The sequence below is a fragment of the Talpa occidentalis genome, unplaced genomic scaffold, assembly GCF_014898055.3.
Source record: "Talpa occidentalis isolate TD23 unplaced genomic scaffold, MPIMG_talOcc4v2.1 talOcc4.4, whole genome shotgun sequence".
NCBI lineage: Eukaryota > Metazoa > Chordata > Mammalia > Eulipotyphla > Talpidae > Talpa > Talpa occidentalis.
In genome coordinates this window covers 106,758,546-106,902,724 of record NW_023604295.1, presented here as the reverse complement: position 1 = coordinate 106,902,724, position 144,179 = coordinate 106,758,546, and the positions used below count along the sequence as shown (strand labels likewise).

Below are 144,179 nucleotides of genomic sequence, written 5' to 3'. Positions count from 1 at the left end.
ACCTTCTCACATGAATCACAAATGTTCTTACTGACATCTAGAATGTCAAATCTTTTCAAGGTTTTCAATTTACTTTGTCCACGTCTATCAGAGGAATCACTGCTGATGGTAGCTATTGCCTTACCAAATGTATTTCTTAAGTGATAAGACTTCACAGTTGAAATTGCTCTTTGATTCATGGACTGCAGAATGGATGTTGTGTTAGCAGACATGAAGGCATTAATCTTGTACATCTTCATTAGAGCTCTTGAGTGACTAGGTGCATTGTCAAGGAGTGGTAGTATTTATTTTGAAAGGAATCTTTTTTTTATTTCTGACAGCAGTTCTCAATAGGGAGCTTAAAATACCCAGAAAACTATGTTGTAAACAGATGTGTCAGAGTTTGTTGTTCCATTTGTTGAGCACAAGCAGAGTAACTTTAGGATGAGTCTTAAGGGCCCTAGTCAGTTTAGCATGAGTCTGAAGGGCCCTAGAATGGTAAATGGGCATTGGCTTCAATGCTTATTGCTTATTTCAATGCTTCAGTGCTTATTTTTTTTAAGATTTATTTATTTATGCATACAAGAACTGGGGTACAAGCCAGAGGTGTGGGAACGTGAGAGGATTCACCAGAAAAAATGGGGAACAGAACAGGCAGACTGACTGAAATACACTGCTGAGGGGAGTGGCGGGCTAGTGTACCATGTTAGTAGCTCCCTGGCAGGCTGGGGGAGTGAACTCTTGCTTCAGAGGCTGTGGACAGCTTCACAGTGCTGTGTTTAATAACCCCTTATGCCACCAGGAAGGCCCTAGCTTCAACTTAAAGCCACCAGCTGTCTCCTAACAAGAGAATCAGCTTGTCCTTTAAAGCTAAATCCAGGCATTGATTTCTCTTTTCTACTCATAAAAGTCCTAGATGTTATCTACTTCAAATATAAGGTGGTGGGTATCTTTATTGAAATTATGTTGTAGTCACCTTCACCAATTAGCTGTATCTTCTGAAAAATTTTGCTGCAGCCTCTACATCAAGTTGCTGCTTCACTTTCCACTTTGATGTTATGGAGACAGCTTCCCTTTAAACCCATCAGTCAACTTCTGCTACCTTCAAACTTTTCTTCTGCAGCTTCTTCATATCTCTCAGCCTTCATTGAATTGAAGAGAGTTTGGGCCTTGCTCTGGATTATGCTTTGGTGTAAGGGAATGTTGTGGCTAGTCTGATCTTCTGTCCAGACCACTAAAACTATCTCTGTCAGCAGTGAGATTTCACTTTCTTGTCTTTTATGTGTTTACTGAAGTGGCACTTTTCATTTCCTTCAAGAACTTTTCCTTTGCATTCACACTGAGGCAAGAGGCTTAGCTTTAAGCCTATCTTGGCTTTCGACATGCTTTCTTCTCTAAGTTTAATCATTTCTAGCTTTTGATTTAAAGTGAGAGCTGTGCAACTCTTCATTTTACTTGAATACTGTGAGGTGCTTTTAGGGTTATTAGTTGACCTAATTTCAGTATTATTTTGTCTCAGGGAACAGAGAAGCACAAGGAGAGGGAGAAAGACTGGGAAACAGTCAGTCAGTGGAGGGCAGACTCTTAGTTTGTGAAATATACAGTATCTGCAAGGAGCAATAAAGTGAAGCATAATCAAACAATAAGCAAGCACTGGGTACAGTCAGAAGCACAGGAGGGTGAGAGAATTCACCAGAGCCAGAGCGGGGAGCAGAACAGGCAGACTGACAAAGTACACTGCTGAGGGGAGCAGCGGGCGGCAGGAGAGGTCTGCGTGCCATGTGGGACCCTCGCCTGGCAGCTGGGGATCGAGCCCGCACTGCAGAGGCTGCGGGCAGCTTCCCAAGCCAGTGCTCAACTGCTGTGCCACCGGGGAGGCCCTATCTATACCTTCTTAAAACTCTGGTGTCGTAAACCTCTAGCTGAAAAACGCATCCCTTAACCAACAGGTGGGTGACAATATGGGTGCCAGCACTGACTTCTAAGGGGACACACCATGTACTCTAACCCTTCTCTCACTGCATCTCCCTGGGCTTGAAACCCCCATGTGTCCTGGCCAGAGGCAAGGGCATTTACATTCACTATCATTGGATCTCAAAATAATGTGATAATAAGTCATTTGAGGGATTGCTTTCACTTCCACCAAGTTGGCCTAACATGATAGCCTGAGGCTGCTCCCGTTTCTTGCTCTACTTCAAGAAGCAAGATGGTGGAGAAACCATCTGCTCCCGAAGACTGGCAGTAATGCTGTGGCAGCCTACTCAGTCATGCCAACGCCAGTGAAGGGTGGCTTGTAGGTCTTGTGCTCTGTGCTAGCAATGGTGATGTCCTCACTGAATGGCTTGTAGTTCTGCTAGCTGTCTAGTTGCCTTTGACAATCTCTAAGCCTGCTCTTCCAGCTTTGCCACATGAGTGGGAGTTCCCAAATAGCCTTCTGATATTGTTCTTTCTTTCTAAGTTATTGGAGTTGTTTTCTGTTACTTGCAAATAAGATCCTTGCAAGATGCTATATGGAGGGATTAAAGGCACTGATCTAGCTCTCAGTGCATTCCCTCTCCTTCCTTTCGATTTACCTAATTACTTCAGGCTGCTCAGGAGGCTGTGACTTGGATGGGCATACAGGCTTGTACCAGAGGCTGCTCGTCCCACTGTTAGGGTGCAGTCACTTAGGCCTGCCTGTTGCTTAGGTAAAATTAATCTTTCACATCATTTAGATCATTTCATAATTCTAGGAGCTTAAAATAAAAGTCTCTCCACTCTGCTTCCTACCCTTCCACCCCAACCCCCCTAGGAAAGGACTGAAGTGATTAGAAGCTTGAGTCTCCCAGCCTGCTCTTTCAGTCCCAATACCACAGATCATTTTATCCCCTTATACCAACCCAGGAGACAATGCATTATATATGAAGGTCTTAGTCCATTTTGTAGAGCCCTTAGGACCAGAAAAGTGCTGGTGATGCAAGTCTGGAATTAGTATTTATAGAGCATAAATGAACAGAAATTATAGATATGGGATATTCTGAGAGAAAAGAAAGGGAGAAAGTGCAGCCTGGGCTTTTATTGGGAGGGCAGGGGTGGGGGGCGGGGATTAACCAGATAGAGCTCCAAGCCTGGGACTGCCAAAAGATTGGGAAAAGGTTCCATTATAAACTTTGAAAATTTATTAAATTGTCCCTCTCATCTATGTTCAAATGAACAATGCTTTAAGAATATGAAAAGATTTTTAAATACTTTTTCATGGAGGTGAATATGTCATTATGAATCTCCATCCAATATTTTTATACCACTAAGTAATAATAAGATGATGATGATGAAATAGCAGTTATTTATTGAGCATTTTCTATCAAGCACAGTGTTAAGTGACTTCTACATATCTCTTTTAAACCTCACACCTGTATAAGGCAGCTGCTGAATCTGGCCTCCTGTCACAGACGACATTGAGTTGTAGAGAGGGAAATTAACCACCAAAGGTCATATTGCTAGTTAATATTTCAGGATGAATACAACATTGTGTCCCAAACCTCTTTTGTAGAAGCATCCATGTGTATTTAATTACCTTGTAAGAATACTGAACAGCAAAGGGGACAAATGTTCATGCTGCTTTTGTGCACATTTGCCAAGTTCATGTTCACCATCCTGACTGCAAACTAAAATTACCATATGAACTTGTAAAAATGATACCAGGATCCTACCCTCAGTCAATTAAGTCAGAATGTCCCAAGTTAAACTAACTGCAGGAACTGAGATGGAAAAAGAAAAGGGGGCATTGGATGGTCTCACTCACAGCAGGATTCTAGAAAACTTAAATAAGGGACCAGGAAAAAGAATAACTATAAGAAAGTAAAAATCAAAATCAACAAACAACTATGAACCAGAGACACTCTATGGGGGGTGGGGAGTGGGGAGGGGAGGGATTGGGGTCAAAATAAGGGGGTTGCAATTGTATGGGGAATATAAAAATAAAATTTATAATAAAAAATTTAAAAAATAAACTTAAAAAACAAAAGAAAATGTTATAGTGATTTCAACGCTAGGAGAAAGTGACTGAGAGGCAGACGGGACCAGGACTATACAGTCAGCTTTTAGGAACTGTGAGTGGAGGATTAAGTGAAACAGGTAATGGATGATGAAACAAATGTAGGCACTAGTTTTCTACTTCAAAACAAGATGTGTTGTAAGTATCCTGAGCCCCAGTTCAGATGGAGAAAGTGTTGAAATGTATAGGCAATTCTCAAAAATAATCTCAGAGACAGCGAATAGACACAAATAAAGACATAAAACTAATAGAATTAGCTAAGATTTACTAAAAGAAAAAAATGAAAACCATAGGCATGAGCACAGGCATTAATATTTCTCAAAGACTCTACAAAATCCTGATGGGCATAGAGGGTTTAGAATTACTGCCTCATCTCCTTCCTCTTAATCCAGTCTTCCGTCCCTGCTCATTTTCACTCCACTATTTGGTATATTGTATGTAGACTGTGATTTTTGTGATTTCTAGACAAGAAAATGGCACTTAGCCCTGGGAGAAGGGGTGCTGTGCTTTAGCTAACTTGTTTTCTACAACAGGCAGCTGGTTGGAGATGGAGAAACTGAGACTACTGCATCTCATTTCCCTATTTCATTTAGCTCATAGCTTGTCATGTGCTTACTGCTGCATTATTCCCTATAACTGAGCTTCCAACATATCACTTAGCGTTGGGGTGAGCTATACTTTAAAAATACTTAAGGGGCCTCCCCGGTGGCTCAGAGGTTGAGCGCTGGGTTGCGAAGCTGCCCGCAGCCTCTGCAGCGCCGGTTCGATCCCCGGCTGCTCCCCGGCCACCGGAGGAGGGTCCCACATGGCGCGCAGACCTCTCCTGCCGCCCACTGCTCCCCTCAGCAGTGTACTTCGGTCCCTCTGCCTGCTCTGCTCCCCGCTCTGGCTCTGGTGAATTCTCTCACCCTCCCGTGCTTCTGACTGTACCCAGTGCTTGTGTAAATAAAAATGAATAAATCCTTCAAAAAAAATACATAACAGAGCTTTTGGAGACCTAGCTCTTTTTGTTTGTGTGTGAACTAGTCATTTCCATCCTCTCAGCACCAATGAAAGAGATTCCTTTCATTGTTACCAGCTTATCAACCTTGATTGTAAGACTGTCTAGTTTTTTAGCAACTTTCCTTCCATTCTTTGGAAGGAAAATCTCAACTCAATGAATAAGTTACATTAGCATTATGTTTCTGTTGGAGTCAAAGTTCTGTCTTTTAGAACAGTGGATTTAAAGGTAAGGTGTTTGGAATAACTCCTAGGAGATATTTTGGAAATCTCTGTGGGAGGGAGGGTTAGTTGTCACAATATTTGAGTAGCATTGTTGGCATGGGACAGTTCTGTCAAACTTTTGAGTAGCCCATCAGATATTTGTGTAAGGAAATAAAATAAACTGGACATCTTATTTATTACCTGAGTCTAGAACCCATCTTCTTTATACATATATGAACACAAAATAGCTTCTTATGGTTTTAATAGACACTGAATTCCATGAAAGCAACCACAGTGTAAAAAGAAGAATGATCATACTTTGTTTTACTTGCTTTGCTTTACTAAGAGTTGTCTGCCATTTTAGGAAATCCTGTCAAATATTTAGGTTATTTTACTTAATAGGAGACCCCTGTATCAGCATTCGTCAGTAGTTGGCACTTTCATATGTGATTCTATAAGTAAGGGCAAGCAGATGTCTGCTTCATTATGTCTATATTAAGTTATTTTTAATTACTTTCCTTTCCTTTTTTTTTTTTTTGAAGATTTATTTATTTATGCATACAAGAGCTGGGGTACAGGGCAGAGATGCAGGGGGTGAGAGGATTCACCAGAGACAGAGTGGGGAACAGAACAGGCAGATTGACTGAAATACACTGCTGAGGGGAGCAGCGGACGAGTCAGGAGAGGTCTGCTGGGCCATGTGGGTTGCTCCCTGACAGGCCAGGGATCGAACTTGTGCTGTAGAGTCTGCAGATTGCCTCATAGTACAGTGCTTAACCCCTTGCACCACAAAGGTGGGCCCTGTTTTCTTATTTATATTTAACTAGAGCCTCACATAAATATTTTAAAGTTATGTTATAGATAAATGTCATTAACTATGAAATACATTTTAGCATAGTTAAGGGTTATTACAAAATATCCTCCTGCTCCTACCCTATCCCCCCGTTACAAAATTTTTGTTGTAAAAATGAGTATTGGGTCTAATTAGGCTGACAACTCTTCCTTTAGAAGAAAATGAAGCTTTGCTTTTTAGGCTGGATCTAGAGAAATGTTGCCCCTCAACCTACATTTAATATAAGAAATCAAGATGAACTTCAAAATATATAGTGTGCAAGCGTTTCCAAATAGTATGTGCTCAGACATATAAAGTTTTAAAATAAGTGGAATAACATATAACTACATGATATACAACACATATAGAATTATATATGTAGTATATATTGTATGCATATATTTATGTTATGTATACAGTCCCTTATTTAACCATGGTTCAATTTTTTTATTTTTCTACTTTACAATGATGAGAAAGCGGTGTGCACTCAGTGGAGACCATACTTCGACTTTTGATTTTGATCTTCTCCTGGGCTAGAGATAAGAAAGTTACTCTCTTGATGCTGGGCAGCAGCAAGGAGCCACATAAGTGTGTTCCTGGCAGACCCCCTCACTCAGCATACCATGCTCAGCATGATGCACCTGCGACCACCAGGGCATCCAACCCTTATTCTCCAGGGCTCTTCTGAGCCTCATCAAAAGAGAGAAATTGATGACCCTGTCATCGCAGCATCTGCCTCATTCAGCAATTAATTTTAGTTTATTGATTCAAATATTCTTGGACCCAGTGTGCTTTCAGCTGTGTATATTAGTGGTGAGAACCCAGAGAGCAGTTCTGTCTTCCCCTTTCTGTACAGTATTTAATAAATTACATGAGATATTCAACATTTTAGTATAAAATAGATTTTGCATTAGGTAATTTTATCCAGTTATAGGCTAATATGTTTCAAGCACATTTAAGGTAGGGCAGGCTATGTTGTTTAGTGAGTTAGCTGTAGTAAATACATTTTGACTTACAATATTTTCAACTTACAATGGGTTTATCAGGATGTAAATTGAGGAAGATCTGAATTTATATCAAATAGCAAGGATAATGCAACTGTGGGAATGGTATGAATGGGAGCTACCATGGAACATTCCCTTCCATGTGTTTGAAATAAACATTAACTTTGAATTCTAACTCTATGGGAAGGGCATACATTACATTTTTTTCAGCTGAGTTAGCACAATGCAGAACTTCCTCAAGAAAATATCCTTGTCATACTGGCTTTTCTGCAAGGTCCCCTAACCAGCCCTGAAAAGACCAGTACCAGGACTGAAGTGCCTTGCTTTCTTGGGAGGTTTCCTTTCCTGACCCTGATGGAAGCCTGCTGGTGTTTTGTTGCAGTTGCCATAGGAGCAGCCTGATGTTGCAAGGGTGACTCCATCACTAAAACAAATACATGCAAAGAACTGAAAAGCAGATTTTAGCCTTCACTACTTCAGACACCAAGGAATGAAAACAATCTGTGCGATTTAAATAAAATAAATCCCAGTGCCCTCTAAGGGAAGTGGGTGTTTACTTTTAGGTTGTAAGCACCACCACCCAGGGTTACTGACAGGCTGAAGGTCCAGATCAGGTTGTACGTGCCTCCGGGGCACTGCGGGTTTACCGCCCTGAGCCAGGTCCGGGGGAAGTGAAGAAACAAACCAGGCGGGCGTGTGGCTTCTCCCCAGAGCACTACCTCGGCTCCCTGACTGCCTGCCCCTGCACCCCGTTAGACACAGCCGAGTTGGCGCTCTCGCTCAGAGTCCTCGCCATCCCTGCGAGAGCCTGGCGTTGGCAATAAGCGGGGCTGGATGGTGCGCTGTGCGGGTAAGGCGGTGCGGCCCCGGTGATCACTAACCAGATAGAAGAGGCACGTGGGATGTGCCTATAGCGTTCCGCACCCTGATGGAAACCAGAAGAATCCTAACTTGTGCGTACTAGGTGAGCGCTTGCCAGTCCAGGCAGGTAGTTGAGGTCGCACCAGGTTCGCTCCAGCACCACTGCAGCAACGACCTGGACGCAGCTGGCAGGCTGTGCAAACCAGTTAGCCAAGGAGGGCGTTCCAGTGCCTTACCTTGTACAAATGTATTGGAGCACCACGTTCTGACTTGGTTTTAAAATGTAACATTTTAATCATGTAACGTTATTACTCACCTTTAATAATGATATATAAATATTTTTAAACCTTAAGTTTAAAAAGTTAATAGAATGCTTTTTAAGGGCAGAGAGTACAATGGACACTAGGAAATAGAAACTATCAGGGATTTAACAGTAAAGGGAAGAATGTTGAGTTTCTTCTGATGCATTTGGAATTTTAGTATTTCATCTATCTAAATCATACAGATAAATGTGCATAGATAGTAGTAGTTATGAATAGTCTCTTTTTCCCAATCATTTTGTAACAGGGTGGTGCCCAGAAAAAAAAGGGGAGGTTCCAGGTTCCCTGCCCCACCCAAAGGAGGGTGGAGCTGAGCAGGGAGGAGAAGCAGCAGGAGAGGATACTGAAGGGGGGAAGCAGGATGGAGATCAAGAAGGAGACCTGGAAGAGGCACAAGGAGCAAAGAGACATGTGAAGAGACTGGGCTTGCCTCTTGGTCCTGGACTCATTGAAACAGATGTGGGTGAGAGACCCGTGGGGAGGTTAACAATGGCAGCTTTTATCTTGATTTTGCTCTTTTCCTCCCAGACTTGTCTGACTGTTTCTAATCCTTTTCAATGGGTCCCCACCCTGAAGGTGCCTTAGACTTGTGGCAGGCTTTCGGGCCTTGCTCTGGGCCAATCCTGTTTGGCTGGAAACTCACCCATGAGGGGGATGGGTAATCTTGGGTGCTTGATTTTGAAACTGTGTTCTTTGTCTTTTCTGTATTATCCACTAGTTGTATTAAAGTTCCTTTCCATTAAAGGTCTTATATGTTTTGTCTTGATGCAGCAGAGGGCAGAACCTATTTAGAGCAGGCAGGTTTGGGGATTCTGGGGTATGCCTTGCCCTGTGCTGTAACAATCTAACATTGTACTAGCAAATGGTCATATTTGTTTCATTTCTAAGCAGTAAATGGTAATGTTAGGGAACTAAAGTGGGAGAAAATGCAAAGATAGCTCATCTTTTGTCTATAAATTCCCCAAACCTACAACTGTTATAGGGCAGCCGCGATACAAAACAGGGTGCCTGACTGTGGGTCCTCACCCGCGCGCTTAAAAGGACTTATCAATGCTCTACTGCAGGCACACGCGAAAGGTTAATAAAAGGTGTATTTACAAGGGAAGGGCAAATGAGGAAATGTACAACTCAGGGAGAAAAATGGGAGACAGTTTTAAATGCGTCCTACTGGATCCGCCGATCTGCAATCCCAAATGGTACTCTGAGAGCTGACCACGAGCCAGGCCCAGCCGTGAAGCCAGGAGGCGAGAGAACGAGCCCCCCCAAGGCCCACATGTTTGGTTTTTCATACCAACCCTGGCTGCTTAACTCCACCCTCAGGTCCCAGCCACCTTCCCTTTGGTGGTGACGGGATTTGTCTTTCCCAATGTCCTGATGGCTTTGGTCTGGAGTGGGGGTGGAGTCCACAAAGCCTGTATGGGATTAGCTAGAACATCCTTTCCCCCTAACACAAGTACTACAAAGATTAGGGAATATGGAAGTGATGGGGTGACGGGTAAGCAAAATCAACTTTACTGCCTATCACATGGTCTTCTAAAATTCCTAAAATCAATTACAGGGTGCCATTTTCTGACACCAAACATCATGTATTACTTGGCCAAATGCTGTATCACTGTTTAGAGTATGCCTTGATAAAAAAAAATCAAACAAGGACCTCCCTGGTGGTGCAAGGACTTAAGTCTCAGCATTATGAAGCTATCGGCATCCACTTCAACACGAATGCAGCAGACCTCTCCAGTCTCACCCACTACTCCCCTCAGCAGTGTATTTCATTACTCCCTACTCTGCTCTCCACTCTCTCTCGTGAATCCTGTCACCCCTTGCACCTCTGGCCAACACCTCATCTCTTGTATACATAAATAAAATAAAAATTTAAAAACAATAAAATGAAATAATTAAGCAAACACCTAGGTCACTGAAACATTTATTTTAAAATCCTGCACGTTATTCATTGGTATAGAAAATGTTGGACTTTTCTGAGGATGTCCACTGTAGAGGAGTAACCGTTCTGCCACCTCAAAATGTGTCTTTTTGACAAAAGGCTAATTTTATAGCAGGGGGTCTGAAAGCTGTGTGCAGGTTGCTTTTGATATTTATATGTAAACTTCTATCTGTAAGGGCCTCTCCCAGGGAACTCTAATCTCCTTATCTCTTATCTGCATATCTTTTATTTGTTTTCCTAATAAACTCCCTAACTGTTCCCCTTTCTTGCCCAACCTCCCCTGTTTTTTAGCAAAGCTACATAACAGGGCCTCTAAAGCCATGTGGGTAAGTTACTCAGCCATACTTGGTCTCCCCTATGTATACAAAAGGTGTACATGTTATTATTAAACTCCTTTTTTGTATTTTTCCTCTTATCAATATGTTTGATACTAGTTTATTTACCAGCCTAGAAGAACCCAGAAGAGTACAAGATGATTTCATTTGCACCCTATCACCTCCAACTCAGTACAGCCTATCAGAAGGGGACATACAACAACTAGCTAACTTTTCTGACAAGTTCAGAGTACTACAGCACTGCAGCCTAACAAGCATGAGTAACCTGAGGATTGGCCACTTCTTATTTTGAAATATAATATTTTGAAATATTTTGAAATATCTTCAGTTTCAAATACTCTGGCACTCATGTATTCATACAAGGTCATATAAATAAAATTAAACGCTAAATGCATGTTCAATTTTTGTGAGTCCAATGTAATGGAGCTCAGATGATGGGGTTCAGTGCGTGGGGTTCTTGGGTCCCTCTGAGAAAGAATTCAGCAGATGTTCCATTCATCGGCACACAGCAAATTTACTGAGGAAAGGAGAACAAGAAAGAGAAGCCCCTGCGTAGACACAGGCGGGCAGTCTTAAAAGGCAAGAGCTGCATTTTGCCAGGGCAAGGGGTATTCTTTTATAATGTTCTTTGATGGAATTATTGTGGAAATTATCCCTTTGGGGTCAAATCGGGTTGGTCTTTTAAGACCAATAATCCACTCTGCCCCATCTTTGGCTGATAATCTTTTCTGATCCTGTAACAGGGTGGTCCCAGGAAAGGGGGAGGTTCCCTGCCCCACCCAAGGGAGGGTGGAGCTGAGCAGGAAGAGGAGAAGCTGCAGAAGAGACTGAGGAAGGAAGCAGGATGGAGCCAGGAGACCTGGAGGAGGCGCGTGGAGCCTAGAGACACGTGAAGAAACCGCGCTTGTCTTTTGGTCGTGGACTAGGTGACACAGATGTGGGTGAGACCCGTGGGGAGGTGACCATGGCAGCTTTTATCTTGATGTTGATTTTGCTCTTTTCCTTCCGGGCTTGTCCAGTTGTTTGTGACCCTTTTCTGTGGGTCCCCACTGGAAGATGCTTTAGACTTGTAGCAGGCTTTGGGGCCTTGTTCTGGGCCAATCCCATATGGATGGACTTTTACCCACGAGGGGACGGGTCACTTTGGGTGCTTCATTTAGAAACTAGACTCTTTGCCTTACCTGTATTGTTTCCTAGTTTTATTAAAGTTCCTTCCCATTAAAGTCTTATATGTTTTGTGCTGATGCGGCGGATGGCAGAACCCATTTAGAATAGGCAGGTTTGCGGGGTTTGGGCTGCCCCTCTCCCTGTCCTATTGTTGTAGAGCAACCCCGATACAAAACGGGGTGCCTGACTGTGGGTCCTCACCCGCGCGCTTAAAAGGACTTATCAATGCTCTACTGCAGGCACACGTGAAAGGTTAATAAAAGGTTTATTTACAAGGGAAGGGGAAATGAGGAAATGTACAGCTCAGGGAGAAAAGTGGGAGACAAAGTTTTAAATGAGTCCTACCCGATCCGCCGATCAGGAATCCCAAAATGGCGCTCTGAGAGCTGGCCGCCAGCCAGGAGCGGTGAAGCCAGGAGGCGAGCGATCGCGAGCCAGAGAGAGAGCAAGGCCCACGTGTTTGGTTTTTATATCCAACCTGGCTGCCCAACTCCACCCTCAGGTCCCAGCCACCCTCCCCTTGGTGGTGATGGGATTTGTCTTTCCCAATGTCCTGATGGCTTTAGTCTGGAGTGGGGGTGGAGTCCACAAAGCCTGTATGAGATTATCTCAGGACATCCTTTCCCCCTAACACTATAACAATCCCACCTTAGATTCCTGGAAACTTCCATAGCCAGGTTTAGTCCAAGATTCATTGATTATCCCTACCCCTACCTCTAGTGTCTGTCTTTGTGAGACCTTCTATCCTAAACTTTTCTACTCTCAGATTCCATCAATTGGAAGTGTTGTAGAGCAGCCCCGATACAAAACGGGGTGCCTGACTGTGGGTCCTCACCCGCGCACTTAAAAGGACTTCTCAATGCTCTACTGCAGGCACACACAAAAGGTTAATAAAAGGTTTATTTACAAGGGAAGGGGAAATGAGGAAATGTACAGCTCAGGGAGAAAAGTGGGAGACAAAGTTTTAAGTGCATCCTACCCGATCCGCTGATCTGGAATCCCAAATGGTGCTCTGAGAGCTGGCCGCGAGCCAGGAGCCGTGAAGCCAGGAGGCGAGCGATAGCGAGCCCCCCAAGGCCCACGTGTTTGGTTTTTATATCCAACCTGGCTGCCCAACTCCATGTTCAGGTCCCAGCCACCCTCCCTTTGGTGGTGACGGGATTTGTCTTTCCCAATGTCTTGATGGCTTTAGTCTGGAGTGGGGGTGGGGTCCACAAAGCCTGTATGGGATTAGCCCAGGACATCATTTCCCCCTAACAGAAGCACATGGACTAGTAGGTAAATTCTAATTTTATTTATTTTATTACTTACACTATTTTCCAGGAGAGACAATTAGTTTAAAAAGAGTTTTGTTTTGGTTTTTTTTACGTTTGCTTGTTTATATCTGCCAATTAGATGTTACCTATCTAGTTATGGCACTAAATTATTCATAAAAAGTTATGTTGCATTTTCTATGTGTCTATTTAGTTATTTAAGATTCTATTGAGTATCAGAGATATGACAAAAACTGTGCTGGTGTGATTTATAATGAGAAATACCTAGCAGGTCTTTCTCCTTGTTCGTGGCATAGAACTCCTAAAACTAGGAATTTCCAGTCTGGAGCACCATAAAGGTGACTTTTCCTATGTTAATGAGGTGAACTTTGGAAATCCCCTAGTCACCTGGGGAATTCCAAGGTTGGAACTTTCAGTAGTACTCTCCTGACTTCCAGGAAGGGAAGATAGGGTGGCAGTTGTATCAGTCACTGATCAGCCAGTGATTTATCAATTATGCCCTCACAATGAAGCCTCCATAAAAACCAAAAGGCCAGGGTTTAGAGAGCATCCAGGTTGGTGAAGCATGACTACATCTGCTACCATGCTGGTCCCCAAACTCATGGGGATGTTGTTCCTTTACTAGGGGACTTACTCTGTGTGTCCCTTCATCTGACCATTCCTCCTAACCCTTTAATATCCTTGGTAATAAACCAGTAATGATATGAGTAAACTGGTTTCCTGAGTTCTGTGAACTATTCTAGCAAGTTAATAGAACTCAAGGAGGGCATTTGGGAATCTCTGATTTAGAGCTAGTTGGTTATCAGTACAGATAACAACCTAGACTTATGATTAGCATCTGAAGTGGGGGACAGTCTTGTCAACTGTGCCCTTGACCTGTGGAACCCGATGCTATCTCCAGATAGTGTCAGGATTGAGCTGTATGGTAGGAAACCCAGCTAATATCAGAGAATTGCTTGGAGGTATGTGGAAAATCTACATATTGGAATTGATGTCAAAATTGCACATACTATTAGCCTGTGGCCAAGGGGTTCCCAAGGACCCCCAAATTTTTATGCTCTAGAGGGATCCAGCCACACCATCTATGCACACAAGGCAAGCAGACTCTTAGAGTGTTAGATATTTAATATAATTAGTTTGTATATATAGAGAGGAGACGAAAAGGTATTTGTTAGGCAATTAGAACAGGGATGTCAATGCCTAAAGAAAATTAATGGCCAACATACCTAGGACCCCAGAAAAAAATTTACCAAAGCCAACAAAGCCCCAGAAGAGCAAGAAGCTGCAAAAGGGGGAAGAAAACCCCCTACCCCAACCTGTTGATGGGGATGATGATAAGTTATACCCCTGTTGCACAGTTAAAGGGGAAGTGACTTAGAAACTCCTGCTGGATCAATGAATCAACACCCCTGAGCACCTGCACAGTAAACCCCAGAAAGAGACCGACTGCATGAGCAGTCCCCTGTACCCCATTTAAAATAGGAATTCCCCACCTCTCCTCACAGTTCTTTCCTGACTGCCCTCCTGGGTCTCTTCTTGAGTCTACTTTCATTCTGTTTCTAACCAACTTTCTTTGCCTATATGTAGTTTTGAACTCTTTCATGTGCATGGTCAAGGACTGAGGAACTCCAAAATCCAAAAATATCTAGAAACCCCCAAACCTGAAAATATTTCTATTAAAATTTCCTATGCCCTCATGAGCAAATTCCCAGCCAAACAGGGTCGCTGGGAGTGGGACTATGAGGCCCAAAAGCTTGCCACAAATCTAAGCTACCTTCTGGAGGGGAACCACAGGAAAGAGGTTCTGAAACAGGTCCTGAAGAGCTGGGACAGAAGGAGATACCACATCAAGATAACAGCTGCCAATGATAGCCTCTCCATGTGTCTCTTCCCCAGTGTCTCTTCCAAGTGACTCCACATGTCTCCTCCAAGCCTTTCCCAGCAGTACAAGTCAAAGCCAGAGAAGCAGGAGAGCTCCAATCACCGTGTGTTCAGCTATACCTCAAGTATGGCTGCTTGACTCCACTCTCCAATTCCCATGCTCAGGAAATCTGAATGGTACTCTGGGAACGGTAGTCCAAGGTACCTACATATAAGCGGAGGCAGGACCATAAATGCTTCTCCCCCCGCATTTATGGAGATGGCTCTGTAACCAATTCCCAATTGAATTCAGGTGTCATTTCTGATTATCATATTTCAACAACTTAATTATTTTATTAAGAAATTTTATTGATTACTTTAAAATTCTATACAATAATCTGATAATTTTTCTCTTAGTTTATAGCTAATACAAATTCAGGAAGCAGTTAGGTATTAACAAACAATATCTTAACTAGTTGGTACTTCCAATTGGTACTTCCACATTTCCACTTTCCATGTACAGAGAGGGTAATAAAACCGTAAATAATTACAGCCAAATAGGGGCCTCCCCTGGTGGCTCAGCAGTTGAGCGCTGACCTGCGAATCTGCCCACAGCCTCTGTAGTGCCGGTTGGATCCCCAGCGGCCAGCCAGGGTCCCACATGGCGCGACAGACCTCTCCCGCCGCATCCACTGCTCCCCTCAGCAGTGTATTTCGTCAGTCTGCCTGTTCTGTTCCCCGCTCTAGTTCTGGTGAATTCTCTCACCCTCCCATGCTTCCGACCATACCCAGTGCTTGTATAAATAAATAAATCTTTAAAAAAAATAATTACGGCCAAATAGCACTCTAGATGTGCCATTCTGTGTACATAAGTCACATCCTGTCAATATTCTATCAGTGATATGGGCCAAATATCAACAATATATTTATGAATTCTGTATAACTTAATAGAATAGGAACAAGTAAATCTGAAAGATAGGATTTTCATAAAAGGAAGAAAGATCTTCAACATAGACAGAAAGCTTGTTTCTTGCCTTTTACCGTCCCTGCAGTCAGCAGACAGGAGGTCATTTCAGTTATCTTCTGATTGAGTGAAATGACCCTCAGATGCTGTTAGGCACCATATATTCTTAAGAAGTATAAGAAAGAGGGCCTCCCATGGTGGCACAGCAGTTGAGTGCTGGGCTGCGAAGCTGCCTCTGCCTGCAGCCTCTGCAGCGCGGGTTCTATCCCTGGCCACTGGTGAGGGTCCCACATGGCGCACAGACCTCTCCTGCCGTGCCCGCTGCTCCCCTCACCAGTGTATTTCATCAGTCTGCCTGTTCTGTTCCCCACTCTGGCTCTGGTGAATTCTCTCACCCTCCCGCGCTTCTGACTGTGCCCAGTGCTTGTATAAATAAATAAATAAATAAATAAATAAATAAATAAATAAATAAATAAATAAATAAATAAATAAAAATAAAGAAGTTTAAGGAAGAGAGGTCATTCTTTCATTCTTGTCTTATGTTCAGAAATCAAGGGTCAAGGAAGGCAGAGGGCATAATACCCACTACCAGATGGCAACAGATTTAGGCAAGCTGGGTTTCATTTCCTTAATTATAAATAAATACATATGCCAGATGAAAAAATACATATATAATTTGGTAACCCAAATGTCCACAGGTATAATAAATTTATAGGTGCAAATTAAGTTCATATTGGTTTTAGTGTTTGAATGTGTTGATTTGTTAGTTCCCACCTACATAGCTACAGGATCTAACTTTCTTTTTTTTTTTTTTAAAGATTTATTTATTTATGCATACAAGAATTGGGCTACAGGCCAGAGGTGTGAGGGAGTGAGAGGATTCACCAGAAACAGAGTGGGGAACAGAACAGGCAGATCTACTGAAATACACTGCTGAAGGGAGCAGCAGGTAAGTCAGGAGAGGTCTGCTGCACCATATGGGTAGCTCCCTGCCTGGCTGGGAATTGAACTCATCCTGTAGAGTTTACAGATAGCTTTGTAGTGCTCTACTTAACCCCTTGAGCCACCAGGGAGCCCCAGCAGGACCTAATTTTCTACATTTAAAGTTCTCCTAGTTTGGAACATGAATGGATAAACAAATATGGTATATACATACAATGAAATGTTATTCAGCCTTAAAAAGGAAAGAAATTCTGGTGCACAATACAATAAGAATGAACCTTAAATGAAATAAAGCAGACATAGGACAAATATTATATAATTCCACTTAGTAGTCAATTCATAGAGACAGTGTAGGAGAGAGGTTACTAGGGGCTGGAAGGAAGGCTCTGGGGAGGTAGTGTTTAATGGATTTAACAGGTATAGCGTCTCAACTTGGGATGATAAAAAAGTTCTGGAGATGGAGAGTTGGTCATCAGTACAGGTAACAACCTGTTACAACCAGTACAGGTGATGTTTGCTCCTCAGTATGAATGAACTTAATGTCACTGGTAACCACCATTTTGTCTCATAACCTAAGACTTTGTTTTTATTTTGTGCAAACTTTTTTTTTATCTTTTGGACTAGGAGAGGGAAAAAAAGTCGTAACTAGATAAACCTTTTCTCTCCCTTCCCCAGGGAAAAGAGCTGAAATAATATTAGCCTAGATTATTAACTTGGAAAGAATCCAGATTAATTTTGAACTGAAATAATCTTCTCATTTCAGAGTTCAAACTTCTCATTTCAGACCTAAGGAAATAGAAGCCTAAGGTTACAGAATTAAATACTAGTCGCTGTCCCATCTGTGCCTTTGATTCTTCAAAATGTTTTTGCCAGTTGGGTATCAGATCTAAATACAGAAGTACAATAGGTAACCCGTTGCTCCCCTAGCAGTATATTTCAGTCAATCTGCCTATTCTGTTCCCCTGTGGCCTATGCCCCAATTCTTGTATGCATAAATAAAATAAATCTTTAAAAAAAAAAGAGAGAGTTGTCCTAGCCTCTCCTTCACCTTCCATATCCAGTTACCTAGGCTGCTGATTTTACTTTGTCAATATTTCTCAAACATGTCCCCTCTTGCTTATCCTGCTCTCATGTAGGGGTCTCATTTCCTACCTGAACTCTTATATTAGCCTCCTCACAGGCCTCCCTGCCAGCTTCCACACAGCTCCCCAAAGTGATTTATATGAGATGTGTATCTGATGGCATTATTTCCAAGCATTCATTCAGTTCCGTGAATGTTTATTTACACTTTTAGGTTCCAGGCACAGCTTTAAGTACTGAGTGAACAAGACAGATCAGGTTCCTACAATCAAGGAACTTAAATTCTAATAAGAATAATTCAAATAATTCGAAGACATGGTTGGATGCCCCTTCTCTGTCTCACGTCCCATGCCTTCCACTGTCCTCTCTGCATTTATCCCTCCACACATCAGATACTGGCATTTTCTGTCTCAAGGTTTCTGTTCAAATAGTGTTCAGCTTTTTGTGTTTCACCTTAGACAACCACCTACGTGAAAACCTTTATGTTTTACACTGAAGTAAGTCACTCTTCCCTCTGCTTGTGAGTGTATAACTTACAATAGCACTTCCCACATTCTATTAAAATTATGTGTTTTTATCTGTTTTGTGAAGCTGCAAGTGCTTTGAGGAAGAAGGAATTTTGACCTTAACAATTTTGTACTTCCAATGTTAAATGCAATTGGAGTTGAAAAGTAGAGTTAGTGGGTAGAAGAAACAATTGGCTGTGATGTTGGTTTAACATATCTAAACATTTAACTTGTCCAATACAAGTGGCATAGGAAGGCTTCCTTAGAAGGAAGGTAGAAACAGGGAAAGAAAACTTGGCACAAAAAGAAAAACCTTGCTCCTGGCTAAATTCGGTACTTCCTCAACAATGGCTTGTCTATGAATATGGGATTGACAGAGTGTGACCTTGACTATTAACAAAGGAGACTACTTGTTCTTCCAGACAACACTCTGCAAAGCACAAAATCAAACCACTTTATTTTTCTTTAGACCCTTGTCATTTACCTCCCTATCCTGTCCTCTGTGAAAGTTATGTGAATACTGAATGTGGATCTTTGATCTGGTAATAAAGAAATGTAACCCCCATGAAAGTCAGGGTGAGGTGCTCTTGTCCAAATTTACATTTTATACTGTTGTTTCAACTATGTGGTTGCTAGGTTCTTTAGTAAGTAATTAGTGAGCAATAGGTAATTAACCAGGAGCAGCATAAAGCCAGGGTGATTATCATCAATCCCTAAATGGAGAGAAAATTGTAAAATGAGATATTCTAATGCAGGAAGAAAATAGAGTGCCTATTTTCTTCATAATTCTGCCATAATCACTAAACCATTAACCAAACAAGACTCTCTGTCTCTAAGCGAGGAGATATGGAAAACTAGAAGTGAGCTGAACCAAATAAGCATCAACAGCATAACCAAAAGCCACAATGCACTCATAAGAGGATGGTGCTGGGGTGCAGAAATGGTATCAGGTATCATGTTCCAGGTCATGACAGAAAACTGCAAGTCAAACTTGTTATATGTTATAATCATAAAAAGGATTTATGAGATCATAAAAAGGAAGGTTCAAGGTAAGGAAATGAGCTAATCAGGAAGGGTTATCACTGTAACTGTTAATTTCAAAATTCTGGTGACTTAACACAATATAAATTTGTTTCTTCATGCAACTGTTCAGCCCAATGTTCCTAGTCCATTTCTAGGAAGCTATCGGGAAGGTGATTCCTCAGACTCTGTCCATCATGGTTCTCCATTCAACCAGCAGATAGGGAACTAAAATAGAGGATCATAGTGGTTGGACCAGTTTGCACTCCCACCAGCAATGTAGGAGAGTTCCTTTTTCACCACATCCTCGCCAACATTTGTTGTTGCTTGTTTTTTTCATATGTGCCATTCTCACTGGTGTAAGACAGTATCTCAATGTGGTTTTAATTCTCATTTCTCTGATTATCAGGGATGTTGAACATTTTTTCATATGCCTGTTGGTCATTTGCATTTCCTCTTTGGAGAAATGTCTTTTAAGTTCTGCCCATTTCTTGACTGGATTGTTCATTTTGTTTTTGTTGAGTCATGTGAGTCTCCTACATTGCTGGTGGGAGTGCAAACTGGTCCAACCACTATGGAAAGCTGTGTGGAGATTCTTCAACCTGCTAAAAATGGAGCTACCACATGACCCAGAAATTCTACTACTAGGGATCTACCCAAAGGACACAAAAACATTGATTCAAAAGAACACCTATACACCTATGTTTATTGCAGCACTATTTACAATAGGTAAAACCTGGAAACAACCCAAATGCCCCAAAATAGATGGCTGGATCAAGAAGATGTGACACATATACACAATGGAATACTATTCAGCAATCAAAAAGATAAACTCATGCCATTCGCAGCAATGTGGTTGGAACTAAAAGGAATTATGCTCAGTGAAATAAGCCAGAAGGAAAAAGAAAAATATTGGATGCTTTCACTTATAGCAGGAATATAGGGGACCCAATAGGACATCAGTATAAAAAATAATAACAATAACAGTACAAAACACAATGAAGCAAAAATGGACAATTATAAATCAGAGACAAACTGCAGGCGAGGAGGACGGAGAGGGATCAGAGGGAGGGAGGGGGGAGGAGCACAGGGGACTGAGGTGATGGAGCACAGGTGCATTGGTGGAGGAAACTCTAGGGGGACTATACCTGGGAGGGTGGGAGGAAGCAAATATTGTTTAAAAAGGAACAATGATGTAAAAAATTAAAAAAGATTAATATTAAAAAAATAAAAATACTTAAAAAATGAACAATGATGTAAAAAATAAAAAATTTAATTAAAAAATTTAAAAAAAAACAAAATAGAGGATCAGTCATGAGTGAGTGATCAGGCTTGAAAGGTGAAAAATCAGCTTGGTTCACACTCCATCTCACATTCACATTCAACTCGGTCATATGGCCATATTTAATTGCAAGGGAAGCTGGGAAATGTAGTTGAACTATGTGACCAGGAACAAGGGAAATGTTGGTGAATATTTAATTACAGGTGTCTCCCCTCTCTACAGGGATAAGTTCCAAGGCTCTAAGTGTATGCTTGAAACCATGGGTTAGTTAATACAAAGCCCTATATGTATTATGTTTTTTATACATATATATAACTATCTGTGATAAAGTTTAATTTATAAATTCAACACAGTAAGAAATTAACAACAATTTAGTAATAAATACAATAATTATGACATACTAATATAAGATAGTATCTTGTCATGTACTAATATACAATAAAAGTTTTGTGACTATGATTTCTCTCTCAAAATATTTTATCGTACACAATATTTTCAGTCTTTAGTTGACCACAGGTAACTGAAAGCTTGAGGAAAACATACAATAAGGTAGCAGGGGCAAGGGTTTGCCCCACACTTTTTTTTTTTTAAGTTTAATTCCTCCTTTATTTTCAATTTATTTTTAAAGATTTATTTTATTTATGAATCCAAGAACTGGGGTATAGGCCAGGGCGAAGGGGGTGAGAAAATTCACCAGAGGCATAGTGGGGAGCAAAACAGGCAGATGTACTGAAATACACTGCTGAGGAGAGCAGAGACAAGACAGGAGAGATGTGCTGCCTCATGTGGAGCAGCTCCCTGGCTGGGTATTGAACTTGTGCTGCAGTGGCTGCTGATAGCTTCATTGTGCTGAGACTTAATCTCTTGCGACACCAGGGAGGCTCCCCATTGTGGTTTTTGCCAGTTGCAATGGGAACTAAATCTTTTCTAGTTTTATCCAACGAGAAATAGTGTACCTCAGTCCCTGCATACTAAGCAAGAGACTGGGTTCTTCACTTTGATGTGATTGCTTGACTAGATGAACTGAGCTAAGGATTGAAATGGGCTGATGGCCTTAGGAACACCACAACACATCTCTTACGTTGGGAATGGGGTCAACTTTCCCTGAAATATCTGGAATACATGAGAAAAAGTTAAGGATCAGAAAAAAAAAACATATAAATTAGGAAACAGGTACAGATAATAGCAAACTAACAATATTCCCCAAGGGTCCTAGCTCCAGAAAAACTGGGATATCAAAAAGTGATGCCAAGATAGCTAAAGTACCTGCAGGACACCATGGGGGAGATGTGTGACCTGGTTGCTGGAATGTGTGCTTGATAACTTCCTGGACAGTGTAAATGAAACAAGAGCCTGCTCCTGCCAAACCTGTATAGAAGTTGAGAAAGTAGAAAGAACAACAGTAACTCGGCCTTGAAACTGAGTACCTGTCTGTGGGCGTTTAGATTCTCCTGAGCCTGAGGACATGATGAAGTCCATGGGGAAGAGTGAGCTAGAACGATCACAGAGACTGGAGACAGGAGAACTTGATAGAGTTAATATTCCACTATCTTTAATGAGTGTTGTAGAGATTTACCTTAGAATGTGAGCACACAAGTTTCCTCATTACAAGCTCCAAAACTCTATTCATTACTCTGGTATTGTTAAAGTGGGATCTCCATAATAAGGGGAGGTTCCAGGTTCTTTGCCTCAGCTAGTGAAGGGTGATGCTGAGCAGTGACCAGAAGCTAGAAAAGACCAGAAGACTTAGAAGAGGACAGACAGGAGAAGACTTCGACAAGGCACAGGATGCAGAGAAATATGTGAAGAAGTCCTGCTTGCTTCTCGGCCTTGCACTACGGAATTAGGGGATATGGAGGAGACATGTGGAGTTGAGACATGTAGAGACACTGGAAGAGAAGTGGGTGAGAGATCTGTAGGGAGGCTGACCAGCAGCTGTTGCCTTGATTTGTACTTTTTTAAAATCATCTCCCTCTTGATTTATACTTTGATTTTTCTCCTTTCATCCCAGATTTGGCTGACCCCTTCTGCTCCTTTCCTCCAATTCCCTGCCAGAAGGTGCCTTAGACTTGTGGCAAGCTATTGGGTCTCCAGGACCCTGTTTTGGGCCAACCCTGTTTGGCTGGACATTTCCCCACCAGGGGATGGGTAACTGGGTGTTTCGTAAAGAAACTGTTATCCTTTCTTCTCTTCTCTCTCTAGGTACACTATCTTATTAAAGTTCTTTCACACTGAATTTGTTAGGGGGAAAAGGATGTCCTAAAGCTAATCCCATACAGGTTTTGTGGACTCCACCCCCGCTCCAGACCAAAGCCATCAGGACATTGGGAAAGACAAATCCCATCACCACCAAAGGGAAGGTTGCTGGAACCTGAGGGTGGAGTTAAGCAGCCAGGTTTGGTATAAAACCAGACACGTGGGCTTTGGGGGGGGGTTCCCTTTTGGCTTTCCGCCAGCTCACCATATCTGGCCAGCTCTTGGAGTGCGATTGGGTTTCCATGTGGGCGGATTGGGTTTCCAGGTCAGCGCATTTAAGACTTTATTTCCCTATTTTCTCCCTGAGTTGTACATTTCCTCATTTCCCTTTCCCTTGTAAATAAACCTTTTATTGACCTTTTGTATGTGCCTGCAGTGAAGTATTAATAAGTCCCTTTTAAGCGCGGGTGAGGACCCACAGCCAGGCAACCCGTTTGTTATCGGGCCTGCTCCGTAACAAAAGTGTGCTTTGTCTTTATGCAGTGAATGGTAGAACCCATTTAGAGCGTGAATGTTTGGGGATTTTGGGGTGCCCCTCAATCTGTACACTAAAAGGATGAGAGATTTCAAACCTATGATTTCTTCTTCTGATACTTTCAGTCTGTTCATCATTTCTAGAGATTGTCTTGTCTTTAATTACAAACTGATTATGTTTTTTGACCCAGGTAGGTCCTTTCCATCACATAAAAATATAAAGAGAACTTTATTTTTAGAGTCCCACACTCCTTGACTTTATGACATTTTTATTCATATTTAATGTCCTTTGTCCTTCAGACTCACAACAGCTAAATCTATTTAAGACCCTCAGATTGCCCTGGTCTTTTAAGTTTTTTACCTTTGGGATTTTGCTGTTATTGATTGGGGGAAAGAATGTTCAGAAAATTTTCCCTGTGAAGTTAATACAAGTGTTTTCAAATCTAGGGCACATTCCTGAAACACCATCTTGCTTTCTGGCCAAACCTGTTCAGTCAAGTTTCCCACTCTTTACTGAGAGCGAAGTTGAGTGTTGACAACCCAGGGGAAGTGGGAGGGAAGGAGGCAAACAGAAGAGGCAGACATCGAGGAACATTATAGTTGTGCTTTGTTCCTCTCTCCCTCTCTCGCCACTCCAGCCAGGGGCCCTTTCAAAGTAGAGATCACCATCTTTTAACCCTGTCCAACCTAGAAACTACACAGCTCAAAACAATGCACCAATTCAACAAAACGTTGATTAGGGCTTATCAGATTCCGGACTCTGTTGTTACGTAAAGCATGCCCCAGTGAGAGGATCAAAATGTGGAAATAATTTAAATATCACTCAGTAAGTATATAATGAATATGGGAACAACCACAGAACTATTTTAAAAGATGAAGATCATATATCTTGAGAAGGATACCTGAGATAAATAGATGAGGGGGAAACGTGCGTGCCTATGCTCTCTGTTTTAATTCTTTCTGAAATATAAATAATGTATTTACAGGGGAGTTAGTGAAGTTTAAGGTTGGAAGTTCCCTCCTGCATGGGTTTCTTCTAGACACTAAACTTAGTTTTGTTTTTCTTGTAAGGAGGGTCTCCAAAAACTGTGTAAAAGTGAGGTACAAAACCCGAATCATACCCCAATGTTTATCTATCCCACAATTATTATGGTCAACTTTTGTTATCTTGGTTTAGTTGACGAATGGAGATTTTATATTTATCTATCAAAAACTGCCAGGTCCTGCTAGTCTTTTAGAGAATCCCTTGTCTCACCCATTATCCCTGCTGACCTTGCCTGAATTTCTATTCCTCTCTCTGAGTGGCTTTGTAAAGAGAAATCAGTTATTTAAATAGGAGACATCACTACTCCTATGTCCCAGCCAGCCCATAGGACACCTCTATTATCATCTTCCTCTAAGTTTTACTTTTCCCAGTTTTCCAGCTGGCCAGTATCATGATCTTGGAAGCCCTGAACCACCAGGAAAGAAGTCAGTTATGCTGGAGAATCACACAGGAGATCACGTAAGGACAGGAAGAGCTGCAGGATATTCCTACCCCAGCTCTGCCAGTCTCGCCAGCTCGACCACTGTGAGCAAACAGGCTTGGAAATATTCCAACCTCCTGAGAAACCTGTCAGAACCACCCACTGAGCTGCTCCTGAATTGGTAGCTCACAGAAACTGTGGGAGAAAATAAACAGTATTGTTGTTAAGCAAACAAACAAAAGGAATGAGTAAGGAATTCCAGGTTGCAGATGGGGGAGTTCACCTCTGTTTCATGCTGTGTGTCAGACACTTAACTGGGTACTTTATGTGACCTACTGATGGGTGTTGTTACCCAGCTTCAGATGAGGAGGCTGAAGCTCACATAAATAATTTCCCTTGTTTGAACAACCAGCCAGGAGAGGGAGCAGAATTTGAATGCAGGTCTGTTGCTCCCTCCACTATGGAATTCTACAAGAGGGGCTGCATTAATGCATTGTAATCCAAGCTTCAGCAGCTGGAAGGTTCTGGGTGAGGTCACATTTATAGGCTCAGATTTCAGTAACTCAAAATCCCTTTTGCTCATTTAAGAATTCTAATTTCACCCAATGAATCAGTCTGCACTGCTACACTGCTGACCTCTTTCACCTGGGAAAATCTGACCACTGCTGACCTTGGCTGCTCCGTGAAGCCTTCCATTATCCCCCACCCTGATTCTCTCTTTTGATCCTGACAATTTCACTGTCAGAAAACTGCTCTCCCTTTTTCACATTACGCTCAGTTGGTTCAGGGCCTCTATGAGGAAATGATCCAGTGGCACAGCCGGGTAGACTGGTACATGTGTTTCATTCACTGAACTATTTATGAAGGGCTCTGAGAGGGAGAGGTGGGCAAAAGCTGTGAGCCTGGCTCTTACATGGACACTGCTGTTGCTTTAGTGAGAGGAGCAGACAATAAGCATAATAGTTGCTAATTTTGGTAAATGCTATTAAGAAAAAAAAAAAAAACAGCACATCATGATATAGAAATAACAACAGGTGGCCTCCCTGGTGGCGCAGTGGGTTGAGCGCAGTACTATGAAGCTGTCCACAGCCTCTGCAGCACGGGTTTGATTCCCTGCCAGCCAGGGAGATTCCCACATGGCGTGGCAGACCTCTCCTGTCATGCTCGCTGCTCCCCTCAGCAGTGCTTTCGGTCTGTCTGCCTGTTCTGCTCCCTACTCTGTCTCCGGTGAATTCTCTCACCTTCCCACACCTCTAGGTTGTACCCCAACTATTGTATAAATAAAAATAAATCTTTCTAAAAAGAAAAAATAAAGAAAGAAATAACAACAGGCAATGGGAGAGGAATGGTAGGGTAAGGATTTTTTGTATCTAAAGTGTTGGAACTTCTAATAAAATAGCTATACTTTCACAAATTTTCCTTCCTTTTTTAAAGCTTCCTAGAATAATCACTCATACCAGGCAATTGAGCAGAAATAAAAGGCAGCAGTGGTTATGATGCCTTCCCTGGAATCTCTATACCCCTCTAAGGTCCAGATGCTACTGCATTATCTTCTTCATCCTACCAGCTGCTTTTGTCCCTCCAAATCAAAAATTCTGAAGCCTTGCTAAGTTATCAGAGAAGTTAGGAGATCTTTCAAAAATATGGAAGACAGGGCCGTGCCTCTAGAGACTACAGTTAACTGGCTTGGGATGGGTCTTGGGCATGAGCTTGAAAGTTCCCAATATGGTCCTAATATGTAGGCAGAGGTATGAATCACTGCTCTGAGGCAATGCTTCTTGAACTTGAACGCGTAGCAGGATTGTCTAGAGGGATTTGTCATTTCTCTGTGGGCTGATTTCCATTGCTTTGCTCTGGAACATGATCTGGCTGCCTCAATCAGCACACTGTAGCTCCTGCTTTTATTATCTGTGGTTCTCATACTTAGGGCAGTATTTCTCAACCTGAGGATCTCGTTAAATGCAGATTCTGGGTGGTTGCCAGAGGTGGGGGTGGGGTGGGGAGTTGTTATTTTAATGGATATAGAGTTTCAGAGTTCTGGAGATTGGTTGCACAACAGTGTGGATGCACTTAACATTACTGTACACTTCAAAACAGTTCCATGGTACACTTTGTGTTTGGTATATTTTGTGTTTCACACTATTCTTGAAAAGTGCAGATTCAGTAGATCTGGGCTAAGAACAGAGATTCTGCAGGTTTTATAAGCTCCCCAGCAATACTGATACTGCTTCCCCAGGGAGCATACTTGAAGGAGCAGGGATTAGAGAGCATCAGAATTACCCAGATTGTAGAATGTCCATCCTCATCTCAGAGATCTTGATTCCACATGTCTGAGCTCAAGTACAGCTGCTCTGAATTGCCACATTGAGATATAATATATCATGGGTTTCACTTCGAAAGGGGAGATAGGGATTATTTACAAATACAAAATAATCTCTATTACAACAAGAAGAGGGAGTAGACCCCAGAATCCAATCAGTCAGTGTGCCTCTGGCAGGCTTGGCTTTATAATTGTCCTGGAGCTGCAAGAATACTGTAACTCCAGCAGACCAAACCTTAGGGCTCCAGGGTGATTGCGTACCTGACAGGGTGTCCCCCTCTTCTCCTGTCCTGTGATCAATCCCAAACCTACTCCCAAGGAGTCTAGGGACCCCCTGAGGCATGCAAAGATATAATAGTTACTACTTACATGTACTGATGATGTGACAGGACCTTAGCCCCATCCTCTCATTTAATCCTCTAAACAACCTGCGAAGTCTGTTCTATTATGATCAACATTTTATGGGTAAGAAAATGGAGGCTCTACTAAGTTAGGTAACTCACCCAAGTCATAGAGTCAGTAGGTGACAGAGCCAAGATTTGAAACTAGCAGAGTCTGGCAAGTACTTCCTGGAGCCTTACACTATGGGGACTGAATTTCAACAAGCAGGAATTTGGCCACGAATCAGTTGTGGCTCAGGTGCACTGATGAGCGTCAGTGCTGTCATCTGTATGCCAGGAACAGGCTCTTCATTCAAAGGACACTTCTCCAGTGCTCAGGACTCCAGTGCAAAGCTCTTCATAGGAGAATTAACATAATCATCACTAGCAGGTAAATAAAGCTTTGCCTTCTTAGCAAGTAACAAAGATTATGAAAGAGTAATTTGTTAACCTAAATGGGTCCGTGTTAATAGAAAGTATAAGAAAAAATTAATGGAGGTCTGTGTCGGCAGCAGGGTATTGAGAAACTTTCTTCTTAGAGGACATCTTTGAAACTGAAAGGGATCCTAGGTCATTTGTCCCATTTTTATTTGTTTAAAGTTGAGTTTCTATAGAGCAAATTGTAGTACAAACATGGTATAATATAAATTCCCCCATGACAGTTTCCAATTTTTGTTTTTCCATTTAAATCCTTTTGCCCACCTTACTCTAAACAGACTAGAAGATGGGATAATTAGATTGTAGGTCTAAATATTTATCTCCCAGATTCTGTGCTGAAAATACAACAGTCAAAATAAAGTGCATGACCCCAAGAAACACACAACCTTCTCTGTATATATCATTATCGTGGGTACTTATGTAGCTCAGAGAAGGCAGCAATATAATAGCTGGAAGAGACCTTTCATCCAAGTCTTGAAGGATGGCAGATATTGAGTTTTTTACTAAGCTAACAAGCAGGGTCAAGAACCTTCTAGGCAGAGAGCCGGGGAGAGGAGGCACTTGAAAGCTCACGGCAAATCATTTCCCAAAAATCGAAGGGCTGTGTGAAGATACAACAGGACAGAGAGCTGACCCAGCAGGCCGGGTCAGAGAGGGTTCAGGATACTGTGAGAGTGAGAGGTATTAGTGGTGACATGCAGCCCGGAGACTCTGGAGGTTGCTTAGCACTGCAGGCCTAGGACTGTGAGGGCCAAGAAGGAAGGACAGCAAATGGAAGGGAAGGAAGACTCTGGAGACATTAAGATCTGCTGTCACTTAGCTCTCACAACAGTACTTGGTAGGAGCTGATAGTCCAGTCTGGGTTTTTAGATTCAACAGCAAAGCCAGAAAAATGCCAGAGGAAGATACACTTAAACAACCTCCAACGTGAAAGGAACATTACTTCCTCCACAAGTAGAAGTAATACAGTGCAATTTTTAAGTATTAATGCACTTGAAGTGTGAAGTTGAAATAAGTTAAAAATTTTCCCCTCTCTAGATAACTCTACAGGTTCTTCCTGGAAGTGCTAAGAATGACAATAAGGCAGGTGTTAATTCAGCACTTAGTACACTCCACACCCTTGCCAAGGCTCAATTCACCCCTTTACTGGTATTAACTCTGTATTGTTCCTTCCAGCTTCCCCTTGGCTTTGCCAAATGCCCTGTCTCAGCACATTTGGATGGACTTTGTGAGCTTCCTGGCAACCTCCTCAGGCTGTGAGGTCAGGATGGCCTGATTCCTGTTTGTCCAAACACAGGAGAACATAGTGGGTGTTTTCAACATTTTGAAACTGCTGATAAGTACAGAGTAGGAATCATTCCTCCCAGTCCTCCAACACACACACATGAATGCACACACACACACAAACACACAGTGCAACAGCAATAACACAACATTTGGACAAGACTTTTCTAGGTTTAAGACCCTCAAAGGATGACTAAGCCACGGGGAAGTACTTTATCTGGTACTGGTATTAGATCCAACTTTGTAGTTGAGGAAACTGAAGCCCAAACAGGTTAAATAACTTGGATCTAGTCATACAGCTAGTTAGTGGCAATATGGAAACCATAAATCAAATCTAACTCTCAGCCAGAGCTTTTCCTTTATAACTTCTCACAACTCCCTCTCAAACCATTAACAAAATTACTGGGGAAAAAAAGCAAAATAGAGCTAATCATTTAATAACCAATCACACCGGCCACTTCATTAATATTGTAAGTAAAATTCCCCTGAAACATTCCTACTGACCCACATAAGTTTGATCAGAGAATTCTTACTTGATTCTGCTATTATTCCAAAGTATGACCCATAGAAAAACAAACTTTCAATCCAAAAAGGAATATTTAGGATGACGGAACTTTTGCCAATTTGAGCATTTAAGCCTCCAAAAATAGAATCAGACAATAGATGTTAAAACCACTCTTTGGGGGCCTCCCTGGTGGCTTAGGCTTAAGTCTCAGTGCTATCACAGTGATGGCCGACCTCGGTGGCCTGAGTTAGAGCCCCTTTTAGGGAGTTAACCCACTATCGCAGCAGAACTCTCCTGTCTCACCCACTGCTCCCTTTAACTGTGTATTTCAGTAGAGCCACCTGTTCTGCTCCCTACTCTGTCTCTGGTGAATATTCTCACCCCCCACCCCCTGTACCTATGGCCTACATCCCAGTTCTTTGATACATAAATAAATACATCTTTAAAAATGCACTCATGATTCAGGAGTATAAGTATCTTTCTATCTATTTATTTATCTATGTATCTATCTATTATGTATCTATCAATATTTAAATATATTTTATTTAGTATCTAAATATATTTTATTATAACAGTTCCAAAAAACTAGAACCAGATCATGAGTAATTTATCTTTGTATGTTATCTACACACAACACAAAATTCACTTCTGAGTACCAAACCATCCTTTACCAAAATTACTTTGCTCTGAATCTAAACCAACCAAAAACAGGTGCCTGTAGTCTCGAATGGAAAGAAATGTATGCTCTGAAAACCAGGTGCCTTGTAAGCAGAGGATGCTAACACAGGAAAAGTTTAACAAATAAGGGTCTTTGCATTTCATGCTCTGTCCTGCCACATCCACAAAGAATACTTTTGGCCAGTGAGAGGCTGTAAAGGGCAGGAACAGACACAGTGCAGGTTTTCTGATCCCATCCAGACCAGGTAAAGGAGGAGTCAGAGTCCTCAGTGGTTTTTTCTGCAGGTCTTTTATTGGGATTACCAGGTACATGGCAGGCAGAGGTGCTGGGGGGCCGAGAGGCTGGCAGTCCTCCCAGCCCCCAGCCAGTCTTCACTCTATCTGGGCTCTCCGGCCTTCTCTGCTTCTCTCTCGGCTTCTGTTCGTTCTCAGCTTCTTGGCTTCTACTGGCGTCCCCGTGATGCCGCCCTTAAAAGCCCAGTCTCAGCCCAGGTGAATCCCATCTACCTATGCCCACACCCTATTCCAGGTGCCCGCCATCAGGCATGCATTCAGGACCGCAAGGATCCATCATCTATCCTGATGGCGGGAGGGCAGAAAAGCCTGACATTTTTCCTTTACCCTACAGAGGCAAGCCTCAGGATTAAAGAAAATGTGACTATTTGCCTTTGGGAAATTGTGGTATGATTTTATTCGTGCTGACTTAGTACCACTGCTAGGAGTAGATTTAGTTTTGTAATTCATCTGAATTGTGGTACATCATAATTAACTAGTTTTTTGTGCTAAGAAGATTTACACCATCTAAAGAAGAATGTCTCAACTACTATTTGGACACAGTTACTGCACTTCCAGGAATTCATCCTAAGGAAATATTTCAGAAAAAAAAATGCTAATCATGCAGAGATGTTTATAATCAACTTGATTTATGATAGCAAAGAGCAAGAATGAGCAGACAATTAAACAATGATTAAATAAACCATGCTAACAATTCAGTTAGAGTAATACATACCATTAAAAATGATACACAGAAAAGCATGTAAGATGCAATCACATGTGAGTATTATGCCTCATAATTATCCACTTTAGAGTTTACAAATTGTGTTTATATTGCATTATCTCACTAGTTTGTCACAACAACCATGTGAAATAGAAGCAATTTCCTCCAATTTCAGATAGAAAACAGGAGCTGCATATTTTGTGTGGGGCTGCTAAAGAAATAATATTCAACACATTGACCAAAATTATTTAAAAAATAGGTGCATAGATCAAGATTGGAAAGCTCTCAAGTTGCAATAGTTGATCCATGAAAACAGTGTTTTTCTCAATCAGTATATCTGTGTCTGTGGTTTTCCTTTTTTGTAATGCTCCTTTAAACACTGAATATATTTAAGAATATTTTTCCTAACTATTGAAGCTATGTTCTTCAGCTTCCTTATTAAACATAAAAATCTGGAGGTGAATTGACATAGGATCTCTTTGCTTTTTGCAGAGACGCAATTCATATTTATGATCTGCATTGCTATATAGACTGGAAAAGTTCTCCAAGGTGGTCAAATAAATTCTCCAGGTGACTTTTACATGTGGCTTGCCTACTGTGTCTGTGTCCCCAATTCTAACACAGCTATGGCCCCAAGACAGCCCATCCCCACTCAATCTTGCTTGAGCATTCACTTATATGATAATTAAAGTGATTCCTCTCTGAAATTCAAGGCATGAGCTTGTCCTACATGGTTGGAGATGCTTTCAGGGGAGGTGCCCTGCAGTAGCCAGAGTGATGGGATAAATGTTTGTGATGAGGTTTTCAGCTTGTGCTCTTGTTTTAATCTGACAAATCTCTCATCAATATTTTGCTCCTTCTGTTCTTCTTTGTTGCTTTTGAATCTCAGTGTCGTTTTTTAGAACTTAAGCATTCTCTTTAACTTTGGGGATGTTCATTCTGATTCAAGCATCTTCAAAGCTGGAACACGTAGAACATAAGACAGAATTGTGATTCTCCTTGTCACCACAGAAACAGACCTTCACTTTCATGGAGCTCATTCTTCTGAGGATAAGAATGAAAATTTCTATTAAAAGTCATCTTTACAGGATTACTGCCTGCCTGCAATTGTATACACAAATATACCAGAGGAACTAAAATCCTGAAATAATTTTCAGTTTTAAGTGGGCATCCTGGGAATATTCTCTCTGTCTGTTTAAATTTTCAAGTCTTATGAACCAAGATTACTTTCCCAGATCCCAGTTTGAAGAAAAAAAAACATTGTGGACTTTTGGCTATAGCCCTCTTTTCTCTCCTCTCTTTCCAAGTCAAACTATCTGAAAGAGTTGTTCACACACATTAGCTCCACTGCACTCTCTGATGACCCCATGACATGCCACTATAGCTGTCCTCTGAGCATCTCTTTTGGAGAAGACACAGTTTGCTCTTAGTCTCAGCACCATTGTACAGCATTTTTGTTCTTTTGACAGTTCCCTGCTCTTTCTTATCTTCATAAGTAGATCTGTAGTGCCTCATCTAAAGTCCCTCAATCCTAGCTTTCTCATGTACTCTATTCTCAGGTCAGTTCTCAGCTCATCGGCTGAGACTGATGGATCTACTGAAATACACTGCTGAGGGGAGCAGCAGGCGAGACAGGAGCCGTCTGCTGCACCACGTGGGCCATCTCCCTGGCCAGAGATGGAATTCAGGCTGAAGTGGCTGCCAATAGCTTCATAGTGCTGAGGACTTAAGCCCTTGCCACCAGGGAGGTCCCATTTTAACCATTTTTAGGTGTACAGTTGATTATCATTAACTACATGTACAGTGTCATACAATCATCACCACTACTAATTTCCAGAAATTTTTCATCTTCTATTTTTCCATCTTTATGTATTTGACTGCTCTAGGTATTTTGTGTAAGTGAATCATGCAATACTTGTTCTTTTGTGACTTGCTTATTTCACTTAGCATAATACTTCAAGGTTCAGCTATGTTGTAGCCTATAGCAGAATCCCCTTGCTTTATAGGCTGGAGTACTCTTCTATGTATAATATATTATGTTTTAATTATCTATTCATCTGTTGATGGGCAATTGGATTGTCCCACCTCTTGGCTATTGGGAATAATGCTGATATAAACCTTGGTGTGCCAATGTCCATCTGAGGTTCCATGACTTTCGATTTTAGCAGAATTCTCATTTTTAAACAGATAGCATATATGATGTGTATTTAAACTTTTTTGAAAGGTTTTCTTTTTTCGAGAAGTTAGATCTCAAAGCCATTACAGTGAAATCATACAGATGAAAGATTTTTTTTTTATGATTGAAATACACAAAGAAAATAGGTATAAACAAGAAGGGAGACTTAACACAAAGGAAATAAAGGTACAGCATAATGACAGGATATAAATATCAAATACCACAACCACTGTAATGCATCCTGTATTTTTCCTTTTATAGATATTTGTTTTAGTTTCCTGGAACTGAGCATAAACAGATGAAAACTTGGGAGGTGGAGTTAAAGTGTTTTTAGAATGATACTAAACTTCAGTAAGAATTATTTTATTTTTATCTAAGACTAATTTAAACTCTTTAAACATCCTGTTCGTGTAAGTAAACTGTTAATTTTCTTACTTAAGAATCTATTTATAAATTCACATAGCTGTTATCCCTACCATTTAAGAAGTTGGAGACATGGTTTTTTAAAAAGATTTATTTATTTATACAAGAACTGGGGTACAGTCAGAGCACGGGAGGGTGAGAGAATTCATCAGCAAGAGAGAGGGGAGCAGAACAGGCACACGGACCAAAGACACTGCTGAGGGGAGCAGCGGGCGCTACAGGAGAGGTCTGATGCACCATGTGGGTTTCTCCCTGGGCTGGCTGGGGATCAAACTCATGCTGCAGAGGCTGCGGACAGTGTCACAGTGCAGCACTCAACCCGCTGTGCCACCGGGGAGGCCCAACATGTTTTTTTTTTTTTTTAACTTCAAATATTGTCAATTATTTTTATAACTGAAAGTGGCTTTCTAGAAACACAGAAAGCACATCTACTCCATCAGAGGGTGAGATAAGACAAATAAAACAGGTGGTCATTTGCACATCAGCCCTCAAAACCCCCAAAAGGTGGTTTTTATTTTGAAAACCACACAGATGAGAATTTTTTTGGAGCAAGTAGGAGGCTCAAGCAAGCTTTATAACTATAAACTTCTGGCACTGTTCTTGGTAGCTACCGTCTGGGACAGTTGCTAAGTAACCATTTGAAATGGACACCTAGCAACTATGAACTGCCATCTTCCTTTTCTGCTCTATCATCCTATGAACAGATGTGCAATTCCTAAACACAGTATAACATTAAAGGCCCAGGAGGGAGGGGCAGAATAGGAAGAATGAGAAAGAGAGAGAAATCTTAGACTATAACTGCCAATTTATGGGAATACCTAAAAGAAAAAGAGCATGCCATTCACAAGTGATTATTTTCTTAGTATTTTCATTGTTTTGGGCCCAACACTTACTACCTCCTAAACCAACATTTGCTGTTCTTATTCTATGTTGTTATACATTTTTAAAGGTTATGCTTCTTGGAATTTCTCCAAAAATTTAGTAAGTATGCTGTTTTAATATAAAGAAAACAAAAGCCAAATTTATACTGTTGCTTGGCTCCTTTTAAAATCTCTTGTGAAGATGATGAGTTAATCCAAATTATGCTATGGATCAATTGTTATTCCACGCAAGGGCATAATTCTTTTGTGAGCAAGAGTCCAGTTTGTGTACCACTTACATTAGCTAGAATTAGATACTTAAAGACATTTAATGCAAAAATCATAGGCTATTCAAATTTATATCATGAAGTTATGTAGCCTCAGTTTTTTTTTTTTTAAGATTTATTTATTTTTACACAAGAGTTGGGGTACAGGCCAGATGGTGAGAGATGGGATGGTGAGAGAATTCACCAGAGACAGAGCAGGGAGCAGAACAGGCAGATGACAGAAGTACACTGCTAAGGGGAGCAGCCGGCGAGACAGGGGAGGAGGTCTGCCGCACCATATGGGATTCTCGCCGGCCAGCCGGGATGGAACCCCACTGCAGAGGCTGCAGACAGCTTCACAGCACCAGGGAGGCCCTAGCCTCTTTTTTTTTTTTTTTTTTTTTTTTGAGGGATTCAGGGTTTGCTGGAGGGGTAAAAGGCTGGAGGAGAAGATAAAGTAAAGTCTTTTTTATTTGGGATTAGAATCATCTGTGGCTGGAAATTCAAAATAAAAGTAGATTAAACAGGGCTAAAGTTTCTTTTCCATTCCATGTAAATACAACTGGTTCACAATCATGAGAAGACAGCCTTCTATATTCTTGTTCCCATGGTCCTTAACCCTGTCTTCCACCTCATGGCCCAAGATGGGGATTCCACCTGGACCTCATGATCTTTTTACCAGGTAGGAAAGAAGAAAAGTGAGGAGAAGACACCCCCTTCCTTGTAAGGGCACTTACTGAAAGTTCACCTAACTAGAACTCAGTGTTCATGTGTAGTTACTTCTGCCTGTAATGTGACAGCCTCCACTCATTTCCAAAGTTACTTAGCTTAAGACTCCCCGCAACCTCTGCAGTAATTTTGTCGCATACATTTCTAATACAGAGATTGTTTTGTTGCATTCTTCATTCCATCTGAGATCCTTCTACTCCAAAATGGCTTATAAATTTGTATACATTAAAGTCACTGTGCTATAAAATTCTCTGGGTTTTGGGCCTCCCTGTTGGCAGAGTGGGTTGAGCACAGCACTGTGAAGTTGTCTGCAGCCTCTGCAGTACTGGTTCAATTCCCGGCTGGTCAGGGGGATTCCCACATGGCACAGCAGACCTCTCCTGTCACGCCCACTGCTCCCCTCTGCAGTGCTTTCAGTCCGTCTGCCTGTTCTGCTCCCCACTCTGTCTCTGGTGAATCCTCTCATCCTCCCGTGCCTCTGGCCTGTACCCCAGCTATTGTATAAATAAAATAATAATAATAATAATAAAAAGATTTAAATATTTTAAAAAATTCCCTGGGCTTTGTCACATGTCTTTCTAAAAATTAAAATATATTATTTTGATGTTATTTAAAGAAATGCTTAGTAAATTAGCAAACAATTTGTGACAATAACAAACAACAGCAAATAATTTGCTCAGGACTGTTAAGCTATTAAATGGCAGAGCTGTGATTTCAACCTGAATGAGGGGCTCACCAAGACCCCCTTTCCTTTTACCATGCCATTTTGTCTTTTTTCAAGAATCTTAATTTTTTTTTTTTAAAGATTTATTTATTTATTTATACAAGCACTGGGTACAGTCAGAAGCGCGGGAGGGTGAGAGAATTCACCAGAGCCAGAGCAGGGAACAGAACAGGCAGACCAAGGAAATACACTGCTGAGGGGAGCAGTGAGCGTGGCAGGAGAGGTCTGCATGCCATGTGGCACTCTCACTGGTGGTGGGGGATCGAACCAGCGCTGCAGAGGCTGTGGGCAGCTTCGCAGCCCAGCACTCAACCACTGCGCCACCAGGGAGGCTCAAGAATCTTAAATTCTGAATCTTTTCATATGCTAGGGAAATCTTGAGATTCCCTGTGTGGAGTTACTTGCTCTTTCTTTGTATATGTAATATTTCCTTGACAACAGTTCAAGTTTGGAGAGAGGGTATGGAAAGATTTATTTTTAGAATTACCAGGTGCCACTGGATGAAAATAGCACATTGACAACTGATTAGATAGTAGATCAATGAAGGGGCACAGACTCGTCAAAATTGTGAGGGGACCTCATTAATGGTCCACTGTAAAAACTGGACCCATCACTCACATTTCTTTCCCCTTGTTGTATTAATATCTTGGGCCAGTCAACACCTTTGTAGTCTCTGCCACCATCAGCTTCCCAACAACTAGCTGATACTTCCATCCACCATTCCCTGCCACCTCCTTACTCTGCTGTGCCCTCTCTGACAGTTTATAATGTACTCAATAAGGTTTCTCCCCTTCTGTTAGTGATGGCTGATGACTGCACTGGGTGAGAGAAGATGCAACTGGCAAAGTGACAAAGGAAGGAAATGAGCACTGTGTCGAAAGATTGCAGTCTGAAGAAGAAAACAACTGATCTTTTCATAAAAATGCAGCTAAAATTCCAAACAAAGCCATTGTATTTTTCTCTTTCCAGTGCATTCTGTGGTGAAGACCATTATGTGTCTTCCCTTATTGATTCTGCCCTTTTCCCCTGGGTGACAGTTGTTGAATATTACCAAGCTCATGGCTATCCAGAATAATATTTTCCAGACACTCTGGAAAACTACTCTAGTTGACCTGATAGTTGATTGTCATCTCCCACAGGGTACAGGTTAACAAATTAGATACATGTAGATACATGTATATTGGGATTGAACAATTAAAAAATGGAGTGTGGTTGACCAGGCCCAAGTTTTCACTGATGGAACAAGGGGAGGAACTAGAGTGATCCATATGGTAAAGGATTAAATTTGTAGACATCTGCATGAGCATATGTTTAGCTTAATATGAATACAAATGGTTACATATGAAAATATTTATGGATATATGTAAATACATGGATTAATAGATCCACATACAGTTCTTCTCTCTTTCAGCTGTGAAGCAAAGGCATCCAGTAACAATGAGTATACCTATCATTCAGATCTTGATTTCTAATACCATTCTCTAGGGTTCCTTAGAGAAATGGTTAGTTCCATGACTGGGGCATGATATAGACAAGATGTTCCAGAAATATCTTGTAGAACCTGAAATTTAGGATGTCCTGGAAAAAAAAAAAAAAGCCCTCATAATGAAGGAGTAGATCAAAGGGACAAGGAGTCAAGTGAAAGAACTTCCCACGCCCGGCAGCTCTCCTGCCCAATTGTGACTATACAGGTGCTTCTCTTTTTCTTCTCTCCCTCATAAACCTGCCCTTTTAAAATGCTAAAAAACAAACTTTCCTTGCCCAAAGCTACAAAAAAATTGCAAGGAAGTAAATAAAGATATATTGGATTATAATCCAAATCATAAAAAAATCTTGAGTCCATACTGATATAAATAAATGACTCAAAAAAATAGGAACTTCAAATAATTGAGTCTGCCTTCAAGGAGATGGATCATAACTCCCCACACCATAAGTGTGAGGTACTCACAGTGACTTTCTTCAAAAGAGTATTTTAGTACATGTCTGAGGGGACACCCAGGGACTCCAAACTGTTAAGGGGTACACTCTCTAAAGAGATCTACCATCCATGCACACAAAGGCAAAGAAAACAGTTTCTTAGTGTGAAAGATCTTTAATAGAACTAGTGTACATCGAGAGAGAAGAGGAGAAAGGATTTCCCGATTATCCCCACCCTCACAACCAGTTACCTGTCACCCTCATAGGCAAATGCCCAACCAAACAGGCTTGGCCCAAAGTGGGGCTGCTGAGGGCCAATAGCTTGCCACAAATCTAAGGTACCTTCTGGCAGGGAGCCACAAGAGAGGAGTAAGACAGTTGTTAGAGAAATGGGACAAAAGGAGAGATTCAGAATTCAAAATGTACCAAATAATGCACCATGAAGTCAAGACAATGACTGCTATTGTCTTGTCAGGAACCAGGATAGCAGCTTCCCCACATGTCCCTTACTCACATGTCTCTTTCAAGTGTCTACATGTCTTTTATCACATGTCTCTTCCAAGCCCCCTTCCAACAATACCAGGGTGTATATCAAGGTCACAAGCAAGATTGAGAGAGCCCAGTATCTAAACTGTTATAAATTTTCAACTAGCCACTCAGCTCCAACTTTAGTTCCCAGTAGCTCCCCTGCTCACAACCTGATTATGGCATCCTGGGACTTGTGATCCAAGGTAACTGTATGTATTGTAAGTGGGAGCAGTGTGGGGGAACGGTGCCTGTTCAATGTGCTGTGATGCTCCTCCCCCTTTGATGGAGATACATTCTATACCAAGTACAGAATGGAAAGGGGCAAAGAATAAAGTTACTGTAAAGTTGCAGTAGAGAAATTTGGCAAATGATTACCTCGGTCAAGTAATCAAGATTAACATCAACGATGATGTCACATCGATGGTATATACCGTTGACATGACATGATGAGAATGCATACTACCTCTAATCTTCCTCTTGAGAACACTTAACCTAAGTCTAATAAAAAAATATTAGACAAATCCTAATTAAGGAACAGTCTACAAAATACATGACCAGTACTCCTCAAAAATGTCAAGTTCATCAAAAAGAAAGTGTGAGATCTGTCAGTCAAGAGGCGCCCAAGAAGACATGATGACCAAATGTATTGTATCTGGGATGGGATCTAGAAATGAAAAAGAATATTAGATAAAAAATAAGGAAATGTCAATAAAGTATGGATTTTAGTTAATAGTGATGTATCAATGTTGATACATTCTTGTACCATTATACAAATTGTATCAAATTATACTAAGCTGTATTAATAGGAGCAACTGGGCTTGGGGATATATGGGAACTCTGTACTACCTTTGTAATTTTTCTGTAAATCTACAACTGCCTCAAAATAAACCATTTATTTTTGAAATTATGATCTATGAAAAGCACTTGGCACAGTATCTGTGGATTGTCCTGAACTACAGGACTATTTGTATTATTGGTACAAATTCCCAAACTGAGGGAACAAATGGCTTCTTGGCCCTGGGAATTTTGTATAGTGTGCTAACTTTATGGGAATTACTTCCAATTCCTGTGGAGTCAGCTTCAATCCTGAGAGGGAGTATAGAATATATTCTCAGAAAGAAAACAAACAACCTTTCTTTAAAAAAAAATCTTCTGTCTGTAACAAACGTAGACTTGAACATTTTGAGAGCAGGGAGTGACAAATGAACACAAAGCTAAAGTTGAAACTGACTCACTTCATAGAAGATAACAGCGGTGCTGTGAACTGCTGTGAACTGACTGATTGGTCACACCACCCTGCTCTAATTGTGATACCAAAAGTCAAACTGTTTTTATGGGAAACACCCAAGGAGACAGACTAAACGGGAGGAATTAAGGGAGTGTTTGAATAGGAATGCTGAATGATGACACCAGTTTCTGTTGCTTCAGAAAACCTACACTCCAAAAGCAAGCCCAGCAGCCTGGAGCAAAAAAAGAACAAAGAACTTTTAAAAAGAGTTTTAGTAATCAAGTGATAAGAAACCCAAGACCCAATGTCAGTGAAGTGGGGGAAGGACCCGGAAGAGTAGACTTCTGGAGACCTCCAACTAGTTGCCAAGCATGATGAGACAGGATTTCTTGTTCTAGCTGTTAGAGAGCTAAGCACATGAACTTCTTGCTGATTTTTTAAAAAAGATTTATGTATTGGGCCTCCCCGGTGGCGCAGCGGTTGAGCGCTGGGTTGTGAAGCTGCCCGCGGCCTCTGCGGCGCCGGTTCGATCCCCGGCTGCTCCCCAGCCACTGGAAGAGGTTCCCACACGGCGCGCAGACCTCTCCTGCCGCCCGCTGCTCCCCTCAGCAGTGTACTTCGGTCCTTCTGCCTGTTCTGCTCCCCGCTCTGGCTCTGGTGAATTCTCTCACCCTCCCGCGCTTCTGACTGTACCCAGTGCATGTATAAACAAAAAAAAAAAAAAAAAAAAAAAAAGATTTATGTATTTATGCATACAAGAACTGGGGTACAGGCCAGAGGTGCAGGGGGTGAAAGGATTCACCAGAGACAGAGTGGCAAACAGAACAGGCAGATTCACTGAAACACACCACTGAGGGGAGCAGCAGGCAAGACAGGAGAGGTCTGCTGCACCATGTGGCAGCTCCCTGGCGGCCAGGGGATGGAACTCGTGCTGCAGAGGCTGCTGATAGCTTCATAGTGCTGTACTTAACCCCTTGCATCACCAGGGAAGCCCTGGAGTTCAAAATGTTGAAGAAGGTACAGAAAACAAGCTAACGGTGGAGAGAAAATGGAATCCTAGAAAGCATTCAAGTAATCTAAAAGAAGATAGGGAAAAAGGAACAAAGATGAATTTTGCTATTTGTTTTGTATTTTTCTCTTGTTGACTTCTTAAGAAGTAATTCTTTTTCAGTGATTCTTTTCTCATTGCATCTATTTTTCCATGTTGCCTCTGTTACCACTCACAACTAAGCAAGCACTCAAATCAAATAAGTATCAAGTGGAAGTACTTGATAGAAAACAAATGAAAACCTTGTATGGGAGTGACTCTTCATAATGGTTTTGTTATAGAGGAATCTGAATTGTTAAATGTATTAACCAATGTGTTACAGTAGTATTCTGTTTTACTTTAGCTGTAAGCATCAGAATGTGTAGAATTTTTCATGCGAGAACATACTTTTCATTTTCCTCTAAGTGCGAGTGATTAATAATGAAGGCAAAACATCTCCAAAAAAAAAAATGGGCACTTTTAAAGTAAATGTGGTTTAATATTAAGGATTATTTTGGAAGCAGTTTATATCACTTGGTTCTGTAGCATGTTGAAGTTTTTATTAACAATAACAGTCATATTTCACATTTTGTGGCCTGCTACATGTTAACAGATGTTTAATATACTTTAACCCAGTTGTCTTCTTGACATCCTTTTCATTATCTTCCTGGCATACTGAATTTTGGAATCACATTTCTAATAATGTTTGAAGAAACAAAAGTCAAGTTTGACTTTGAGAATATCCTTTACAGATACTGCATAAAGGGTTTTCCCCGTACTTACAGTAGATTTGGAGGTGATGTAATCCATTTTAAAACTAAATAAATCTAAGTGGTAAGTTACTTACAGAACATATATTTCTGATAATGATAGCATGTAATGAAGAAGTACACAGGAACCCCAACTCTAAAAGGAATCTGGCCATCTGTGTGCATAAAAGGAAGAAAGAATACTCCTACTGTGAAAGCTTTTTAATACAGTTGATGTCGGGGGAGAGAGAGAGAGAGAGAGCGAGAGAGAGAGAGAGAGAGAGAGAGAGAGAGAGAGAGAGAGAGAAGTGATCTCAAATAAGAGTTTCTTAATAAAGCTCCAAAATTACCCATCCCATTGTGGGCAAATACCCAGCTAAACAGACTTGGCATGAATTGGAGTCACTGAAGTCCAAAACCTTGCCACAAATCTAAGGTACTATCTGTCAAGGAACCATAAGAAAGATGTTAGGCAGTTTCCATAGAGCTGAGACAGAAGAGACCCAAAATTCAAAATATACCATATAATCTACATGAAGTCAATGTAAGGACTGCTGCTATCTCTTGGCCATGGACCAGGCCAAGCTTCCCCATCTGTCTGTCACCCACACATCTCTTCCAGATAGCTCTCCCTATCTCTCTTTCACATGACTCCTTTAAATATATCTTCACATGTGTCCCTCTTCCAAGTGTCTACCCCTCAATATATCCACCTCATTCCTTCCCAACTGCTCCCCATTCAGGAAGTCTGGTGCATGGTATGCTAGGACTTGTAGTCCAAGGCAATGGCATGGAAGTGGGGACAGAAAAAATGGCACCTGTTCAGTGCTCCTCCCCTTTTTATAGAGATGCCTCTGTAATACTAATACAGAAAATCATTTTGTGAATTATTGGATAAAGATTGAGGAATGTGTTCTTGAAAGACTATTTACAGGGCCTCCATGGTGACACAGGGGTTAAAGTCTTAGTTCTATCAAACTTTAACCAGACACTGCTGCGTGAGTTTGATCTCCGGCCAGGGAGCTAACCCACATGGTGCAGCAGACCTCTCCTTTCTCACCTGCTGCTCCCTCAGCAGTGCATTTCAGTGGATCTGCCTGTTATGCTCCCCACTCTGTCTCTGGTGAATCCTCTCACATCACCGCACCGCTGGCCTACTACCCAGTTCTCATATGCATAAATAAATATTTTTTTAGAAAGAAAGACTATTTGGAGTAACTGAGTCACCTGCTGTTACAACACCCCAATTTCTTGCCTGAGAAGCTTTTGAATTCAAGAATAATAAATGCTTTTAAGCAAATTGTAACAAGCAGGTGACATAGCTAAATGACTTTGGGGAGTCAGTTGCTCAAGACTAAATAGCCAAAATTCTTCACTAAATCTAGCTATTACTCACTCATTGATCTTTAGGGATTCAGGGTTTTATGTGCTTTAGTTTTTCCATCAATAAAATGGTGTATTAACAGGTTTCATGGAGGTAGTTAAGAAGTTATTAATTATAATGCATTTTGACAAAAAAAAAAAAAGTACCTGTAATTGAAGTCCAAAAGGGTTCCTGGGAAGGCTGCTAAAGATTTAACAGAACTAGCTAGAAGTTAGACTCTCATTAACTGTAATTTTATTTTCAACTCTTCGTTCATTGATTCAACAAATATTAAATTGTGATCTACCATATGCCAAGGTCCAGACCTGTGGTGAAAAAGTTCCTTGTCCTCACGAAGTTGGAGTCTTGTGTGTGAAACAGACAACAAACAAACACATACAGGGTAGTGATAAGCACTTGGGGAGGACGTAGGAGAAGATGGGTAAAGGAAGACAGATTTAGACAGGGTAAGAATGAGGAGCCAATTCAGTCTGTGGTTAGAAACAGTATCTAGGGGGCCTCCCCGGTGGCGGTGGCGCAGTGGGTTGAGCGCCACGCTGTGAAGCTGTCCGCAGCCTCCGCGGTGCGGTTCGATTCTCGGCTGGCCAGGGAGAAACCCACATGGCTACGCAGACCTCTCCAGTCTCACCCGCTGCTCCCCTCAGCAGTGTATTTCAGTAGATCTGCCTATTCTGCTCCCCGCTCTGTCTCTGGTGAATCCTCTCACTCTCCTGAAACTCTGGCCTGTACCCCAGCTCTTGTATAAAAAAAAAAGAAATGTTATAAAAAAAAAGAAAGAAAAAGAAACAGTATCTAGGGAAGGTGAGAAGCAAAAGTGGAGTAAGCAGGTTCATTCCAACATCTTAGAAAAGGGATTTGCAAGCAGAAGGACCCACAGGTGGACTATGCTTAGCACCTTCAAGAATAATACAAAAGTTGTGGAAACTGTGTTATAATTGGAGGATTTACTTTAGTTTCAGCCCATGCATCAAAAGAGTCAGAATAATATACCTAGATTTTTTCAAGTATATGATAAGTTTACATATCAATTTAGGAAATCCAGAAATGAAGTCTTGAACTTTTTTCTTACTCAAATATTTATTTGTAACTATAACTATTATTTTTGAGATTAAGAAATACAAATCTTCTTCCCAAGATGTATACACTTCAGAGAGTATCTACATAAGTACACTCTCAGTTGAATGAATCTAAATTAAATTAGTATTAAGTTTATATCAGTGTTTATGCAGTCTATGGTGATATGTCAAGTTTTTTAATCTAGCAAAGTTGTATAAATAAAAGTGACATCCAAAAAATAACGACAGTGGAATGAGGCTCCAAAGGAACAATTTCTATTTTCTCTATGATCTCAAACAAGTCAGTAAATATATTTGAGACTGAAAGATCATTCAGAAGAAAATAGTGAATGCTTTCTCAAAGTTTGTATCTTATAAAATATAGAATTAACAAAGAAAAACATATTAAGTTGTTTATAATCAAAATAACAAGTTTTGAAAAAATATTAATATTTTAGACAAAGCAAAAAACTATAGATAAAAATGAAATGATAATTGGTTAAACATAGTTTATAATATATATTTTTATTTTATTTATACAAGGTTAACAGTAGTACATGCTTTTAAGCTTCCTCTTTTTCTGTCTTTCTCTTTTTATATTTAATCAATGAAACTAAATTAGTATTAAGTTTATATCAGTGTTTGATGATCAAAACTGTTTCACCTATACTCAAATGACAGATATCTTATGATTTTATCTGTAAATATTTTATGATGCATCTCAAAAAGAGTCTTAAAAAACAGAGCAATACTTCCTTTATAATAATTATATATCCAGGGTTCAAATCTCCTTTATTTTCATAATATGTTAAATTCAGTGGATTTTAAAAAACTCTTGTGAAATGTATATAACATGAAATTTATCATTTAAGACTTTTTTAAAAAAAAGATTTATTTATTCATTTACACAAGAACTGGGGTACAGGCCAGATGTGCAGGAGGGTGAGAGGATTCACCAGAGACAGAGCAGGGAACAGAACAGGCAGACTGACAAAATACACTGCTGAGGGGAGCAGCAGGCGAGACAGGAGAGGTATGCCACGCCATGTGGGACCCTCGCTGGCTGGCAGGGATAGAACCAGTGCTGCAGAGGCTGCGGACAGGTTCATAGTTCTGTGCTCAAACACCTGCGCCACCAGGGGAGGCCCTCATTTAAGCCATTTTAAGTATACGTTTCAGTGGCATAATTACATTGATTATTGCTGGCTGGGCAATACCACCACCCGCCTCCAGAACTTTTTCATCTTCCCCAAATGAAACTTAAGTTGGATCCCAATTCCTTCCTTCTTCCTCCCCCAGCAGCATGACCACCATTCTATTCCCTGTCTCTATGTGTTTGGCTATTCCAAGTATGTCATATAAATGGAATCAATCAATATTTGTGCTTTTGTGACTGACTTACTCATTTTACTCACCATAATATCTTCAAGATTCATCCGTGTTGTAGCATGTATCAGAATTTCCTTTCAAGACTGAGTAATATTTCATTGCATGTCTATACCACATTTTGTTCATCAAGATGTTTCTTAATCCTTTTTAACTTGTAATTTGATCTTTATTTGCAAATTCACTGAACTCTTTAGAGGTAAATCTGTGCATTGGATCGATATCAGTGATAGTTTTCAAAACCCAAAGAAATGAGGAACCTAAGAATCAAATGAAAGAATTTAAATGCTTTGTAAGAACTTTATAAGAGCCCTGACAATCCAAAGGTAACTACTCCAAAAATAAAAACAAACTGCTCTCCCCAGTTGAGGGGCTCGGCTGTTCTTGTTTAGTGGATACGGTATGTGTCACATAGTGAGACTTCCTTGCCGAGAAACAGCAAGCTTGGCTCTAGGGCCCGGCTTGTCTGGCTGGGGAAGAGAACTGTGTTCTGGCACGTTGATTTATTGCCCCTGGCAAACACACTGCCAGAGTTCGTTCCCAGACAGAATTACCCAACACATCTGAAGTCAGCTTGTAGAGCAACAAGATACTGTGTGCTTGTATCATCACTAAGTCATTTGTAATGTGGCCTCTGGAAAGAATATGCAAATGTCAGCGAAGCTGATGTGAATATATTTGCACTATTGATGCAAGTAGAGAATGAAAATCTGAGGATCTTTACTTCATTATAGTTACTTACATTTGCATGAGGTTGGGGTCTTGGAATTACCATTTTATGAATTTCCCAACTTCTTTCCATCTGACTTTAAAAACGTTCTATTGGGCCTCCCCGGTGGCATGGCAGGTTGAGCGCTGTGCTGTGAAGCTGTCTGTAGCCTCTGAAGTGTGGGTTCCATTCCCAGCTGGCCAGGGAGATTCCCACATGGCGTGGGCAGACCTCTCCTGTATCAACCACTGCTCCCCTCAGCAGTGTCTTCCCTTCTTCTGTCTGTTCTGCTCCCCGCTCTGTCGCTGGTGAATTCTTTCACCCTCCCACACCTCTGGCCTGTACCCCAGTGCTTGTATAAATAAATAAATAAATCTTTAAAAAAAATAAAAAGAAACTTAAGTATTTAAAAAAATAAAAATAAAAATGTTCTATTAAGTTCAGCATCAGAACCATATAGTAGGAACACTGTATAAATTAACATATATTAAAAAATTCTCATTAGATCAACTAAATTAGCAAATTGTGTCTAATTTCACATAATTGCAAAATGTCCATCATGATGAAATATAATAGATGTCAAGAACTTTATTTTCTTACTGGCTGCCAGTGATGGCTGGATGTGGGTCTGACTCATCATTTTCAGTGCTCATTGGTTTGACATGTGGGCCATTACACACTCTCAGCAGATTCCAACATCCATGGTCATGATCCTGCTGTTAACTATTTTAACAATAGTTTTAATAATTACACACTTTCTGTGCTTTGTGTCCTGCGTGCACTCACACTTACACAGACTCTTGATAAAGAAGAGAGGAAATGACAATATTCTCTTCATGTTGAAATCTGACTTCACCAGCTTGAACTGTGAGTAAACCCATTCAGGTCAAAGTACTATTCCAAATGTGCCAAAATGAAGACTCATAGACTATTAATGTTCAATGGAATTTAAAGACTGTATAATTCAATGGCCCATAATCTCTTTGGATTCATGAAGTGAGAGTCTCATGAACGCTATGGCTCTTCAGAACAATTCATATGATTTTGCTTTAATTTCACATGTCCATGGGCCTTTGGATGCCCATTGTCGGACTCCAAATTAGGCATCTGATGTAACTCCTTCCTTTCATGTTCATGGAGTAGAGTCATGTGGCTAGTGATTCACCCACAGCTAGAGAGGGAGGGTGGGTGTGATTTTTACTATCGCTTGGCTTGGCTCTGGGACTTCTAAATGAGAGTTCATCTAACTGAGTTGGTTAGTGTGGGAGGAGACATTGGCCCAAATAAGTCTCCCCACCCATCCTGGGAAGTGCCTCGGATATGCACATGTGGGGTCTTCTAGTTGCAAACATCCATTACCATTGACCAGACATGAGGCACTGTCCTCCTTTCAAATGCCAGTTGAGGCAAACTAGGGCCTGGTGTATCTCATTAGATCAATCTCTTTTTCAGGCTGAAATCTTTTTTAGGATTTATGATCCTCTTATCTACTACTGACTTTGACCTCTTTATACATTTGCATACTTCTCCAACAAGCAACTCAGCAGAACGAGGAGGAAGGGCTAGAGGAATCTGTGTCAAAAAGATGGGGTGGGACAGAAAACTTTCTTCAGTAGGATTCAAGTTAAAGGAAGCATCGTTATTCAGAATTTCATCTGCTTCAAATATTTTTGCAGCTAGAATTGAGAGTTCCAGAAATGTTTTATAATACGAGGCAACCATATTCCTGACATTATTGAAACACATTTAGCTCTCACTCTGTCTCTGGTGAATCCTCTCACCGCCCCCCCACCTTGCCCACTCCCTGAACCTCTGGCCTATACCCCAACTCTGGTATGCATAAATAAATATAATAAATCTTTAAAAAAATAAAAAGCCCCGATTTTATGAGTTTCATGGAATTAACTTGGAGAAATTGCACATGTTCTGGAAGGTTTGCATTGAAGCCAAGAAGGAAGCTTAGATTGATATTCCAGGAAATGGGGCATTTCCTTGTGAACATATTTGCTCTCAAACAAATCACAAATTGAAATATAGAAATGTAATATTAAATATATCAGGTGCCTTTTGTGATTGTCTAAAAAATATCTTATAGTTTTTTATATTTTAATTATATTTTATTTTATATTTTTTTACATCATTTTTCATTTTTGCACAATGTATGCTTTTGCATTTTGGTTATAGTCCCCATACAATTCCCACTCCCCTTATTTTGACCGTAATCCCTGCTACCCCTCCTACCCCAGACCCCCCCGTTAGTGTGTCTCTGGTTTATTGTTGGTTGTTGATTTTGATTTTTACTTTATTATCATTAGTCTTTCTCCTGGTCCCTTATTTAGGTTTTCTAAATACCTGCTATGATATCTTGTACTTTTTTGGCATGACTTTCTTTTGAAATATTGTATAACTCATTTTAATGATAAAGATAATACCTATTATAAAAAAATCTAGGAAATAAAAAAGAGAAAAATAAAATCGCTATAATCCCAGCAAGCAGAGATAACAATCACTGAAAATTTGATGCATATGCTTCAGACATTTTGCAGTGAATGGATATTTATACACACATACTATCTACATCTACACCCACATCTACGTATGTGTGTGTCTATTTGTAATGAAGTATGGTCATGCTTTACATGAAGAACTATTCTTCATGTAACTTTCAACAAATATTACAACATATTTATTAAAGCTATTGAATTTTCTTGGTTACATAGATTTGAATCATGTATGCATGCCAACATTTACTTAACCATTAATCTACTGTTGAAAATCTAGGATGTTTTCAATTTTCCCTACTGAATATCCTTATATGTGGATCTTTGGTTACATCTTTTTTACAAAATAATTCCCAGGAATAGAATATTTCCTTAGAATTTTGCTGCATATTATAAAATGCCTTATACAAAGTTATAACAATATACTCTTAGCTGGAATATCTGAAAGTGCCCCTTTTCTCTATTCTCCTATTGATAGTGTGCTTAAAAATCTAAGCCAATATGATTGATTAAATATGCTGTCCTATTTTAATATTCATCTCTTCGATTACTCTTGAGGTTAAGATTTCTTATAAATTTATTTATTATCTATTTGTATTTCTTCTAATATAAACTGGGCTTTTTCCTATTATGGTATTTATCATTTGCAAACTGATTATAGAAATCCCTTAAATTTCTTGAATATAAACCCTATGTTGTATGTATTAAAATACTTCCTATATGTCATCTTCTTTAGCTTATGATGGCACTTTTCCACTTTAACATATTATGCAATGTCACCCCAAGTTGATTTAGCTAAACTGATTTTCAGTGAGGGCAGGTCTTTTTGTTTTTTTTTTTTAAAGATTTATTTATTTATGCATACAAGAGCTGGGGTACAGGCCAGAGGTGTGGGGGGGGGGGCGGTGAGAGGATTCACCAGAGACAGATTGGGGAACAGAACAGGCAGATTGACTGAAATACACTGCTGAGGAGAATAGCGGGTGAATCAAGAGAGGTCTGCTGCGCCATGTGGGTTGCTCCCTGCGCCATGTGGGTTGCTCCCTGGGATCAAACTTGTGTTGTAGAGGCTGCAGACAGCTGCAGAGGCTGCGGACAGCCTCTTAGGTTGCGTCTTAACCCCTTGCTCCACCAGGGAGACCCCCTAATGAGGGCAGGTCTTATTGCATTTATCTGATGGGGTAAATGGAGGGTTAGGGGAGATAGAGTTGAAGACCTCAGTACTTCTGGTTATCCCCAGACATCCCCATTCTAATTGCTGAGATTGTGCATTTTCTCAAGGAGCACACTGATTTTAGTTTCAAAAATGGCTACAATATAGAATCTGGTTGTACTGAATCGTATCTTTTTAGGTGCGCTTTATGCTGACATTGAACAGTCTTACACTTTCAAAGTCAGAAGGGTTTCGGTATATAACTGTATTCTTACTCTGCTTTACTGCCTGCATCTGGTTAGGCAACCTTGTCCAGGAGCTACTCTTCTTTTTTGCTCTTACTGCACTTCCTTGAAAGTCTTTAAGAATTGAATCTACTTGAACACGCTCTCCTCTGTTTCCAGGGCTACCACTTCTCACCCCATCTGCTGTCACATAACCATTTTTTAGATGGTCCGTAATTTGAAAACTCACTTCCAGACAAAAATTTCTATGCTAAGATTCTTTGCATGATTCAAGGATACTCCAGCAAAGGCAAGGAATTTATTGTAAGTCTTTAGGGCAGGGAATGTAGCTAAGCCTTAGGAATACTGAGCAAGAAACTAAAATATTGATGGAAATTCAAGAAACATGTTCTTGCTCTCATATCTGCTATCATTTAATACCTGCCTTTTTCTTTTTTGGTGAAGTGACTTTCCTGTGTCCCCAAATCTCTCATCTAACCTGGAGATGCTGCTTGTGGCTTCCAATTTAAAACCTGGACCAAAAGAAAGATTAACTTTGCTATTCTTGGTCCTTAAGGGAAGCAGAAGACTCACTCAACTCCATACCCTTCTCCTGCCCCACCCCCAAACATTTTGGATTATTTTGAACTGAGAGTTAATAAAAAAAAAAGCAGACACAAGAAAAGCTCTTTGCCCTCCCCTTACTTGCCTAAAAGTAGGTCATAAATTGATAAGGGTGTCTCTCCTCCCTTTCTACCAGGAAAGACAAAGGTTAATCCCTAGAGACAGTTTTAGACCCTAATCCACCAGAAAGGCACTAACTTAAATGTGCACAGCCCCTCTTCCCACCACCCTAACTGGCCTCCCTCACACCTGTCTATGTCTTCAGGGAAAATACTAGGGAAATCAGAGTTTGAAGATATTGCACTGAGTTACTCATTTTCTGCTTGCTATTGCACATGTATACAAGAGGTCTATGCTAAGACACTTTGGTTTGCTTTTCTCTTATTAGCTTATCTTTTACTGCAAGGTTTTCAGCCAAGACTCAAAGATTAGAGGGAGAATCATTTTCCTCCCCTACAATCTATTTCAATCTATTGCAATTGTCTAGAATAGGAACTTTGGCCTGGATTTGATTAAATATCCATCTCAGGTCTAATTAACTGAGGGTAGGGGTTTGTGGTCACACTGGACAAATGGCTGCTATAGTCCACTGCTGGGTTGGACATGAGACAGCTAAAGGGACTACTGTGAATTTACACTAATACCATAAAGTCATGCATCATAACAATTGTATTTTAAAGACTCACATCCTGTAATCTTCTATCATGGGTTTAATGTTATATACCAGAGATTTGAAAATCCACTAAAATTATCTATTTTAAAAATATCACCTGCAAGAAAGTGAATATTAACACACCTTGTTTTATTGCACTTTATTGCATTTTACAGATGCTGTGCTTTTTATAAATTAAATGAAAGCAACCCTGCATCAAGCAAGTCTATAAGTACTGATTTTCCAATAGGTCAGATGATGGTTAGCATAGTTCAGCAATAAAGCAGTTTTAAATTGTTATCTACATTGGTTTTTTAAGACATGATGCTATTGCACACATAAAGTATAGTGTGCATTTAACCTCTATATGAACTAGGAAACAAAAAAAAAAAAATGGTATCGCTCACCATTGTGATTTTTGTTTTATTGCAGTGGGATGGAACAGAACTTGGAATGTCTCTGAGTTGTGCCTGTACTTAATGTTAAGAAAGACCTTGAGTGTCTGGCCCTAGTTAATTTAGTTGTGTTGCAGAGACAGCACTTCTGATATGATAATGACAAGCAATAGGCTCTGCAACTATGTAAAAATGTGCATGGAACCAGAATGTGCCACACCCAACCATGGCCAAATTCAGAACATGCCACCTTAAAATATGCTGCTTTGGTGTGCTGATTATTTTGAGCTGTAGGCACCTGAGCACATGTCAGGAAAGGCTTTCTCCAAGTTCCCCTTATCTGTTTAAAGACAGATCCTCCAAAAGGAATTCAACTGTCATGGAACCCCTTCTGGCAGTGTCGTCAACCAAGGGAGGCTGACCATCATCGCAGGATAGGAGACCAGAAGTGGATACTTGGCCAGACAAACTTTGTCACAAACCATCATTTCTTCTAAGGGACCATTTGTCTTTCCTAAAAATCATTTCCTCTCCTCTGAGGGGCCTACATCCTGGTCCCCTTTTCATATTCATTTTCCTCTGGGCTCGACCCACACATACATGAGTTATCATGCTAATATTCTTCTGTTTGTTTTTCCCTTGTGAACCTGTCTTTATTACAGGCATCTCAGAAAAGTAAAGGGAAAGTGATTTTTTTCCCCTCCCCTACAACCCTAAGCTGTTAGGAAAAGGGGCCTATAATTTTTCCTGGGGGATATATAATTTCATTTGCATCTCATATTAAATTTATTATTAAAAAGTTATTAAAAGAAGCTAAACTAAGAAAAAAGAATTGGTTTAATGTTTTATGCTAGAACAAACCTGAAATCCTAACATACAAACTTAATACTCTAGTTTTGAAAATGTAAATTAAGTGTTAATATATTCTAGAACCACCAAAATCATGGAACAATGTTACCTTACAGAGGAAGGGAAGGGCTTCCTCAAATTGTTCTGTACACCTGAAGAACATTTGAAGTTCAGGAACAGAGGAATAAAACTGAGGAGTCTGCTAGAATTCTATCAAATCAGCGCTACGAATTTTGAAATAGTATCATTTTAACTTCTGAGGACAACAGCTTTTGAAGATTGTCTTAATTAACAGTGAATAAATACTTTATTTTTATACCTTGATGATAAGAATGGAGAAAGGTGTCTCCTCATGTTATCTTGTACTCAAATACCCTGCACAGACCCTTCCAAAATGCATATTAGGAAATGATAAAGTTATGATCAAACTGTGTGATGCTTATAATGAAAACTATGGTCCTTTATGTTTACATGGTATCATTTCAAAACATCTCGCAATTTCGTAGGATGAAGTGGTATAGATAGTGATCTGACTTTATTCTGATTTACAGAAGACTAGACAGAAATTCTTTTTTTGCTACAATAAGTACCAAGAAGATCACAAATGTAACTTTGACTTCCCTGTCTTTTAGATACTGGACTTAATATTTGGCAATAGTTAAAATGAGAGTTCTTTGGGAGGAGTTCATATTTTTTTTAAAGATTTATTTATTTATGCATATAAGAGCTGGGGTACAGGCCAGAGGTGTGGGGATGAGAGGATTCACCAGAGACAGAGTGGGGAGCAGAACAGGCAGACTGACTGAAATACACTGCTGAGGGGAGCAGCAGGTGAGACAGGAGAGGTCTGCTGTGCCATGTGGGTTGCTCCCTGGCCAGCTGGTGATCAAACTCCTGCTGCAGTGGCTGCAGATTGCTTCATAGTGCTGTGCTTAACCCCTTGCGCCACCAGGGAGGCCCAGGAGTTCATATTTTTCATACTATTCTATGTTTCATGGTGTATGGCTATGCCACCATAGCCTTTTAAAAAATTTTAGTAATACACTGTTTAAAAGGAAGTTGCCATTTACCTGTCATTTATTTCAAAGCTAGCAGTGAAGGTAATTTGTTTTTAATGTAGGAGGTACATTTTTCAAAACAGTGCAGGCAAGCTTAAGGTCTTAAACCATTTGTCTCATTGTCACCAAATCACACAAACAACATGGAGACTCAGAGATTCCAACTCCTCTTGAGGTTGCACACAGCTCTGCACCACATACTGGAGGAGGGTGGGGGGCTGGAGGTTGACAGCACCTGGGCTTCTTTGCTCATCAGGCCAAGGAGAGGCCAGGTCTGCTGCAGTGGTACTTTGCTCAGCCTTTCACTAAGGTACCCATGGGCGCCATTCACCAGGATGTACTATACAGTGGTCTCCTGCCCATGCCTTACCTTCAGCATTGGGCATAAAAGGGAAAGGGAAGATCTCTGCTCCCCATCTTTCTCATCCCTTCCCCGTGGATATGCTTCATCTCAAAGTCCCAAGTGTGTGAGATCATTAGCTTCATTTGTTCTAATGATTTCACAGATGTCTTTCATTTTTCTTTCATTAAATGATTTTCTTTCTTATTTCTCAAAAAGAGAACATTTGCACCAGGATTGGGACTGAGAATGGTGGGAGAGTAACAAGGGGAGGACACTCAGGGTGCCCTAGGGTAAGTTCTGGAATTCTGGGTGACATTGCAACAAATGCTTTGGCCTTTAGAGAAATAGACTGGATCCTGCAGAATATCTTCAACTGAAAGTACTTCCAACGGATGCTAAAAATACATTGCAGTTTATTTTCCTCACCAGGGAGCATATGTGTTCCTACTTGACCTGGAAACACAAGGAGATCCAAAGTTAAATTTAATGCTGCCCATTCCAAGATAAATTTGTTTTCTGTAGAGCAAAGGAAAGAAAAAACAACAGACATATATGTATAATTCTGCTTTTGCTCTCTGGGGGAGGCGGTGTCTGGAATACATTTTTTATGCTCCCTGTTGGTAGTTAAGTGACCACTTAGCCAATGCTGATACGAACTGGCTTGCATTCAAATCAGACAAAACATTTATTAAATTTTGAGAGAGGCATAAGGAATGTTGAATTTCTCTACTCAAACCAACTATGCCAGAGTCTTTGTACCTAATCTCAGTTTAATAATTTAAATCTCCTATCTTTTTGTTTTTAATGTTCTTCTCAAATGACAAAAATCTGAGATGCCCTCTAATTGAATATAGATTTTATGGGCACCAGTGTTAATTCCTTTCCTTTAAAGCAACTAAATCAACTTATCTGCAAATGGCATAGAAATTCTGTGTCCTCCTATAACAGTTAGTAACAGTTCTTACAGTTTGGGAATACTGTTTGTTTAAAGCTTTTGGTTGCCCCATATTACATTGTTCCAAAGTTCATTTCTACCAAAGACTGAGTGTTGACCTTGTGCTCCAGCTTGTACTGCTCTTTACAGTTTAAAGCATACAGTCTGCTCACAGTGAACTGAAACTAACTCCTCTCTGGCCTTCTGCCTAACACCCCGAGAAATAACAGGCTGACAAAAACATAAGCCTTATTTTCAATCTGGGTTCTGCTACTCAGTAGCCCTGCTTTCATTTTCCTCCACTGATAAAAGGAGGAGAGTAAGGGAATCCAACCCGCTATTCAACTTGGTGAAGGCTAAGTGCAATATTGGTGCCCCAGGGTAAGTTCTGGAATTCTAGGTGACATTCTATGCAGCATGCAGCCCAGCACCTGTACATAGAAAACCTTTAATACAAGTTAGCTGTGATTACTGGTGTCTTTCCTAAATACCTCAGTCAGTCATCCCCAATAGGAGAGTTTAAATGACATGACCTCAAAGATTCCCTTTGACTAAACTGTCTTATGTGTAAATTCTTAAGGCTTTATTTCTAATCTTTGAAACAAGCCTAAGATCTTTTAGAAAACTACCCCTTTCTTTTCCTTTTCCTGTTTAGCTAAGACGGATGGGGCTTGATTAAGATCAAGCATTGTTTGTTATTGTATATATACAGCAAAATACTAGCGAGATCTGAAACAGCAAAAAAGGAGAAATGTGGAAATCTCCCTCCCTCTCTTCATGATAAAGGCAGCATAGTCTTGACACCTCCAGACTTCAAGGAGAGAACTAAATGAATCTTCTCATGAAATGTTATAAGCCAGCTATGCATCTCATTTGCTCTGAAGTTTTAAGGAATCAAGACTAGACAGGTAGTTTCCATCCCCAAAGTTAGTTAGAACCTCAAGCCCAAAAATGTCCTTTCTGACAAGTAAGCAAGCAGTTAAATAAATTAAATCAGCCATTTTGGAAGTCTGAAGTAGCTCAAGCAAGTTAGTGCTGAATTTCTGCTGGGCAGCTGTGCTTTCTGAACTCCTGAAGGTACAGAGAAAGCAAGATAATGGTTTCTTTTTAAAGACCAAGAAGGTTAACAAACTGTACTAGTTTCCTAGGATCACCCTGGTTTTAAAGTGTAGTATGTCCCTTATGTTGGGGAACCCCTCAGTCTAGAGCATGCTGGGACATGGTCATGCTACAATCAAGCCTTGATGAAGTTGTGGTTGATAATATTGCAATTCAGTAGAAAAGGGTACTTACATAATATTCCAAATTATGCATCTTTAATATAAATAGAATCATACAACTATAAGTGGAAAAAGCATAATGACTAAATGCTCTCCTAAGAAACTATGCATATGTACGTCATTCGTGGCTGTGTCTTTGCAACATTAGTGGTTCACTTGGCAGCACTTATTCTAAAGACAAACTTGATTTCTATAAAGAAATAACTGGCCTTTTTAGCACTAGTTTGTTTGTTTTGAAAATCCAGACCTTAAAGAGAAACCAGTCACGCTACCAGCCAAGAAAAGAGAAAGTTCCCAAAGGAAGTTGTTTAACATTTTCATCGATGGGAGGTCAAGAAAGGAGAAAGGGTGAGTTGGCCATTTAGAGAGAAATGCTGATGGCTTAGTGTGGATGGAGGCCAGAATACTGGGTCCAAGGAGGGAACCAGTGCAAGGAACCAGACGTACCCTAGACCACTAATGTAAAGGATTTGACAGGGAAAGGAAGTCAAGCAGTGAGGCAGTATCTGGGGGTTAGCAAGGTCAAGAGAAAAATCTGTCATGATGGAGAAAAGTCGAGTATTTTGAAGACAGAGTGAAAGAAGCCAGGCACGAAAGCTTGCTTGGAGCTTGTTGCTAGACAGGAAGGGGCGAGAGAGGAGCATCCCTGCCCCTGAGCCATTCAGACTGCTATTGAAAGACATTTAAATGAAAGACTCTTGTCCAGTGAAAGACTCTAACTCCTTCCTCTAGTTAGCCCCATCTTTTAACGTTCTAGCTCAAGACCCAACCTCTTCACATGCGCTCTCCCCCGCCCCTAACACAGGGTCTGCACTCTGGGAGGAAGCCAATGGCAAGCACACGACAGAAACTAAAATGAAAACAGTCTTAGAGTAAGAAAAACGAAAAAAAAATGAAAGGTTTTGGAAAATTTATAGTTTAGGTTCATGATATTGGATAAACATCCAAGGCAAGAAAACTTGCAATAACTACAGTCCATTTTTTTCCAGGTTGATGTTTTTGTAGCTTTAAGGAAAACCCTAACCTAGGCAAGGCCTCTTGATTTTATCAGGGTCTAGAGCATGAGTACAAATGGAGGCCCCTACTCTATATGCCTAAATACTTAAATGTGCTACATTAGACTAACAAATGTGACAACCCCGCCACCATCCTAACTTGGGCTGCATCCAGCACAGCAAGGAGATTGTGGGGACAGTCACATTCCACCCATTCTCTGGCGGCTGAGGTACACTAATACTAGTAACTCCTGAATAACTATGAAGTCTAGCCCCCCTTCCCCAAGCAGGCTTGAGGGTGTTCATACTGGGAATTCTGGATTCTTCCCACCCGGAAACTTCCTACCAAGAATATTCCAGAAGACCAAGGGGGCAGGTTCATCACGTCCCTTGGCCCTCTAGAAATGACACCACAAGGTGTGGGTGTGGCAAAAGGAGAACCAAGTTGGTGCTTGAGTTTAAAGAACATACTAGACTCAATTACCTTTCCTGGAGTTTCATTTCATCATTGCATTTTCCTTACCTGAACTTTTGAGTTTTTGCATATTGACCATTGACGACTCTAGGACAAAATTTTATATAACACACTCAGAGAACTGTTCCTAGACATATCCTAGACCACTAACGCAAAAATTCACTTACACCAGGCTGTGGTGCTCTAGTAAGGACCCAGAGTCCCCTTAAGGGGTGTTCCCTGATCCTAGCCAGCTCTCTATCAGATAAAGCAAATTACAGATTATCTCCTGACAAAGGAAAAACAGTTTTCAAAGACATTTAAAATAGAAGTATAATTTTGTGATGACCCCTAAAGGAGAACAATTTAGCACAGATTATTTAAGTCTAATCCAGACAGCTTTAGGACTTCAGTTTAGCTATTCAAGGCAGGCAGGACGCAGATGCTTTCTATAGTCTGCTTCCCCTGGCAGAAGTTCAGATTTGCATAGAAGGATGGAGGTGAGCTCTGATTCAAGACCCCTTTGACAGTGAAGCAGGAGGAGAATAACTCCAGGTGGAAAGTTAGCACACCTGGTTCTGCCCTTTACCTGGTTGGCTGGTTGGGAAGATCTTATCTAAGCCTGTTTTCTCCTGTGGGAGGAGGGGGGAGGTTTAGCCTAGATGACTTCTTGGGCATGGGGATCAGAGTAACCCTTGAGCAACTAGATCTCACAAAAAGTCTTTCAAGGTGAACACAGATCTTTTGAGGAACACAGCTCTCTCTTAAAGAGCACACATTTCACCTGTGCTGTGGGACCTTCCAGAACTGACCCAGTCTGGGCTTAATAACCATTACTGAGGTCTATGTTCATTGCTCTCCTTCAAGAGACAAACTATTCCTACCCAAATAACTGCCCCCAATGTGCTTCTCCAATAGACAGCAGTGTCATAAATGGGGAAGAGCCGTAATGTGCCTTAAGTGGTGCATTTAATCATTAAATTCGTTTGTGCCCTGGCAAAACTACTTGCCTCATTGTTAGTCCGTGTGGAGGCAGTGGTGGTGGTGATAGCCAGAGATTTAATAGGTTTCGAGGTTATGGTAAATTCTGAAGAAATTATTTGTGTAGATATGACCTCAAAGAAACTTCCTCATAGAGGAAAAAATAAACCGTAATACTGATCACTGGACTGTGAATTTTGTCAGATACAGCTGCCATTTTCTTGAATCTGCAGCATAACAAGTACCGTGCAGTTGGAGATCTGGTATTTCTTTCACCAGGTTGTTGTGAGGCTAAATGGACACACCAGATAAGATATCTTGCATTGCCCCTATTCTCACCCCTTCCAGGCTGGCGGGAGCTGCTCAAAGCCTTCCCCAGGCAAAGCGGAGAATGTCCGTGTCAGCAAATGTGCCACAACATAGGGCCTTAATAAATATTTACCAATGAATGAATGGCAGCCCGCTTTCCTTTTGTTTAGCCACGCTCCGGTCCTAGGCTCCTACAGTGAAACCCAGGCTCCTGGGTTTTGAGTGTTGCCAACGCCATCACGGTGGGGGTGCAGGGTGAGTGTGGGTGCAGAGGGAGTTAAAGAATGAATAAGGGAAGTCGGCGGGAAGAAGAAAAAGAAATCCTTAGAGGCATGGGGCTAACAAAGAGCCAGACTCAGGCGAACCCACCCAGGTAAGCCCGTGAGCCCTGGAATAGCAGCCGGGACCAGCTCCCCGGGCGCCCCCAGCCGAAGGCGTCCTCGTTGCGTACCCGCACCTGGCGAGGCGCCCCGGTCCCGCACCCGGTGCCGGCCCCGCGCTCCCGCCCCCGGGGCGGTGCCGGGAACACGCGGCGCCTCCGCCGGTCACGTGGGGGCCGCTCCGCCGGGCGGCGCTGCCGCTTCCCGATCGCGCTCCCGCCGGAGCCGGGGAAGCGGAGACAAGGAGGCGCCGCCGCCCCTCTCCAGGCTGCGCGGGGTCCTGCGTCCGCATCATGCCCGCCGCGGGGCCGGGCGCAGCCCTCCTCGCGGAGCTCGCGGAGGCCACGGCGCTGCCGGGCGCGGAGCCGCGGCTGCTGGGCTAGCGGGGCCGGAGTCCGCAGCGAGGAGCCGCGAGGCGGGCGGAGTCGGGGGAGGAGCAGCAGGCATCCTCCGCGGCGCGGCGGGCGGCGGCCCTGCTGCCCGGCGCGCCCATGGCCCGGGAAGAAGGAGAATGCGAGCTGCACTCCCCGCCGGCCGCCGCCGCCTTCCCCCGCGCCGCGTGCTCGGCGCCCCCGGAGCTGCGTGCGTCGCCACCGCCCCCCGACTGCGGGCGCCCGGCCGCCGGCTGCGCTAGGACCCACGGCCGCCGGTCGCCGAGGGGTGGTGGGAGGCGAGCCCGGAGAGCCAGAGGGCCCGGGAGACTGGCGCCCGCCGGGGCGCAGCGTGGCATGTAGCTGCGGGCTCCCGCGCCCGCGCGAGGGTGTCAGCCCGGGGCCCCGCCATGGCTGGGAAGGACAGCGGGAACCTGAAGACGGTGAGGCTGTGGCGGGACGCCGCCCTGCGCGCCAGGAAGCTGCGGAGCAACCTGCGCCAGCTGACCCTCAGCGCGGCCGGGGGCTGCCCGGGGGCCGGAGCCGACCAACCCGGCTCCCCGGACGCTCCCCAGCTCGTGCTGCCGGCCAACATCGGGGACATTGAGGTGCTGAACCTGGGAAACAACGGCCTGGAAGAGGTGCCAGCCGGGCTGGGGTCGGCGCTGGGCAGCCTGCGAGTCCTGATCCTGCGCAGGAACCACTTCGTCCGGCTGCCCTCGGCGGTGGGTGAACTGGGCCACCACCTCACCGAGCTGGACGTGAGCCACAACCGGCTGGCCACCTTGGGCGCGGAGGTGGTGAGTGCCCTGCGGGAGCTGCGCAAGCTCAACCTCAGCCACAACCAGCTGCCAGCCCTACCCGCCCAGCTGGGCGCCCTGGCCCACCTGGAGGAGCTGGACGTCAGCTTTAACCGGCTGGCGCACCTGCCTGACTCCCTCGCCTGTCTCTACCGCCTGCGCACCCTGGACGTGGACCACAACCAACTCACTGCTTTTCCTCAACAGCTGCTGCAGTTGGCGGCCCTGGAGGAGCTGGACGTGTCCAGCAACCGGCTGCGGGGTCTACCTGAGGATATCAGTGCTCTGCGTGCCCTGAAGATCCTCTGGCTGAGTGGGGCTGAGCTGGGCACCCTGCCCAGTGGCTTCTGCGAGCTGGGCAGCCTGGAGAGCCTCATGCTAGACAACAACGGCCTGCAGGCCCTGCCCGCCCAGTTTAGCCGCCTGCAGCGGCTCAAAATGCTCAACCTCTCCTCCAACCTCTTTGAGGAGTTCCCTGATGCGCTGCTGCCCCTGGCTGGTCTGGAGGAGCTCTACCTGAGTCGCAACCAGCTCACCTCAGTGCCATCCCTTATCTCGGGTCTGGGTCGCCTTCTCACCCTGTGGCTGGATAATAACCGGATCCGCTACCTGCCAGACTCCATTGTGGAGCTGACCGGCCTGGAGGAGCTGGTGCTGCAAGGGAACCAGATCGCAGTGCTGCCTGACAACTTTGGCCAGCTCTCCCGGGTGAGCCTGTGGAAGATCAAGGACAACCCACTGATCCAGCCCCCCTATGAGGTCTGTATGAAGGGGATCCCCTACATCGCAGCCTACCAGAAGGAGCTAGCTCATTCCCAGCCTGCAGTGCAACCCCGCCTCAAGCTGCTCCTGATGGGCCATAAGGCTGCAGGGAAGACCTTGCTCCGTCACTGCCTCACCGAGGAGAAAGTGGAGGGAAACCAAGGAGGAGGAGATGAGGAGACGAACTACCCACCCTCCCCTCCTCCCATGAGCAAGGGCATCGAGGTGACTAGCTGGACGGCAGATGCTTCCCGGGGCCTGCGCTTCATAGTGTATGACTTAGCTGGAGATGAAAGTTACGAGGTGATCCAGCCCTTCTTCCTCTCTCCTGGGGCCCTGTATGTGCTGGTGGTGAACCTGGCCACCTATGAACCCCTCCGTTTCCCCACCACTGTAGGCTCCTTTTTGCATCGGGTGGGGGCCCGGGTGCCTCATGCTGTGGTGTGCATTGTAGGCACTCACGCAGACCTGTGTGGCGAGCGGGAGCTGGAGGAGAAGTGCCTGGACATTCACCGCCAGATTGCCCTGCAGGAGAAGCACGATGCGGAGGGCCTGAGCCAGCTAGCCCAGGTGGTGGATGAGGCACTGGCCCGGGACTTCGAGCTGCGTTCTGCCAGCCCCCATGCAGCTTATTATGGTGTTTCAGACAAGAACCTTCGGCGGCGCAAGGCCCATTTTCAATACTTGCTCAATCACCGGCTACAGATCCTCTCCCCGGTGTTGCCCGTCAGCTGCAGGGACCCTCGCCAATTACAGCGCCTTCGGGACAAACTGCTCTCTGTAGCTGAGCACCGGGAAATCTTCCCCAACTTACACAGAGTGCTGCCTCGATCCTGGCAGGTGCTGGAGGAACTGCATTTCCAGCCACCGCAGGCACAACGGCTTTGGCTAAGCTGGTGGGACTCGGCTCGCTTGGGCCTGCAGGCAGGTCTGACCGAGGACCGGCTGCAGAGTGCCCTGTCCTACCTACACGAGAGCGGCAAGCTGCTCTACTTTGAGGACAGTCCGGCCCTCAAGGAGCATGTCTTCCACAACCTCACCCGCCTCATTGACATCCTCAATGTCTTTTTCCAGAGGGATGCTTCCTTGCTGCTGCATAAGCTGCTCCTTGGGGCCAGTGGAGAGACGGAGGGCGAGGGGGAGAGCTCCCCTCTGACGGGGCTGCCCACCCCGAGCCAGGACCTGCTCAGGGTCACCCAGCTCCATCATTACGTGGAAGGCTTCCTGCTTCATGGACTCTTGCCAGCTCATGTCATTCGGTTGCTGCTTAAGCCTCATGTCCAAGCCCAGCAGGACTTGCAGCTGCTGCTAGAGCTTCTGGAGAAGATGGGACTCTGTTACTGCCTCAATAAACCCAAGGGCAAGCCTTTGAATGGGTCCACGGCCTGGTACAAATTCCCATGCTACGTGCAAAATGAGGTGCCCCACGCAGAGGCCTGGATTAACGGGACCAACCTGGCCGGGCAGTCATTTGTGGCTGAGCAGTTGCAGATTGAATATAGTTTTCCCTTTACTTTCCCACCCGGGTTGTTTGCTCGCTACAGTGTCCAGATCAACAGCCATGTGGTACACAGGTCGGATGGTAAACTTCAGATCTTTGCCTACAGAGGGAAAGTTCCCGTGGTGGTGAGTTACAGGCCCTCCAAGGGGGTCCTGCAGCCAGACACTCTGTCCATTGCCAGCCATGCATCATTACCAAATATATGGACAGCGTGGCAAGCCATAACCCCCTTGGTGGAGGAACTGAACGTGCTGCTTCAGGAGTGGCCTGGACTGCACTACACCGTGCATATTCTCTGTTCTAAGTGCCTTAAGAGAGGGTCGCCCAATCCACACGCTTTCCCAGGTAAGTGCGGAGAGGGACGTGATTCCCGTGGTGTGCTTTAAGGTGCAGTTTTGAAGATACTTGCTTTTCATTTGGCGGAATGTTTGCTTATCCTCTCAGGTTCCCAGGAAAGCTTTTCCAGGAAAATACAGAGGGACTTGGGGACAGACAGAGGCAGTAAGTACATGAGCAATGAGAACTACATCCCCAATATCTTATTCCTACTAGGAAAGTTCAGACCTCCAAAGCGGTTCCATTCAAAACATGTGGGCTTCCTCTTTCCCAGCTTAGCCAGTCTTTCATGGGAGGAAATTTCAGGTGAGCAGTGGGTGGAGAGTGTGAGGTTACTCTTCTGCTAAGCCTTGGTTGTAAAGCATGGTCCACACAGCTTGAAAGGGTGCTGTGAACTTGAAATGTCTCTTGTCGTCTTTATTTGTTTACATTCAGAATGTAATCATAAAGTAACATTACTGCTCACTTTTCCTAAGAAATTCCAGGGAAGAATGTTTTGTAACATGGGTGAATGATGATGTAGTAAAGACAAAAATGTCAGTCTGAATTTGCGTGACTAAATCCTGGGGCACAGTTTCCACCCAGCCCACTAGGGCATGAAAGAGTACAGCAATCTCTGAAGGGAGTTTCCTTGGGTATTTCCCGACAAGTTTTGTTTTACAGACATCTTAAAGTTTGGTTTTTGGTAAGAGAGAGTGGAACTCTTTCGAAGTACTTTGTAAGCAGTAGATGGAAAGGACAAGCTATTGGGGAATGTTTTCCAATAGCCTTTTTTTTTTTTCTATTTTAAACCATTCTAAGAGAGTTGGACAATTCCAGGATTAGTTGTCTTGACTTGAACCTGACTAATTGGAGTCCTGAGGCTTTAGGAACATATTCAGCGGTAGGCTTTTCTTTAAACAGCCCTGGCTTTTTTTTTTTTTTTTTTTTTTGAGAGCAGGTTTGGATAACAATACCCCAGCTGTCCTTAGCACAAACCTGCTGATAGCATCCTATCCGTTTCGCCCCTTGATCTACACTGCCAGGCCACATTGAAGGTGATGAAATTAAGAGGCGTGCACTCTGATTTTTAGTCTAGTCTGAGTATAGCTTGTAGTACCAGGAAGGAACTGGATACTAGTATTTCTGAAGGGCAACATCTTCCTGTTGCCCTAGATCTAGGCTGTTTCATTCTTCAGCTTGAAAACAGCCACCATATTCAGTTACCAGTCACCTGAACCACACATTCCCTGTGGTTATCTGGTCTTTGCTATAGTTCCTGACTTGGTAGAGTCTTTAGTTTGTTTTATATTTGCCATTGTATTCATGAAAACAAAATGCTTCTCTTTTGGGTTACTAAATTAAGTGAAGTGGCCCATAGTTACGTAGCTTTTTGTAGAAACTACCTAAAGCCAATTCTTAATTCAGCAAAAGGGCATTAATAAAACTGATGTTATTAACAACAAAGGGAAAGACATCAGTTATTGAGCAAGTGAAGATCTGTGCAAAGGAATTCCAAGAACTCTAAGGCATACATAATAGGGCTGGAATTTAACCCCCCCACCACATTAACTCCTTATTTTTAATGTTTAAGAAATAAATTCCACAAACAAGCTTGTACAAGAGGCAGAAAGTAGCCCATTCTCTTGTTATTGTTTTGACTGCCTTTCAACAGGGGTACACCTGGTTTGCAATCCAGGCTCTAAGGAAGAGGTGATTTTTTTTCACTGTGTGAAACAAATAAATGGTGGAAAATCATAAAATTTTCTTATAAATTAAATAGGATTTAATCATCAGTTGCTTTTATTATATAGACTACATTTCTGTCTGTGGTCAGAGAAATAAGCTTTTTTGCTTTGTCTAGCATTGTATCTCTTTCAAAAGTGGAAAAGGGCACAGAATATTGGAAAAAAATAATTATAGTTCATTCATTACATTAGGAAGACAGAAAAAACCCCATTTTCCTTCTATTTTTCTGATCGCCACCATTTGTTAACATTGTCACAATTCTGAAAGATACAGGAAGAACAAAATAATAAAATACTAGGAGGTGATGCAGAAATTATAATGTTGGGTGTTCAGTTATAGAGCATCGATTTAGAAATATATTCATGGAGAACCTGATTACTAAGATGTATTTTAATTTATCAGACACTGTTGAATGTACTGGTAGCCTTTTGTCTTTTTAAGAAGTCATTTTACTTTTTAGAGACATTAAACATTTGTTGTACATTTTATGAAAGTGCCAAGTTCTATAAACTATAACCATTTTATATACAATTGTAAAAAACACTGGATTTTTAGTTTTTTCAAGTTTGGGGCATTATGAGTAAACAGAAAATTGCTATTGCCCTTGATTTTATACAGAAGGAACTGAGTTACGTTAGTATCTTAGAATACTAAGTGTGAAAAGCTTGTTTTGGCCTATCAGTGTGGACAGGACAATGAATTTTTAGGACTTGAGCTACACTAATATCATCATCCTAGGGAAATAGAAAGATAGATTTCTCTTATTTGTGTTACAAAAGAAAAGTAATGTTTTGGAAAATCTTCAGCCAGTTACCACTTAGTTTGAAAATTTCTTATTAAAAAAGATCAAATCACACTGTCAGAGAAATTACCCATTTGTCTGATTTAAGACCAATGGTTGAATGACAGGGGATGCTATTGGAAACGCAAAGGAAGTCTCTGAAGACGCCTGCGTGTCCGGTGAGTGTCTTTGCCTGCTGTTGTAGGTACAGGCAGTACCACCAGCTTTGACAGGGAGGCTTCCCACCTCCTTGGTTCCTTGAGTGAATGTTTCTGTCCTAGAGTAAGTGGAATATTTTTGCTTTTGTTCAACTTCTCTTTTTTTGCCAGTTTGACATTTAAACCAGAGAAGCTGAATACTCCTAATGTTGGGCGAGTATATTGAGCAAGAACAGAGGCTAGGACATAGGCCTGCAGCAAGATTCTAGTGCTTTTACATTCCATTTATGGAGTTGAATGAATGCTGTTAAATTGCAAGTGTGTGTCTTAGTGAGTGGAACTGGGGTGAATGTGACTTTTCACTGAATTTCCTACTCTCCAAATTATTAAAGGTCATTTCCAGAGATGTAGGCAGCAAATTGGTAAGATGTAGGCAGCGAATTGGTATATGGTCTTCATATTTGGTCTCTTTCATTCACTCATTAGGACATCTTTCCATATCCTTCCCAAGTAAGGGCCTTTGACCTTGTTCAGTTTCTTGCAATTGTGCACATCTCTGAGGCAATCTGGGCATTTTATGTTCTGTTACTCTTTGTTTGTCATATCATCTCTTAGATGAGCTGTTCACTTGCTTCCTTGGAGCAGGAGAGGCTTTGTCAAGTCTGTCAGAGTCTCTCAGATGTTTGCTGAATGATTATTTGGTGTTTTGTGAACATTGCCTTTTTTCCCTTTGTCACACACTGTCCATGTCCCAGGTGGTATTGTATTATTATTTTGTTCTGTGTCCCAACACGCCCTGTCCCCACTATGTTCCTTCAGTGCTCCCATTGGGCCTGGTTTCCCTTGAGTGGGTGCTTTATTTTGACCACTGAAGCAGAGCAAAATTCTTGCCTTATTATATCTAAGTTTTAGGATTCCTGGAATTTGAGCTTGACCTAATTGTCTGGATTGAATTAGTCATTGTTTTTAATTTTACCAAGGTTGTTAAATATCTTATTCAGTTTAGCCTTATTAATATTGATGCCTCTTGGCTTTTATTTTTACGAACAGTCCTCTTTGAACTCTCTTGGGCTTTGTTTCACATAAAAATCAAAACCTTAATCATACAGTGGAAGAAAGAAATACGTGCTTCATTGGATTCAAAGATGAGGAAGGCCTTTAGAGCATTCAAATTATTTTAAGTATTAGATGCCTCTTCTTTAAACTCTAGACTAGAATCTGAAGTCCATCCCTGTTGTTGTTTAGAATTTCCTAGAGAAAGTATTTTTTGTTTGTTAACAGACATTTGTATCCTATTCTGCCACCTGCTCATCTTACTCCACAGTAAACCTCACTTATTTATTTTAGTTCTTACTCATTTACTTCATCTTAACACCCAAAACACTTACAGGGTGTACTTCACAGGGAGTGTTGTGTCAATGAGACTGTGAGGGGCCCCTCCTGTTGTGTCGGGGGTTAGGTGAGAGAATATGTTGGGTCAATGAGACTGTGAGGGGCCCCTCCATCATAGAGGAGCTACTGGGGGTTGTGGGTTAAATATTTCTGGTTGCTTTGTCCATCTACCCACTAACTCGCTTCTCTGCTGGGGAACCAAATGTTTTGATTAAGGACCTGACTCTCCATCCATTAGGGAACTTATTTTTATAATAAAGAAATAATCTGAGTATTTCTTTGGCCTTGTCTCTTGGCTTCCTTGGCACTCCTGTGCCCGGGGGTGGAAAGGAGAATTGCATTGTGCTGCCAGGCTCTGTGGAAAGCACCCCAGTTTGGTCTTTGTGGGGCAGGCCCAGCCAGGTCTCTGCTGTCCCTGGTTCAGCAGCTCTGGTTTTAAAGCCGGTTGTGGGGTGGTTGCCAGGTTTACTGCTTTCCTCTGGGCCCTGGCTGCCTTCACTTCAGGGCGAGGCCTAAGGAGGTCCTATCTTGGCCTGTACTCTCAGTCCTGCTCAGGCAGCAGTGTGGCCCAGCCTCTGCATGCCATTTGGCTCCTTGTGTTTGTGCAACCCGTAGAACCCAGAGCAATCTGATGGGTGTCTCAGCCAACATAGAACCATGCGGTGCCATGTCCTTGTCCAGCTACACAGGTTCAGGGCCCTTACACTCTGGATCCACCCTCTTTTCTCTGAGTTTGGAGCCTCATGTGGCACAGCCCTCCCTGTGCATTGCCTGGCACATAGCTGAGCAGGTAGAAGAGGCTCAATGCGAATGTGTTATTTTTGAAGAACTCAAGAAATTCTAATGTTTCTTAATTGATTCTTTGGCAAAGTGTTTTCTTTGGTTGTTTATGATGTTCTTTATCTTAAAGTATGTACTTGAGGGTGAGTTTGCAAAATTTTCCCATGTAGATTTTTTTGGCTACATATCCTGCCCTCTGTCAACATTACCTCTTAAGATATGGGGCTGCTTATCAGTATCCTGAGGTGAATGGAGAACAGGAGCTGACTCCAGGAAGCCTCCTTCCACCTGACCTCTCAAAGCAGCCAGCACCCCTCCACAAAGCCAGCTCTTTCTTTCTACCCAACTCTAACCTTCCCTTGACCTTGACCCCTAAAAGCCAAAAAATCTCAGTGGTGAAGATAGTGAAGGTGTTGATGGTGGACATGCAGAAACGAAGACGTTTTCCATGGAGTAGACCGGCTGTTTTGTCTTCTTCCAAGTGTTGTTGCTTTCCAGAAGTTCACCTATAGGGTTGAGGTTGCTGGTTTGATTTCATGGAAGAGCCTGGGAGAGTTGCTGGCTGTAATGAACGCCGAGATGGTTCCATGTGTACTATATACTATGCATAGCAGTTCCCAGACACCACTGCCAGTAGGGATGACTTATTTGTGGAGAGGGAAGAGGAAAATTTTTTGGTTATTTTTAATTTTGGCACTGAATGCTTGAAAACATTTTCTCATTTTCCCTTCCTTAACATAATCTCTAAGCTGAAAATACTGGTGCTTTGTTTCTTAAAGAATAAATTAGTGGAAATCATCACTAAGTTTGTTTTTTCTTTAGCTGTAGGTTCACAGAAGGCAGAGAATAAAAGGAGAAGGAGAGTGGTGCAGGGAGAATATGGAGGCATCAGGTAGAGGCACTGGGGTCCTGGCAGTGGATTCCAAGGGGGCATTGTGAGCCTGGAAGCCCATTCACAGCCTCAGGAAGTAACTTCCTGCTCTAGATGGGCAGCCCCAAGCACCCAGTCTGTTCCAGCTGTTTCCTTGCTTTTGCAAATCTGTGTGCAAAGACAGGGAGAACAGGAACACTTGGGTGGTGTCAGGGCTGCTCTTTGCAGGCTTCTGATTTTATGCCCTTTCTGCCCTTTGGGTGGGATGGCTTAATGAGTCAAGTGCTGCTCCTACTCCTCCTTCCTACTCCTCTTCTTCCTCCTCCTTTTTAGCGAGGTGAAATGTACATAACACGTGATAACCATTTTTAAGCGAACAATTCCTTGGCATTTAGAGCATTCACAATATTGTGCAGCCACCCCTTTATGTCAGGTGCCTCTTGAGGCTGGGGGCAGCTTAGGTTGGTGGCTTCCTCCCTGGGACAAATGGACTGGGAATTCCTTTGCTAGGTTCTTTGTGGAACTTGCTGTCGAAGGTTTGACTTAGGAAGAGAGGAGCAATTTAGGCTTGACTTTAAGAGTCCATGTTGGTGAACATGGCTTTTAACATAACTGCAGTGGGAATCACTTACTTAGCAGTGTTGGTGAGAGACTTGGGACATGGGCCTTCTGCTCTGTTCTGTGGCATATGTGATTTAATGTGGGATGGGAGAGGGAGACTGATACATAAAAACACATAGAAGAGAAGCACAAATAAGTATTGTGTGATTGCTTATCTTCTCTATGGTGCTTTTCTTCACACACATTTTGTTTTTGTTTTTTCTAAAAAGATTTATTTATTTATTTATTTATTTATTTATTTATTTATTTATTTCTACAAGCACTGGGTACAGTCAGAAGCGCAGGAGGGTGAGCGAATTCACCAGAGCCAGAGCAGGGAGCAGAGCAGGCAGAAGGACCGAAGTACACTGCTGAGGGGAGCAGCGGGCGGCAGGAGAGGTCTGCGCGCCATGTGGGATCCTCCTGCAGTGGCTGGGGAGCAGCCGGGGATCGAACCGGCACTGCAGAGGCTGTGGGTAGCTTCACAACTCAGCGCTCAACCGCTGAGCCACCAGGGAGGTCCTGTTTTTGTTTTTTTAAAGATTTATTTATGCATACAAGAACTGGGGTATAAGCCAGAGGTGGGGGAGGGGGAGAGGATTCACCAGAGACAGAGTGGGGAGCAGAACAGGTAGATGTACTGAGATACACTGCTGAGGAGAGCAATGGGCATGACAGGAGAGGTCTGCTGCGCCATGTGGGTAGCTCCCTGGCTGGGGATGGAACTCATGTTGCACTGACTGTGGATAGCTTCATAGGCTGTGTCTTAACCCTTTGCGCCACCAGGGAGGCCCTCTTCACATACATTTTAGATAATGGTTCTCCAGTGATTGGCAAGGCCATAGGTGGATATGAGATTAAGAGGATGGGGTTGCACTGCTACAAAATTAGGTCATTGCCAGATTAGATAGACAAGTGTGCCATAAGTTTATTAGCATCAGTCACTATTGAATACCTGCTGGTACAGAAGTTTATGCTGAACTGGGAGTGTTAAGAGAATAAAATGGAATACATGGCCTTGGCCATGGGCCATTGAATTGAGTTGTTAGTTGATGCAATTGTTATTTTTTTGTGTGTCTGTCTATACACATAAATATTTCTCCACATATGGAGAAATTTATTCGCATGTTTGAGTAATATAATAGTTACTGGAAAACACTTGCTTTGGGTTATTCCAGAAAAAAAAATTTGATAGTGAGAAAAATTGGCTCTAAGTTTGAATTTGCTTGGTGTAGATGAGTAGGTGGAAAGCAATGCCGACGTCAGTCTTTCATGTGGTTTTCATTTTGCAGCATTTGATTGCAAAAAATTTCAGGCAGATCTTGAAAAGATGCTGAAAAAGAAAAATGCATTGTGTCTGAGGATTTCTAAAAACTTCCAAAACTTATCAGCTTTTTGAGGGGGAGTCTTTACATTTCTCACAGTCTTTCATGGATTTGCTTCCTTTGAGAGGGATTGAAGCCATCCGTCATTTTTGAATGAACACTGACTGCATTGAGATTATAAATTAAATTGGACACTGTCATCAAAATGACATGTGGCTGCTAATTATAGCTATCTTTGTTGAGGGACGCTTCATTGAGGTGGGTTTCTATTCTCAGCATATTAAGTGTTGAGAGGATTAAAGAGTTAATTCTTTCAGATCCTCCCACTCCTAAAATGAAGCCTATGATATTTTAACATTGTGTTAGTATTATATTAGAGTACTCGTGAATTTTGGGGTAGTGGAACAAGACATTCTCCCCCTACCCTTCCTGCCTTTCTTATTTATTTATTTGGAAAAGAGGGAGCTAAAAACAGAAGTTATGAAGAGGAAATATGTATAAAACCAGAAAAGTGATATTTCTATAGGTGGTGGTGTTTTAATACCTACCAGTGTTGTTGTTTTTATAATGTTCTTAATTTTCTTGCCATGAAGGTTTTTGTATTAATCGTCATGTTGTCTTGTAAAAAGTATAGGACTAGAAAAAAACAGGACATGGGTGGTGACACCATTGAGTTCTCACCAAGTTCTAGAGGCAGTGCTGAGTGCTTTTCGTTCATGCTCCTCGCATCACCTAGGAGCTAGGCATTATCATTGTCTTCATTTCCAGGTGGAGATATTGAGCCCGGAGAGCTAAGTGAATTCTGACACTGACCACTGCCCTGCCCTGACTCTGAGGGACTGCTGCCCTCTGCTCTCTAACGCGCACGGATTCGCCCCTGTCCCCCTCTTTCCTAGGTGTCCGTTCTGTTTTACTGCGAGCTGGGCATGGGACAGCTGGTCATGCATGGGAGCTGCCCAGAGTTGGTCAGCAAGGTCGTGGTCAGGTGTGGGGGAGAGGTGGGATCTCAGACAGGGATTTCTGAAAGTCTATGCTGCAGCTGAGTATTAAAGGGCATGATTTCCATTTAACCACCTGAAGAAGTGGAAAAGGGTATTTAAAAATCAAAATCCATTTAAAAGGGCGGGGGATGCATGCTGCCCCTGTGGGCTTGTGAACACAAAAGCAATTTTAGAGAGGAAGAGGCATCTTTATTTTAGTGACATTTATGGGCTGGTGAGTTTAGCAGTTACCGCGGCTAGCCCCTCCACTACAGTCTTGCACACAGGGTCCCAGCCTGTGGCTTTTCCATCAGGCAGGGCTCCTTCGAGATCATGGAAGAGATTGACACTGGGAGAGCGGGAGGGTGGTTCAGGTGATGTGCTCAGACTCCTCCCGTTGGGCTGATGATATCTGTCCTATAGAGCTCTGTCTGAGTGCCCGGGTCGCTTTCTTCACGTCTGGGGAGAAGAGGAGCTCTGGTTGTTCTAACAGCCAGATGGCCACATACCTCTGTGATCCCTCGGAATGTGTCTGGAAACATCGATTTTCCTTACTCTAAATCTTACCATAACAGATCCTGTGATAATAGCAAATTTGGCAGACACAATTGACATTTTATTGTGGACTGAGTTTCACTATCTTTCCTTTTGCTTTTTTTGTGGCACCACAGAGTGATTTTTTTTTAAATTAATTTCACATGTGGGGGTCACTGTGCTCTGTGCATTTCCTTTGTTTGGGCAGCACTCACCACATCGCAGTGTTTCCTGGCATCTCCCAGTGCCAGCCTTTGGCGACGTCTTCCCTTGCCTCTCAGTTTATCAAATGAGCTTACGTACCTTTTAATTGAAATCCTGGGAAAGGCAAGATATTTTGAAGTTTTACTTTATATTTTGTTTATATTTACTTTGTATCTTGCCTTGAAACATTTGGGATTTTGCCTTGCAGTTTAAAATGGGGGCATCATGATATAGTGCTTGGTGGCAGGCACTCTTGCGTGGGCTGCTGGGACCCAGCCCTGTTCCACCTCTTGTTGGCTGTGTGACTTGGGGTGTCATGACAGTTTCTGTCTTGCAGGGCGGTCCTGACGATACAGTGAATATGTAAAATGCTTAGAACAGTGCTTGACTTGTGGCAAAAGGTAATAGGTGGTCACTGCTGCCTCTGCCATTACATTTATTCCAGGGAGCATGTGAATTTCAACATATATTTGGGAATCTGATAAGCTGGTGGATAAAACTCTTCTTTTTTTCTTGAAGGAGTATAGAGCAGTGTGATCGCTATTCATAAACACCTTGCACCCTTTTCAGAGTCGTCCCTGCCCCCCCCCCTTATTAAAGTAAAGGGAAAAATAAAGGGGAAAGCAAAGGGGAAGGTAAAGGGGAAAATTCACTCATAGCTGGTATCTAATATAGCTACAACCTTTGCTCCATTTTTGTTCAGCTTTCCCCTTTAAATTTAGGTTTATTAAAATGCGTAGCTATAACCATCTTGCATAAATAATTTAAATGTTGTTTTACTATACCTAATATGTTATGTATCACTAGCAACTACACAATAGTTATAATTATCCACCATGGGGGCTTTACCTTTATTTAACCTCTAGTTATGATTGTTTATTTAATCATTGGACATGTAAGTTATTACAAGTTTTTGTTATGACTATTTCTATGGTCACTGCATTTCTTTATAAAATCTCTTTCTTATTTGGGCAATAATCCCTGAAGTGGAATCACTGAGTCAAAGGCAAGGAATGGCTAAGAGTCACACATGTTTGCATTGCTTTCCATGTGAGTTCATTCTCCTACATGCGGCTAGAGCACTATTGGCTTCTCCATTTCTCAGGCACTAGGCATCCTCTCAAAAAATGCCAGATGGTGTCAGTTATGTGTGGGATATAGAAAAACAAAACAAAGGAGCAGGTAAAACCAAACTAGTAACAAATCCTAGAAACCAGACTGTAGAATTGAGGCTACCAGAGGAGGGAGGGTAATGTAGGGAGGGGGCACAATGAATGGACTGTGATGGAAAACTTTTGGGTGCCTTGGTGATGGGTGTGGTAACATACACATGTAGTGTTATAAATGATGTTACCTCAGTAAAATAAACTTTTAAATGCACTAATAATTAATGGAAAAGCATTATGTCATTTATGGTTTAAGATTTTAATTAGTGAATGTGAATGTTTTAATATTGTCTTGTGTTGTCCTTTTTTTGTTTGAGATGTAGCTGCCAGATAAGTATTCATTTCAGGTGTGCCATATTTCTTCTATTTTGTGAATTGCCCGATGTTGTCTCTGTTTTTTTTCTTTTTAATCACAGTGATTTCATATTTCTTAGAATCACAGAATTCAGTTTACATTGACTCTATTAAAGAGATATGACCTTTTCTCTATCATACCTAAGATGTTTATTTTGTAGACTGTTTGCCTTTTTCATGTTTAAAAAACAGGTTTTTTTTAAGTTTAAAATTTTATTTGATACAATGCCTTGATGGCCTTCTTTGTGAGCAAATGAAATACCATTACTAAATACCATTTATAAATGCCATTTATAAATACAGAGAAAACAAAGAATCTGACAGTGAACCCTACTCTCCACCCATATGACCTCTACTGACAATAAAAAAAAGTATACACGGACAGTAAATTCAAAAGCAAAAGCCCTTCTCTCATCACCCCATCCCTGAGATCTGCAATCAATTTCTCCTTTGTAAACCATTTCTTACGATTTTTTTTTTCAAGGAAAGAAAACATATCTGCATATATTATAACCTGATAGAGATCATGCTATCATTATTTTTCACCTTTCTTTTACTATATTCAAATACATTAAGATGTATTTTGGAGATGCACTCAGATGAGCAGTTAACACTGTTGTATGTGTGTGTTTGTGCGCGCGCGCGCACACCTGCATACTTACAGAGTATAGTATCTAGCTGTGGATGCACTGTTAAGTCAGTCCTGTGCTGACAGACTGTTGATTCTTTCCTGATTGTTTATAGATCTTAAGCTAAGTAAGTCCTTCACCTTCCAGATTTTTGAGACTGTTTCCTTCAAGGAATTCCTCTTCATGCTCAGAACTGTTGAGTGCAATTAGAAGGTGAGTCTTTGAGTCAAAATAATGGGACTTAAAAAGGGGCTTGGGAACTGTAAAAGCTTAAATTTGTGATTTAAAATAAGGGAATCTTATTAATTGACTTTTGTGATGCATATTGGAATGCCATTGTTCTCAGCACAATTATGCATTTCACAGCTTAATTCACGCAGGACGGTGTGATACAATGTTTAGACATAGCAATAATTACAAATCTTACATGCCTACAAATAAACATATCCCTGATCATAACCAGATTGTGGCAGTAAGAATAATGCTGTGACTGTGTGAGAAAATAAATAAAAAATAACTGATAGTCAACTGTATCTCATTGACTGAAAACATTACTTTGCCTTTCTTCTCCAACAATCCTTGAAAGGAAAACCCTCCAGTGCCAGTAGGGCAATTTTCTCTTCTGTTATCTAACTAGCCTCCAGGGTTCCAACCATTGTATTTTCTAGACTAAGTGTGGGGTGTTATGCGCAGGAAATGTGCCTTGGAGGTTTTATCCTGGTACCATTAGGAGTTTAGAATTGAAGAGATTACTAGCATGGTTTGCTCTGTGTGTGTGCGTGTGTGTATGTGTGTAATGAATAAATAATGGGTCTGCCCTCCTATACGAACATGTTTTGGGCCTGTTAAAAAAAGCAATAGAATCCTTTCATAGTGGCTTTTGTGTTTAAAAGATACATAACTGTATATGTTGTTTCAAGCTAAGGAAATCATCACTGTGGTTCTTGGAGAAAGACTTTTCACCTGGCTTATTGAAATGTTTGGTCTTTAAAATCCTTCAGCTCACATTAAATGTCCAAATCAGTGCAGACAGTGTAGAGGAAAATAGCACAGCATGTTTTCTGAACACGTGATTAAATGTAGATATTCCCCGGGATACTCTGGACTCACCTTAGCTACGCATGGGCATGGCACTGCTGCTGTGCCCTTAGTTCTGGGGGCTTGTGGCTCATGAATTACATGGGGAGTTGCTCGTGAATTTCCAGAGCACTGTGATGCCAAACAACAGCTCACTGACCTGCTGAGAGCCCAGCAGTTGTGCCCATGGTGCAGTAACAAAAAGTGGGATGCCCTGTCCCCTGCTGACCGCTCACCCCCAGATGGCTGGTGAGTGGCACTGCCTAGGGTGGGTCCCCTCTCTAGATGAGGGCAGGTGTTCTTTTGAATTTATATCTATTACAAACCCTCTGCAGCTGTGCACGCCCTTCCCCAAGAAAACCGCACACATACTTGCTGCCTAGTAACTAGGTAATATATTGTACATTTTCCCTGGTTACTGCATTGTTTCCATCTTATGTTCCTGTATAGGGAAAAGGTAAATCTGCTTGTTTTCTCTTTGGTCATTTTAGGAATTTGCCTTTTGGGCTGTTGGGCCAGATTTTACTGCTGCCCAAACAGCTAATAAAGTCTGTGTTCCTCTCAATCACGTCTAGAAAACTATCGTCGTCATCCAAACCTTGTCTGAGCTTACCCAAATAGCAGGATTGATTGCATCTTGTTGATAACCAGGGTTGTTAAATTCTCTTTGAGTCCCCCCCCAAACAGGTGACAGTTTCCTGGAACTGAAAAAGCTGCTGCCTGCGGCCCCAGATGTTCTGTGGGAAGGTGGGAATACTCACGCCACCCTTTTTTTACAGTCCATAAATCTTCTGATTCATGGTGCCCTTTGTGACTTGAGACAATTTAATTCACGGGGGGATTGAAATCAGAGACCACTGTAGGAGGAAGAATCAGGATTTTGAGGAAGCACATTGTTCTTTTGTTTTAGAAAAGAATCCTGGTTCTTCTGTCACAGACAAATACTTGCTTTTGAAGAATCTGGTGGTGTGTTAGCGGCTTTGTTCACATCCAGGCACAAACACACGCTCTCTCTCTGTTTAGGGATACAGGCACACGTGTGTTGCAGGTAATTTTGTAATGCTTGGAATCTGGGTGTGCTACTTAAAGTATGAATAACGGACTCCTTCCCCCTCCTCCTGTAACTTAGCTCATTTCTGTAGTGGGGCAGATCCTACCCCTAGGAGCCTGCAATGACTCTGATGTGGTTTCCCTAAGAGGGTGTCCAAGGACCGTGTCCCTTTAGCTTCAGCCAGTGATGAATGCTGCCTGCAGCTCTCGTGCTGTGCTTGCCAGCATCAAGGGAGGCCTCACATCTTTTCTTTCAAAATCAGTGGATGAGAAAGAAGTCTGGACACGGGAAGCTGCCCTGAGCCTCAGTTTCTTCATCTGTAAACTAATAGAAATAATTTTACTAGTTCCTGAGCAGCTCTTCCTGTCCTCCCAGCCTCTCTAGTCATTGTAAGGATTATGATTTAATGGCAGTCAAGCATCCAGTCGTTTTTACCGCATAACAAGTTCTCAGTAAATGTTAGCTCCCCTTACCTTCACCCCTTGTTACGGGGGGCGGGGGGGGGGAGTCATAGGAGGTTGGAGTCATATGGCCAGGTAGTCACCATTTGTGGCAGGGGCTGGGCTGTTCTGCACAACCTCTGCTCTCAGCCACCTTCTGGTACTGCCTCTCAGGAAAATGAATGCTTTCCACGTGCCAACGAGGAGAGTTACTTGAATGAAAAACAGAGTAACGGGTATGAAAGGCAGTGTCTTATTCTCTAGTGTTGTAAAGGGTAACGGACCCTGCAGTGCTGAGATCTTGGGGGAAGGTGGAGGAGAGTCAGGTGAACGTGCCTGGGTCCCAGGTGGCTGCAGTCGCAGTGGAGGGAAGTGACACAAGCTCTGAATGCACAATTGCAGTGCTGTGTGTAAATGCCCAGATAAAAAGTTCTCCAGGGCCAGGAGAGGGCTGACAAGGGGTGTTATCTGGCAGAGCTGTGGGGGTGGGCATGGATGAACGGGGGAGTCTCCTGAGGTGGTAATGCTCAGGGACTTTCTGCAAACCACCAAGACCCTTGCAGGAGAGTAAGGTGGGGGAGAGAGGGTCTTGCAATTTAATGGCTGGGAGCCAGCTATTTTACTTATCAGTGTGCATGCCATGTCAATTTATTTTTAGTCTGTCTCCCTGTTCAGCTAAGAATTTTTCTTGTTGGTTGGCAGAGCAACACAAAGCTAAATTACTTAGATTTGATTTGATGATTTTGCCCCACCCCCCCAACCCCCAACTCCGTGAGGGGGAACAGTGAACAGTGAAGGGTCAAGCAGGCAGTGTCACATTTATGTTTTGTAAGAACACTCAGGGCAGCAGCAGGGAAGATGGACTTGGAAGGAGTAAGAATGGAGTCAGGGGAACCACAGTGATGTAATCCAGACAATAAATGATAGAGGATTTGAGGATGAAGGAAACAGGCAGGGTTGTCGCTGAAATGGAGGCCTGGGCCTGAGATTTGGGGCACGCCACATAACTACGGTGGACTTCAGTTCCTTTGCTATGATGTGGAAGGCATGGCTTTTTGATTTGGGTGTATGGGATGGCGTGAATGTTAACCCTGGTAGGAAGAAAATTGGAGGATATATTTTTAAAACAGAAAGAGGAAGTGACCAGAGAAGATTAGTTTCCACAGGATTGATATATATGGCCTGCTTACTTAATGGGCTTATTAGGGTTGTTTAGCGATCCTCCTATAATGGATACCGAGTGGATTCTAGAAGGTTTATAGTCTTACTTTTTTTTTTTTTTTAAAGATTTATTTATTTATTTATTTATTTATACAAGCACTGGGTACAGTCAGAAGCGCGGGAGGGTGAGAGAATTCACCAGAGCCAGAGCAGGGAGCAGAGCAGGCAGAGGGACCGAAGTACACTGCTGAGGGGAGCAGCAGGCGGCAGGAGAGGTCTGCATGCCATGCAGGACCCTCCTCCGGTGGCCGGGGAACATCTGGGGATCGAAACGGTGCCACAGAGGCTGCCGGCAGCTTCGCAACCCAGCGCTCAACTGCTGCGCCACCGGGGAGGCCCTATAGTCTTACTTTTTAAAGTAATATCATTTGCACAATAATAAAGTTCCCCATTTGTTCTTACATTTGGAAGGGTCTTGTAGAAATAAGAGACTTTATAAATATCTGGTAGCTTCTCACCACTTTAAAATATTGAAAGGATAAACGATGCTGCTTCCCTTGCATCATGAATTATGTATGTAGCGTGTGTGCCCTGGAGTTCTTGATGGCTGTGCATATCGAATCGCCTTTTGTTCTAGCTTATTTTCAGTGGTGGGACTTGTAAAAGAAGAGGTCAAAGCAAATGCATTAGAACGATCTGTCTGGTGCAGGATGATATCTCTCTCTCTCTTTCTCTCTCTCTTTTTTTTTTTTTTTTGCTGTCCTATTCTATTAGTTGCTTTTGTTTGTGCTTTGTTTATTCATTATCAAATTGGTCTTCTGTAGGGTGGGATTTGGGAACAGTGGGAGGAAAAGCCCCTGTGGAGTTAACAGCTGCGGGTCAGGGAACAACAGAGCACAGAGCTGGCATGTCTCTTCTTGGTTCACCAGCTTCTAGAGGTTCTCTTTTGCCCCCTTCTTTCTTGCCTATGCACCTTCCTTATGTTTTCTTCAAGGTGCTGGGCCCCCATGAAGATCTTTATGCTGTATGTAAGAGCGAGTCAGGGCTTAACTACTTTTTAGCCTAATAACAATAAAACAATAAATGGGAAAAAATTACGTAAAACATGCTCATCATCTTTTTTCCTGTTTGTTTTCTCCAAATGCTAGAGGCAATTAGAGAAGATTAAAACACCCCAAAAAGCAAAAGGGACTTGGGTTGTTCCTTCTTTCCCTTTCCCTTTCCTCTAGCAAAAATTCCATAATGAGTAAGATATCAAAGGTGCTGTTTAAATTTCCCATAAGAAGTAATGATGGGGCCTCCCTGGTGGCACAGCGGGTTCAGCGCGTGCTGTGATGCTGTCCGAAGCCTCTGCACATGGGTTTGATTCCCGGCCGGCCAGGGAGAAACCCACATGGCACGGCAGACCTCTCCTGTCTCGCCCACTGCTCCCCTCAGCAGTGTCATTGGTCCGTCTGCCTATTCTACTCCCCGTTTTGTTTCTGGTGAATTCTCTCACCCTCCTGTGCCTCTGACTGTACCTCAGTTCTTGTATAAATAAAAAAAAAAAGAAGAAGTAATGATGACTGCAAGTGGAAGTCCAGCACTGCTTTTTTTAGTCATTCATAAAGTCGCTCTCTCTTTTTTTTTAAGATTTATTTATTTATGCATACAAGAGCTGGGGTATAGGCCGGAGGTGTGGGGGTGGGGGAGGGGTGAGAGGATTCACCAGAGACAGAGTGGGGAACAGAACAGGCCGATTGAAATACACTCCTGACAGGGCAAGACAGGAGAGGTCTGTTGCGCCATGTAGGTGAGCAACGTGGCTGGGCATTGAACTCGTGCTGTGGTGGCTGCCAATAGCTTCATAGCGCTGAGACTTAACTCCTTGCATCACCAGGGAGGCCCTCATAATGTCTTTCTACAGTGAAAGCACCTACCTACTTTATGAAGGCGGATACTCCCAGATACAGGTATCACGCCTGGCTCGAGGGAGTAAATGGGAAAAGGCCTGCACACCAATGTGGGTTGGTGACTGTGTCATTTTTCCTGAGATGATCATTTGTGGGGATGATTCCAGGCAAACATCCAAGTAGTGGCTTCAGATTCAGGCGAGCACATGTCCCGCGGGCCACCTCTGCTTGGAGGGACATGTCTGCCAAGGACTGCTTCCATAGGAGACAGAGTTTTCATTTTATAGTCAGTTGAAAAATGCTGGGGCTGTTCTTCTCAGTAGGTAATTATGGTTTTATCTTGCAGCTGATTTTTTTTAAATCTTTGTGAAAATATTGTTTAACTTGGTTTGTATTAATTAAAAGGCACAACAAAGTGTTCATACAATATGGAGAAATGGGATAATTTCTAGAGTTAACACATATTTGTCAGAATATTTCTTTAATTAATCTGAGGCCTTCCAGCAAGGTCCTGGTACCATAGAGATCCATGGGATCACCCCTGGAGACTGGCCTTGCTGATTTTGACCTAGAAAGGAGCAGAGACATGTGCACAACTGCAATGATAGAAAAGTAAATCTGGGGCCTCCCTGGTGGAGCAAGGGGTTGAGACATAACCTATGAAGCTAACCGCAGCCACCGCAGCACGAGTTTGATCCCCGGCTGACCAGGGAGCAACCCACATGGCGCAGCAGACCTCTCCTGACTCGCCCACTGCTCCCCTCAGCAGTGTATTTCAGTACATCTGCCTGTTCTGTTCCCCACTCTGTCTCTGGTGTATCCTCTCACTGCCTGCACCTCTGGCCTATATCCCAGTTCTTATATGCATAAATAAATAAATCTTTTTTTTTTTTTTAAAAGAAAAGTGAATCTGGACTAAGTGCTATGAGAGTCAGAGGAGAAAGTATCTTCAACCAAGCTCATTGTAAAGACACTAGAATTCCATTTATTAGCAGTGGGAAAGGCATTGTTATGAGTAAAGGAAGTTACAAATGGTCACTCTTCTTCTAGAGAGCTCATCAAATCCTGGGGCTGATAATCTCTTACTAAAAATGTACAGTAATAATTTTTGAGTTCCTGTTAGCCCATTCTCTTATAACAGTACTTCGCATTGTTTTTAATCCTGGGATTGAATTAATTTTTAACATAATGATTATTTGAAAAGATTCTTTCTCTGTGAACCATATAAGGAGGTACATCTGTACATCTTTAAGTTTTTACACTATTTTAGAAATGCTTCTTATTTTTGCTGTTTTGGGAATAGTTAAAAACATACTTTAAATAGTTTGAGATTATGTTTTTAATTTGTGCTGTAAAAATGTAAGAGAAATTTCATATGATGAAGAATCTGTATACTTTTATTTTAATAAAACTAATCTTTGATTTTAATAAAATAAATAAATAAATCTTTATTAAAATCTTTATTAAAATAAAATAAATCTTTTATTTTAATAAAACTAATCTTTTGATTTTAATAAAACTAATCTTTGCTAGCACAGAATTGAAGAACTCAATCTTGCTCAATCTGAAATACTATTTTGTTTTCCCTTCTTGATCACACTAATGCATCTTAGCAATATAGGATGGATTGTGACTATACTCTATGTAGCTGAATTGTGTGCTAAAGGGTAAGTAGATCAGACCAACCCATTCTCCCCCTAACCCCCATATCACCTTCTAAATTTCTGATTAGCTTTTGCAATTGATAGGATTATACTTTTAAAATTGTCTTATATCTGATATATATTGCTCCATTCTCTAAAGAAGGGTAATATGCAAGAAAATTGTGCTTTCTTGACTTGTGCATTCATATCATGATTTTATTCTAGGATTCTTTGAGATAATAGCTTATTGGGGTATTTACAAGACTTCAGTGATCCAAGTTGTAATAGGAACATTTTCTGTCTCTTTCATACAGTTCTCTCTCTCACAGAAAATAAATGAAGCAATCACCTTGTGAATATATTGAAGATTGGAGAAAGGAAAGAGAATCAGTGGCTACTGATCCTTTTTAGCAGTTCTAAGAGTGATATTCACTAAGTAACCATGACCCTCTTCTATGTCCTCATTTAAATGCCTGAGTTTTAGCTCCTAAAAAGTAATGATCTATATGGAGTGATTGGGGCAGGCAAGCTGCCCGTCCAGTGGCTGCACTGCAGTGTTTAAAGAGTAGCTTTTTTAGGCCCCCGGCTCTCTTTTCCCATCTCTTTCCTGCTTAGAGAAAGAGAATAATTCAAACCTCTTTAGCCATGAGTAAAACTTTCCAAAGCTGCCCAGCCAAGTACCAGGAAGACCCAGCGTTTAGGCATCTTCTTCATTGTCTTTTGTGCAGTTGGCAGGGTTTGGTGCTTTTTCTTTCTTTCTTTCTTTTTTTTTTTTTTTTTTTTGTTGTTAACTTTTTTTTTTTTTTAATAGAGGCATGTTTTATTTATTTATTTATTTGTTTGTTTTGTTTATACATGCACTGGGTACAGTCAGAAGCGTGGGAGGGTGAGAGAATTCACCAGAGCCAGAGTGGGGAGCAGAGCAGGCAGAAGGACCGAAGTACACTGCTGAGGGGAGCAGTGGGCGGCAGGAGAGGTCTGCGCGCCATGTGGGACCCTCCTTCGGTGGCTGGGGGAGCAACTGGGGATCGAACCCATGCTTCAGAGGCTGCGAGCAGCTTCGCAACCCAGCGCTCAACCGCTGCGCCACCGGGGAGGCCCTCTTTTTTTTTTTTTTAAAGATTTATTTATTTATTTATTTATACAAGCGCTAGGTACAGTCAGAAGTGCAGGAGGGTGAGAGAATTCACCAGAGCCAGAGCGAGGAACAGAACAGGCAGACTGATGAAGTACACTGCTGAGGGGAGCAGCGGGCGCGGCAGGAGAGGTCTGCGCACCATGTGGGACCCTCGCTGGTGGCCGGGGATGGAACTGGCACTGCAGAGGCTGCAGGCAGCTTCACAGCCCAGCGCTCAACCACTGCGCCACCGGGGAGGCCCTGGTTTGGTGCTTTTTCTGTGACTGCATTTGAGGAGAACAGCCAGGGTTAGAGGGAACTAGGAGGGATAATGGAGGACATACACTCTGTAGCAGAAGTAATCCCTCTCATTGTTCTGTCTTCCAGAATAAAACAAGAGGGTACCAATTGTTTTATATAAACCAGGCTTCTGACCTTTGTGAATGATAAAAATCTAATTCCTCTAAGATACTCTGTCCGGTTTTTGCTCAAAAAGCAATTGGACTGAGGGGCTGTGTGGTTTGAGAGTGCTGACTTGAGTTTTGTAATAATTATTAGGGATTTCAAAGGAAGTATGGGCAACTCTGCTTGAGTAGCCTAAAATTATACCTAATCACCACTTTCTAAAACTAAGAGTAATAATATTATGTGTCAGTTGCTATGTTTCAGCACAACCCCCTTCTGTAGGGCCTGTTGGGGCCACAGCACAAATTGCTCAATCTGAGTTAGGCTAACTCAGGGTCTCGCCCTTCTCCATCCCCTGCATCTGCTGTCTGCCAACACATTTGCAATCATTTTTTCAAGGAGTTTCCAATTTTTGACTTTTGGGTTTTGTTTTTTAAACTAAATGGAGTGAGGATCTTTGGTTTTTTTATTTTTTTTTTTAAACGAGGAAACATTCTAAACTACACATTCTGGGGGTCAAACATATATTCCTTACCTAGGTGAACTCCTAATTGATTTATTTGAAAACTGTATATCCTTTTTAGTAGCTAATATGTGATTTCTGTGTATAGCTTAAAATGATTTCAAGTAATCTTGTGGATAAGAAAATTTCCGTGCTTTGTTGTATAATTTTATATCTGAAATTCTGTCTTCCTTCCTATCTTCTTAAACAGCACCTCCAACTGTAGATTAGTTTGAAGGTTAAATAACTGCCGAGAAACTGTTCTAAGAGCTTTTATCCTGGGATGCAAGGGAGAAAAATTTATTTTACATCATAAAATAAATTTCACATCCTCCTGGTGCAAAGGAGGGAATGGCTTACTGTGTGCTCAATTTTTCATCTAAGTTAAGCATCATATTTTACCTCATTTTGCTTTAATTCACTTCAGTAGAGGCTTTATGTATCTCTGCCACTTTCAGGGCATTCTACTTGGATTACAGTGGGTGGATATAAAGATGAGTTTGATATTGCCCTACTCAAAAGAATTTAGATGATGAAATCGAAAGAGATGTATAAACATGGTGATAATCATGGATAAGGGACAGTGCAAGAGAACTCAATCATTGTTGCCATGGAAGCAACTATAAGAAGGTATTTGGGTTTTCCCACAGAAGAAATAAGTGGTTGTGGACTTTTATTTATAAATATGTATGCATATGTGAGTCCAAAGCAAGAATGAAAACAAGACCAGCAATCCAACTTGCATGAAAATTAGAGCAGTCTGTTGAAGGAAGCCTCTCTTACCCTTTTCCAGAGAAGTCTACAGAGAGTGCCATTATTTAGTGGGTGGCCCCACACAGACTCTTCCTTTGGATATTAATTGAGTTTTGAGTCATAACTCCTAAGGAGGGGGATTAGGGGTCTTCGTGGTGTCTCATTTGTTCTGCAGAAGATGCCAGGAAAGTGGCTGCCCCTTCATCATAAGCCAAAGCATCATTGTTTGCTGGTGGCAGGGACTCCATGCAGCATTGAACGAAGGGCCCTCGGAACCATCTATAGACACATTTGGAGAATTTAGTGCAACTGCGTGCCTAGGCTGGTCAGCTGGATGCTATGCTCGCTCAGGTTTCTGCATGGAGAACACTCTAAGGAAAAAGGACAAGGATGGGATGCGTGCTTTATGTTTTCTAACTGTGCAGATTTTCCCCTTTTCTTTTTCTAGTAATTAAGCTCAGGAGACTGACAGGGCTGGTGGTTGTTCTTGTGTGTGGAGTGGAGCTGTCCTGGCGGTCAGAGATTGTTGATACACAGCACAGAGTCTGTTATCGTTGGACAGCTGCCACAGAAGAGAGTGTACCCGAGTGTAAGTGAGATAGGTTTCCATGTTTTGTTCTGTGTTCTCTTTATGGAATCTCAGGTCTGTGTGTGTGCTGCCCCTGACAATAGCCTTTTCCCTTGATCGAGGATTTGCAGCTCTGAGAGGGAGCAGACCTGCCCAAATAAATAGGGATGTTGGTAGCAGTAGACGAGAGCACAGGCTTTGGAGCCAGCCACATGTAGCTTTGAATCCCTGCTCCTCCATCCAAGGTGCATCATTCTGGACAAGTTATTTAATTTGGAGCTGACTCTTTATTTGGGAAATGGGATAAATATTAAATGTGAGAGTTGTTGAAAAGACAGTAAGTGCTAACAGTCCTTTTTTAAAACATTATTTAAAAAATTATCATGTAGTGTAACTGACCTTTTGAGGTTTACGTTCTATGCATTTTAACTGATGTGTAGATACATGGGATGACCATCACAATCAAGGTACAGAAAAATTCTATTAACCCCCCAAAACTCCCTCCTACTACCCTTTATGCTCACACCCTCCACCCATCACAGAGACTTGTTCTTGAAAAGGACCTGGGCTACAAATGTGGAAGTATAATCCTACACATCGGAAAAGCTAAACTCCAGAGGCTTCATTCTAGAACTACTTCTTCAGCTTTGTGGTTCTTTCTAATGAAATCATCCACTGATACAGAATTTGAGAATGTGTTTTGTACACATTTTACATTAGCACCAACAGGTCATAAAATGCACATTTTTCTTTATAACATTCTCCATCTACTGAGGAAATCAGAGTTCTTTGAAAAATGTAATCAGCCCTTAGAATACTTGCATTTTAATTTAAAAGACAATATACACAAGCCTCCCTGTCAGTTATAGATCAAATTATGTCCCCTGCCTCCAAGTAATGTACCTGACATAATGGGTTCGGTAGATCATTAACAGAAGCCATAGTAAAAAGTGACCTATGTGTAGCGACCAGACACGCAGAGCATATGTTCAGATATATGGAACATCAGAGAACACAGAAGGACCCTCAGATTGGTCACAAAATCTGTCCAGCTCCCAGTTCCTCAGGGAATGTAAATCTGTAAACAGGACTCCTGATGAATTGTTTGCCAGTTCAGCACTGCCAGTGGCTGTTACAGTTGAATTGTGTCCCCTCCGATTTATATGTTGAAGTCCTAAGTCCTGGTACCCCAGAATCTGACGTTATTTGGAGACAGTCCTCACAGAGGTAATTAAATTCAAATGAATTCACAAGAAAGGCCCCAATTCAATATGGTTGGTGTCCTCTTAAGGAGAGGAGATTTGGGGGATAGACAAGCACCAGGGAGTACCCGTTCCTCTACAATCCAGGAGAGAGGCCTGAGACACATCCTACCTCACAGTCCTCGGAAGGACCCGGCCCTGCCAGCCCCTGGGTTTGGGGTTTCCGGCTCCAGAACTGGGAGAGGCTGCATGCCTGCTGTTGAAGCTCTCGGCTTGTGGTCCTTTTTTAGGGGAGCCCGAGGACACCATCATAGAGGGACCCGGAGGACTTGTGCAGTGGGACCCACCTTCTGCACCTCTGCTAACCTCCTCCCTTGTCTTCAGCGTCTGAGCTGTGCTCACCATCCCCTATTGCCATCCAAGAGAGAGGGGCCGTTCCTGAGAGCAGAGCTGTGCTTACACTGTAGGCCAGGTTCTGAGAAACCCAGCCTCTAACCTCCCAGCCAGGGCAGACCCCAGGAGTCTGTGAATTAGAGCAGCATTTCCCAAAATGTGCTGTGTGGACTATCAGTCCCAGGAAATCATCTGAAAAAGGACTTCTGGTCAGAGTAGTTTCAGAGAAGTTGTATTTTTTTTTTTTTTTTTTTTTTCTGTTTTTGAAAAGCACGGAGGGTCTTAGCGGGTGAGAAGTTCCATGGTTATGAGACATGGGAATCATATTTAACCAAGCATTTCTCCAGAACCTGTGTGTGTGTGTGTGTGTGTGAGTGTGTGTGTGTGTAAAACATTTGTTAATTTCCCCGAGAACTGGTATTATATAGAATATATTTTGAGAAATGCAGACAGGAAATCTTGCTTCCCTTTGTTGTATGGCCGTTTTTTAAAACTCGGGATACTTTGTCAATTATGAGTATTTTCATTATTTCTATTTATGTCTGACCCATGAGCATAAACTTTGCTTTTATAGTTTATTGAAGGACAGTTGACATACAATAAACTGCACATAATTTCAAGCATACAATTTGGTAAGTTTGTGAGTTTGTGTATACCCATGAGACCATCACTGCAATCAAGATAATGAATGTGTCCATTACCTCCTAAGGCATAGCATGTTTAATGCAGTTGTAATCATAGTATCGCATAATCTTTTTAAGGAGCGTGGAACTAGTCTATAGCTCTAGGTCCTAGTTAAATCAATAACTCAATATTGAATACTTCTTAGCCTCCAAAATTGCATGGGCCATTTAATATAATTTTCTTATTTATCAAAGAGTAATAAAAAGAGGTATGATAAAGAGTACTTTGATATATTTACATTTAGGTGACATTGGGACATCTGAGTCTGTATCCTTCACTCTAAAGAAAGCTAAATCAATTTCAAAGAGCTATTGTAAGGATTAAATAAGAAATAGGTGTGAAAGTATATAACAATGCCTGGCACATAGTAGGCACTAACTAAGTAAGTTCCTTCTTTCCCTTAGTTCTTGGCCCTGTAAGCACCCTCGATCTCTCCCAGTTTTGTACAGATATTGGACAAATGGCTGTTGTTCTGAAGTGGGTCAAGGGTTGTCAGGACTAAGGTAGGGACGTGACCCAGATCAATACACACCAGTCACTGTAATAAAGGGTGTCTGGTGCAGCTCAGATACCTGAATCCGCTTGTTTTTTTTTTTTTTTTCCTCAATACTTTTATAAAATGCATTACTAAATGTTGGTGTTGGTGGGTTATTGAGAGCAGTGTGTGTCTATCTTGACAAAATCAGCACATGGCACTTGCCAAACCATACAGGGAAACTTGCTTTAAGTTTTAGGTACTGTTGAAATTCATTTACAAAAGTCAGCTTTTGTTAGGATAATAGTTAAAAGTCATGCACGTCTGTTGAAGACACAAAACAGAAAACTGATTAATTTTGGATTTATTTTTATTTAAACTATTTTAGAATTAATTTCATTATGCCATTTCATTCGCCATTTATCTTTATTCATTTTAAATTTAAAGACACTAATTATATGTACTACATATATAATGTATAACATTTTTATTTCTACATTCTTTATGTATATTATTAGATGTGGTGAGGTGACTAGACCATGTGTGGCCGGATAAGAGGGAAAAAGAAAGTACCTACACTCAGAAAGTACACGTGCTTATTTCAGGGTAGAAAAGGTTGGCATATTTTGTCTTGGAAGCTATCTTATAACATGAGTCAGAGATCTGAAAAAGATGCTAAATTCAAAGCAAACTGGCTCTATGTTGGTTAACCAATGAAACTTGGATTGACTATTTAATAGTTAAATAGTGGGGTTACATCTGGAATTTATTAATCTTTTATGAACTTTCTGTCTAAACCTTTATTGCCTTGAATTGAAGTGGTTTTTTCCTCCCTCTTTGTTTAGAAGTTTTTGCTTTTTAAGATTTTTTTTTAGAATTTGTTGGTGCTTTCCAAAATGTTTCCTTCTGTACTGCCTCCAAAACAAAATTATAAACAGGCTGACTTTTTTTTTTTTGATATATTATGAAATCATGTTTTACTTTTTCTGACTTGTGAAAATGTCTGGTTTTGAGTAAGATTTAAATTGGGACTTGAAAGATGAGAATTCAACAATACTTACTTCTCCTTATCACCTAGAGAATCATGTTGGCTGTTTGGACAAAAGTGTGTAAACAAAACCATGTGGCTGCCAGCTTCCTGTGTGCAGCAGTAAGTCAGTGAGTGCCCGCACTGGGCATCTGCTCACAGGGGTGGGACTTCCTGGCCACCAGCCATTAACTCATTAGTTTAGCAAACACTCTGGGGGGTCTCCCAAGTGCCCTGGTGACTCAGTGCTGGGCAGGCAAAGACGAAGAGGCAAATAATAAAAGACCAATTTTATTTTTTAAAGTGTTAGTATTTTTAATCCTGAAATATGAGCCCTTGGATGTAAAATAATATTAATTACTCAATTTTAAGCCTGTGAGCTATTGTCTTTGCTGTAAAATATGCTCTAGTTTTCCCACCAGTAGATCCCAAAGCCTTCCTTATGTAGTGCTTGGCAAGTATGCTGCCCTCTTTTCTGTGGTCTTAGGCAATTCCAGCAGGAAATAGGTACCACTAGTTGTTTCTTAGCTTTCTTGCTTCCTTCCTTCCTACCATCCTTGTGTTGACTTCATTGTGATCTCAAAATCAAAGGGTAATGAAATAGTTCTTTGCAGAAGCTTCAGGTAACTTCTAAGCTGGAGTCATTTCTGTGCCAGACTTGCAGGTCACAGCCCAGGCATCGTGAAAGAATGAAGCAAGCCTGGCAGCTCTCTCGGGCACTGTCCTTGCTTGGCCCCTGCTGACCAGTTCTGCCCTGCTCCATGTCCTTGGATGCTGGTACAAAAAAAAGAACTCGAGATATAAAAGGAGAGTTAGCTTTCCAAATAGGAGCTTCACATCGTTCAGAGCTGTGTACATGAGTTGTATGTGGGGAACCTCTCATCTTAGCTGAAATGCTGAACACTGTCCACTAAACTGTACCTGAAACAGGCCAGCTCTCAGACCATGCTAGCTTTCAGAGTCTCACTGATGAAGATTGTTTGGCAAGTGACTGACTCCATTTATTCCTGATCTGTCTCTTATGGCTGGTGTTTTCTAACTTCTTCCAGTTGACCTTGAAGGGGAATCACTTCAGATGCAAATAATGCATAAAGCACAATGCCTGTTCTCCACAATTGTTTCAGTTGTTGGTTTACACGTGGAGACACTGACTTTTGTGAAGTTTAGTTTTCTTATTCAGATGGTCCTTTTTGAGCATTGAGAGTAGGCAAGCTTACTGGCTTTCTGCTCTTATGTGGGCTCTTGGAGGTTGTCACAAAGCTCTGGGTTAATGCAACTCCTGCAGTTTTACTTCTTCAGGGGTTTTACTTCTCATGCTGTGGCTATTACTCCTGAAGGAGGGATGGCAGGTGTAGCCGGTGAGGGAAGAACAGTTAGGAAGTTTATGAATCAAGATTCAAGAATCTGCAGAACATGGAAATTCCAGAATGAAAAAAAGAACTCCTTGTTTCTTTTCATTGTGAAGGATAGACATGTTAGTATGACACATTAGGACTTAATTGCTCCTTTACTTGTGTTTCTGAGAGCAGTTGCTAGTACAGTACCTTCAATCCTTGATTGGAACCTGGATTGTTGTTCAGGTCTGGCTCTCATTGACTGAGCTTTTGGTGGTCAGATACTGAGTCTTATTCATCTTTATTCTCCTAGGTCTAGTGCAGTTGTAGGGTTGCTAGATAAAATACAGGATGCCCAGTTAAATTTGAATTTCATATAAACAGCAAATCCTTTCTTACTCTACATCTGCCCCATGTGTACATATATTATTAAATTTGAACTTTAAATAAGCTACAAGTAACTTTTTTACTTGTATAAAATATATAAATTATATATAAATATATATATAAATATATAAATATATATAAATATATCCTATGTAATAGTCATATTTATATATATATATATAAATATATATAAATATATCCTATGTAATAGTCAGATTTACTTTCTCATCCTATATTTTTAATTGCTAAATTGAGCAGCCATATAAAATGTTCACTATTTAGAAATGATGTTTTTGAACCAAAATAGGTATAACACTTAATGTAATTCCTGCAGCACATCAAAGTGTTTACTGGGCTGTTCTCTTCAATGAAGTGTAGGATGGGTATTCAGGAATAATTATCCTTCACAAATAAAATTATCCTTCAAAATCAAAGTGAAGATGGACCATTTCACCTCTAACAACTATGCAACCTTGACAAAGGAAATATGAACCTAGGACCTGAATGAATGGGTTTGCTAGTGCTTGCGCCTTCCATGAGCTGGGTACTACTTATCCAAGCTTTTTTTATGTGAATGAGCAGCCGTTTGGGGAGTTTGTACATATTACCAGAATAAAGGTCTGGTATTGTGGAACCACGTTTGAGTCCAGTGCTGGCTGCCTTCGACCTTTCCACCCGTTCTATTCTTTTCAGTACAGGTCTCCTGGACTCCTCTTCTTCCTGAGGAGTGGGGAGGGGCAGCTGTTGAGCTAGAGGGAGATAGCTTCAGCTCAAGTTCTAACAACAGGGCATGTGAGTGCGTATGTGTGGGTTGGTGTGTATACACAGTATAAATAAGCACGAGTGGATGGTAAATTTCCATTTTTGTAGACGGAGAAGGTGGAGCAGGTAGGGCTGAAATCAGTGACTTGAGAGCAGACATAAGCTGAGTCAGGCGGCAGCAGCTGCTGCTGAGAATAGTATCAGAACCTCCTGCCTCCTTTTGTTGATAATTAGCTTTTTTAGGCTATCTTCCCATCCCCCCGGCCAGCCTCTGAGAGAGCTCTGGGTATAATTGTTTTTGTGGAAATGAAAATAGTTGTGACCTTAAGTATTTGGGAAGTGAGGACTCTTGACCCTTTTTCCCCAATGTTAATTTGACTCATTAGGACATAAAACAATTAGATCCTAATGTAAGAAACCATTGAACAGACTTTGTTCTGATGTCAGCCAAATTAGAGCTTTGCACAGTGGGGTGTGTTCTGTTGGCTGGACCCTATTAGGGAAAATGAAAATAGAAAACTTTTTTTCCTAGACTAGAGAACCAAATTAATACATGGTTGTTGAAAGTATCAGTGGCAAATGGCCCCGGAAGTTGGAATCTTAGCCTTAGTGAAGGGCATGAGAGTCCTAGGGACGGAGAATTTGCAAAGAAACAAAATACCTGCATGGTTTTGCTGCCTTGGAAACCTGCAGATGTTCGATCAAAACCTTGTGCTGTGTTTGAGGTGGTCATGCTAATGTCATGTGTAGGGGGCAAGCACTCCTGAAACCCCAGCTCCCTCGAGAAAGGACTGAGATGGGGTGATTCCGTGGCCCTGAAGCTGGGTGTCCTTGGGGCGACTGGTGCCCCACCCCACCCCCTGCACCTCTAAAGCTGGGCTCTAGAGGAGTTCCTGAGGAACATTCAGTTCTTGTTGGGTCCATCTAGGGATGTGGAATTTAAGCATCTTTTGTGCCCAGAAAGATTTTCTCTCTCTCCCTGAGGGCTCACTGAGGATGGGGGACACAATGTTCTTGAAGTCTGATGTGCAGAAAACCTTTGTTCTTATTTTCCTTACCTTCCTTACCTAAGTTCAAGAGTACTGCTAGGGTTTCAGTCAGATTACCTTCCTGTATTTGTTATTTCATGTGCATTCTTTGGTTAAAGTTTTACTTAGCAAATGGAAGAGAAAAATAGGTTTATAAGATTAAAGAGTAGAGTTGTGCTTCCAGATCTGTTTTGCAACAGTAGATAGAACTTTAAACTTTGCATTCCCTATTTATCTAACAACATTAAAACTCCACCGTGTAGTGCTAGATGGTGTGATGAATGGTTCATCTGCCCTTCCAAATGAGCCAGCTTGCTGGGATGGCAGCTCCACCTGTATGGTTGAGAGACTGGCCTGTGGAACACAGACCCAGCATTGGAAAGCTTTCTTCTGCACCTATTCATGCAATTGTGGGTCACATTGTTTGTTCAGTGCTTGTTGTGTGTCCATAGGAGACCCAGTGTCCTCACTTGTCAGTAGTGCTAACTTAAATGACAGAAACTTGGCAAATATCTAGTGCTCAGAGAATAATAAAAATTGATATTTGGGATCAGACAACAAAGTCCAGTTCCTATAAAGCTGCTACCCCAGACTCAATCAGCACACAAATCAAAAGTACAGCTTCTCTTTGGTAGAGTGGGACATTGTGAAAACAACTAAAACTTAATAAAAAGGGAAAATAAACTTTGACTTTATAATTTTTTGCAATATACCTAGCTCTGGAGTTTTTTCCTAAGCATTTGGGTGAGACTTACATAGACCTCGGTAAGTCTTCTGGATTATGAAGTAGAAGAGATTCTCTTTATTGAGGAAAAACTAATGGGCAGTAAGTGGAGCAATTATTGGGGTCTACATGGAACCTGCTGGAGGTGGCAGTGACTCCTTTGGAGACAGACGGGGAAGGAGCATTCTGGTGAGATGACAGGGGTAGTGAAGGGGTAGGTGAGTTGGTGTGTGCAGGATGGTGACCTGGGAATTCAGGGATTCATGGTCTTCTGACATTATTTCTGCTGATAAGCTGTGGCATTTCAACTCTTTGGTCCTGTCTCCTCATCTTCAAAGGAGGGACTGGGTTAAGTGATCTCTAAAGTCTATTCCTGTTTAAAAACTCTGCTATTGGGCCTCCTTGGTGGCACAAGGGGTTAAGCACTGCACTATGAAGCAATCTGCAGCCTCTGCAGCATGCGTTGGATCCCTGGCCAGCCAGGGAGTAACCCACATGGTGCAGTAGACCTCTCCTGACTCGCCCGCTGCTCCCCTCAGCAGTGTTCTTTGGTCAGTCTGCCTGTTCTGTTCCCCACTCTGTCTCTGGTGAATCCTCTCACCCCCTGCATCTCTGGCCTGTACTCCAGCTCTTGTATGCCTACATAAATAAATCTTAAAAAAATAATTAAAAAATCTGCTATCATTTGCAAATGCAGTATTAGGAAAATATCAGCTCTACAGTTTGGAAATGGGGTGACTGGTGGCTGGTTGTTTATCTGTTATGAATAGCTATTGCTGTTAACAATTTATAGAAAGTGGGAGATTATTAATGTGCAATATCATGCCAGTGTTAAGCTATTTGCTTTTCAGTTAATGAAAGAACTTTAAGTACTGTTAACCATTTATCAAGGATTGTGTTTGAGAGTTAGTAGTTTATAAATACTAACTCATTCAATAGCTGGAAGGTGGTTCTGGACTTAAAAGTTTACAATCTGATTTGTTTTGGTAGCTTCAGATCTAGTCATGAATATGTACATAAAATGACCTTCATTAGCACTGATGTACTATTAGCCATCAGTGTTGTTCAGGTGACGATTACAAGCGCTGACAGTTTTAAGTCATTTGATTTCCTTTGCACTTAAAAATATTTCTACCATCCAGAGAAAGTCCAGTGGCTTCTTCAGAGACCTGACTGCTTTCTTTCTTAGATTATTTAAGGAAAGTACATTTTTTCAAACTGGCTATTTCCCTGGGTCATGCCAGGCAATTAGAGCTTTTAGCCATAAACTGTCTCCCAGGTTATGATTCCCTTCAAGAGACAGAAAGGAGATAACTTTTGTACTTGCTAGAAAGTTTTTGCAGTTTAATGAAAGGAATAGTTTATTTCATACAGAAGCATAGCTCCCCCAATAAGAGTAAAGCAGCCACTTGGGCTGCTCATTTAGTGTCCAGGACATACCAACTGCATTTTCAGCTTCTGGAATCCTCTTTTGGTGCCGGATTCAGACTGAGTTCTGAAGGAACTGGGAAGGTATAAATATGCAACTGGGTAAATGTCTTTATAAAACTTCACATTCTTTTTTTTTTTTTTTTTTTCCAGAAACATGTGATAGTCTTTTTTTTTTTTTAAGATTTATTTATTTATTTATATAAGCACTGGGTACAGTCAGAGGCACAGGAGGGTGAGAGAATTCACCAGAGCCAGAGCAGGGAGCAGAACAGGCAGATTGAAGAAGTACACTGCTGAGGAGAGCAGCAAGTGCGGCAGGAGAGGTCTGCACACCATGTGGGACCCTTGCTTGGTGGCCGGGGATCAAACCAGTGCTGCAGAGGCTGCAGACAGCTTCTCAGCCCAGCGCTCAACCACTGCGCCACCAGGGAGGCCCTAAAACTTCACATTCTTATTACTGATCTGGAGTGTGTGTGTGTGTGTGTGTGTGAGAGAGAGAGAGAGAGAGAGAGAGAGAGTAGATAGATAGATGAACTGTAGTGATGTGTATGACTATAGGTTACTGTATCATTTATAATAGTAAATATTACTGGCATGGGATGCACATACCCACACACACTCAAACACACCCCTGTCTGAACATCTATATACACACAGAGGCATGTATGGGTGGATGAAGGAATGAGCCAGTGCCTCCAAACTTTCAGAATTGTTTTTAGACTGCTGTACTTTCAGCTCTGTACCTTTTCCATGATAATTGGGGGGAAATAGCAAAGATCTTCAGTTAGTTAGCAGTTCAGGAGGAAAGTAAGTATAGCAGTAGTTTGAAACGAAAAACAAATCTTTCGCTTACCTTCAGGGAAAAAACAAAAAAAAGATTGTTTGGTTTAGCTACTTTTTTCCAAGCCAGTGTTGCAGAGGAAGTTGACCTTGTCTGCATTCGGTAGTAGTTCTGTGGACATTCAGTTCTGTGTTAAGTAGCCTGTGAGCTGGTGACTTACTACATTTTCTGCATTTTCCTTTATGTGCTTTTAAAGAAAATTCTAATGTAAGGACAAAAAGCTTTATTGATTCTCTCTTGAATACTTTACTTTTTATTAAGAAAGAATTACCCAGTTCTGTGATTAGGTGAAGGGCTGCCTTCATCTCATAAAGTATTTTAATATTTCAGTTCCAGGCTCCCCATGAGTTCTACTTGCTATTACACTCGTGTCTCTCTATATTACTATCTGTCACTTTTATCCCTTTGCTTGAGATGGAGAAGGAAATGAAACTGGATGCTTTTTTTTTTTTTTTTTTTTTCATTTTTAAGCCCGACTGGCTCTTTATAAAATGGAGGTTAAAGTCACTCCCTCAAAATGACTAATGTGTTCAGCCATGTGTAAATTGGGGTCATAATCCTTTCCTTGAAGAGTAGGAGGAGTGCTATTATGATCAGCGTGCTGGAAATGATGAGAGATAAGAATACAGTGGGACACAGGTGGCCATTTCAACCCTCTGGTGTCAGGTGGGACACCCTCTGCGCCCAGCTGGAAGACAGAGAAGCAAGGCATGGGCAGTCACTGGGTGAATTTCTGAGCAGTTCCCCTAGATAGGTGTCCAAGTGGTGCTTCGACTTTTCTCATCTTTCCCCAAATAGGAAGATACTGTTTAGTATCTCCCCTGTTTGTGTCATATCAAATATAGCCCCCTCTCAATGTCTGCAGATTCTTTCCTGAAGCGCTAGTGTGGTGGGAAGTTGAAATCACTTGGCTATATAGGCGATACCAAGTGCTCGTCATATGAAGAGGAATATGCCATCAAAGAATGATTTGATTATGTGTCTGCTATTTCAAGTGGTTGGGAATGTAATATCCCTTTCACCATTTATGATGCAGTAGAATTTTATTCAATGCTTATTTTCTGAAAGTATTGAATGTACAGGGAATTCGCTATATACATTCAGTCTTCATTCAGGTAGTCAATCCATGGTAATTTTAAATATAGGTTACTTTTATTTCATAGTATATACTGTAGTATATAGTATATAACTTAGTATATAACTACATGTGATTTTTATCAATAATGAAGTCCTGTTCTAGATCATTTTCTTTTTACAAGTTAAGTAAATCCTGTCTACTTCTGAGACTCTGTCTCAAGACATTTTCTTCTAGTTTATTGTAAACAAAAGACAAAAACCCTGTGACCATCCCTTCCAGGAACAATAAAATGTTTACGTCAATGCATAAAAGTGGAAAGAAGAAACAAAAATCATTTGTAATCTCACCATCCACAGATAGTCAATTATAATTTTGTTGTACTCTGTTCTTAAATCTTTGCCAAGCACACACGTGCATATAAAGTACATATAAAACAAGATCAGGATCTTACTGTATATTTGGTTTATTTTGACTCTTTTATACCACACATCAGGAAAAACGTCAGACCCCATGATTAAACCATTCTTCTAAAAGTTGTTATCACCACCATTGTTTCACCACCATTGTGTAAGGCCATGTCTCAGTTTCATTTGTCCAAAATTGTTTGCTATTTATGTTCTTTCCCATCTAATTTGCCATTATAATTATTGCATTTTAAATCATCATATATTTTTGTGCATCCAGGGCTATTTTCTTAGTACAAATTTGTAGAATGGGATTTGCAAGACCTGGGTGAGTATACTGATAGCCATTGATTTGACTTTCGAAACTTACTATGTAAAGTGGCTGAGAGCAATATTCTTTCCATCATTTCTGATAAGGCCAAATTTTAGTTAGTGAAGCCATGGCTTCTGAATGTCTAGTACCTGTTTCTCTTCTATTCCCCTTGCCACTTAGAAAAATCTCATTTTTAGGCTAAATCTCATGAATTAGCCTCATTTGGTAAGTGGTTGCCCTGAGAAATCTAAGACAGTTTTGAAATCTAATAGAGTCTTTTGTTGAACCTGGTTCGAAGAGGGAAGTTAGAATTCATTTATCTAACCATTTATCCATCTATCCAGTCAACAAATAATTATTGTGCCTGGCACATACTACATGCATTAAAAAGTGCATACACTCACAAAGATTTGAGCATCTAAGTGTATCAGAGATTATTCTAGACACTAATCAAAGTTGTTGCCTTCGTGGATTTTATGTACTAGTGGTGAGAGTGTAATAGAAGGGAAGGTGCTGTTTTAGACAAAGCAGCCGAGGAATACCTCTCTGTCAGTGGTCATTGAGCAGAGCCATGAATGAAGCAAGGGAAGGAGCAACGTGGCTATTTGGGGGAAGAACTTTGGAGGCAGGGAGAACAAGTACTAAGGCTGGTGACACCAGTGACCCTAGTATGTCTGAAGCACAACAGGAAGAGCACAGCCAGTCAACAGGAGAGCTGAGATCAGAGAATGCCAGGTACCAGAGGGATAGCCTATGGAAGTTGGGAGGCTGATGGAGAGTTTTGAACTGAGAAATTTTAAATAAAATACTTTTAATAGTACTTGGAGGGTATGTGGTAAACATACAATGGTTAGAGAGGGGAGGTGAGCAAGGATTGTTGAGGTAGTCCAGGCAAGAATGAAAGGTTCTCCAGGGACACACTACAGTGGGGGAGGAGGGAGTAGGATCGAAACAAGAAGGAGTGGGAATTGTATGGGGACTATAACCAAGATGAAAGTGCATACATTGTGCAAAAATGAAAAATGATGTAAAAAATATATTAAATAAATAAATAAATAGAATGAGAAGTTCTCTGGATGACACACCTGCAGTGGGGTGGGGGAGAACTGGTCTTATTCTAGAGCTGTTTGGGAGGTAGACTAAAGGGTTTCTTGAGAGATTGTCTCTGGGTTATGAGAGAACAAATGAAAGAAAGACTTAAAGATTTTTGTCTTGAGAAACCAGAATGATGGAATTGCCATTTATTGAGCTAGAACAGACAAGGAGAGGAGATTTTGAGGGGAAAATCAAAAGTTAAGTATGGGACCGCTTTAGTTTTTTATTGCTGGCATTATTAAAAGCCATTATTATCTCATTTAGGTTTCCCAGTGCTTTTCCATGAGGCTAAATGTGCTTTCATTACTCAATCTCAGGGTAATGCTAAGCTTAAAGCATGGAAACATTAAGTCAAAGAAAGAAAAATTCAGGATAAAGACCCAAAAACACCAGTTAGGAGAAAGTATCCCCAGGAGCATGATAAGGATCCCAGCAGGAAGGGCTTATAAAAGGTAATTTAATTAAACTGTAGGCTTCTCATTGAGAACCTTTTGCTCCACAGCCTCACAGAGGCCATTTACAATCTTTTGTTCTCTGTCTGGCTCTCACTGGTCTGCACACAGGCTTGGACTTTGTTGCCTGGTATACGGTGTGATGGGGCTAATTACCATGCAAAAGGAATATGGATTTTCTGGTGCTTTGTATGTCAGTTGTAATCTTGCCACTATTGGTATTCTCTGCAAAAGTAGATCTTTTTCTTTCCTTTTTTCAAAAAGGAAATGTTTGGGCTTTTATAGCAACTAACCTAGAAAACTTCAGTATTTGTTCATCTGATTGCACATGAGAAAGTTTGGCAAATGAAGCAATGTTAAAAAAATCTATTTTCTGGGCCTCCCCATTGGTGCAGCGGGTTGAACACAGCACTGTGAAGCTGTCCACAGCCTCAGCAGCGTGGGTTCAATTCCCAGCCGGCCAGGGAGATTCCCACATGGCTCGGCAGACCTCTGCTGTTGCGCCCGCTGCTCCCCTAAGCAGTGCTTTCAGTCCATCTGCCTGTTCTGCTCCCCACTCTGTCTCTGGTGAATCCTCTCACCCTCCCACGCCTCTGGCCTGTACCCCAGCTATTGTATAAGTAAAAAATAAATCTTAAAAAACAACTATTTTCTTTGCATATCTATAAAAGGAGGCCATTTTAAATCTCTTTCCTTAGCTTTAAGGGAAAAAGAATACTTCTGCATTCAAATTATGGAGGGAGGTTTTAACCGATTCCATTTTAAATGCCCACATGGTGGGGACTGGTTAGAAATGCAGGATACAAATACATGATTGAAGCTTTGAGGAAGTATAAGGAAGGTCAGGGCCTGAAGAGTAATGGGCTCTGCTTAGGATCATCTGAGAAGGAGGCATCTGAAATCTAGATCTGACCTTGCAACAGCCTCCTGGTTTATGACAGAGGAGATGAATGCTACTGTCTCTGCAGAATTGTACCATCTTAATTGTGTGGCATTAGATCTTTTCAGATAAGAAACTGGTGTAAGAATCATGCTAATTTTAAACAATGACAGGAGTTTATATGTGCCTATGCATATTCTATTTGTATTTTTTATATGAAAAAGTCTGGTTAGGTGTGAATAGAACCCTGTTTTGAAGAAGGCAGTACTATTTCCTAAAATGAACAGTTAACACATTTGAAGCCGGCATCTGGTAAGAACATCTGTTGGTTATTTTTCCCATTTTTAAGAGCAGTAGTAATATGGAGACAACTATGATATGGCTTAGAATCATGTTATTTTTTGGATTGAACTGGAGGATCTTCGGAGACTATCTAGTCTGATTTCTCCCATTTCTTTGACAAAGCTAAGAGAGACAAACCCTGCCGAGGTTTCCCTGTGGGCTAATGGCAGCACCATCCCTGCAGTCCAGCATTCTCTTCCAAAGAATTAGAATCTGGATCTCCATGTCTTTCAACATGACATCCCTGTGGCTAGTGGCCCTAGATGAGGATAAAATAGACAATTCTTCATTTTCTATCTTTTCATTTTGGGTTCATTATCACAGACCTTAGTGTAAAAGCTAAATTTAAGAGAAATGGTAATCTTCATTTTCAGCCTCTAAGATAGGGATGAATTTATTAGTGTTTATGGGCATGGGGTGCAAGGTGAAGCATGGGGAGAAATGACCAGAAATGTGGTTATTTCTCCCCTCCCTTCCCCTCCTCCTCTTCCCTGACTCACCTTTTCCTTTTGATCTTTTTCTCCTTCATTTCTCTTTCTCTCACATACAGACCCACCTTCCCTTCTTTCACATTTTGACAGGCAAACCAGAGACCGATTTTCTTGTTTTTATTTTGGTTCAAGCCATGCTAATTTATAAGTCAAAATTACCAAAACACAAGAGAGAAAAATGAGAGATACTACAGAATGTCACCAGTATCTCTGAGCCCTGAGGTGCTGGCTGGGATGGAATCAGAGCAGCTGGGGTATCTGCAAGACGCGCAGGTGGTCACCAGGGTTTAGGCAGTGCTCCTCAAACTTGCACGTGCACACAAAACAGCAGGGCATCTTGTTCTGGTAAGGTGCTGCTGGAGGGTCTGCAGTGATCACAAACTCACAGGTGCAGCTGCTCAACCCACATATGTTATGCTCTTAGACTAAGATTTCCTCCCAAATCATTTGAGGTTAACTGTGTATCAAGGAGGTGTTACTATCTAAAATTAATTCCAGTTTAGAAATTACAGTTTCTCAAAAAGAGTGAAGGGAGAGGTTAGTAGTGCTTCTTCCCTTTAAACCCCACAGTGTGTGTGTGTGGGGGGGGGCAGGAACAAAGGAGGTCGGGCCCCAGTGGACTATGTTGGAGGACTGTGGGTGCTTTGGTGGTAGGTACATCTGAAGAGGTGTAAACCTATCCTTCTGAATCATACACAATGCTGTAAAGCAGTGTTACCACAAAACAAAATAAAGCACCTTCGTCCTATAAACAGGAAAAGTCTGTTTACACTCAGCCTCTCTGCTTTGCTTTGCTCTCCATTTCATCCTTTCACTGTAGAAGCAAGCCCTGATTATTTTTAACTGCATGCCTTGGCTAGACTGAAGGAGGGGTTTTTATTTCTAGCACTGTTACAGAACACACACCCTTTCTCCTTTAAATTCACAAAATCTTATATATAGTTGGCAAACAGAATGGTGGTTTTTCCAAATTTATGGAGCAATATAGGGGGCGATATACCATGGGACGAGAGTGGCAAGATAAAGGCTTTTGTGCTGCTCAGCACAGAGAGAACACAGAATAGAGTGGTGTAATTGTAGCCAGGGGGATTTGGGGGAGCAATGAAGAGTGGGGTGTTAGGGGGCTTCTTACTCCTGTTTGTAACCTGGAATGTGTAAAACCTTTTTTGGCTTGGTATTGCCATTTCTAAAATAAGGCCCTTGACTGTTGGCAAGGTCATTGCTAGCTCTTGTGCTCCTGCTTTATGGGTGCCTGCTGGGGTGAATTAGTGTTTCGTTTTTGTAGGTTTGTCTCCACAGAACAACAAAGAAAATATCTTTATTCAGTCCACCATCAGTATTTTTTAGCAAATATTCTCCAACATATTAATTTGATGATCTTAACTGGGGAGCTTGACTTTGCCCCCCTCCTCTTTTTTTTTTTTTTAGTTAGAGTTAAATGAAGACATTTAAAATATTACATATAAATAAATGTTTTGGTATCTGATTACATATGACATTAAAATTTTTGTGCCTTGCTTAAAACAAACCCAATAAGAAAATAGACCTTGGTATAAGAGTGTATCATTTTACGAAAGAATTTATAATAGGATATTTGCTAATAGCAAGTTTCTTTAGAATTTTTAAAAGTGTTAATTTTTTATACCATCTTTTTAGGAGTACACTTATAACACAAGGGAAGGCATGTCACCAAATCAGACTTCCAAGCGGGGGGATTTAGGGAAGAAGTGCAGTGAGGTAATATTTGGGGGTGGCAAGTGGGGGATAGGGACTCTAAATACCAGCATTTAACTAATGGAATTGTCCCTAAAGAAACATTTAAGAAATGATCATTCAAAAACAATGTGTTTTAAAACAAATGGAGAACACTTTGCTCTCATGAGGTGTGATGTGTTTGGTGGTGGTGGTGTGATGGGTGACATGGCCCCCAGTCCTTGAGGTTTGGGTAGAGCACTGCAGACAGTACTGAACCAAACTGCAACATCCCTGGATTCTCCCTAATAATGGGTTTTGAGACAGTTGGGGATTGACTGTATATATATATATATATATATATATACATTTTAAAGATTTATTTATTTATGCATACAAGAACTGGGGTATAGGCCAGACATGTGGGGGATGAGAGGATTCACCAGAGACAGACTGGGGAACAGAACAGGCAGATTGACTGAAATACACTGCTGAAGGGAACAGTGGGCGAGGCATGAGAAGTCTGCTACACCATGTGAGCTGGTACCTGGTCGGCCTGGCTGGGGATTGAACACGTGCTTCAGAGGCTGCAGATAGCTTCACAGTGCTGTGCTTAACCCCTTGTGCCACCAGGGAGGCCCTCGGCTGTATATTTTGATAGCTAACAATCTTTCAAAAACATTGATTTATACCATACAAAATTTATGTTTTTTATCCACATTCTAGAACTAATCATATACTTGAATGCAAACAGATACTAGTGGGACTCTAACGTAACAAAGTACCATGCTCATTTTAAATTTACATCAAAATTTTAGAAATATTCATCTGGATCAGGTCAGATTTAGACGTTGAATGTACTGAGCCTTCTGTAATTCTAAGTGAATTTAGATGTTCAGTGTTTTTTAGACACAGTTGGGCTAACTGGGTAACTGTTATCCCTTGGGCTTATGTTACAAGGATATAATGAGCCTTTTCCATTGGTATATAGAATCTGTAATACATTAAGATGTTCAAACCAAACTAGTAAGAATAAGTAATATTACCTTTGGTTGTGAGAAGCTCAATGGTCTTGTTAGTTTATTCATACACAATTATCAGTTCTGCAGAGCAGACTCCTGAGATGAGGGAGGTAGAAAGTGTTAGACATAAGAAAACTGAGGCTTAAAGAAAGTGGTTACTTGCCCCAAGTCACTCAGCAACTCCTCTGTCAATTGGGATACAGAACTAAGATATCTGAATTGTAGTTTGGTGTCTCTGTGATCGTATGTGTGATAGTTAATTTTTCATTCACTTAACTAGACCAAGGGATCCCCTGGTTAAACATTATTTTCTGGGTGTTTCTGTAAGATTAGCATTTGAATTGGGTGGCTGCCTTCAGATCTGTGAAGGGCCTGAATAGAACAAAAATGCAGAGGAAGGCAAGTCATTCTACTGGCTTCAGAACTGGGACTTGGCTTTTCTCCTGCCCTTCGTGTTCTTGGCGCTCAGGTCTTCAGACTTGGACTCCACTCTCAGTTCTAGACTCTGGCCTTTGAACTATACCGCCGGCAGTCCCTGGTCTCCATCTTGCAGATAACGGTCGTGGGGCCTCAGTCTCCATAATTGCATGTACTATTGCCTTGTGATAACGCCCTTTGGGATATTTCTCCTTTTGGTTCTGTTTCTCTGGCAAACTGACTAACATGCCATGTTAAAGGCCATCGATGATAATAGCTTGCAAATATCTAGCACTTTGCAGTTTCATGGGTTGGAATGCATCAATGTCACATTTTCTTCACAATTTAAGTGATAATGCTAACTTTAAATCACTTACGTTGAATGAGACTTGAAAAGAAACAGCTTTATTTTCCTCCTAGTTAATTCTTGCATCAGGTATTCTAACTTAAAACCTTATTTCTCTATATTTTCTCTTCCTCCAGGTTTATTTTCCTTAAAAAGATAAAACTACAATGGTAATTAGTATCCAGGATAGTTCCTGTATGGAATGGGCTTATCGATCCCGTAAAGTTTAGGATTCTGGTTTGTCAATCATATTCTCATTTATCTTTCTGTGGTAGCAATTTATAATTGAGTTAAAGTCTCTCATGTGTGTAGAGTTAAACATCAAACAAATCCTTTGTGTATTATGACATAGTACACTCCGGGGCATAATTTCATTGTGTTAGATCCTCTAAAATTTTAAAATGACTGGTACTCAGGAAAGGAAGATAAATTTGAAGATATTGTATGGAATTGTGTGTGCGAGATTTATTAGTGAGGATGGAAGGACAGGCCTCCTGCTTTGCTTTAATTTTTTTTTTTTTTTGATTTGTAGGTCCTTTAGACTATTAAAAAAAATTATTGGTATGTAATTTACCAAAAGTAAAATGCACTATTTTAAATGTACTGTTCAGTGAATCATTGCAAATTTATACATGTGAATACTCACTGCTGCAATCAAGAGCATAGATCATTACCAGCCTCCTAAGTTCCTCTGCCATTTTCCACTCAGGCCTTTCTCATTGCAGTCTCGGCAACCACTGATGTGCTTCTGTCACTGTAAATGAGATTTGTATCATCTACAGTTTCAGACAAATGGAATCATCATGATAGTCTTTTGTCTGGTCTTTTCACTTAATGTAATGTTTTCAAGATTCATCCACGTATTGCACATATTAATAGTTTGCCCTTTTGTTGGCAAGTATATTCTTTTTTATGAATAAAGTTTGTTTATCCATTCACCTGCTGATAGACATTTGGGTTGTTTTCACTGAGGAGAAGGAGACAGAAAATGAGATCCAGTTTGCTTATTCTCTCCTGATTAAAAGTGCACATGAAGACCTAAAGTTAGTGGATGGATGGATGAATGCACCCAGGAAGAGTTCCAGATGGGAACCATTGGTAATTGCAACTTAAAACAACCCATAGGAGTTTTTGTTTTTGTTTTTGTTTTTGAGTGGAGCATAAGAATCTGGTGTTGTTCAAGCTACACATTTTGTTGGAAACAATGGACTAACCTGAACTTTGTATTTGAAATAATAACCTTCTTCCCAGATCACAGCCTATTGTCCTCGGTTAGTTGTGTTTGAAAGGTAGTCCTAAATTTTAGGTGTTTGACTTTCTCTTCTTGCTGCTCTGTCTTGCATGGTATATGTTGTTTAAGGTCAGGGACATCCTAGGTTAACACTGACCAACCATTTTCTATAATGGGGTAGATGGAATATTTCAAATTTTTAGGTCTTCCAGTTTCACAGCTGCCCAACTTTGCCACTGTGGCCACGCTGGTGAGCAGGGCTGTGCCATCTTAGAAAGTAGCCTTGGGTAATAAGGACAAGCCATGGCTGCATTGCAGGAAAACTTGATTCTTAGAGCAGACAGTGGACCCCCTTTTGCTGACCTCTGTTCTAAATAATCACGGGTGATCCTGAAATGTTTAACCTCAATACATGGTCAATGAGCATTGCCTTTGAATGTGCACTCTTCTTCCTGGTATTGTTGGGGTCCCCAATATCCTTAGCAGGTTAAAACTTTTCAAATTTTAATTTGCTCTGACATACACCATCTTTAGTGACTAGAATCCTGGGGGAGTGAGAGAGAAAAGCCTTATAAATATTTATAAATACTAAAAATGAAATTGCTGAATTCATTTGTTCTTATAAAAAGATTATTATGTAGCAAGTTTGGGATTCAAGTGCAGTTTTCATCTCCTTGTGGAAACATCTTCATTGTGAGGAAAAGTAGCTGAGCAAATGTTTGCTGCATGAGCAGGACGCCTCGCTGGGCTCTGGAAAGCAGGCATGTCACATCCTCCCTCCATGTGGCTGTCACCCAACATTTCTTCTGAGATGCTCCTCATCTTGGAAAGATGCTTAAGGCCCATGAGAGGTTATTATTATTTTATCAATATTAATGTGTGTTTTTAATTTTTGGTTATTTTAAAATAAACTTTATTGTGGCATAGTTGTGACAGACTTGGACATGAAGCAGATTCTAAAAGCAAGGAAACTATGCTGAGATAAAGGACAGGTGATTTTGTTTCAGTAACAGCTTCAATGACCTTGAGCCTCAGTTTCCTTGCCTGTGAAATGAGAACACTGGTCTAGAGGTCTCTAGAATGCCCACCACCACCTACCACCACCCATGCCCCACTTAAATCTGTTAATTTTAGATGGACCATAAATACTTTTTTACTTGTGCCTCAGTCATGATTCAGGTTTTAAAATATTCAAGCAAAATCAATGCTGAAAACCAAATAGATTCATGAAAACAGTGGCTGGCATTTAATAATAACTTTCTACCCTTTTGGCCAGAACACTTCAGGAAAATCTTGATGCAAAATTGGATTCTTGAGTCTATTTTAGGAGCTTTTCTGGTCATTCCTATCTTAGACTTTCTAGGTTGGTGTATCTCAACACAGCGCTCTAGCTTATTAACTCTTAGTTACTGGCTCCACAGGCCAGAGGTCCTGCATCCCTTATTTAGTGTCCACTGGTGAGTCTCAGGACTGGAGATTTAGAGGTCACCAAGCCCCTGGCCCTTCAGGGTGTGGCTCTTGGGCCTGTTCCCTCAGCATGACCTGGGAGCTTGTTAGAAATACAGTCTTGAGTCTCACCCAGACCTAGTGAATCAGGTGTGCACAGGTATGCACTGTTAAAGGGGTAGAGAAGCACCGTTTCAGTTGGACATTGAGAATCTTTTGTGGCCTTCCCTCCAGATCACCCACACCATTTGGACATTTCCAAGGATAACTCCATTCATCAGAGATAATCTGTCATTTGTGGAAAGTTCAAGTTTCTTCTTTATATAGATCTGAAATACATTTTCCTATACTTTCTAGTTTAAGACCTTGGTACTGCCAAATGTGCCAGTTACTGAGAATACAGAGATAAATATCATACCATCCCCTTTTTTCTAAGAATTCTAGAAACAGAGTCTGTGAAAGGATGATCGTACAGTGTAATAAGCCAATGGAGATTACGGACATGCTGAGGTGGCATGGAGAAAGGAGTGGGTGATGGCTGAGGTCAGGGTGTAGGGTGCAACCACTGGCACAAGCTGAATGGTGTCTGCTAGTCATGAGTGCAGGGGAGAGGTCCTGGGAGAGGGCCACATGGAGCAGGAGGAGGGGGCCTTTGAGATAGACATTTTGCAGTGGCCATGGAGATGATGTGTGTTAGGGCAGCATGGAAAAGTGTGATATTGCTTCTGTTGAAGTGGCAGGGGCTGGAGACATGGGCAGGAGCCAGCTCACAATGGCCCATGCTGCTCTGTCTATGGAATTAGTGCTTCACAAGGCAGTGTGGGAGATAGGTTGGTGTTTTAGGAAGGTAACTGCTGGCTGCAAAGGGGAAGATGGAGAGGAAGGTGATGAGATGGAGGTAGGGAGCACCCTCAGCCATTGTTGACAGTGTAAAGGAGCAAAGGTGGAGGTAGATCACCTTCAGAAATCTAAAGAAATAAATTCTTTCCTCTAAATTTTTACTTTTGTTCAATAGCTATTTATTGTTATTTTATAATAACTTATTGTAACAATAGTTATTTATTCAACAGTTATTTATTTATTAGGGGCCAATTATTTCTAGAGACAGCTTTGGGAGATGTATAGATAATGGAGGCAGGAACCTCCTCCCCTTACACTCCTCTGTCTAATTTCACTGTTTATTCCTTTTTAAAATGCTTTTATCCTTTTTTCCTCATGGAAATGATTCAGCCTGGGTTCTCCTTAAAGTGTATTGTCCAGAAGACAATGCTCCAGGTGATGTGTGACCACCTCAGTGGTGTAGAACAGGACCTGAGCTCTTGCTCCCTTTCTATTTAAATGGTGCCATCTAAGGTGAGACTGTATAGGCCTGAGTTTTTGAGGTAGGCTAAGATCACTTCAACTTTTTATCAGCTACAAATCAGAGCTACTGACAAAACCTCACAGAAGACTTTACCTTTCTGTGTGTCCATGTTCTGTAGTCTATATTTGAGGCACTCGACTTCACTGCATTTAACTGTAGCCTCTGTGTCCCTAGTAGACATTATCTTTTTTTTTTTAAGATTTATTTATTTATTTATTTATTTATTATTTATACAAGCACTGGGTACAGGCAGAAGCGCGGGAGGGTGAGAGAATTCACCAGAGCCAGAGCGGGGAGCAGAGCAGGCAGACCGACGAAATACACTGCTGAGGGGAGCAGTGGGCGGCAGGGGAGGTCTGCGCGCCATGCAAGACCCTCCTCCGGTGGCCGAGGAGCAGCCGGGGATCAAACCGTCGCTACAGAGGTTGTCGGCAGCTTCGCAACCCAGCGCTCAACCGCTGCACCACCGGGGAGGCCCCAGTAGACATTATCTTGTTACACATTTCCTGTTGCTCCAGTCTTTTTTGAGATTGAAAAATAATAATAATAAAAGGCTCTGGTTTCATTCTATTAATTCATAAGCCAGACTCAAGATTTATGAGGTCCCTTGTACATTTTCATCAACATCATTGACAGCTGTCCTTGAGGAGAGCCCTGAGGCAGAGGCCTGTCAGATGTGGACTCTCCCACTGTGACTTGAGGTGGGAAAGGTGGCATTTCTAATCAGTGGGGGAAATAAGCTCACCACTAACTGGCCTTTGGAACTGCTGGGTGCCTATTGGAAAGGAACCCTCTGCATTCTTTAGGTAAAACAGATTTTAAAATTACAGACGGTGGGCCTCCCCGGTGGCGCAGCGGTTGAGCACTGGGTTGCAAGGCTGCCTGCAGCCTCTGCAGCGCCTGGTTTGATCCCCGGCTGCTCCCCGGCCACCAGAGGAGGATCCCACATGGCGCGCAGACCTCTCCTGCCGCCCGCTGCTCCCCTCAGCAGTGTACTTCAGTCCTTCTGCCCGCTCTGCTCCCCGCTCTGGCTCTGGTGAATTCTCTTACTCACCTGCGCTTCTGACTGTACCCAGTGCTTGTATAAATAAATAAATAAATAAATCTTAAAACAAACAAACAAACTCCCAGACATTTAAAAAAAAAAATTACAGATGGCTCAAAAATTTAAACTTAAGTAATGAAATCTTAAAAATTGTTAGAAGAAACCTGAGTAAATTTTAAACATATTTTGGAGTGGAAACAGAAGACCTATTTTTCATAAGCATGCCACAAAACAGGGAATCTCTGAAGGAAACACCTACCCTCTTAAGAGGACATTTCATGTGAAAATTAAAGAGTTCTGTTTGGCAAAGATTCCATAAATGACTTATAACATGCTGAGAAAATATTGTGGCATGTGTAATAAAAGGTTTATTACTTTTATATGGAAAGAATTCCTTGGATATCATAAGAAAAAGATGAACAGCAAGGTAGCTGAATTGGTATTCATTGATAAAAGTAAGTGTATTACAACATACTAACTTTTGTTTAACATTTCAAATGAAAACAGTTATGGGATGTCATTTCTTTACTTGTAAGTGGAACTGTGATGAAATTTAGTAATACCACTGCTGGGGAGAGTATAAGGCAGTAGGCAGTGTTCGTGAAGGGAATTTGGACAGTATCTATCAGAATTCAAAGCTGCGTATCCTTAGGCTTGGGAATTCCATTTGTGAACCTATAAATATTTTCCAGCAAATGCACAAAAATGCTCCCCAGATACTTGTTATAGCAATGTTTGTAGCAGGGAAAAACACAAGCAAACTGTTCATCCGTCAGTACGCAGAGAGTGGGACACTACAGATTCTCTTGAAGGTCCAGAATGTCACATTTTTCAATGTACTCATTATGAAATGTTCAAGACATTAAATGAAAAAGCAAATCTTTGTGTGTAACCTGATATCACATGTATTTTATAAAAAAGATACATATTACATCAGTCAGGAAGGTATTGACTGAAAATAACAAAAAGCCTAAGAGGTGTGTTGCCCTTATGCACCAAGAAGTCTGAGTATGTTGGCCATACAGGCGTGGCCTGGTCCCACCTCGCCTTTGTGCCCTGGGTGTGCTTTCTGATCTCTATTTCTGATGATGTGCACCTCTGACTTATGGTTTTCACTTTGTCTCAGTAAGAAGGCCACACTCTACCAGGCCCCACATCTGCATGTCCAGGTAGGGAAAAGAAATAATGAGAAAGGCAGGAAGAAGGAATGATTCCTGTAGCACAAAAGCCAAACCATTTCCCAAAATCCCCAGTAGATTTCTGCAGACTAAAGCCGTCCCAGACCTTCAAGAGAATCTGTGAAGGCAAGAATTTTAATTAGACTCACGTTCTTCCTTCACACATGATCTAAGGTTCTGTGAGTGTGGAAGAAAAGGAGAGGGAATATCAGGTTAATAGCTCGAAGTATATCCCCTCACCACCACCCCCCCCACACACACACATACACACATTGTGTTTGCATGTATATTTCTGGAAGGTACCTGAAGAATGGATAACAATAGCTATCTCAGCAGTCAGGATGAAGAGGGACATTTATTTTTTACTTTATATTGTTCTTTGCCACCAAGATTTTTTTTTTTTGAATAATGAATTAACTTTAAAGGAAGGGAGTTATAGGAAGTTGACATCAACCTATTATCAAAAGCCCTTGGGTCCAGCTGTCCAGCTGTTTTTCAGAGCCTGTGGGTCTCAGAGTAAGAAGAAAGGTTAGATAAGGTAATACCATGGACTCCCAGGTCTGTACCAGCTCCTGCTTAATTATTCAATCTCCAGGAACCAAAGATGGGATTGAGTTAGCTACTTTAATCACATAAGAAACCTGGCAGTTTGAAGAGGTTCTTATTTAGTCTGTATTACAGGTTGAATTTTATTCCACCAAAATTCTTTATTAAAGTTCTAACCTCCCGCCACGACTCCATGCCCTGAACCTCAGAATGTGACTGTATTTGGAGAGAGGATGTTGAAAGAGGTGATAGAGGTTGTTAAATGAGATCGTCTGGTGTTCCCTTATCCAATGTGACTTCTGTCACATTGAAGAGATTTGGACACAATTAAGCACAGCACAAAGGGAAGACCTGTGAGGACACAGGGAGAAGACAGCCCTCTACCAGTCAAGAAGAAAGACCTTTGGAGAAAAACAACCCCTCCCCCCTTTTTTAAAAAAAGATTTATTTATTTGTTTATTCATATAAGAGCTGGGGTATAGGCCAGAGGTGATGGGGGTGAGAGGATTCACCAGAGACAGAGTGGGGAGCAGAACAGATGGATTGACTGACATACACTGCTGAGGGGAGCAGCGGGTGAGTCATGAGAGATTTGCTGCGCCATGTGGGTTGCTCCCTAGCCTGCGGGGGATCGAACTCATGATGCAGTAGCTGCTGATAGCTTCATAGTGCTGAGACTTACCCCTTGCGCCACCAGGGAGCCCCCTCTCCACCCCTCCCCCCAACCCCGCCCCAGAAAAAAAGCCAACCCTTTTGACACTTTGATCTTGGGCTTCCAACCTCTGGACTGTGAGGAGAAATTTCAGTTGTTTTTTTTTTTAAGATTTATTTATTTATGCATACAAAAGCTAGGGGACAGGGCAGAGATGCGGGGGGTGAGAGGATTCACCGGAGACAGAGCAGGGAACAGAACAGGCATATTGATTCAAGCACACTGCTGAGGGCAGCAGCAGGTGAGACAGGAGAGGTCTGCTATGCCATGTGGGTTGCTCCCTGGCCAGCCGGGCTTTGAACTTGTGCTGCAGAGGCTGCGGATTGCTTCACAGTGCTATGCTTAACCCCTTGAGCAACCAGGGAGGCCCCAAATTTCAGTTTTTTAAGTTGTATGTGGAGCACTGTTTGGCAGCTCTAGCAAGTGAGTAGTCTTCTTTCCCTTTAAACTTTTGTGGGGACAGTTCTGAATTTTGCAGATTCTCCAAGACAGTTGAGATTGCACTGGACTAGGCTATACCTTCTATTCCCCTTTCTGGTGAAAGCTGGCCCCTAGGGTGCCAGGGAGGCTTCAGGACCAACATGTGCTCTTGCTTGCCCTTGATTTTCATGCCTGACTCGACCTGCTGAATCTATCTTGGCCAGGAATGCTTTTGCCTTTTCCAGATGATATGCACCTGTGTAGCTGGTGTCAGCTGAGAGCGGGATCCTGTGTATGAGAGTGAGAGTGACCTTATAGTGCATACTGGCAAGAATTATATTATACCTTTGATGGAGTAGGAGGGGGTATAGATGAGAGAAAGGTAATGTTACCCTTTAGCATTCAAACCCTCAGCCCTTGGGGTCTGCACACCTTCCCCTGCCCCGCGCCCTCTCCAAGCAGGACCTTGGCTTGCGCCAGAGGATTCTGAAATGGTCCTCAGTGTGAAGGAATACTCAGTCTTGTCTAGGGCCAATCAGGGCCCCACTTTCTAGCTGGAGTGGGCCATAGCTGCAGGACTCCCTTGCTCTGGGAGGGACCCCAGTCTTCCTGATGGATGCTCAGTTGACTGAAGCAGAAAGAGAGCTTTGCCTGGGGCATTCTGCTCCCTGCTAAGCCCCTGAGAGGGGGCCTCATTTGTGAGGTCTTGGCGTCTCTGTCTGTTCTCACAGGGTCAGAGAGCTTGGATGGGACAGAGTGACCTCCTGGCCAGCGTGTCTGCCTTGCAGAACGACTGGTGTCAGCAGAGCTGAGCACACAGCCATGGTTAGGCCTGGCTCATGGCATGTACCTGGGAACTCCTGGAGAGAGCTGTTTTGCTAAGTGGGGAATGAAAAGTACTTTATTTATATGGAAAATTAAATCTCACCTCTTTTTATGTGATTTGCCTTTTCACTCTGGGGAAGTTCGCCTTGATAGAAGACAGTGACAGACTTTTTATGTGAGCCCTCCACTCAGGCACTGCACGGCATGGCTGAGTTCCTTTGAGCCCAGAGAGACCAACCTATCTCTGAGTGAGGACTTCACTCACCACAGAATTTTTTTTTTTTTCTGCCCTGACTAAGCACAGCCACTGTGGGCTGTTGAAATTTCACAGATAAACTCCCTTCTTTGTGCTCTGCATAGGGGTACCACACACTGCAAGAGGATGGTGACTTGGGGATGGGGTTGGGGGGTTGGCTAGGGAGAGCCCCGGATATGTTTATTTGGCCTATTTAAGAGATTGTTCTACTTCATGCTAAATTTGCAAGGAGTTTAACTTGAGAAGCCTAGAAAATTAAGTAGAAAATACATTTTCAGGGTATTTTAAGATGGAACAGACTATTTTAAGCAGAACAGACCCTGGAGACAAACCAGTTCAGTTTCTTTTGCAGCTGAAGGGCTGATGCCCAGAGGAGTCCCGGTTTGTGGAGAGGGCGCCTGGGCCCAGAGCCCAGGTTTCCTTGACTAGTTCTTGCTCCTTCTCTTCCAGCAACAAAGCTCACCCCGCCTTTGCAAAGCATTTCTTTGGCTATGGAAAAATACGTTGTTACTCTTAAAGCCAAGTTTCCAAATGTTGCATTATAGTAATTGATTAGTGCTACATAATAAATCACAAGTAATAAGTTAATGAAGAAATGGATACCTTCAGTGAAAGCTGCTTGCTAATTATGTTCTACTCAGAGCTTTTAAGCTAATTTAAGGGGACAAAGCAGGATTATGGCAAGGGTAGGACAAGCTCTAGAATCCAAAGGAAGGAAACAAAGCACAGACCTTCTTTATGTGAGTAGAATTTGGGACAGGTCTGTGTGTCTCTGTCCCTCTGTCCTAGTCTCTGTGTCCCCTGGCCCAGATCCCCTAGCCGATAATATCTCCCTTGACCAGTCCCCACTTACTCGATTGATGCCTGCTGTGTAGTCTGCATTGTTAGTCATCCTCAACTCCCGTCCCCATCCCTCTGACTTGGCCCCCTGTTCTCTGTTTCTTGGCCCCCTACCCCCACCTCAGTCCCCTGTCTCCCATCTTGTCTACTTCCACCTTCCCCCCTTGGCCTGACCTGTACATGCCATCTCTGCCTATCCCAAAGCACTTGCTCTATTTCTCTTTCTTGTCTCAGAACAGCTTCCTCTGCAACTCACACATGATCCCAGCGGTTGGCCCAGCTTCTTTCTGCACACCATAGACTAATTCTGTCTCTCACCCCAATTTTCTGTTCCCCAGGGAGCCATCTGGTCTACCTACCTCAGCCTTTCTCTCCAGGTTGCATGGTGTTATTACTCAGGAAGTGGCCACCAGTGGCCAGCCCTGGTCTAGTTCTGGGGCCAGCATCCCCGGGGTCTTAGCAGCTCTGAGTCAGGCATCTGGCCTCTGCCTGAACACCTGAGTACATGATCTCATTCATTGCATATAACAGCCCTTTGTGGTGTGACTTCCATGCCCCACAGGGATGTGGACTCAGACCTAGCATTGTCACAGCTGGGTCCCCACTGCTGAGGTCAGAGAGCTGGAAGCCAGCCTCTCAAGTCAGCACTGCACCATCTCCTCTGATGCTGGGCTTCCTGGAAGTTAGTCCGGGACTCCCTGATGAATCAAAGTGCTCTGGTGCCCAGAAGGTCTAACTGGCTTTTGCATGGTTTACAAGTTCCTGTAATTAAGGCATCTGGGCTATCAGTATGGGCTTGATATCAGGATTTAGGAAACCTGCCTTGATAATCCTTGTGGTGTCTGCTAACATCCTCACAAGCTTGGGGTCTAAGAAGGAGATCGGTGACAAAAGTCAAGACCTGGTAGCAACACCAAACTAAGATTAAAACATCAGTAGTTGATTTGTTGGGTTTTGGAAAGCCCCTTCACTGCTATTAAGGGAAGTGTGAAGCTCTGGCATAAATCAAATTTTGACTAATCAGGGATGATTGACTTATGTACTCATACCCTGGCATCAGTAAAAATTTTGTATGGATATAAGAATTGTAAACATATTTATGAGCCAGGTGATTCCCCTGCCCCTGTGCTCTTAGCTGAGCAAAGATTGTAAGTACTTTTAATGGCATTCCATGAAATTTGCTGTGATGAAATATAAGAACCAAGAAATGCAGGGTGGAAATAGACTTAGTCATAAATGACCTTCCATTTCCACTCCTGCCTCCTTATTCTTTGACCTCTTGCCACAGGGGCCTTAGAGGCCTCCTGTTGCACAGAAGCTGCTAATCCCCTGGCAGTGCAAGCGTCTCCATTTGGCAGCTGCTAGCTCTCACGCCCAAGGACAGTCAGGGAGTGGCTGGGACCCAGTGGGCGGCCAGCATGAATGTCTGTGTGACAGAGATGCAGATACCTAGTCTGAATCTCCCTCACAGACTCTGTCACCTCTGTTGGCTTTTAAAGGAGGGGACGGATGATGGGACAGAGACCTTCACTTGCCTGAGAACTTGCTTTGTCGCTTGTGCTCTTTTATCTTAACCAAAAGTGAGATATGGGTTTGTGCGAAGCTTCTAGCGGCTTCTCCTTTTAGATGGTTTAATTCCATGATGCAAGAGTCACACTTCACGCTTGGCCAGAGTTCGTGTTCCCAGATGGCCCAGTGAGCCCGCTGTGGCTTGCTCCAGCACCCTCGATCAGAGGCCCTCGGAGTGGAACCAGCCCCCGTGGGAAGAACTGGGGAGGACCTCAGGGTTAGGATGTGTGCCCTGGATTCACTCTCTAAGGGGATACGAGACTGTTTCGAAGAGGTGAGGGCTGGGGTGGCAGAAACCAAACAGCGTAAAAGGACTCCATTATAGACAATGGTTTAGGTGCTGCCTAGTAGATAAGAAGTCAATAACAGCAATTCCTGGTGTGTGTGTGTGTGTGTGTGTGTGTGTGTGTGTGTGTGTGCGCGCGCGTGCATGCAGGCGTGCACACACACACTCTCTGAAAAAGGGGAAGTGAGGAAGAAACACCAGTCCAACCCTGAATACATGGGCAGGGAGAAGCAGGGAGGTGGTGATGCCCTCTCCTTCACACGTTATATTAGCCTCCTTATTAAAACCAGCATATGCCAACTTTTATAATTAGGAAAAAAATGTAAAGAAAGATTTAAAAAAAAAAAAAGAAAGCTCTTCTAAGGAGAAAAAAGGAAAAAACTACATTTGCACCAGGGTTGATTAAGTTTGGTATTTAAGAGGTAGTCTGCATTAACAGGACAGAATAAAAGGAAGTCTCTCCTGTCCACAGCCATTCATTTCCCTTCCCAGAGGCAGCCAGCTTTGCCAGATTCTTGGGTAACCTTCCAGAGAAGCTCTGTATTTACAATTGAATAATAGAGTAAGAAATAGCCCTCTCAGGTCCCCCCCAAATGGTAGCATGATAGTTCTGCTTCGTATCTTGTTTTCAAATTAAAAGTATATCCTGGACATGTTGATACATATAGAATTGTCTGAGCCGTTTTTGTTGGTTGTATGCTATACCATTATGTGAGTTGGTTTTATTTAACTAGCCTTTCATTGATAAGCATTTGAAATTGTCTCAGCGTTTTATTGTAAAATCCATACTGAAATTAACACTAGTGACTCTATCTTTTAACATTTGTGGGTATGTCTGCAGAATAAATATGTTGAAGTAGAATTGTCAAATCTCTCTCCAGAGAGAAGGGTGTAATTTATATTTCCTTTAGAAAAGTGCTAGATATTCTTCATTGTTTTGTAGAATATAATATAATGACTGCCATGGGAATTTGGGGGAAAGTATTAGGAAAATTTGGGCCTTTTTGGTTATACCTTTATTAGGCACATCTCTTTCAAGAAGCTGTTTTTACTCAAACCTTGGGTTTTTTTTTTGTTTCAGAATAATAAGAATGTGAGGAACAAGTAAACACCTTGTGAGCTGCTATAATGAACCAAGCATAGGGTTAGGTCAATTACAAATATAATTTAATTCTTGTAGCACTTTTAAAAACTTGACACCCAAAACCTGTAGTTCACACTTGAGAAAAATGAGGCTCAGAGAGGCTAGGTAGGTTCCTCAAGGTCACACAGTGGATTAGTGGCAGAGTTGGCTTTTTCAGACTTTGTCAGAGTACTCATGCTCTTTTTAACCCTTCTCCTTTTGCTCTTGGAAGATTAAGAATCTCTACATAACCCTAGCATTAAGGAAAATCTGAGGTTGCATTGAGCAATGAACTGAATATAGAATCCAGCATCACCTGTGGTTGATATAAGATGTATGACATTGCTTGTGCCTGACAGTCCCTTTTAATAAGTTTGTGGGGTAAAGAGAGTTTGCTATTAGATTACATGGATTATCCTTAATCTACAAAGGACTATGGTCCAAAGGTTATTTTCACTTACTAACTCTGAAAGAAGACACAACCCCAAGCAGCAAGGCTCTGAATGTCACTTGCTTGACTTCCAAGTAATCCAAAAAGTCCAGGTTCAGTGTTCTGAAAGAATATGAGGTGCTCTCAGCCCACTAGGCATTGTGGGTGTGTGGATAGATAAGGAAGGGCTACAGCCACAGAAAGGAGGAGCTAGGAGTGCCAAGAGCTCATGCATCTGTGGGCTGAGATGTGGGGTTCAGGGGCACGGCTGCAGCTAGACTGGGAGCCGGGCCTGAGGGCACAGGGAGATAGAGGGCTTACTTGGGCATTAAAAGCCTCACTGATAAGAGAAATGGGGGCTGTTTATTACCTTGAAAGTCAAATATTTATAGGTTTGGGGCTGCCTATACTTTGTTTTAAATGTCTTTATTAAACCAATTATCTATGACACTAATAGACCTTACCTAAAGAGCTTGGCTATAATTTTGTCTAATTTCTCAACTCAAAATTTTTTTTCCTCCCATAAAAATCATGCTTACTTTCTCATAGGTGATTGTGATTATTATGGTAGTTTTCATTGTTCATCTAATCAAAGGTGATGTAATTTCCAGTCTAGGTAGAGAGCAGGCAGGTAGTGCTCTTTTGAGATAATTTTGTGTCCTTCTCTCTTCTTGGGCTTTAGCCTTCTCCTAGAATTTTGATGGGATAGTGCGGGGTGAATTGCAGCTTATGTTTCACTTCCCAGTTATAATACAATAGTTCCCCCCAACCCAAGGTTTCTCTTCCCCTACTTTCAGTTACGTGCCATCAACCACAGTCTGAAAATAATATGCGTAGTGAGATATTTTGTGAGCACATGAGCATATGCACACACTGTTACTACAGTATAATAGTGCAATTTATTGATTACTGTTAATCTCTTCCTGTGCCTAATTTACAAATTAAACCTTGCCATAGGTATGCATGTGTAGGAAAAGACATATATCATAGACGGTTCAACACTGTTTGCAGCTTCAGGGATCCATGGAGGGCCTTGGTACTTCTCCCCTTTAAAAAAGTGGGGGCTGCTATACTCTTAGCCTTGCGGTATGCAAAGAGTTATTTCTTGAGGTTGAAGAAGAAGAAGAGAGAAAAGAAGCCAAGCATACATATCTCTAGATTATTAGAGCTTGGTGGATTTAAAACTGAAATTATACTTAAGTAGAAAGTACTAATGTTAATAATAGTAAATACTATCTAATAATAATTGGTAAGTGACAACTACCTACCTACCAATGGCTATTAGTAGGTCAGAGTAGCTAAAGAAAATTGATGGTTATAACTTTTAATGAGCGGAACCATACCGAGGGCTGCTGGTCCTATGTGACTAGGACAGGGCCTGTGGCGGGAGTCTGCTTTGCAAGGGGCACAGTGAGGCTGGGGCAGAAAAAGGGCAGAGGAGAAGGGTGGGAGTGGACATTTATAGATGTGGGGAAGCCTAGAAAAGGGATGATGTGGGGTGGGGCCAGTTAGGAATCAAGAGTCTGATTTTGGACTCACCAGTAGACAGGTGCAAGGTTTATTAGGCAGTCAGACTCTGTCTGATGCTCAGGGAAGAGCAGAGGCCTGGAGGTACCTGAAGCAAGTGGCCTCACACCTCTGGCCTGTACCTCCCAGTTCTTGTATGCAAGAATCGGGGTATAGACCAGAGGTGTGGGGGGTGAGAGGATTCACCAGAGACAGAGTGGGGAACAGAACAGGCAGATCTACTGAAATACACTTCTGAGGGGAGCAGCAGGTGAGACAGGAGAGGTCTGCTGCGCCATGTGGGTAGCTCCCTGGCTGGGGATTGAACTTGCGCTGCAGTGGCTGTGGATAGCTTCACAGTGCTGTGCTTAACCCCTTGCGCCACCAGGGAGGCCCAGGAGTATGTGGTTTTGATTGTGCGATTTAATGCTTTTCACATCATTATAAATGGATTGTGCTTAATATGATGACCTTCAGTCCAGGCTGCATTTTTGAGGAATGAAACTTGGGTCAGTGAGTATAGAAAGAACCTCTCATGTTGGGAGAGGATCCCAGCTGAGATGTTATTCATGTGCAATAAAGGAGACGGAATCATCTCAGTGTTCCTCCTAGCCTGAAGGTTATGCCGTCCAACTCTGAACCTGCAGGTTTCTCTACAGGCCTCCCCACCGATACCAAATTTTACTCCTCCTCCCTCCTTTCCTCAGAGGAAAATGCATCTGCAGAAATTCTGTATTAGGAGACAAGAAGCAAATACATGGTTTCTGATCATTTTGAAGGACTTCAAATGACTCCTTGGAGCAGTTCAGAGTCAGGTCAATTATGCTAAGGCCATTGGACCAGGGCTTCAAATGGCAGTTCAGGGCAGACAGGTTCCTCCCCTTTTCATTTTTTTTTTTTTCCCTCAACCCTTTTCAGTTGGAAGGAAAGCTGATGTTGGAGGGAGAACATTTTTAGGCTGAATGCTTTTTGCTGTCTGCCTTAACTTCTCCGAGACTGGAATCATTTCCAGCAAGAAGTAGGTGACAGGCTATCCAAATAAAGAGTAACCTTTTGAAAGCACTTCAGCCCAGCACTGTGGGCTTTTCATAATCCCGACTTGCATGTTGAGAGAGGGAAGGCCGGCTTGGATTTGGGTCCTGCTGCTCCCCCTCCCCTGTCCCCCAAACACACTTTGATCTGTGAAGCATGTCTAATCCTCGGCCAAGTCTGCTGGAACTTTATCCAGAGTAGGAAAAAGGGAAATATTTTTCCTTTCTTGGGTGGATTTGTATTTATATAAGCCCTTAGCAGTGAGAATGGGGCCAAGAGGCAGTGCACGCGTCGGGAGGGGAGGGGCGGTGGAAAGGAGTGAGTGGTGGGGAGAGGCAGGGCACTGTCCCTCTGCTGAGTCAGCTGTCACTAGGGCCCTGCCTTGCAAGAACCAGCAAAGGGAAGGTGGTATCCGCCCTCACGTACATTTCCCAAGAATGTGCTTATATGGTGGCGCCCTCTAGACAGCATGGGCTGAATCAGCTCATCAGAAACTCATCACTTAACTCCAGGACATGGTCCAGGGAGTGGGCTGTGTGTTGACTCTGAGTGACTTGTCCACTTTTTTTCTTTGGCCATTCCTAAGAGAACCATGTTGTCTGGTCTGCCTTCAACTGCAGAAGCTTGACTTCACAGGGCGTCCTCCTGACCTACTCACATGCGTGTGACTGCACCTTTTTGGACCAGCTCTTGTCATTTCTTGTGGGTAGTGAGTTTTTTTTTTTTTTCATTTTTAAAAAATTTTTAATTTTTAAAATACTGACAAAATACACTGACAAAAAAAACTGACAAAATACTGACAAAATACAAAAAACCTGACAAAATACACTGACAAAATACAAAATACACTGACAAAATACAAAAAAACTGACAAAATACACTGCTGAGGGGAGCAGTGGGCGCGGCAGGAGAGGTCTGCGCGCCACGTGGGACCCTCGCCTGGCAGCCGGGAATCGAACCCGCGCTGCAGAGGCTGCGGGCAGCTTTGCAACCCAGCGCTCAACTGCTGCACCACCAGGGAGGCCCAGTAGTGAGTTTTTTAACTGTGCTTACCATTGATACAAATACTTTGTCCTAAAACCACTTCATTTAAGCTTCAAGTGGAGCCTCAGGTTCTGTGTTTCCTTATGGGTGGTTCATTTTGGGGTTTTCCAGAAAAATTTACTGTATGAAGATGGGCTTTCTTGTTCCTATGTTATTTCACTACTTGTATATTATCTGGGCTAATGTGGAACTGATGAAGATGCTGAGACCAGTAAGAATGAAGAACTGTGATATAAAAAAATCTTTTATTTTACTTCCGTTTGCTCTTCTAGAATTAAAAGCTGGTCCTTTCCAGTAGGCACCCCAGCTTCCTGCAACTTCCCTGAGTAATTTCTCCTGCATATTAATACGCACCACATGAACCAAGTTCACTTGCTATCCCAGGATATTTATTCTGGCCCCCGGAATATTGATTTTGTGTCTATTGGAGTCTCACACATCAAAGTGGAATCTTCCCAAAGTGTTTACCTGGCATCTCATCTCCCCACTGTAATGGAAACTTGAGGAAGGAAGCTCCTGGGGGACTCTGGTGACTCAGACACCAAGGCTTCTGCAGCAGGTGGGGAGCATGAGTGGAAGGGCAGCTGGAGGAGGCACGTGGGGCTCTGGATCCACTGCAGGTATTGGCAGTAGGAGACCGAGGGAAGGGAATTTCAAGCACGAAGAAAAGGTAGCACAGAATGGTACAGAGGATTGCATGTGTTCAGAAATAAAAGAAAGGAAAATAGACACTAGGGAAAGGAAGAGTTAGTGTTTAATATGAGGGGAAGGACTACACTCAGATGGAGATTTGAAAAGAAAGTTTGGGGCCTCCCTGGTGGCTCAAGGGGTTCAGACGTACCCTATAAAGCAATCCGCAGCCTCTGCAGCACAAGTTTGATCCCGGCTGGTCAGGGAGCAACCCACATGGCCCAGCAGACTCTCCTGTCTCGCCTGCTGCTCCCCTCAGCAGTGTACTTTGGTCATTCTGCCTATTCTGTTCCCTGCTCTGTGTCTGGTAAATCCTCTCACCCACCACACCTCTGGCCTATACCCCTGCTCTTGTATGCATAAATAAATAAATCTTTTTAAAAAATTTAAAAAAAGAAGAAAAGAAAATTTGTCAGCAGTTTTTTTCCCCCTTGATTGAACTTTTGCCTGATGCTTTGGAAGGGGCACTGTGATCTGAGGTCACATTCTTCTGATCTATTTTTTTGATCTACAAGAGGCATCATTGCCTATCACACAGGGACGGCCCCTGTAGCTCTTTTTGGAGTAGCATACCTGGAGCTTTAGTCACCCCTTTCTGTCCCTTAAACATACAAACAAGCTTTATGTCATCATTAGCAAACATTACTATGAGGGCAATCATCTCCGGGAGGAATAGGGCTAAACAAGGAAGATCTGAGCTTGTTTGCTACAAAGGAAGCACCTGCCCAAAAGGGAAAATTAAAAATTAAGGGTGTCAGTCATTTGTGCCCAGCGTGGGGGTGGCCTGCTTCCATTCTTCCATGGCATTTTTCATCAGGAGAGTCTGAGGACTTGCCTGGTTAGGGTTACCATGTGAGCCATAGAAGTCATCAGAACTAGGAGCTTCCTGTCCTTCTGCCTGTCACTGTCACCTTTGAAGGGGGTTGGGGAGAAGTTGAAGTGTTGAAAGTTGCAAATTTAGTTTGCTTAGTACCACCTGATGACCTCAGTAACCTGAGGACAGGTGCTGATTTGCTTTCTTAGTTCAAGGGCATCTTGTAGGACTCCAATTGGTTTGCCATACTATATTTGACTTGTAGATTCTTCTCCCTTATTGATGATTTTACAAATTGCCCTCAAAGATTCAAGACATGGAAGGTTTTATGTGTGTGTGTTTAAAAAGCATTCAACGTCAAAACTGTACGTGAGAATTCAACAAATAACTGGATACCCTAATGTCTTTACATTGTTAAAATATGCAGAAATCAGTGAAATGCTACATTTTTAAGAATTGCAGGACTGTGTGGTGAAAATGACACAGTTGGGGAAAAGTCACAATTCCTGATGCTGAACACTTCTGCAAGTGTCTTTGAAATCCATACCTTAGGATATATCCAAAATTATCCTTTTAAGTCATTTCCAAGAAGAATTGAACTGAAAGCGAATACCGCCCCCAGGAAGAATACAGAATCCTTGCAGTTTGGGGGACCACTCTGTGCATCCCAGAACTCCTTAAGGGTATATGTGACCAATTACTGGATACCATCTTTGCCCCCCCCCCCAGCTGACACCCCAGTAACCCAGCAGGAAGGTCCTGCTGCATCTTTGGGTACTCTAGTGAATTTTCTAGTGCATCCAGTAGCTCTACCGTGGGCCTTTCCCAGTTTTGAGGTCACCAGTTGACTTCCCTATGAATTCAGCATCACATCATGGATGTAGCTTCCCAGGGACTCCAGCATGTTCCCCTGCCCCTCATTCCCTGCTTTCCTCTGAGTCTGTGATGGTATCCATCCAGTCTTAGTATGGGGTGGGCATGCTCTGTTGAGTGAAAGAGTGAACTCAGTGGCACAGCCAGGCTTGAGACGTAGCAATCTCCTCTGCTATTTCTCATCTAATTCAGAGCAGGTTGTCTTTCACCCATGAAGTAATTCCTGCTTCCAAGTTACTGATAGCTCCTGCTTCTTAACTATGGTAAAATTTCCAAAAATCATTTCCAAAACCACATTGCCTTTTATTTTACATTTACTTTCAGGTTTTACCTTTACTTTATATGATAGAACATGTTACAACCTACATCCTTTGACATGTTACGACCTACATCCTTTGACTTTTAATTCATTTTTTAAATGCACATTTATTCTCACTGGCATTTTAACAGAACTCTTATAAGTTGAATAGGGCATCTTTCCATAATAATTCATAGTTTTTACTTCCTTTCTGTGATAAAGATCACTTGCTGGTGATGGGCCCAGTCCTGGGGTTGGAGATGGGGGTGGAGGCAGGTCTCTTTCTGTTCTGTACACAGACTTTTGGCATTTCTTGCTGCACGTCACTTTCTCTTCTAAAATTAGTTATAATTCATGATCAAAGGGCCAAGAGCACAGTCACTTCACAAAATGCAATTTTTTTTGAAGTCAGGACTACCAAGAAGTACAACCTGGTCTATTTATTTTATTTCTTCTGAGCAGCGGCCAAGCAGGAGCCACCCAGCCACAGTCCTGCAGGAAGCAGCACAGTGGATGAGGTGCAGCTGTGGGGGGCCCAAGTAGGAAAAGGCAGCTCCATCCACAAATAGTCAGTCATGTTGGAACCAATAAAAACTGAGCAGATTCTGGGGCCTCCCTGGTGGCGCAGCGGTTGAGCGCTGGGCTGTGAAGCTGCCTGCAGCCTCTGCAGCACCGGTTTGATCCCCAGCCACTGGGCGAGGGTCCCATATGGTGCGCAGAACTCTCCTGCCGTGCCTGCTGCTCCCCTCAGCAGTGTACTTCGTTACTCTGCCTGTTCTGCTCCCCACTCTAGCTCTGGTGAATTCTCTCATCCTCCCGCGCTTCTGACTGTACCCAGTGCTTGTATAAATAAATAAATAAATCTTTAAAAAAACAAAACAAAACTGAGTAGATTCTTTCTGCTGTCTTTTCTCACATTCTTAAGTGCGCACAGTGGCACATTTAAAATTGAACATTTTACTGTTGTTCAGTGTTGATTTCTCCTGTGCAGATATTTCTGTGCTTTTGTTTTTCATTTTTCATTTTTATTTGTCTGAATTTCCTCTTGCATATAAAAATGACCACAGAGTTCTGCAGTCCCAGCTGGCTCTGATAAATTGGTGGCTTGCAAAGTGGGGACCTTCCTGCTCACTGAGTTCAGCGTCAAGGGAGGCATGTGTTGGTGGGTCCTTGCAGTCACATGCAGAGCCACACGCACTTATTAAACAGAGGGGACTTTGGAGTAATTTTTGAAATATTGGAGCAGAAAGAGGTCTTGAAGGCATATAGATACTTTCTTACTGAATGGTATCTATGTAAGTATTAAAAATTGTTTTCATTTCTAGACCCCTTATGCTCTTTGGGAGAATGTTCATAACTTAGATTTTTACCCTGGACTAGGAGGCAGGTTTTATTTGCACTGAAAAAATACACTGTGGACTTTTCATATTGTGGTTTCTGTTGTCAGTATGAAAGGTTTTTAGTATTTTGCACAATGTGCCCAATAGTTGAGAACTCTGATTAGCTGAAGAAGATGAGCTCATTTCACATCTTCTGTTGGTTTAAAATATAATAATAATAAAATTCCTGTTCTGTTCTTGCACCATGGGAAGAATAGTTAATAAGAGTTTGTTAGCATGTCAGTGCCAGAAATCTTGAGCCAGAGTAATTAAAAGCCGTTTTTCATAACTTTAATGGGCACAGGGAGACTGCAGTGACCTAATACAGCTTCAGTCAATGCAATGTCCATTCATCAGGCCCCATTTCTGCATCTCCAGAAAGACTGATTGCATTGTAAAGTGGATGTGACTAGACAGTCTCCAGCAGAGGAGAAAGCAGCATTTCAGGCTGGCTTCTCCCATCAGTGTGGAGCATACTTAATTTTTTTCTTTTTACTATCGATACAAACATAAACAACCTTGGCACCATTTAATCTCAAATGACTTGTTTCACTCAAAATTCATTTGTATTCCTTGTAGTCTTTTTCTAATGAGAATATACTTTCAAGTTTACATTTCCATATAGAAATGCCAGTCTCATAATTTCTAATGACTCCAAAAAATGCCATCTCATTAATGTGTCAATTTCTAATCATTTCCCCATTGTCAGACATAGGAGAGGGTTGCCAAGTTTTCGCTGTTTTATAAATAGTGTTTCTATGAACAATTGCTGTATAATTCACTCACACAGTGAAGTCTCCACAATTAGATGACCAACGAATGACTGTACTTTCGATTTAAACTCAAGTTTGTGTTAAAGAAATGTGGTATGATTAGCTTCTACTTTAGTAGATATTACACATTATAAACCACTCTTCACATATGTGCTAAGATAGGTTTTTTTTTTTTTTTTTTTTTTTAGAGGATAAACTTTTTCATATTTTCTTAATCTAGCAGCTGGGTCCATTTCATCCAGCCTGAGCATGCTGACACCTGCTACTGGCTGAAGAGGGCACAGGGGTGTTGAAGGTCAGGGACTGTCCTGCTTGATGCTCAGTATTCTGTAGTATCAGGTGAATGTTTCATATGGTGACACTTCTCAATGCCTTCCACCTTTGCACTGTTTCTGTAGTGGGGACAGGTCCTGTGTGATGCTGGGAGCCCTAGAGAGGGGGAGAAACAGTAAAGCTGTTGGTTTAATAGACATTAATAACCAGCACTAAATAGTCTACTACATATCATTTCTAATTATCTGGCAAACAGGTTTTCTGCTCACTAAAACTTAATGCATACCCAGCAAGGAAGCCAGCCTGCCTCGCCAGGCTGGTGCCAGGGGCAGTACCTAGGGGTTGCTTGCCATAGGCAATGATGGTCCTGGGCACCGGCAGCTAGCTGAAAGCAGACAGAGCCCAGGCCTGCATGAGATTCCAGTAGGAGAGCTCTCAGGGGACAGCAGGGATGCACAAAGCCCACAAAGTCTCTTCAAGCCTTGGGGGTAATCTTAGGACAGATGGTCGAAGTTGAAGACATCAGGTGAGGAACCGGGTTGGGGGACATGGTCTAGGACCAGGTGTTGAGAAGCTGGGGGTTCCAAGCACCTTCTTGTCTAGTCCATGTGGTTGGTGGTTTGGCTTAAAGATGCACAGCTCTTGATGGGATTTGGAGCAAATCTGGTGAATACACAGATTTTCTGACTTGTACTTCAGTGGTATTTAGCCTGGATGACTTCCAAGTTTCAGCCTGTGCTAACATGTTATTTATGCAACTTTGTTTTATTGCTTTGATAACATTTAATACTATCATTAACTAAAAACATTAATTTATACTTTTTAACTTGTGTTCTTATATTTTGGGAGCTTTTCCTAGTTGGGATTACAGTATCATTCACATCCGTGTATCTGTGATACACGCTAATGATGTTAAATTAGTGTTTGCGGTGATTTGGTGTTTATAATAGCTGGTTAAGGGATTCAAATTGCATTCAGTTCATATTGGGCAAAGTCACATAAAAATGTTCAAATAAGGACATAAATGTCTTTCATCAAAGACAAATGTGTCAATGCTTAGTTCATTATTTATTTTTTATTTTAAAGATTTATTTATACATTCAAGAATTGCAATATAGGCCAGAGGTATGGGGGGGTGAGAGGATTCACCAGAGACAGAGTGGGGAGCAGAACAGGCAGATCCACTGAAATACACTGCTGAGGGGAGTAGCGGGTGAGACAGAAGAGGTCTGCTGCGCCATGTGGGTCACCTTCCTGGCCAGGGATTGAACTCATGCTTCAGTGGCTGCCAATAGCTTCATAGTGCTATGTCTTTAACCCCTTGCACCACCAGGGAGTCCCCTAGTTCATTATTTAAAAATAGTGTTTTTAACGTTTGTTCCTCTAGAAAATATGTCTTCTGGCATAAAGAAGCAGTCACTGGTGTGATAAGTTATTAGAGGTGGTGGTGAAGGGTAAGCACCCAAGGTATGCATTCCCAAGGCCCCACCCCTGTCTGCCACTTGGTAGCTCTTGACTCTCTTCATACCACGTAACCTTCCCCAAGTATTAATTTGCTCACTTATAAAATGAGAATAAGCCTTATAGGGACATTGTAGAAATTAATCAAGATGGACATTTCAAACTCTTCATTCAGTACTGGCATGTGGGCATGTTCTGCTGAAAGGGAGACATTCAGAAATACAGTATGTTATATCATTACATGCTTGCATTCTTGGGTGTCTCTGGAATCCCAAATTAATAATATAAGTAATGGCTACCATAGAGTAGACTTTTCATTGCAGTAGCATCTTTTCTTCATTGGCGTACTCTGTGTTCTTGGTTTGGTTTATTAACTTTCTAGATTTAGATTTATGTAGGGGAATCTAGGTAGTAATGTCCACCATCATCACCCAGAGCAATTTACTGAATACTTTCTGCACCAGAGTAGAGTGCTGGTCATGAGACCAGAAGAAAGCAGGATCCCTCTGGGTAAGCAGACGAGGGGTAGAAAATAAGGAACGGAAGTTTTTACCACTCTTAGGGATTTAATGTTCTAGTTGGAGAAAGATCCTATCTGGGGCAGGCAGAGTGCACAGAGTTCCTTTAGGTATTATGGAAATCCATTAAGTTAATTATCTATTTTTACTAGACCCCATGGCTTATAAGCTGTTTCAGACATAGCTTATATGTCTCACATACCGCGCAGGAAATCTTGCCAGTAGGAAGCTGGGCTGTTTACCTTGATAACACCTTTAGTCCGCTACATTTCCAGATCATACATGCAGGGCTTTGTTGGAAGGCTGCTCTGCTCTGCCCAAATCCCATCTGCCCTGAATCCTAATTAAGAACACCTCCTGGCAGCCCTTGCTTCTCTGGGCTCTAGGGATCCTGGCTCAATTTGCTGCACTTCTAGATAAAGATCTCGGGAGCCAGTCTGCAAAGGAAGGTGAGGAGTCTGCTGGCAGATGCTGTCTTTGTCAGGAAGGATGGTCTTCCTGCTGTGGCCATTATTAGAACCTTCTCCACGATGATAACAGATGAGAATTTAGGCAGTGCAGTGGGAGCCCATCTAGTTCCGCCAACCTGGCTGCACGGTTGTCCTCTGACTCCATCCTCTGTAGCCCTTTGCTTCCTCATTACCTGCCCTTCTCCCTGTTTCCCCATCCCCACGGCTGCATTTCTCTGTGAAGGGATTCTATTCTATTCTCAGTTTGTTTTAAGCAGATGTTATTGATTTTGCATTTGTTTTACATGACTCTATCATTTAGGAAATGCAACTTCACACCTCAGCGGGGGCACATGCTCCACTCAGCCGCAGTTCCAGTGTCTCTCCTCTATCACAGTCTAAGGCCAATCTCCTTAATATGTTTTCTCTCTTCTCCTGCAGGGGAGTTGCTGAGTCAGCCCAGACCAGAAGGAGTGGCAGAGATCATTTGCCCCAAGAACGGCAGCGAGCGAGTGAATGTTGCCTTGGTTTACCCACCCACGCCGACTGTGATCAGCCCCTGTTCTAAGTGAGTTCTGCACGTGGTGCAGCCCCTGCCCCTCACACTGACTTGCCTCGGGTCTTGAGATGTTCCTTGAAAAGCCCCTCAGAGCAGACCCAGTTGTGGTGCAGCATCAACAACATGGCTTAAGCAGCAACTGAAGACAACTTCTTTTTTCTTGGTTGTGATTTTTTTCCCCACTTTTGCTGATAAAATCTGAGAATTTTTAGCAGTTTTATTGAGATCACAAGCCTACCACATAGTTCACTCATTTAAATTATATAATTTATTGGTTTTAAAATGTTTGCAGATATATGTGTCCAAAAAGAGCATTTTCTGGACAGATAACCTTAATTCTGTCATTGCAGAAATTAGTAGACCCTCACTTTATGGAACAGTGAGGGGGCTAGTGAATAAGGAGAGCCTGCAGAAAATCTATAAGAGATTGTTTTTTGCCTCCAGAGCTCTTGTTCTCAGTCAATCCATGATCACTGGGGGCTGTGCAGTGTGTTCCCACTTTCCCCAAAAAAGACCGAGAATGTCAACTAAATTTTGGATAGGTTAGATAAGACTCATCCTGGCTTGCTGGCTTTTGTCAGTTTTCTTTGTTTGTAATGCAATATTGAGAACTGGACAGGATAGTTTTAAGCTCAGATAATTAATTTTTAACCTCAAATCTTGAAAAGTGGCAACCATTGTGTTCTTCTTGGAGCAAATCTTGTTACCAGGGCTTAACAGCAACATGGCTTAAATGACAAAGGATTCAAGCAGAAAACTTTATTTGCTTCCTAGTTGCCACATACAATTCCCCCGCCTCATATAAGCTTTTTAGAGGGTGGTTGGAAAGTTTGCATTTGGAGAATGTTGTGCTCATCTCATCTTGAGAAACTTGCCATTAGGCTGCAGTGCAGAGAGCCTGCCATTGAAGCTCAAGCTTCCATCCCTGCAGTGTGAGCTCTTCTGCCTTCAGACTCTGCAGAGCAAGGGGGCAGACTGCCTTCTGGTTCATTAACAGCCACAGAGGAAAAGTGCTGCCCCTTTTCTTCAAACCTGGTGACTCATTAGACAGAACATCCCTAATCCATCTGTGCTGGGAAATATCACTGAACACCCCAGGGAAACTCTTACCTAATGCTGTTATGTTCAGAATGCAATTTTAGCTAACACACAGAGTATAATTCATCACTACTGTGAGCCTCAGTCACTATGAAATCTTAAATTGCTTTTTGAATATTAAAATAGGTTTACATAGTAACTTCCTATTAACTAGAATATTTCCTGTCATGAGGATACCAAATGACAAATTTTACTGTTCTTTGAGTTTGGGTACATTGGTTTCTTTCTGATGCACAGAGAGTAAGGATGAGGGGATATTCTAGAAACAATACACTTTGTATCGGTGTGGATTCTCCTGTGCCAGGAGAGGTGTTAACCTATTGTTTTGCCATAGCCACATGGCATTTAATAGGTGAGACAGAGGTAGAAGTTATAATATCCATTTGCACAAGAAACCATACTGGCACTGCGCCAGCTTTATCGGGGTGTTCCCATGGGCGTCTCATTGTACTATTACAGAAAGGCATTTATACCAGCCTGAAAAATTGCTATCAGCCCCTCTGTCTCTCACGGTTTATTATACCTAAATGAAAAGGCAGCTTGAAAGTCATGGGTAACCAGAACCTCATAGCCTGAGACATCTCTACATGCCAGAGGAAATATCTTTAAAAGATCAAACTACTTCTGCTACAGTTATGCGGTGAATAGATTTATTTTGAAATGGGTTTTAAAAAAAAAAAACTTTTAAAATGGATGGCAGTGTAAGACCAAATTCTAAATAATGGAATAATCCCTAAATATGAAAATTTCACATTTCTGGCAACACTTGTCTTGGAAATTACCATTTTTTTTTTAACATGGAGGCAAGGAAAAATGATCTCTATTGTGATCATTTGTGTAAAAGTCCCTGTTTGTACCATGCAGTTGTATATGCACAGACACATGAGCTTGCACAGCCCATACCCATGAAAACAAACAGGCGGGCTATGCCTGGCCCAGTGGAAGGTCTGATTTACAAGTGCATGTCAAAACAAGGAAGTGGGAGCTTTGGAGACTGATAAGAAAGCATCACAGGAGGTGGCCAGTATATCAACACAGCTTGAATCTGCGCCTGAGGTCTCAAACTTAGGGTCCCAGCAGTAGAAATTGGGAGACTGGGTCTGTTGCCTTGGTTTTGCAACTCCAGCCAGTTAACTCAAACACATTACTGCAGGATAGTCTGTTACTTCTGTCATCCTCTAAAACACAAGTGGGTGGTCAAGATTGGACTTTCTCAAGCAGGCACGTGTACAGAATTTCCAGGGCGGGAGGGATCATGAGTCTTCACAAAAACAGAAAGGTTGCCAGGTGATTTTAATGTGCATGTGTTTGACTTTCTGCTCTCAGATGCATTCGTGAGTGTAAGGGGGGGCTCCCTGACCAGCTGGCCTTATCTTTGGTTATAGGGCCTTTCTGGAGTTATAAACCTATTAGTAGCACCATGGCAAAACTGATTCATGATGTATGATCAGCACAATTATTCCACCCCCAATTTACCTTTGTAGTGGAGCATGTAATTTGTTGTTCAAGTCAGGAAAGGATTGAGGGGACAGGACTCATAATAATTATGCCAGGACTACAGGCATCAACCAGAAACATCTCAGGCAGGCCAGAATATTCACACTACTTTTAGGGCATTGATCCAGATCTGGTGGTTTTCAAAAAAGGATTCTAAGCACTTCTTTGGCCAGTTTACTCCTCTCTTTATAGATACCCATCTTTTTACTGCCTGCCTTTGATTCTCTATAAAGTGATGGTGCTGCCATACACTTTACAAAGGAAAACCATTTGATGATTGTGATTTGATTGGCTCTATCTTATGAATCCTAAGCTTTTATGTTTCTCATTTTAAAAAAATTGCACATGTTTTGTTCCCCTTTGGAGAGAGACAAAGAACAAAGGTAGGTAGTAATTTTCCCCCATAACTTATCTCTGCGGTTGGTGGTAGGGGTTTCTAGCAGCTTTCATTGGGAAGAGGGTAATTGCTGTGAGTGAGAAGCGTACCCTCCTGCACTATACCCTCAAGAAGAGACATACCAGCTAAGTGGCTTCTTTTCCTCTTTGCTGATTATCAGATAGAAATGTGAGTCATTTCCATACTTTGGCTATACGGGGATGATTTTCAAAAATTTTTGCAATGGAGATGTGATGAAAATTCAACTAAAAGCAATTTTGAAAAAATTTGACCTAAAGGGTACAAATTTTGTCTGATACATTTTTAAAAGCATTATTGAAGTATACTTTCATACCCTAAACCTCATCCATTTGTGGATTATTAATATATTTAGAGTTGTACAACCATCAGCAAAATCTAGTATTAGAACACTGTCATCAATCCAAAAAGAAACACTATGCCCATTTGCAGTCACTTGTCTCTAAATATGATACCTAATTCTATGTAGTCAAGAACTGTTTTTAATATCACTTTCAAGAATGATCTTGCTGCTTGGAGTGTTGATATTAAATGTATTTTGAGTTTCAAAGAAATCTTTATAAATTCTTATAAATGCACATTATCTCTGGCCCAGTTCAGTCTAAAGGTAATGAATTAACTTATACCTACCACCCCCTATCCCACCACTACCACTCTCAACCTCCTATTTACTGGACAATAAAGGGGAAATTTAGCTACTCAGTGGGAGATCAGCTTCCTTCATAATATTTTTTTAAGTATAGTTTCAATTTTTAAAACTCAGAATTTCTTTCTTGAGGTTCACAACAAAATCAAGTAGAAAGTATAATGATTTCCCATGTGCCATCTTCTCTGCACGCCCACCACTTCCTCCACTATCAACATCTCCCCCAGAATACACTTTTGCTATAGTTGATGAATCTCTGTTGAGACAGCCTTATCACCCAGAGTCCATAGTTTACTTTAGGGTTTTCTCCTGGTGCATTGTGGTCTATGGGCTTGAACACATGTATGTGTTATGTCTCCCTCTTTATGGTATCATATACAATATGCAATGTATTTCATTACCCTCAACATTCTCTGTGCTCCCCTATTGTTTTCCCCCATTAGCCCTGCCATCTTTTGCTTTTTTAAGCTTTATTGAGATATAATTAATCCCAAAAAAGTGAGATATTTAATGTATACATGGCAATTTGATATAGATCATAGAAGGATTCCCACTATCTTGAAAATGAACACATTCCTCACCTCCCATATTTACCATTCAGAACTTAATGGCAGCCTAGCTGACCCCTAAATATTCAAGGAAGATTGAGCCTTGGACATTGGGAATCATAAGAGGAAAACATTTACTTTTCAGTGGGAAAAGGAGATGATAGGGATGGTCATTTAAAACATTTATTTAAAAAGTATTTGTGAATTCTCATCTCCAGTCTCTTGCTCTGCAGATTGAGACCTGTAACATTCTAACTCAGAAGGGAAGGGTGAGCTTCTTTGGACAAATGGCAAGTTTCATTTCTTTGGGCAGTTGGCAATTTCATGTTAGATACCCTGTAGAATGTTTCGTGTTTTCATTTCCAAAGAGCTTTAACCTAGCCTCTTCTCCGATTAGAGTATATGCTCTCCTAGACTGCCAGGTACCTAGTCCATCTCCTGACTTTCACTTAAAGAGTGCAAAGACTGAACTTGACAGGTTAACATATGAAAGAAAGTGTTTGACCTTGAGGGATACTAGAAGCAACCTCCTTGCATCCATGTGGTTTTTGAATGGACTGATCCTTGAGCATGCAGGAAATGGGAATATACTGTTTTTTATTTCCTGACAGTTGCTGTTTCCCTTGTGCTGGTACCTTGTCTGTCTGCACCCCATCCTATGTGGTATGACTGAGCGAGGAAGTGAATTTTCATTTCGGCAGGTCATGTGTTATAGCATTAGAAGATGTGGTTTGAAAATGGTTGGGGTAAGCTTTCTCCATCTCCAGAAAGTACTACTACTACTTAGAGACAAAATGGAGATGCTGTGTTTCCAAAATACCTTTTAAACTTGGATTATTGCCTGTATTCTGTAGAATGCCTGTTCAAGCAAGATTCCAGAATTCCAGGAGAATTCTGTTCATAAGAACAAGAATGCTGTTCATAAACATACTTAAACATAGGAATGTGGGCATTTGTATTATGACATAAAGATATTTAAGACCAATTGGACTAGTCTTTTATAAAAATCAGGCGAAGACTCCGTGATCTTTATTGCACTAAATAAATAGGCAAAGTACATTTAACTGCTCTCAGATTAGTTAGTATGGACTTGATAAAATTCTTTAAAAAGGAAAAACAAAGTAGCAAGGTGAATTTTGCTTTATCACAATGGATAATTTTTCATTGACCACAGAATTTTAAAATACGGAGGGTGGGGATGGTTCGGAATTTCAGAGAGAATAGAAGCTACTTTGTGGTGCTTGCCTGTAGGGTGTATCCTATTGATTTGCATTGATTTGCTTTGTTCTTTGTTGGGAGTGAAGCCTCTCCTTGTCTTGCTTTTACAGGCTAGGAGGAATAGCGTTTCTTTGATTATTAGTCTCCCACCAGCCACATTGATACTGGAATTTGTTCCCTCTCTGCTTAGGTATCTTCATACTTTCTTGGAAAATTAAGTGGAAAAGATAGTGCTTCTTTCCCTTATGCCATCATTTTTACTGTGTCCAATCTGTGACTTTAGGAGCACCAATTTTTAAGGGTAAGTCTCTGGGAAGCAGAGAGGGTTTCTTAAATAGTTAAGACCCTCCTAAAAACTTGGAGAGTTTAGGGACAAAAGGAGGGTGGGTGGGGTTGGGGATGAAGCAATTCTATAGCACAGGACATTTTAAGATTATAAATCCTTGTTTTATCCAGAATCAAGACACATTTGGAAATTAAGAATAAGGAAACTGCTGGATTCTTTTGCCTAATTTACAATAATATTACATATATTAGTAATCTTAGATTTTTATTGGAAAAAAGGTATCAAAAATTTCATATTGTCCAAAAATACAACATCAGGAAAAGTTCAAGTCAATTAACACAGCTAGTGGCTTTTTAAAAGTAGCGTTTGTATTTATTTTCTAAAAGCAGTTTGAAGGGCTGTGAGTTACACTTCCTGAGTGAAATCTTGAGGATATGCTAGTGCTGGGACTGTAGACATCTGTCATTTGCAGATAACAGAAACGCCCATCTCATGGGGCATTTAGAGAGACAGTTGCAGGGACAGCATTTAGCTTTACTTCTCAGAGTACACATCGCTAGAAACATTCAGTCACTGTTATTGCCACTGGAAATCTTAGTGGTTTCCAGGGTGGATGGTGTATAAAGGTAATAATAAAAACCAAAATTTCAAAATGCAAATACAGATACTTGTGTAAAATCCACCCCCTGACTTATGTAATGGGAAGCTTATGAATTGAGGTACTGCTCAAGGTAAACGTGTGCAGGACAGATGGGGGAGAATGTCCGCTCACCTTCCCATCCACCTACTTGAAGAGGTCAAGACAACCACACGAAGATCTGCTTCTCAGGCCACCTGCAGAACTCATTGTCCTACCCCTCTTCAAAAGAGAAATGGGACGTGAGTGGTGTCCTTTCTTTCATATTGTTGTCACAGATGCTTTCTGTGTTGGATCAACTCCTCAGAGCGAAACTCCCTGACTCGCTTGATTCTCCTAGCAATCCCGCAAGTCACCTAGGGCAGGGAGTGCTCAGCCCCAGACCTAGCCATGTTCCCACAGTGACACAGTGACGGAGTGGCCCGGTGGGGCCCCACATCCACAAGTTGGGTGCTGTTTTACGAAACTCTCACTTGCATATTTGTTTTGAAACGTGGTACATGATTGGGACATTGAGGTGAGGTCAGGAAACCACTGCTGTTGGAAGGAGATTATGTGGAGAAGGCATGCCATGCTGGGTGGAAGCGGAGGGATGGGCATCAGAAAGCATGAGGCAGGGCAGTGAAGGCACATAAGGAATCACCAGGAGGCAGGAAGGCCTTGACTGTAGTTTCTGTGGGGAGGTATAGGCCAGGCAGGCTGAGCAGATTTGGGACTGACCAGATTGAAAAATGTCAGCAGCTCAGAGGTGACTGCTGCTAGAACCTTGGGGTGAGTAGTGTAGGTGGATAGTGGTCTGGAGTGTGAGAAGCCAATACAGGTGGTTGGGTGTGGGCTCTTCGTTAGCTGGGCTGCATTTGAGAAGCACACTCACGTTTCAGCTATTTACTGTCTCTCAGAACTGGCTAACACTGAGAGGGGGCAGTTCCTTCAGGGAAGCAAAGCCCTAGAAATCAAAGCATCAAAGTTAGAAAATCTAAGACCTGGTTCTACAACGTGGTATGGCTTTGTTTTCAGCCTAAGCTTCTAAACACCTTGAATAATTTTGCTGCATCTTATGAAAAGCAGGTTTGATAACCTGCGGTGATTTGGGTCTCTGTTACCCATCAACTCCCTTGGGTGCCCTGTGTGAATTACTGAGTTTCCTCCACTCCCTCATGCCAGCTCTTCCTCAGTCTTGGTTCCTGTGTCAGGTGATGGTGTGGCTTTCTACCCATTTGCCACACTAGGAGTCTCTCCCATTTGAGTCCTTCCTTTCTCCCCCATATGCAGTCTGCCACTGACATCCATCACCTTACCAGTGTCTTGACATAAGTGAACTCACTTCAGACTGTCCCTTCCACTATATCCATCTATGACAAGATTTCTGTGATTGAGTCTCAAGTCTTAGTTTCTATTCTTTTTTATCCTTCAAAACAATGTTATCTTTCCAGGTTAGACCCCATCACTCCTCTCCCTAGTTAAAACCCGTGAATGACTTCCTGGTCATTACAAGATCAAGTTCAAAGTCTTGGGCAATCACAGTCATTTTCCAGACACCCTGCTCTGACATGGGTGACACCCCTCCCCTCCTGGACGAGGAAGACACATTGTCCCTAAGGCCAAGTCATATGTCACCTCTGAGAAGCCCTCCTGACTGAAGTCACTCTTTTCCTTCATTGCTCCTTGACACTTCTTACACACACACACACACACACACATACACACATGCACACGCACATACACACACCATTGGAGTCATCCTCACATCATAGCTTGGATATTTTTGACCTGTGACTTTTTTCTCACATCTTATTCCTCGTTCATTCAGCAGATGAATATTGACAAGTATTTGCCCTCAGCTGGGCATTGTGCCAGGTGTGGAAAGCTGCAGAAATAAGGAGGACAGACTTGTCCTTAAGAATCAAATAGCCTTCTTGGGGAGACTGGGAGTCAAAGCCATAAACAGACAAGTTTGTGAGGGTCTAATCCCAATTGAAATATGATACCTGCTGGGAAAGGTATCTCAACAAAGTCCTTTCGGCACAGAGAAGAAAGAACTCTACCTGGGAGAATCTGGAAGAGTCCCAGAAAGTTGCCTTTGAGCATGATCTTGATGGAGAAGACAAGCTTGTGGAAAGATGGAGAAGCAGTAGAGGTGGGGAGCTTTGGTGATTTGATGGCTCTTTTCTTCCCCTGAGAGCCCAAACTGAAAGGTAGAATCGATGTAGAAAGTACTTAACTGAGTTTTCCTCTTCTTCCTTTCAGCAGTGAAGCCTGCCCTCCGGGTGCCCTTGAGTGGGTATTCTTTTGATTCTCAGTCTTGCATGTGACTCAGGGGAGCTGAAAGCCCAGCATGGCTGTCTATATGTCTGTCTGAAGGCTTGATAGAGTCTGAGAAGCATTGGCCTGGCGCACCACTCTCACCTCAACCCACACTTCCCATCCTAGAGTTAGCCGCTGGGTTGAGGCCGCCTTTTCACTCCGCCATCCTCATTGCAGTTAGCTTTATTATTACTTGAATTCAAGGCAATTTTCAAAGCTTTCTCTACTGAGAAGTTTACTGTATCAACAGACCTTCAAAATGTCCTTACGGCTGAGTGCTGCAGAACATGAAGCTGTCTCTTGGGCCCCAGCTATTCCAACCTCGATTTTAGCAGTTGAGCATGCTTTGGAGTCTAATAACCCTAGTTCAGGGCTGGCTCTACAGCTCACTGGTGCGTACCCTCAGGGAAGTTATTTAATTTCTTGGAAACTTAGTTTCCTTGGTAAAATGTGTAGCAAGACAGAGCTTACTCAGTAAGTCGCTGTGAGTTAAGGATCAGTCAGGCGATACACCTACGTGAACTGCGTGATTCCTGGCGGGTGGTACCTGTGTGGTCCGTAGGCGGAAGTGCATATTTTCAGTGACATTATTGACATCATGCTCACCCCATTCTTGTATGTGAAAAATATCTTTGGTGGATTCTAAAGTTACCAGCTTCCATAAGGTCAAGCAACATTGATTTGGGATGGAGGGTGGAGAAGCAGATCCTTTTCTTTAATAGCTAATGCTAAAACACTTTAAAAAAATCACATCACATGTCATGATAGGACAACTGAAATAAGGAATGGGGACATTTGACATGTTTTTCTCTACCCTTTTCTCTGAATTAAATGCCACTTTGTATAATTAGCTGAAGACACAGCGGTCTCCTCATTGTATATTCATCCAGCTTCAGACTTTAGTTTGGCAGCCTTGCTTCTAGCGCTTTAAATAAAATCATGTTTTTTAGCCTCAATGGACACTCATTCTCACTTTTTAGCACATATTTGTACTCCCGCAGGGCTATTTAGTATTGTCTGTGTGTGTTTCTTGAAAGGAAACAAAACAGTTCTGAGTTTGGAGTTTGGGGTTCATAATTAAAATCTTGTTAAACTGTGATATTACAATGGAGTGGTTAAAATTAGTGTAGTTCCCTCTCTCTGTCTGAATTTAGCATCACAAAAATGTGTGACTCGTTTTCTAGTCAAACTCTGTAATGGACATTTGCATTTTTATAAGGAATCCTAGGAGTAGAAAGGAAAATTATGCAAATAAATAGATTTATATTCTTCCTTTTCTTATAACTAAGAATACCCTTCTGTTGCCTTCTGTCATCTCTACTTTTTTCTCATTTACCTGTATAGGAAGAACGTTGGTGAAAAGCACAGAAACCAGTGACTTATGGCTGTGGAATTTCCATGAGAAAGGAGCATCAGAACTCACCTGGACCACCTTTCGAACCTGGCACACCTCCTCACGCCCCAGCGTGGTGGGTGAACTTGAGTAAAACTGTGGTCAGGGTGCTGTAGGAGGAGGGCACAGACCTGGCCTGTGGATGAGGTGGGAGGGGCGGGGAGAGAAGGGGAGAGCATATGGAGCAATGTTTTACAACCTGAACCTCAGAACTGTGATCCTCCAAGGAGAGCGCTACTTGAAGAAAAGAAAAAAAAAAGTCGAATGGCTTCTCAGGGATTTTGTTTTCTGTGCACATATAAGCCATAGTCCAGTCCAGGTGGCAGTATTTAGAGCACTCGGCTTTCGGTTCTGTTAAATGTGAAAGAGGGAGCGACTGACCATTCATAGCTGTTCCGTAACTCGTGTAAAATATGTATATGTTTATCTTTATTTTTATAATATGCAAATACATTTAAATTTATACCGTTTGAAGCTTCTAGCATTAGTTAACACTGGGTGCAATATTCTGCATGAGAACTGTGCCAAGATGGGGCTGGTTTCTTATTTTAGCATAAGACCTTTTGGTCTTATTTCTTTATTCTTTATTCTTTAATCCTTCTCAAATTGGAAAAAAAACGAAAGATCTCTTTAGCCACCCAGGGATTAAGTGGATTAAGTGTTGGTTCACAGAAGTTACCAGCGATCAGCAGAGTCTTCAAATATTTTCAGTGCCCTGCTCCCCTTCTAAATGAAGGTCCCTGCCTACAAACTTCTGGGCAGGGGTGTGGGGAATCATTCCCTGTCTTTTCCCAATGTTGCTAGTGCCAGGGACAGTGTTCCTCACTGCAGACCTCGTGTTAACTAGATTCGTCACTGGTTTATATGCTGGTGGTGTTAGGATTCTTCAGGTGGGAGGACACGGGGGGCCAAGATATCCATGGAAAGCCTGAATCCTTGCGTAGCTTAAGATCATCAGGAATCAGTTCTGAAGCATGCAGAGAGTTCTGCTAATAAGTACTTTCCCCCCCCAGAACAGTCTGTGAAGTTTAGCAGAGCATTTCCAAAGCCCTCCACATCTGTCAGACCTTAAGATAGTGAGCTGCCTAATTGGAGAGCAAAATCCCACATTGATTATTTATAAATACGGAGCCATTGATTAGATATTCTGCTGCCAGGCACTAGTCAGACCTTTGCTTTAGAATCTCCATGAAGTAAAACTTGAAAAAATCAAACCAAATGAATCACATTCTACTATACTCCTAATTGGGGCCAAACAGCATCTGCTGCAATAGTAACACATTCTCTGAAGAATGTAAAGGTCTCTGTTTACATCTGCCACCTCCATGCATGTCAATTGAAAATGTGTAAAATTGTTTCTCACCAGTGTAAGACAAGTGAGTCAGCTGGTATTATTCTTTTCTTTTATAAAGTATTGACTCTTAGAATGCCACAATATATGAAGTCTCGACATATTTTCAAGAGAAATAGCAAGCAAGTGACTGCATTGTGAAAAATCACAAATCGATTTTTGTAAAATATTCTGTGCCCCAGGAGTTAACTTCACTAACTCCAGAACTTCCATTTCTTAAGATCCTAAAATCTTGAATGGGATCAGATGATTTTTGCAGTTTTTAATACTTGAATATGACACCTCAAGTTGGAGATTTCATTTTCCTTGAATACAGTCACATATGAACCTGGTTAGTCCTGTTGTCACAGTTCTCGTGTGAGTGTGTGTGTGCACATGCATGTGTGTGTGTGTGTGAGTGTGATCTGAATGGTAACGTGTAATTACTTTATGGACTATTGAATTGTTGGGCATAAAAGTTTTTTTAATTGGCATGTAACAGTTCCTCAGCTCTCAAATGAATGGACTTCGGACCAGACTTTTGAAAAGACTCATCAGTGTGTGACTTTGGGCTAACTCCCTAGGGCACCATATTAAATGATAAACAATAACTAAATATGCTCCTTCGGGTGACATACCCTGCCAAATGTTTGCCATTATTATGAATACAAATGCCCATGTTCTTAATATCTGCTATATTTTGACAAGTGATGTTTCGTGCTGTTATCTGAACCCTAGAGAAGCAGTGTAAGAAGAAATTGTGGTGTCACATGTGTTTTAACAAAAAGGTCATCATGACAGAGTCATGTGACCAAAAGAAGCTCCAGAAAAGCTTGAGAACTTGCTTTAGGGTGGGGGAAGGGTTGAACACAGAAAACACTCTGCTCTGGAACAACTTTGGCCTACTAGGCAGGAAATTCCGCTTTCTCTTTCCACACCTGGAAAGACTCAGCCACACAGACTGACAGGCATCTCACTAAGCACAAGAAGAGTCTTTTCCAACCAACGAGTCCCTGGCCTTGCAAATAAATGCCCTCCAAGTTTGTTATGGTTTCTATTCCTGCAACTTGTGGTATCAAAACCACTTCCTGGAATTGTAAAAGTGCTGCCAGAATAAATGTTTTCCCCCTTGAGAAAAAAAAAAAATTGACAGTCCTCATATTTGACACTTGTGTATTGGACTCTTTTGAATGAATAAAAAGGAAGGGTTTGGTGTAATTCCTGATGGGGTGTGTGTTATTTTTGCCACAGTTTGTGAATTGTAATTGTGTTTTCCCATTTAAGTGTCATACTGGGCATAAACTTTAAAAAGAAGTAATTTTTAAAAAGTTCAATAAAAATATAAAGAAGTGGTTAACCAGTTATATTTTCAGAGTTTAGTTATTTGGTCTTTTTTGTTTCAGTTTTATCAGTTAAGGAATCATTAATTTAGTGTTTTCGTTCTTACGTCTCTTTTGAGCTATGGGAGGTGAAGGGTGGCAGTGCTGTTTGGGGACTGAAGAGGGGAACTGAAAAGTTTGTATTTCAAACCCCGCCTGTTTTCTGGCTGGGGGTTCAACTCTTCAATATTGTCTCTGTCTCTTAAATCAGTTCCTTTTTTCAGTGATCTGCTATACTCCTCAATTAAAACTTAGGAATAGGTGTGGAAGTTACCTCCCTGATCTTTTAAGGACTCCTAGCAGAAGTCTTTGCCAACAACTTATAAGTACAGATCTTCCTCAGTTTAGGATGGGGTCACATCCTGATAGACCCTTAGTAAGTTGTTCCTGGGAACTCTGGCTCCCCGCCTCCATATAGAATTAGTAGACAAGATGGTACCAAGAGTTCATAAAGTTAAGCAATCCTAAATAGAGCCATCTTGGCTTGAACCATCCTAAATGGGGGCCATCTGTATTGCTCCAGAGATCTATATTGCAGAGGGAAAGAGCTGGCCCTGCAGGGACAGATCAGAGACTCTAATCCCTCTTCATTTTTAAAAGAGTAATTGAGAAGATAAGGGAGATGAGTGTGGCTGCTTTCTGCAGAAAACAACAGCCTCTGGGCAAGGACTAAGCAAATAAGTGCCCTGAGGCTCCGGGACCTTGGGTGCACAGGGAAGAAGGCACCCCTCAGACCAGGAGCATCTCTTTATAAGATGCCTGAGCAGGTAGATGGAACCATGGCATGCCCTGAATTCAAATGCACTTCTACTGCTGGAAAGCTGTAGCCATGTGGTAGTCAGAATTCTCTAGAGTAGCAAATCCAGAGGTTGTGCTCCACAAAGATACCCTTGTCCTCGGAGCTGTGTTCAAGTAAAGCAAGATACTGCTGCATCTCTCCTGAGGCAGAGAGCACAGGAGCAGATCATCATTGTGCATGGAGTTTTCTTGTACCAAGAAACTCAGAGTTCTTTTAACTTGCTGAGCAGGTCACAGAGAAGCAGGTGTGAGTGGTGAAATTAGAAATGCATTATTTATCACATATGTTATTCCCTCCCGAGGCCACTTCCTCTGCTTACTTGTAAGCTATGTGAAGTAGATTCCAGGTTTGCTTTGAATACACAGTGTCCCCTACACAGTGGCTGCTAAGATGCTGTATTCAGGGACCTGGGCTTTCCATTGCCCCCATGTGCTTGAGTCCCCCAGGGGTATCAGGGATGAGGAAGGCTGCATCTGGTAGAAGCTGCAGCTGTTGCACTGAGTCGGGAGAGGACGTGGAACACTGGAAGGGGTTTTATAAAGCAGATGAGCTTTTGAATCCATCTGGTTTGATAGCATGAAAAAATCTACCTGTTAACCGAAGCCCTATTTCAATAGTTAAGTTCAAGTAAGAAAAATCTTCTCCATCTTTGTGTACTAGAAATATTTCTGAATGAAATGAATTTTATCCTAAACACACTAACTTAATGTTGCCCAAATTGCACCATAAAACATTGATGTCTCCTGACATACTAATACATGTTGCCATTTAGAAGTGTAACAGGGTGGTCCCCAGGAAAGGGGGAGGTTCCCTGCCCCACCCAAGAGAGGGTGGAGCTGAGCAGGGAGAGGAGAAGCTGCAGAAGGGACTGAGGAAGGAAGCAGGATGGAGCCAGGAGACCTGGAGGAGGTGCATGGAGCCTAGAGACACGTGAAGAAACTGCGCTTGTCTTTTGGTCGTGGACGGGGTGACACAGATGTGGGTGAGACCCATGGGGAGGTGACAATGGCAGCTTTTATCTTGATGTTGATTTTGCTCTTTTCCTTCCGGGCTTGTCTGGTTGTTTCTGACCCTTTTCTGTGGGTCCCCACTGGAAGATGCTTTAGACTTGTGGCAGGCTTTGGGGCCTTGCTCTGGGCCAATCCCATTTGGATGGAGTTTTACCCACGAGGGGACGGGTAACTTTGGGTGCTTCATTTAGAAACTAGACTCTTTTCCTTACCTGTATTGTTTCCTATTTTTATTAAAGTTCCTTCCCATTAAAGTCTCATATGTTTTGTGTTGATGCGGCGGA

General features: G+C 42.0%; 1 protein-coding gene across 4 annotated transcripts; it reads left to right on the top strand.

Annotated features, from left to right (window-relative positions):
* The first annotated feature begins 60,473 nt into the window (after positions 1–60,473).
* Positions 60,474–139,625, top strand: MFHAS1 (multifunctional ROCO family signaling regulator 1). Of its 4 annotated transcripts, XR_008553965.1 has the most exons (5): positions 60,474–63,474; positions 63,574–63,630; positions 129,218–129,344; positions 134,948–135,058; positions 139,329–139,366. XR_008553965.1 is itself a non-coding variant. In XM_054700833.1 (4 exons), exons 1-4 carry the CDS (start codon positions 60,477–60,479, stop codon positions 139,360–139,362), a joined length of 3,216 nt encoding a protein of 1,071 aa, XP_054556808.1. In that variant the 5' UTR covers positions 60,474–60,476; the 3' UTR covers positions 139,363–139,625. The 4 variants fall into 4 exon arrangements, 2 of the variants coding, with proteins under 2 accessions (XP_054556808.1, XP_037381890.1); XR_005128117.1 differs by lacking the exon at positions 63,574–63,630; XM_054700833.1 differs by lacking the exon at positions 134,948–135,058 and having other exon boundaries at positions 139,329–139,625.
* The last annotated feature ends 4,554 nt before the right edge of the window (positions 139,626–144,179 follow it).

What these genes read in the sequence shown, in the direction of transcription:
- MFHAS1 (XM_054700833.1), top strand. Translation starts at nt 60,477, where the DNA reads ATGGCTGGGAAGGACAGCGGGAACCTGAAGACGGTGAGGCTGTGGCGG. An exon ending in CAATCCACACGCTTTCCCAG is followed by an intron (nt 63,475 to 63,573) that starts GTAAGTGCGGAG and finishes TTATCCTCTCAG; the next exon opens with GTTCCCAGGAAAGCTTTTCC. An exon ending in GTGATCAGCCCCTGTTCTAA is followed by an intron (nt 129,345 to 139,328) that starts GTGAGTTCTGCA and finishes TTACCTGTATAG; the next exon opens with GAAGAACGTTGGTGAAAAGC.